Here is a 144,179-nt window from a genome sequence, read left to right as displayed (position 1 = left end):
TTGTTAGTAATAAATTCAGTTAACATCCCCAATTCAAGTCTGTTTTGCCTGTGATGGTATTGGGTGAGTGATCTCCTGATCTCTCCCTGTCCTTATGAGCCTTCTGTTATATTTTCTCTCCCCTGTCCAGTTGCAGAGGGGAGTGATAGAGCAGATGTGGTGGATGTCTGGCACCGAGCCAGGGTCAACCCATTACAAAAATATTATGTTGGGGCCTTTTTTCATTCTGGGGAAAAAGGAAAAGGATAATCCCCCATGAAATGAGAGGTTACTAAAGCATCTGAAAGCACTAGATATTTGAATTGCATATACAGACATATGTCTATAAACAGGCTCTGAAAACTGTTGAGAACAAAATGTCCTGCTGTGCTTCTGTGCGTGGTGCCTACAGAAAGAGTTCAATAGAAATGGTCTGGGTTAATCTTCTGTGCTTGGAATCTGAACTCTGATGTTTGGCTCCTCAAAACATATGTGAAACAAGGCATATTAGTGATTCTACTGAGCAGACAAAAATCAAAGCCTGAACAACAGAGAAAAATGTTCTCACTTTTAAGCCACTTTTCAGCTTTTCTGGAGAACATCACTACAGGACTGGCCTAGAAAGAAAAAAGCAATTGAGGATTTCAGAGTGCTCAATGTCCTTGTGGTGTGCGTGAGCACTGCCCTTAAAGGCATGCTGAAAATAAACTCTTCTGAAAAAAACCATTGTTAGCAATCAACAAGAATCCATGAAGACAATATTTTATAGATCAGAAATTGAGATTAGGACAAGTAAATGTTATAGATCTCATATGATCATCAGGTCTGATAAAACTCAGTTTTCTTCCAGGTTGAGTAAATTTTTATTTTAGTGCTGTTTCATTTTAATAAAGATTAAGAGACATTTTCAGCTAGTCTGAAGAAAAAGTATGTTCTAATTTATGCTTCAGAATAATTTCTAAGAAATTGATTCAAACATAGAAGAACTGATTCTCACTCCATTTATGAGATAAAGAATGCACGGGTGGGTATTATAAGATGTCAAACTTAAATGTACAGTTGAAAAATAGGAGACATTGAATGCAATGCATTTCCCCATGTGCCAGCATATTCTAATTGTTTTCCCTTTTATGTTTTTATCATTACATCTATAGCTGTTAATTTGTGAAGTATTTCCTGTGCAAATGTGAAGGGGAAAACACAAGAATGAGAACACCTCATTCAGTGCAGGATGATTTTTACTCTATTTCACATTATCTTATTGTTCATTAGTGATAAGAGTTGAACCCAGTCTCCAAATCTGATGTAAATTTGCATATTTAAGTTGGCCAGAAATTCTTTCAAGTGAGCCTTGAATTAAACAACTGATTCCAGTAGACTGATCTAACTTCACAGATATTACTATCTTTGGGCAGGAGTGTGTGTGTGACTCTTTACATAATTTTTGAATCTTTGGATCAGAAATGGCTTAGTGGTGCATGATAATAGTTCATGTTATATAATTCTAATACTGCAGCTGTTGTATGCAGTAATGCTTGGCCTCCATTGTATTGGGTAGATAAAAATGCAAATAAGCAAGCACCTTTGGATTCTTCAATTTCTCTTGAATGGAAGGGATTTCTTCCCCAGCTCTTTAGGTCCTTGTCAATTAAAAAGCCTTACGTGGTTCTAACTGAGACCTACAATGCTTTGGAAGAATCCCTCAATTTTAAATGAGAAGCCTTCCCCTTCCTTTTGATCTTTCAGTTTTAGAGTCTTTTCTGCTGAAGCTGATTCTAGACATCCTCTTTCACCTTTGCATATGGACTAAACAAAGCTTGTGTTCTCAGTGCTTCTGAGAAGGAAGACAGAGCTAGTGGTAAAAATTGAGTGCTGCGGCTTCTCACAGGTAAAAGAGAAGGGCTGTGTGTGGTTAGACAGAGTATGGAATCAGGACATGGGAGAGAGGAATTAAGCCCAAAAGGCCTTCAAAGGATATTTAAAAAGAAGAATCCTTGCTTCAATGAGTTTGCAGTGTGAATTAGTATGTGAAAAGTGAGCTGCCAGTGGTGGTAGAGGAATTCTAGTTGATCTTCATGTAGCAGAACAGAAAGGGGTAATAAAAAAACAACTTTAGGTGGTGGGACCAAAGAGGTGGAATATAAACATAATAAACGGTGCAGGTGAATGAACATATCCTGTTCATTTTGAGTTATTATTTTAGTTTTCTTGTCTTCCATGTGTGACTATTATTGTAAGTAGTGAAGAGAGAAAAGAGCAGATGAGACGGGTAGACAACAACAGTAGAAGGTATATTTGCCATGGGATTAGGAAGAACAAAATGGTGCTGTTTGGCATGGTGGAAAGGATTTAACATTCTGGGCATGAATATGGAGAACTATTAGGAAAAGTGACCCAGAGATTGTGGGTTCGTAGTGAATGACAAAGGTGAAAAAAATCCTGAAGCTACACAGAAGTGCATTAAATAGAAAGAAATTTCTATTGATACAGGCAGGTAAAGCAACCTAAAACAGGTTGAAATGATAAAGTTTCAACTACTTGTGGAATAGGACTGTGTTTTAGGAGGTGACAAAGGATGGTGAGCACAACTGGAGAGAGGAAAGCAGAGAACTTAATTCAACAGCACCAGTAAAAACTCAGTATATGGCAAAAGGAGCTGCTAGGAAACATAGTTATGTGGGAGATGTGAAATAACCGGTGGTTATCATCATCCCATGAGCCCCAATTCATTTTTTCTACCAAGCATGTAACATTATATCTTCTGATTTAAACCTATTTCAGTTTGTATATAGCTATGACTACATACTATCTTGGGGAAAGTGTAAAACTGGTATTTTTTAAGGTTAATGTTGTTAATCCTTTGGGGTCAATTCTTCTTTTCTATTGCTCATCAGATCACTAGTTGTACCAGCATCTGGTTTGCCTGTAGAGTATTGCTCTACTTTTTTGTATAAATATAAATTTATAAAATATCACAGTTTTACATCCTAAAAAAGGTCTGTGATGAGCTGGATAAATAACAGCTCAAACAACTTTTCTGACGGCAAATTTTGATTATATATGTCAACTATTTCCAGTGAGTGAGAGGGCCACTCAGATGAAACAAACAGCATTAGCTTACATGTTACAGCTTTCCATTAAGAATGCTTTCCTTGCTGGGCATACTTGGTGCATCATCTACCACTGATGTAATTAACAAAGTATCTTCACACATTAATGTCTTTCAAAGCTCATTTCATGGCACAACTAATTTGACAGCTGTTTAAATTACAAGACTGTGTGTTAATATTATATTTTCTTAATACTGGAATTAAGTTTGTCTTCCAGACCAAAATCACTGTCTCAATCTGTACTTCACAACACTAACTTTGACACTGATAGTCTGATAAATTGCTCAAAACAATTTGCAACCAGTCAGAACAGATATGATTTTCTTCACTTTGGATGAATATCAAAAGTGTTTAGATCCCCATCCAACTGCTTTATCTTGCCAGATATTACTTGATAACACAATGTCATTTTGTAGTGACAGACCATAATTTTGTTCATGTTCCAAACATTGCCCTTTGTAGGATATAGAAGCAGTACTTGAATGCTAAATATCGCTTCACAACTTACAATCTAAAATAGTATCACAAAATCACATCACACAGAATATCCCAATGAAGGGTTATTTAAGGAATAGTTTCAGAAAATATGGTGCAATCTCACACTTTTTACATCCAATTTGTAGCTTATATAAATTCTGATAAAAAAGTCAATCACAAACAGAAGTTGAAAAGCCACTGAAGCAATGGAACAAATTCACAAGGAAAAGATTTTCTATGAATATAGTTTTCTAGGACTCTGAAATGAATGAGCAGATCTAAAAGATCACTAAAACATAACTACAAAGGTCAGTTGTCAATAATATACTTGACAAACATGAAATCCCTGACATCCCATGAAATGCTTTTTAATGTCAGTCCTTTGTGTTAGCCAAAACTCTGTGATTTGTTTTTCTTTAGCAATCAAAGTAAAAATGGTCAAGAAACTCTAGCAAACTGTTGATATTAATAAATTATGTCATTTTGTACATAGTTGGAAAAATAATTTTTCGTTTTTTTCTTTTTTCTTCTTACTTCACCTTTTTTTTTTTTTCTTTTAGTTTTGACCAACATTGCAGAAACATCCAGAGCCATACTTGTTTGTGCTGATAACAAGAGAAAGTCTATACTGGCAATTTTCTGAGCACTCTAAATATAGATGATTGGATTTTAAACTACTTGACCATCTGACTTTTCAGAGATTTGAAAGGGGGGCCTTCGTGGGGGGGGGTGGAAGTTAAAGGCAGCTGAGTCATACATAAAATCATGCTGATATATTTTAAGAATCCATTTTTTCTTTATTTCCCTATTTTTACCTAAGACACTTTACCTCATTTATTTCATTTTCTATATAGAGAAGGCAGTGATAGGTCATTTTCTAGAACAATTTTGCTGCTCTGTTGTGTTGACTCTCAATATTTTGTAATAGTTACCATTCAGAATAACATTTTCTTAAATTTTGTTTTGGATCAAATAAAAAGAAAGCATTGGTTGACTATACTTTGGAACAGGACAAATACTACAGGCAAGAACTCCAGTTTAACCAGAGAGTAAATTTTTAGGCCTTGCTTTCTGTTCTTAGTGCATAGCAATTTTATAAAAAACACCATGTAATTGTGGTGCCTTCATACCATAATCATGATTCTAAGAGTCTTTCTCTGCAGTTGCTACATCTTGTACCTTAGCCACAAAGGTTCTTATTACAAGTAATTTACAGAATAACTTAATTAAATGGATGGTATTTGATAACACAAGTTGACTGTTAATCAAGGCTAATTCTGTGCTTAAATGAACTGGAATATTTTGCCAAGACCTATAGACCATGAACATACTCATATTACTTCAGGGCATCTTTTTTTATACACAATTTTGCCTTGCTTCTACTGGTGACTACATAGCTCTCCTGTAGATCCAAGAGTTTACTTTCAAAGAACAGGGTAATACCTGGAGGAAATAATATGTACAATTACTCCTATTACAGCAGCACAAATGATCAGCGTTCTTTTGCAATAGGTGCTTTATATACATGAGGTTGGAAAGTGTCTGTACCTCAAATGGCTTCCTAAATAAGCACAAGTGGGAAAATTTTACTGTTATTGTCCTCACTGGCAAGAATTGAATAAAAGAGTAATTTGCTGACTAGCCTCAGGTCATGCAAGAAGCTGATGGCAGTCCTGCTGATTGAATGTTAGCATCCTCAGTTTCATTGCAGTGCTTCATCCAAAAATAAATCCTTATTTGTTAGACATTTGAGTAGGAACATCCTGAAATATATCCTGACATTCCTTTCTCTAGAAAACATTCTTGTAGTGCTAGGCTTAATTTTAACTTTTTTTTTTTATTTTTAAGACCTATAAATCTTTAAACTTCTATTAAATTATTGGAAGAAAGACTGAGAAGTGGTTAAAGGTGGTATACACAATAACTAAAATACTTTTGGGATTCAGTTCAGTTTTATTGCATTTAGTCTGCTCAGCCAAGTAATATATATCTAGTTCCAGGTATTTGCTTCTTGTCTCAGTTTGTATGTATGATGTTGGTAGGAAATTGGCACCATAGATATTCTTTATAAGAAGGAATGATGTACGTCCCTGTATAAAACAATTTTGTACAGCTCACAGTAGCTGAAAAATGCTGGTTAATTTTCCCTTTGATTTTCTGCAATGTTGAAGAGGTTCCCATGACATCTGTTGGCTGACCTTGCAACCTGGAATACCATGGTCTGATATTACGTCTTGCAGACCAGTTGACAACCTCAGTTTAGATGTGTTATAAATATGTGAACACCATTGGTATGTCTATGTTAGTGCAACTCTCACCTTCTCTTTCTAGTATAAAGCCTTAATTCCTTTGATTATTTCTGCTGTGGTTTGCTGAGGGCTTGATAACTAAAGGATGATGTTGAAGAGAAGGGAACAACTTTGTCTTGTCCCTATTTCAGTCTGCAGAGACCTGTCAACACACATTTCAGAAGATGGTTTGCTGTGAGGAAGAGATGCAGGGAAGAGAAGCTGCACTTTGATTCAGTGTATCACCTAACTTGCACATCTTTTGCTTGCGAAATAGAATATCCCATTCAACCTAATAACACTTTTACAACATTCAAAGAGGAAGATGTAGTTTTCTGCCACCAGACTTGATACAGCAGATAAAACAACTTTCATCAGGTTGTCATGGGGAATTTCACAGCCAAAGCACCTCAGCATGGAGCATTACCCACTGCTGTTAGCCAGGAGCTGCTACAGAGCACAGCTATCACAGTCATATAACATTTTTTCCCATTATGCAAATATCTGGAAGAACTAAATTGAAAATTTAACATATTTTTTTTGCCACCTCTCTGGTACAGGGTATTGCAAGGGAAATTTATTGGTGGACTTTGTAATCTTGGATCAACTCGATTGTCTCTCTTTTTTCAACAGCAGAAGCAGTTGTTCCCGCAGTCCCCTGTTTGACCTCAGCACCGGGCAGGTAAAGAACAAGTTGAGTTATTGCAGTCTTCTGCCTGGTTTTATCTGGGTTCTTCTAATCAGCTTATCATTGTGTTATCTCATCACTTAATAATTTGACAGAATTAGTAGCAACTACCATATGGGTGTTAGCTGAAGGGCCGTGATTCAGCCTTATGAATAAAACAAGAAGTACTGCAGGTCAGTTTCAGTTATTGGATCATAGTGATTTGTAGGTTCTCTTGGATATATGTGAAAATAAGATTGCCCTTAGGACAGCAAGAATATTTAAAAATATTGTCTAAATTGACTTACAGATACTGAATTCTAAGCTCTGATGCTTTATCTCTATATTTTCATATGATGAAAGCAAGCCGTCTCTACAATTTTGAGGAAATGTTATTATACCACTATATAAATCCACATTAGACTTGGATCTTGAATGCTTTAAACAGTTCTGGTTCCTCCATCTAAAATAAAATATAAAATAACTTAAAAAGTTAGAGAGATGAATAACAAAGATATTGAAAAATATCCATAATATGAAGTTAAGTATGCTAACATTGTTTAGTCTGGAGAAAAGTTGACTAAGGGACAACAACCTAGAAGTCTTTAAAGCCTGACATAAAGAAGGTGAGTAGAGTTCATTGTTGTTTCCAGTGTAAACCACAGAAGACTTCAAATGAAATTAGGTGTTAGTTTCACAGAAGAAGAAGCACTTCTGTATAATGTGTAATTCAGTCAAGAAAGTTATCAACACAAGATGCTGAAAAATGTTAAGATTTTATGGAGCAGTTGACAGATTAATGGAAGAAAATCCAAGCATGGCTGCTTAACAGAAAGTTCTTACCTCTACCTCAATAAACTGCAGAAAGCTGGAACAGTATTGTGGTTAAATGTTTATTTTCTTACACTCTGTTCTGGGCAGAGTGGTACTGGCCAGTGGCAGAGTTGTTGCTGTGGCAGAGATCCAGCACGATACAGCTGTTCTTTCCATTCTGGTGTCCTAGAATCAATATCACTGCTACAATTGATAAATGTACTCTGTTTCTGAAAAGCTCTATCTAGATAAAAAGCTTCATTTTCTAAAAAAAACCCCCCAAAAAACCCTTCATGAGGACTGATGCTTTTTTTGTAGCTAATTAGAAATATAGATAGCTGTTGAATGATTGTAGAAGAAATAACAGCAAAACTCTGAAAGGCTAACATTTTTTTCAAACATGCCCTTTCAAATATTTTGTTGTCATATACAAGTGAAACATCAGCATTCAGGGCTGCCTGTGTCCCAGACTGGATCTGCCAAGGTACCTAGATGAGTTAGGCATCCACTTCTTGCTGAGGTTCAGCAGAAGGTGGCATCTTCTTTGTCTGACCTTCTAGAAATCCTTGCCTGAATACCTGTGCATGGTGCTGTGTCTGCAAATTAGAATCGTATTATTTGGGTCACCTGTAAGAAAACCTGGCCAGGTATCTTAACAAGGCAGATTAACATTCATCTGACACACACATCCTGGAATAATGAGTGCCTCTTCCTCACAGAGATACAGATCTGAATAGCAAACACTTTCTCCTTTTGTTTAGTTTTGCTGTTCACCTCTGCTTTGATTTACGTTCTGTAAAGATATTTCAGAAACATTTTTCTCTCTAATGACTAGCTAAATATAAAAGAAAGACTAAATCTTAAGTCATTCCTCCAAAACCCAAGCTATATCTCTGAATATATTTCTGGATTAAATAGATTTTTTTTTTCCCCTTAGAATTCATTTTTATTTCTCAATCCTGCTAAATCTTTTGTAGTAATTCTAGAGGTAAAGAAGCATGATACACCTACCCATTACTAATTTTCTACATGGTCAAGAAATGCTGGGGATTAAGTGCAGGCAATATCTTTGGAGACCAATTCAGATATAAAATAAAAGAATCCTGGTTTACAACTGATTTTACCAAAGTAACTATTTCCTAAGCACCATTATTGTATACAGTAGGAAATAGATATAGCTGTTTCCTTAGAATAAAGCAATTTGTGAGGCCCATCATAAAAGGCTAAGAGAATACCTTCTTTGCTTCACATCCCTTTTAACTGCCTCTATAAAATTTAAGGAATTGCAATAAAACTTGGGAAAGTGCTTTGACTGGTGGGCACTATTTGACAGTACTTAGGAGAGTATTATGTGCTCAAGGCCACTTGGAATGTTTTCACACAAGAAATTATTTAAAATTGTATTTATTTTCTAAGCTTTCTTTTTTTTTAGCTTAAAAGATCTCTCTCAATCTGTCTTTTTTTTTTTTTTTTTTAAACAGAAAGATCTTTAAATAGTTCACTGCCTCCTTGGCATTTCTTCATTGCATTTTTCATTTCATGTGAAGTCTCCTGGGTTCTGACCAGTTCAAAATGCAGCTTTGTAGTTTTCTATGGTAAATGACTGACAGTACTGGAAATTATGCTCTTTGTCTGACAGACAGCTGCATTCACACTTCTAAGCATTCGGACTGAACTTTTAATTTAACCCTAGCAGCTTCTTTTTCTCTTTCAGCATTGTCTGTATCGTGATTCCTACTGTGGCAACGTAGCTTCCATTTCTGAAGTGGCTGCATTTTGTTTCTATAATTCTAAATGCAGCTTTAGTGCACAGCTTGGGATCTAATGAAGATGTGCCTTGTGGATTTGCTGTTGCATATAATAACCTGAGATGTTCATATCAAAGCCAGTTAAAAGGTGGTACATGTCAGTAGAAAAAGAACTTGTAATTTTTGATAGCTGGTAGGTGGCTGATATGGTGTCAGTCAATTTACTACTAAAAAAAAAAAAAAGTGCTAGTAAGATTGAGTTTTGTGAAAATTTTAAACAAAACAGCTAAAGGATGAATAAAGCTGGAGCTTGAATAATTCTCTTATGTTGGTTTCTCTATGCTAAAGTTTTGGAGTGTTGATGAGATGGTTTGGGAATGTTTTGATTCACTGTAAATATCTTTCTAGTATTTCACTCAGCAGAAAACTGTGAATAGGTCTCATTAGTTCACATGCTTAAAATTGCTCATGCATTTTGGTGCTGCCAGTCCAAAACCTGCAAGATTCTGCTGCTGGATTTATGGAGTAAATGGAGGCTGTGAGATGTTTCCACAAGGCTAGCTAAGCGTTCTTTGGAAGAGGTGTGCAGTAGCTTTTGGGGCAGTATGACTCTGCTAGTCAAACAGCTGTACCAGCCCAGGGCTAGAATTTATACTGCACCAACTACCTTCATAGGAAAAACAGGACAAAGTATGTGTGACCTTCATCTATACTCAGACTGACACTTGCTGCCAGGATGCACTCTAGAGACATCCCAGGTTGTGAAGAGGTTCTCCAACTTAGATGTAGCCCCAGTTACTGCCGTTTTTGGGCCACCCAACTCCACATAAGGAATGTTGATTCTTAAGAAAGCAAAGAGCACAGTCTTTGGTTCTGTGTAAAAAGTATTGGCAATGTATAACCTTTCATAAGTAATTGATTTACTTTAATAACTGGGAAATGTGAAAAGGTAGAAGCCTTTTAAATTAACAAAGTTATGAAATATTTGTGTATATAAAAAATAGAATGAATTTAGTATCTTGCACAGACAGCATGCAATGTTTTCATTCCAATGTAAGAACTTATGTCATTTGAAAGAAGTTGCTCTCTCTTACCCATATGTCTCTTTTCTAGAGCACTCAATTTTGAGATATGTATGTATTAGAATCTTTAAAAAGTATTTTATTTATATCAGTTTAATCTGTACATGTTGCAAGTGGGTGTATAAATGTCTCCTGAATGTTATTCGTTACAGGTCCTCTCTTGCTTTGAGATGAGAAGTACACTAATGCTGCATTAGAAGCTTCAAGTTCAAATACATAGTTCTCAGAATGGGATTCCAAGATGCCACAACATTAAAACCATTTAAATCCAACACCACTAAAAACCCAACTTTACTTTGCTTCTGTATCTGCTTGCCTAAATAGTGCAAACTACAGAGTACCTACACAGTGCCCTACAGGTTGTGTATCTCCTGTGTGTCAGAAGCTGGCATACTTTGTTTCCATCCATCCAGCAATGGACAGGAGACTTGACCATCCTCCATTATACTATTCTTTTGTAGTCAAAGGATGATGACATATTCCGCTACACTTCTCTGTACTTGCATGGTGTGCAGAATTATTCTGTAGTGCCCTATAATTACACGGAAAGCCCAGTTTAACTTGAGGTGCATTTTAGCTATAAATGGTAACTCCTCCCGACTGTAGAATCCTGTGATCTGCTTGAGATTCAAGGTTCTATGAGGAGTCCAAGGAGCAAGAGGCAAAAATTCGAGACTGTAGTTTAGAGCAGCCTCAGGAACCCCCTTCCAAGTAAACCTGAGCTGCTCAAAGGTCTGGAACTGTGTGATATTGCATTTATATGCATACTTGCAACATAACATGCAATTATAATGCAACTATATCAATAATATAATTTAATAATATAATTGCATTGACGATGTTTAGCATATATTAATAATCATATTAGCTATATTCTGCTGCGTTAGCATGATATAATTGTCTCTTTATACATAAGCCGGATAAGGACTTGCACAAACAGAACAGCATTTTGCCTATATACATAATTATAGTAAGATATTCAACTAAATAACCAATAAATGTGTTTATTAATCATACAGAGCAGGTATGTTCTTTTTTATTTGTAGCTGCTCTCATGGACACAGAACAAGAGTGAAGGTTGTTAAAGGGGTCACAGACTGTTTTTGTACACTGCCTATTGCAGAGCTCATATACAACAGAATGTGTTATTACTAAATTACTTATTGACTCTGAATAAGGCACATCAATGCATATGTGAGTCTGATTTTATTTATGGGGTGGTTCTGAAAGAGCAGCATGGTTTATGTATCTATGTATACAACTCAGTGGAGAAAATTTACAGTTCCCCATTCCTTTGTGTAATGCTTTTAATCTCACAAGTCACTGTTTCAAAAATTTTTTTTGCATTTCTGCATGTACTTTTTTTTAGCTTCAGCTGACAAAATATTAATGTGAAGAATGTCCCTATTTGCCCTATTTTTCTAATCTCCAAAGTACCATGATGTAGCTCATTTGTTTCCTAAGCAGCATAGTACGAAGACTGCAGTAACTACTGTAGATTTGAGAAGGTTCATGGGAGTGAATGATAACATTTTGTAGAGTGAGCCCATAGTTTATCAGATGGACAGAGCAGACACAAGAGGCAACCTGAATTGAAGAGGATGCTGGGAAATGCAGGGATTTTTAGGAGAGGGATATGCTCACCCACTTTCTGATTTCATGGCCAGCATTTTTTTCCATTATTTAAATGGTTCCCTGGTTCTGACTTCTCACTTGTCCTTTTTTCTCCAAGATGTACGTGTTTAATACCTTAGCTCAGGCTGGATTATGTGGACTTTAAAAGACTGAAGCATTTGTTAGGAAAATGAATGGCAAAGGACAATGACTGTAAGGAGAGAGCATTTCAAATAAGCAAAACAGTAGGGGACGTAGGGATGATGGAGATGATGGGTAAATTAAGAGACATTATACAGAACCTTTTCCCCTGCTGCCCATGTTCACACCTTTTCATTATGAAATCTTTCATCATGACTAACCTTTCCAGCTTAGTCTTCCTGAGGCGGAATCTACCTGTTCTGGTTGATAGTCAATCCTGTTCCTTCGGGCATCTTGGACAGTGTCATTGACATTCTCCCAATAGCAGAAAAAATGTCTCACTAGCCTTCAGTTCTCTCCACTCAGCTTTATATGGCTGTGAATCTGTAGTTTGTCTGACTGTTATGATAATTGTATAGAGTCTTTCTTTGCCTTTCCTAATAAACTGGTTTGTACAAACTCTCCGTTTTCCCCAAATCCCATAGCTGCCTGCAGTTACAAGGCATTGTTTTGGACGGCAGGTTGCAGCATCCCTTGCTGCACAGAATGCAGAGGATGAAGCTTTTGTGTGTCTTAAATGGTAAATACCTCCTTGATCAAATAGCATGATCATTTCTGTCACATTAAGCTAGCTCCTTGCTGTGTTTGTGGGAGAGTTTGTAAGTGGAAATAGAATCTAGAACCACATTTATTTCTCTCAGTTGACTTTGACAGTTATTAGTTGTGGATTTCTTATTTTTTTCTTGTAGATTAAAAAAGCTTTTGATTGAAATTATTACACTAGGAAGACTAGGACTGTGTTTACAGTGAATATGCAGAACTATAGACAAAATGTAGAGCATTTTGACTGTTTTTCATGATCTTTATACTCTTCCATCCTTGAAGAAAAAGTAAGTAAAAAACAACGAACTTCCTTTGGAAGTTGTAAGGTGCTCAAATTCTATAGTGTTAAGGATTTTTAAATATCCAGATAACATAAAAATATACAGCTATAAGCATGTCAAGAATGTATATTTCTAAAGTAATATTGATGACACTTTTGAAATATTAATGAACTGTTGAAGATAATTGTTTTGTCATATAAACTTATATATTGCTACCATTATCATGCTCTTAATTGAGTCCCTCGTAAGAATTATAAGTTGCTAATTCTGTATTCATAGGAAGTTAATTTCTTCATTAGAAGTTATTTTGTGGCTCGGCTCACTTTAACTGTGAAAGGACAGTTTCACTGCATTTTCTTTTCCTTCCTGTTTCTATCTTTTCAATATGACCAGTATGGAAATTCAGCATGTCAAACTTCTGGAGAGCTCTGAGTCTTGTCTCCCTCTTAGCCCTCAGTCTGTTAGCCAAGCAACTGTGATTCAGAGGTCATATTGTTAATCTGCTGTTGCAAAGCTAGGCTGCACGGTGCTGCTAAGCTACAGATGTCAAGCATGTAGGTCTGCAATGTACTGAAATGATGATGTTGTCAGAATTGTTATTAGCACTGATTTATGCATTTTCTGCAGGAGCAGTTAGTGACAGAAGGACCAACTGACAGCCAGCCCATGAAAACCTGTGTTGTCTGACACCAAACTGTCTCTTATGGTGGGATTTAGGTCCTTATCTCAATTAGACATGGAGATGCACAGCATCAGAAGCACCTAAAAGCGAGGACACCAAACTGCTCACTGTGCACAGGAGAGTGTCTGCTACTTCCCTCTGCTGTGGGTCGTTTTTCTGGTGGTGGTGGTGTTGGTAGAAGAACTGTCATTTTCTGCAGCTTATATAAACAAGTTTGTTTTAAGGGGATGATATTTGCTGGACATAACTAAGAGGGCAAGCATTTTCATCTTTTTTTTCAGCTTGGTAGGTGAAAGCATACTTTCCCTTGTTTGGTCTGAGTGGACTTGTTGCCCTTGCCATGTGTGCAGTACTAAACGGAAACAGTGTTCACTGAGCAATGATGATGCTCTATACTGGCAACATTTAACTCTTTTTAAATTTATTTTTTTTCTGCCTTAATCTGTCTTTTTCATCTAGCTTCCTGTAAAGAAAGGGCAAAAATCTGAAACGTTTAGCTGATTGTGATTTTTTAAATGCTATTTGGAAAACAGGTTCACTGACACATATATGCAATATATACCTCTAGTAAACAGAACTGGATTATTCACATTTCAGCTCACTTTTTTCCAGCAAGGAGATTTCTGGAGACTTAATGAGTTGAAAAGGGCAGAGCAGGCAAAGCAAGGTATTGTTTTATCCACTACTTCTACACTAAGCATGTGATGTTTTTCTGAGCAGTAAAAAAATTATTTTCAGAAGACAAGTTCATTGAGATTCATTGACTCCTGATAGCAATGTAAGCTTGAGACAGCACTGACAGGCTTTCTTCCAGGACACCAAGTATTGTAAAAAAAAAAGCTTCTTTCAACTGGAATCATGACTGAGTTATGGTACCACCATGAAAATTAACAGCAATTTAGATCACCCAAACAGTTAGTATGCAGGATTTCTGATCAGGCACACACGTCTCCTCTCAACTTTGCTGGTGATAATTTCTGTAGGCAGCATCTGTTGAGGCTATCCTGCAGCTGAGCACCCCTGGTTCCCTCTCCAACCTGTCCTTCCAGGAACTGCAGAGAGAGCAGAATGTTGCGGCAATACTCAGGCACAGATTATTTTTACCAGCAGGAGCTCATTTGGCCTTTGATTTTGAACTGACAGTTAATAGATAGGGCAGTTTTGGAATTGGGTTTGTTTTACAGCACTTGGCAAATGACTGCCTAAATCATGGGTACAGTTTGCATTTGCAGTGATATAAAACATCTCTCTGTTTACTCTCTTTATTGAAGATGTATTCATGAAGAAGATATATTTTTTCAATACAATTATTGGTATATTGGCATTGATAAAGTGAACTTTACAGAAAGTAATTGGATAAATGCTATTGTCATTGCATTACAGGCAGAAAACGAGTTTGCATTAGGCTGCACAAGACATACAGGGCGGGGCAGCCTGACGCAGCCCTGCACAGTCTGTAGTGGGTAGAGCCTACAATATGGACTGGGGCAGCTGCGGCTTGTAGGTGTCCATGGCTGTGTCTCTGCTGTAGAAGAGAGTAGGGCCAGGGAATGAAATCCTGGGTTTGCTAATACTTGTTTTGCAGTCTGGAACTGTTTTGTGTTGTCAGGACCAGTTTTGTTTTCCCCACTCTCAAATGATATCCAAAGATGCTTTGCACCTTCAAGACTTCTGTTACACTGCAGATCGTGCAACCTATAGTCTGCATTTTGTGCCGATAAAGTGTTGTTTTGATGAGCTGTGACACATCTGTAGCATTATTTGAAATGCTTTGAACTGAGAATAATATGCAATGAAATAGCATTTATGTATTCAGGCTCTGAGGCAACCATGGGAGACCAAAGGGAAACCCTTGGCCAAACATTATGTAGAATGATGAGGTAATACCATACAGCTTGAGATTTATGTAGCAGTATAGATAAAGTCTGAATCCTTAGCTTGGTATATCTGAGCTGAAGTGTGAGATCAGTGGTCATTTTCTAGCAGTCATCTCATGAACTGGTGTGGGAACAAGAGAAATTTAGGACCTCTAGACTTCCGATTCTTGTGTTCCTCCTCTCCAGAAAATGCTAATTGAAATACAAAAAAGGAGAAAAAAAATCCAAAAAAGGTAAAATTATGGTTCCTGATGATATACTGTTTCTGTCGTCTCATCCGTTTAATGGAGAATTGCAGTAGAGCAGGACTAGTTCTGCTCTCTGTAGCCCCTGGGAGCTCTGACTTTATTTGCAGTAGAAGTTGGACTGAATTCTGAAGTAATAAGAAATTTAAGTCAAAAGCATTACCAAAATTATGTGTTATGGATGCTTGAGGGATTAAAGAGTTTAAAAATAATGATTTACTCAAGTCAGCCTTGAGGATCAAAGCTTTGGCCTCAATGCTGTCTCAAGGTGGACTTTAGTACCTCATGGGATAGTTTCATGGCTCAGTGCAACACAGATAATTTGGCATTCAAAGCTGTCAACAGCATAGATTAATAAAGCATTTACAGTATCTTTAAGGTTATTTTTGCAAGCCAAGTCTCATACCATTTCTGAGTGCTGCTGTAACTGTTTGCTTCTGAAATGCACAATTTCTGGTTTTTTTTTTTTTTTTTTTTCTCTTTAGGGAAAATGTCCTTGAAATTGTAGGTAGGCAATTAAAACTAGTGGGAAATATATAAGAGAATTGTTGGTGGTCTAAGAAGGGATTTAGAAACTCCAGCAGGGAAGAAGTATTTTATAAATTTAATATGAGGGTAAATAGTATTATCTCTGTTTTGCAAATGCAAGAACATATTCAAGATCATTATTCGAGCTTTTGTGCTTCTTTTCTTAGCTAACTGCATCATGCCCCTGTCTCCAGCAGAAGGGCAGAAAGATGCGTATAAACTGAACTTCTTAGCTGGGATTATCTCATAAGGCAACCTTAAATTTTGGCAGCAAGTCAAAGGTTTACAGCACAGCAGCAAATGAAACATGAGGACAGTTCATGGTGCTGCTATCAACTCACTCTCTCTCAACTTCCAACAAGCAGAGGTCAGAGTAATTATCTCCTTACCACTTTTGGGGTCTTTGTAGTAAATGAGGTGATCAGACTGTGCTATGGAAGAGCATTATAATGCTTGGGCAGTTTTGGCACGATGGGGTTTCTTTGCAAGGCCCCATGACCCACTCACAGCAAGATACTGGCCTGCTCTCAGCTTACAAGGAAAGGATCTGATAGTCAGTGTGCCTGGCTCCTCTCACTGAGCATTTTCCAAAATGGGAAATATCTTATTTGCTTCCTTGCCACATGCTTGCTGGAGCAGAGTTCCAATCCTTTCAGACTGATACTCTGCATGTTGAACACCTGTACTTTGCCCAGGTTTAGTGCCTTAAGCAGAAGGTTCTATAGACAGACCAAAGGAGTATTTTAGAAGGGTCGTATGGATAAAATTAACTGCTAACTTCTAATGTAAATACGAACATTTAGACAAATTGAGAGAAAGGGCAGTGTGACTACCAAATTATTATGAAAAATGGTATTCATGTTTTGTACAATTATGACTATATTAAGCCTATCTCAAGCAACTAATGTGCAGATCTGATTCAGAAGAGATTAATTGGTGATATGAACACTTAAGCTATATAATTTACTCTGATTGAAGAGGCAGTACTAAAATGTGGCATTAGCAGATGCTGGATGAATTTTTGCTCTGAATCCATTCACTGAAGATGCTAGGTAAAGTTCCCCATATTCTAAACGATTAAATAGTCTAATCTCTGGATTTTACTTGAGTCTCTGTTTTGTTTCTTTGAATTATTCTTCAAGAGCTCTTACTGTAGCAATAGCCAGTTTTGTGATGAAATGAAGGACATTCCAGATTCAGCTGTTAAGGTCTATATGGGGGCCCTTTGGCAGGATCCAGCAGGGTGCTTATTAAAAAACACCTGACCCCTTCTGTTTAATATTCAACACCATATTTTTGTCCTCCACAAACTCACTGGTCATCACAGGGCAAGTCTCTGGGCATTCCACTAGTTGCTGTGAATTATTCACTGCCACTCTTCTCACCCCAGAACAGACAAAATGCGTTTTTTGTATCATGCTGGCACCAGCAATTCCCTAAACCCATATTTTCTGAAATGGAAGGGAACCTGCAAGTCACTTCCTTAATCCCATTGACAATGAAAAAGTTAAATACATTCATTCACTCAAGCTTGTAGATTCTGATCCAGAACCAGAATTTCATCTGCAGTGTGGATGCCCCTGAAAATTGAAATGTGAAGTAAGGGAAGAGATAGATGAATAACAAAACTGCAGTATCTCAAATACACATAATAAAACCTGATTATGATTAGAGTTCAGTTGGAGAATAGCTATATATAGTAGGGTATAGTTCTGTTTCATTTGCCATAAGTACAGATATTGCACCTGGATACCAGTATACGTGCTATGCAAATTTACCTTAATACTGTAAAGCCCTAAAGTATTAGCAGAGCAGGATCCTATAATAACTGTGTCCAAAATGCCTAACTATGTCCAGTTAACAGAGATAGTAAATGGAATGCTCCTCTTACTATTATAAATTACTGCTTTCCTGTTTTTGTCAGCAGAGTTATGGCATTCATCCCATTGCTAAGAATAAGAATAAGATGACCATCTGCATTTCTGCAGAGTGATGGTTACCCAGAGTGAGTTTAATAAAAGAAAATTATGGCTTTGTGCTTTGCTACAGCTGATAAATCAAGAGCAGGTCTTGCACTGAGGCAAAAAAATGAAAAATAACATTATATGGCAAGACTTTATAGGATACCAGTTGAGCAGCCACTTGAATTGTAATACCCCAAAATGAACGTGATAAGTAACGACCTGTTCATGAGGAACTGAGCACATTGGGCTGTTAGGGACACTGGTGGATACATGTCAGGGAAACATTAAAGGTATACTGGTGATCTTTGTGTGAAACACTGACAGCACGTGTATGCCAGCTATCAGGCTGTTTCCCATCTTCTTCATTCAGAACAAATCTCTTCAGCGCTAGTTCAGCACATCATTCCTCTCCCTTTTTGTGACCTGGGGCCTTCTGCAACAGCCTATTCCGTTAGCCTAAAAGACTATCTCCTGGAAATCAAAGCTCATTAAAACATGGCCTTAAGGGACCCCCTGGAGGTGGTATAGACCTTCTTTTTAGGGTGTGAATATGCCACTTTGGAGACTGGGGTTCTCTGACCAGATACATCACTGTAAAACCTCCAGTTGTCTTACTTCTCAAGTAATACAAGCCTTTCTCACTGGTGGGGACTCTAAAATTGATTGAAACCTAAGCAGGAATTTTTGGTCCCATGTATCAGTTCTTTCTAAACGTAATTGATTTTCTGGTTGTGTTTCCTCCTTCAGCCTACTTTGAAGTCAGTCACTAAAGATCTAATAGCTTCTCTCCACTTTAATTATCTTGGGTAGGGGGTGCATTACATGCATGGCTTTGCAAATGGACAGAAATATGTGCTAAATGAAGGCAGAGTAAGTGCTGTGGAAAGTGAGTTTTTAAGTAGAGTTTTGACTGTTATCTCATAAATATTCATTGATGTCTACAATATAATAAGGTATTTTCAATATAGTATTAAACTGAATTATCATTTAAAGGCTATTTGTAGCCATTTTCTTACATTAATAGGTAAATAACAAATTTTGATTTGAATGTAGTAGGAATAGCTTAGGGGGTCTCTGATCAAATCAGGTGTAATACAGATCCTACTGTGGCTTCATACATTCAGAACCGCACTCCTATCTATTTCTTTTTCAATTTTACAGTCTCTGCTTAAATACTGTGGTGATTGTCAGTCAAGAGAAGCCTCCAGGCGGATTTTCCCAAAGGACTCAGCATGATGTCAATGGGAACAACGCTTTAGAAAACCTCAGCTTGAACAAATATCAAAAGGCACAATAATCACTAAAATTCAGTTATCTGGAACACTATTACCTGTGCTGTGGGGGGAAACAAAGAAAAGGGAAAAAATACGTTTTTGAATCTGAGATTATTATTCTTTATTGCTAATTAATAAGCGTTTGGACTGTATTTATTCTCTAACGGACCACTAGATGTCAGCACATATCCAGGCTATCATAACTGGAGCAACAACCATCTGGTAGTAAAAAAACCCCCTCTATCGTGGATTTATATAGCACACAGTCTGAAAGTGTTTTGTTTGACTTCATAAAGATTTCACATACCCATACTGTAACAGTGACTGTTTCGGCCATCAAAAGAAGGTGACTTTTATGTATGTTGCTTCTTGTTCTTGTTTTGAAAACTACATTCACTACCATCTGGTATTCTGTCCATTGTCTTTCAGGAAGCACTTCTTATATGAAAGTCTACCAGGTGTGGCTTTATAGTGAGGATGGCTAAAGTTTTTTTTAATCTAAATATTTAATGGTCAAACTTATTTTAAACATGAACATGACCGTTAATTCTCTTTAAAGTGGGGAAAATAAAAAATCTGAATAAAACTTTAAACATATTATTTATAGCATAATGTGATTTGCAATGGTTCTACGACATCAGACAAAAAAACTCCATGTGTATTCTGAGTGTACTCAACTCACCTGTATTTCATGTAAGAAATAATGAAAACAAAAATCATGTTACTATGTATTCAGGCTATTTAACATGCATAGACACAGCTCACTGCTTGTATTTTTTTAAAGTTAGATAAAAAACTTTCTTGATCAATTTTGCCGCACAGTAGCAAGGATTAGTATTCAAGCATATACATGTTAATATGCTATGTATTCACTGCATAATATATATCTAGATCAGTGTCAAAACAAAGAGCAGTTTGGGTGGTTTTGACAGGTAATACGTTTTTCCTAACCATCCATAACATCAGGACAATTGTGTTTTGGAAAATTGGACATATAAACTGGAAACTGTTATTTAAACAGAGGAGTTTTTTCTAATACAATGGAAGACGTGGACCTTAGCTATTCTAGCAATTCGAACAGACTCTACTACAACTGTTGCTAGCTGGAGTTAGGGGACATCATGTCATTGCTGAATCAGGCTTTAGCAAGCTATAGTGCAACCCCTGCAGCCCTAGCTAGCTATCAAGAAAGAGGTCCATGTTCATTATTCACCCCATTTCATCAGAAACACTCAGTTGAAGCATGTGGGTTAGTGGCAGAACAACTTACTTTCAGAGACTATCTGAGCTGCTTGCAGACAGGCAGGTACAGAGGAAGCCTATATATTAGATGCTGAAATTAACTGTGGTCAATCTGGGCCCATAACATGCAGTTTCTGTGAAATAACCTGTCCCTTGGCCCTTGAGCCACTAGCACTAAAGCCCCAGTTCCTCTGCTTCTGCCATGTATCTGCAGTGGTAGTGGCACTGCACACATTCCTTGCACTGAGTTACAGATTCCTGCAGATGCTGTGGTCCCATTTGCCAGATACAGCGAGCAGGAGAAAAAGCAGATAGGCTTTGTGGTGGCTTTGGGTGTCTTTCTTCAGCCTGCCCTCAGATGTGACCTGGTGTGAGGGGGTTAATCTCAGGGCAGTTGCAGCCATTCTATTTGCACTTAGCGTATTTTACTAAGTCCCTGTCCCAGCATCTGCCAAGGATTTTAAACATGTTTTCAGCATGGCAGAAACAGAACATTCAGCAGGCTTCCAGGCTAAAGTGCATTGCAATAACCAGCCTCTCCCATGATGGCTTTGTTAGTCAGAGCATCAGTCTGTGTAGATGTGCTTCATCCTTGCAGTATTTTAAAGCTGATAAACAGCTGACCAAGTACAGAGGGGAAGAGATGCAGAGTAAGGGGTAACTTGGTGTCAAGAATCATATCAGGTCTGCCACCAAATTTTGCTCACAGAAAATACATCCTGCTGAACTAGAAACTTGACTGACCTTATTCACACTGTGCTTAAGGCAGGTTGCCTAGCAGCAGTGGTCCTAGCAGAATTTAGCCACAAACAATGTCTTGCTGTCTCATCTGTGAGTAAAATTTAGGATGCATTGGAATTTCTGTGCCAAAGGTGGAAGAAAGCAAGGTACAGCCCATCTGGACCACATACAAGCAAAACAGTACAAACCTAGGTAGGCTGGCTTTATGGTTCCTGGAAAATTAGGATTATTTGGATTGCACATACCAACTCATCTTTTTCTAACATGAAATAAAGGAATTGATCCAGTTTTTAAAACAGATTGCTCTAAATTCCGAGTATTTGAGCAGGGTAAATAATGCTGAAAAGCGGGAAGGAGGTGAGGAGGAGTAATGCTTGGTTTAGAAGTAAATTTCGTTGTGACCACTTGCTGCCTTCCTATCATGTCAATACTTGACAAATCTGTGAGGAAACTGGGTGAATAAATGTGAGTGTTTGAGTCTGTTAAAAATACTTTGTCTGTTTGGGATAAAATCAATAACTTGTATAATTTTCCTGACTTGGCAACATGGCTCTTGTTCCTTAGCACAATCCTATACACCTCTGTCCCCTGGTCCAAAGCAGGGGGGAGGCTGATTGTCAGCAGTGCTAATGAAGAAATGACAGTATCCCTTTAGCTGGCCACTGAGTGAGAAGACATTCAACAAAGCGGAAGGGAAGCCTCCAGTTTTCCAATACATTCAGTATTCCCTGTCACCACGGCATCAGCCCAGGATGAACTGGCAAGTTTCTGTCTCACCATTGAGCATTCTCTTTCTCAGATTTGATCTTTCTCCATGCATGTCTTCTAAGAAGGGTTTTTTGCTTCTCGGATTTTAAATCTGGACAGACAAATAATGCTCAAGAATTTCAAGACTGGTAAAAGGTAGGATGATAATTTTCAGTGTTAATGTGGTACCTGGAAGCATTTTCATTTCTGTTTCGTTCTAGAAGATGGACTATGGTATCTGTTGGAGGAAGCTTGCCTATCTTTACTGCAGTCTATGATGGGAATTAAAACTGGTAGATGATTTGGCTGAATAGCTCTGCAAACTATTGCAATGTGATATAAAATATATATATGTACATTGTTTCTTCATGCTGTGTTTTGGCTTGTAAGACAATAAAATTCTCAAAATCATTCAAATCTGTCCCCATTGCTGAATCAGGCCTTCTCCTTGTGGAGGATCTGTAAATTTTCACTTTTTAGCACTTTCTTGGTATTCAAGTGCTATGTTCAGCTTTGTCCTATTTTAGTGAGTAATTTTTGGTTAAAAATATAAACAAACCTGAGTATTTTTCAGTAGCTAAGTTTTGCTGCTTAGGGCGGAAAAATATCCTCCTTCCTGAATGAAAAAGATTATAGCAACTCTTTTGACATTCACATCTCTAATAAGATGGAAACCTTCAATCTCCAGTTCAGACACTGGGTATAAATATAACATATAAGCTGTGTGGGGATTTGGTTTGTCTAGTTGCTTTTCCTGCTATAGCTCTGTTTTTGCACCAGGAAGGATTCAGAAAAAGGTAATTTTTTAGCACTTACAGTGGACACTGGGATTCAGAGAAATAAGATACACCTTTCTAACAAAGAAGATAATTAATCACTAGAAACCATTTATGTAGAATAATGGTGGGTTCTTGAAAACTGCTAATGTAAAAAATTAGAATTCAATATTTTCTTTTGAAAGATTTGTTCTATTACAATTGCACACAATCATTGAACTTGATGCAGTAATTAGTAAATGGAAATCTTATGGCTTTTAATATTTTGAAGTTCATTAACCATTAATCCAAAATAATCAGTTCATTGCTAAGAGGAAATAGTCTAATAACATGTCAGTGCACAGTCCTTGTCCCTCTATGCAAAAACCTTACTAAAAGGGAATGATAGGATCAGAGATGTACTGATACTCTTTTTTCAAATGAGGACATTTCTCTATGTAGATCATATTCTCTTTCTATTTATGGCATTTCATTGTTGTACACCTCTTGCAAAGAGGCTTATTTGCTCTTTTGGGACAGGACTATTTGGGAATGCAGTGTTCTGCCCTGTAACTATAAACCTTGAAAGTTGGTGTGTCATGACATTCATGTCCTAAACCAGCATAGGAACTCTGCAAGCTGAATGACTGCCCTAGTAAACCCCTAGTTATACATTCTGGAGTGGTACATCTAGCTTTAAATGACGAATCAGACAGAATGAAGCTGGCCATCAGAGTGCGCTTGATGCTAATAGAAGCCATGACTCACTCATTTGCATTTTTTCTTCCCACAAAGAATATTTAAGTAATACCCTTTGCTCCTTATAAGATCTTTAATTCTATGTCTAGCTTTATGTCAGAGAAGCTATTGATCTCAATGGTTGATCAGAAGATCTGGTACTGTGAGCAATGTGTCTTGAAAACTGACCAGAATTTTTGGGCAGCCTGCCTTTATGCAACACACTTAGGGGATACTGTGGCCACTGGTTACTCTGTGTGTTAACAGTGTCTCTTTGCCCAAGACCTACTTGTCAGTCATGAACCCACATTGCTGAAGTAAAAGGCAACCAAAATAATTTTTCATATTTATCTTTTTTTTTTTTCCTTGCTGAAGATTAACTAAAGATCAAGTCACAATGATCAATGACCATACCAGTAGCTTGGTTGCTGTAAATACATGCAGTAAGTGACAGCCTGGCTCAGGAAATTTTCTATTTAAATTGACCAGGTTTCTGAAGAATAGAAAGGAAAATATTGCAGAACAGTGACAAAATTACTTGAATGTTACCCAGCAGCCAAGGGCCAAATAGAGATCCTGTCTCCACCAGGCAGGAATGGATTGGCTAGAATTCCCTAAATATGAAAGCCTTGAAACAACAAAATGTCAGTATAAAATGTATCCTTTTTTTATAGCCCAGGGAAAAAAATAACCTGTAATATTGTGTAGTAAGGATATAATTTTCAACAAAGTTCTGCAGCTTGCTCAAAGGGTATTCACAAGCTTTTTTTCCTTCTTTTCTGTTAGATTCTAATGGACTATAAGAGCTAGGGATTAATTTGGCCAATTAAATATTAAACGATTAACACTTTTCTCATTTTTCTCACAATTTAGAAATGAATTATGTAGTTGCATTGCAATCATTCCACTTAATTTTACTTTTTGTGTCATTTTTCTCCCAGCATTAATTTTGCCCCTGTTGCAACATTCAGCTCAGGACATATCACTGCAGTTCATTATCTGACCAGTCGAGCTTGCAGAAACAGGGAATCTTAATTGGAAAAATGCACTGATGCAGAAAAGGTACATGTAACTTCTTGCATTAGCTATACCTTTTAAAAATGCATCATTACAAAGATGATAACCTGTCATCTAGTCTTTGATCTGAAAGATTTTCAGGAGCACTTGGAGTCCGAAAGTAGAAGGACTGAAGCCTAAAATTCCTTTCATGTCATATTATGAAGTAGATGTGTAAAGAATGACTGTAAGGGAAACATCAGGTGAAAACTTTTAGAAGTTTTTCAAAGCAATCAGTGAAATTTGATTAAGGAGTACCACTTCATTCTCTACTTTATAGTGGAGATAAACTGCATTCCAGTGTGCTTCACAGAGTTAAATAATACAGCTTTTGAGATAAATAACAGCAGAAAGAGTCAGTCATAGCAAGTTATAGACTTGGGGAACAGCTGTTTTCAGTTGAGATTTAAAATGAAATGGCAAAATTACAGTGCATTATTATATACCACGGTGGCCAGAGGATTTCAGCAAACTCCACCATACCTGAAAGCTATCGAATAATAAGCAAAATTAATCAGACAAGAAGAGTGCTTGGGAGAGTTCAATGACCTAAGCCCTACTGACACAACCTCATTTGAAACTGAACCTGGCTGACACCAGACTGTGCTTAGTAGAGAAGACCAAGTGTAATGTGACATTAATTTTCCTCTTTCTGACCTTGCTTGATTGAATGTGCTGAAGCATGTAATTCTTTATGCTCCCATCAGAAGGATCTAATGTGAAAGTCCAGTGGTAGCCAGGCCCTTCTGTAGCCTGTCCAGTAACATAGTGTGTGAGCTCAAGCAGTTCATTCTGCAGTAGGGTCCAAAGTTTGACTGTCCTTGGTGGCTGGCAATTGTGAACTCTGCCTAGTCTTATTTTCCTTGATCCTGGTACCAGAGCAGGTTTCCAAGTCACCAACTGCAAGAACAGCATTCTTCTGGAGGTAAAAAGCAAACCTCAGCCTAAAAAATACAATAAAATTACCTCAGTTTACACCTACTGAGAAGTGTGATAAAGCAGCTCTGGCTGATCAGCGCCTATATTCTTAGCTCAGATACAAATCATAATCAGAGACAGTTTTAACATTTTGAATAATATGGCAAGAAAAAGATGGAGATACACGCCATAATACATCATCTGAAAAGGTCTTGTAGGTATAGTTATCAATTGTTTAAAGATTTCACCATTTATATATCTTTTTTAACAGTTCTTTCAGAACCTATACACTTTAGATTTGACACACTTCAGGCAGAGAGGTGATATCACTACAACACTGTATCCCAAACCTGAAGAAACACAATGCTATAAAAGTTGCATACATTTTACCACTGTCTCAACTTTTTACTGCAGAAATGTTTAGATCTTTAACTATCTTTTCCCTGTAGTACTCTCAGCATACCAGTAACGAAAATCCACCTGCTTTTCCCAGCCTCCATTTAACACTTCAACAGGAGGAGTCATGCTGTGCCCAGCATTATTGGCGCTCATGAGAAAGAAATGGGAATATGTTCTGAGCACTTTTTAGGGTTTGCCTAACAACTTTGGAAATCAGTGGCAAGATTCACCCTGATGTTAGGAGCTTGTACATTGCTCACCTAAAAGACAACATTTAAGGTGTTCCCTGTAGCTTTCTTCTTCTACCACAGTAAAACCCACAAGATGCACTCTACAGAAATTTGTAGGGGTAAAAGTCTCACTCCAGGTACACTCTGTGCTTGTTTTAGAGCCTGATAAATGCTGAATAAGACATGCTAATCTTCAGTTATTTTGTGGGAATAGGTATTGTGTTAATATTAATGACTCTGATGGGTGAAGGATATAAATGTTACATTTGATGAGGATCTGACAAGAACACCGATCTTTGTTAAACTTAGTGAGTTGGTGTTGTTAATGGCATTCTGGGAATCAGAATTTGTGAAAAGAAAATGTTCCTCTGTATGTGTTGATCTCTTGTAAATATTCACTCCTAAGAAGCGCACTCAATATTTGAGATGCTCTGCTTTGTCATTCCAGCAATACAGTCATACTTACTTAGGCCTAATTAATTTTTGGTTTAAGCTTTCTGTGCTTGAAGATACATGGACTGAATTTAGCTCATCATCCTGCCCACTTATGCCACTTATGTCAGCATTGAATATGAAAAAGAAATCAGTGTTGTACAAAAGAAATACAGCATAATGACAAAAAATAGTGTGCAGCATTTTTTTAAATACTAGGGCTAAAAGGATGACTGTTTTCCAGAAATGTGTTTAAAATTATTACAAGATAAATGCTCTACTCAGAAAAATGATAGAATGCAATTGGAATCAAAAGGATCATTTCAAGAGGATAAAAATCACAGCAATGCTAAATAGAAATGCCTGATGAATTTACAAGTAAAGTTATTAGCTATATGCTGTCTGACATTGTTTCTCATTGCCCAGTATCTCAAAGTCTAGCATCAGAAAAGTATGAAGAAATGGAGATTTGTAAACCCTACCTTGTGAGGATCAAGTGGGTCTATCAGAGGAGAGATAAAAAACTGATATATTGTAAGTAAGTGTTCCACAGAACTGGTAGCTAAAAGCAAGTTTTTGATAGCCATCTGCCAGCAAGCACAATGTTGAATGTTACATGGTGGTAAACATTTTGGAATCCATGTCTTTCTGGTCTGCCTTCCTATAAGGTAATGAAAACCATTTTGATGTACATACAACCGGTGAACTTTGGTCATCCACAAAGTCATCTCCTTGGAAATGTTGTCTTTGGCATTGCTAAGTGCCTAAGAGAAGTGATTGCATCATGGAAGTATGTGGAGGAAGAGGGGTATAGATGTAGGGCAAAACTTAACATTTTTGTGTAAGACAAGTTCTATCTGACATTCCCCTGTACTTGCAAATTCTTGGAGGTGAGTAATGAAATGTAGGTGAGATTGGCTTTGTCAAACTGTGAAGCTTGCAGGAGAGTGACTGTGTGTAGAATAAGACCCCTTTTTTGTGTCTATGTTGGTGATAACAGTGGGAAGATACATCTTCAGAGGGCTGTGATGCTGTAGGTAATGGAGCTGAACCCCGTGCTCATTGAAGCTTATCCAAAAGCTCTGTTTGTCAAAGACAGCCTGTTTGCAAATATTAAATGGATATTGAAAGTATGATTGTGAACAATTTGTATTTTTAGCAACAGGAGAGCAAGAAAGAGAACTGCGTTGCCAAGATAGGATACACGTACCATGCACTTCTTCTGGAATGGATTATTTTCTGAAACTACTGCAGAATTGTATGTTACCATGACTGAAAAGAGAGTGCTTTGTATAATGGTAACATCAGGAGATACAAATTCTAGTCCCAGCTTTTGTATGAAATAAAAATAATCTTAATTCCAGTAGTACTTAGCCTCCCCATCAACACTGCATTGGTTTTTAGACTTCTTTGCCCTCTTTAAAATTGCTAGCCTAAAAAGATCAAAGTGCTTTGCAGGAATTCAGGAAATAGACACCTACATTTATTTCTACTACTGTGAAAACTGAGGCAGATGAGTATGATAGTCTGATTTTCTGAGGACTATGCTCACTCAAAATGGATGTCAGCATGTGAAGGAAACAAGAAGCAAAAGTCATCTGTGACACCAATAGGCTAAATTTCTGGATTTGCAGCAGAATATCAAAGTTGCTTTCACCTAGTTTTTTATTCTCCTCTGTATATTTTCCTCAGCAAGAAGATTGAATCCTGTGATACATATAGAAACAACTTAAGAAAAGATCTATTGTGAGTTGTTAAAAAGTGTCCAAATCTGATTTCACAGTTACCAGGTATGGATAACTTTATGGCCTTTTGAAGGTTGCTTATAGAATGTGCAATCTGGAAATATGGGTGCTGATGCAGCGCAGACATTAATCTGTGAATGTGCTGCCAACACAAGCTTGAGTTTTCATAATGGTGCTAAAATCCAGGCTCAGCAAGCAGGAACGCTCAAGAAAAACTGACAGTGTGTGAGATACCCTACATCATCAAGAAAAGCTGCTGTACCAAAGCAAGCAGGCCAACATGATTCCAGCTCCTGGTATTGTTCAGTGGTGTCCGCTGGAATGTGTCAGATGACTGAATATGAATAGGCTCCAGAGAGAGGGATGGCCTTTTCCTTGCAAATGTTTCTTCAGCTCTTATGTTGGCCCTTAGCAATAACGGTTGGCTTTTTATAGAACACTGTCTGATTCATCAGCAACCTTTAGCTATTTTATTGATTTAGCATTTCTTCAGAGATGCAGCGAAATATATGACCCATGGACAATGTGATTTTCTGAAAGCCAGTGCTGATGTCGGGGGTATGTTGTCTGGTTCAAGCTCCACTGCCTCTGGAGTTCATTAGAAGTTGTTTTAAATATGCTCTGTTTATGAACTACATTTCTTTTTTTCCACACTTGGTGAGGATGCTGTTTTACACTGTCTTTGGTGTGTATTTCAAACCCTCTTGCTGAATTGAGTCATTTCACAGTGAAGTAAACAGAATGTAAAGGAAATATGCCCTGTTTGGGACACTGTGGCAATAAAGAATGAGGAACAGGTTAGGAGAACTTTCAGAATCCATTTTGTTTATTACTTAAATGTAATGAAGCAAAATGTCGGTTTTTTTCACCCTCTGAATGTTAATCTACCCAGCAGCTGGAATCAAAGTGAAAGGTGATAGCAGGCTCTGCTGGAATTGTGTGCAGCTCATCTGAACATTAGGCTAGTTGGCAGGATACTGAATCAGAAGCTAATGAGCAGGCAGGGCTGGGATTTGGGGTGTGGCGAAAGTGGGTTCACCACACAAGGGTTTTAGAAATAGAAGCACGGACCCGAGTAGCCAAGTTTGTGTTGAGACATGGGTGGGTTAACTGTGAAATCTTCTGAGCCTGCAGCAGCCACCACTCACCATTTGATGCCAGTGTCTAAATGTAGCTCTAACTTGAGGTTTTTACTTCTGAAAACTCTGGCCTAAGTCTTAGGGATATTTTAAATTGTGCTGCTAAGGACAAAACATGTAGCAGAACAGAGCTAATGGTAATTACTGTCCTTTGGCAGATTCTTTGTAATAGTGACATGTTAGGCTGAGCATCCTTCAGCTCCTGTTCCTGTATATCTGTATGTATCAAAAGAAGATTTGACTAAAGTAGGTCCTCCTTTTTCACCCTCCTTCCTCACACTTGCTTTATCTCCAGGAATCCCCACAGGTATTATAATTGCAGCTGCTGCTCTTTAGCCACTATTGCTGCACAGTCCCCATTCTTCTTTTCCACTGTAGATGGAGGAAGAAGACACTTGATAAGCTTAAAGTTGCTTCTACTCCACTGAAAGCTTGAGCCAAGAAGCTCAGAGACCATGTAGTAGGACAGCACCCCTCCACACCATAGCTCAGTGACAGTGCTGAATAGGCAGGCCAGAAGACTAGACTTGATGCATCTGGATTTAGTAGCTGTTGTTGCTACACCTAATTAGCAAGAGGTGGAAATAGCCCCATGTAGAAACACAGGGATTTCCAAAACTGATGGGTCAACTTCATGCTAGAGCCAGTGATCATGTAACACAGAGTGAAAGCAGCTGGCCTTTCACATTTCTGTCACGAGCTGTAAATCACAAGGTCCCTCTCTCATATAAGCAGATCTACTGTAACACACACAGCTCATGTCTGCGGAGCTTCAGATAGCTAGGGCTGAAATAACTCCTCTGTCACTCCAGGTTTCTGCTGATGCATGATAAAGTTACACTGGAATGGAAATGCCATGGTGAATTAGATTGGAGCTCAAATGGTAATGACTATTTTGTGTTTGCTTAAAGCCAGGTGATAGCTGGTTCTAGAGAAAAACAGTGTAAGCGAAATCTTCTTCATCCTCGTACCTGTAGTGGCCAACTTTTGTGGCCAATCAGGACTGCATGCATTGAATAGCTGGTGTTGGTGGGTGGACTAGATTTCCCAAAAAAACGTCTGATGAAACCAAAACTGTGGTCTCTACCCGTCCCTCCCAGCAGCACAGTCAGCAAAACTATGGCTTTAGTGATTGTGATTGGTAGTGGGTATTACAGACCCTCTAGAGTGGCCCAGAATCTGTCTGATGACCTCTGCTGATACAGGCATCCTCTTTCCCTTCCTAAAAAAACCCAGTGTCATAGAATTGATTCTGATGTTTTAATCTTTAAAGCAAGAAGCAGTGAGAGCAATAAAATTTAATCAACAGAGTACTTGTTTTATCAAGTAAATGGATAACTGTGACATTTGACATTCTTATGAAACTCTATCTCTTGAACATTTGCCTAATTATCTCCCCCCTTTAAAGATTCTGTTCAGATTCCAGTTTAGCAGTTCATCGTGTAATCAGATTCAGCTTTTCTGAAATGTTTTATTATTGTTGTTATTGTTAGATAGTGCATTCTCTTGGAAATGTCAAGTGTGTTGTCAAATATTGTACTAATTTCAGTTTCCTTTGTCAGAGCTCTGGACTTTATTAAGAAAATGTGTACTGTGAGTAGGTAATTCCAGTAACCAGCTCCATCCTAAGGAGCAATGGGATCACTCAGTTCAGAGGCCAGAGAATCTCTATGTAGTTAAAGGGACACTTTTAAAGTCCTTTTTAACTCTATTTTCTGGGTTTCTTGGATCACCCATTTACAGCAAAGGTGTCTTTGCATTTCAGAGGCATGTATTTGGCAAGGCGTCTGTGTCACTTACCTATAGTTGTCAGAAGCTAAGTTTTTATTAGACTCCCTCAGAATGGAGTCTAATGGAGGAAGAAACAGCATCTCCATGAGGTAACTTATCCCCAACGTCTTCAACATCTAGTCTTAGGATGAGTGGAATTTCCCTCTGAAAAACCTGTTTCTCCCAGCTGATAATGTAGAAGACTGCGTAGACTAGACATTTAAGATCTACACAGCAAAAATTAGGTAAAATTAGGCCTGCCCGAACAAGATGTCATTCTGTACCTGACAAGTTTGTGCAGGTTCCAGAAGTGATAGGACAAATGCATGGACTAGGAAATAAAAATACATCATCAGTGGTTCAGGAAGCTGTAAATTGCTAATGGATTGTACGGTCCTTTGGGATAGTTTCTCTATGTGTTAACTTTTTTCTTGTTCTCTTCCCTAAGTATCCAGTTCTAGCCCCTGTCAGAGACAGGATTCTGGCAGGAAAGGCTTCTGGACACACCTGCCATGAGTGCTACTACATTTTTGAGTTCCACCTACATAGAACATTTCTTAGGATTCCCTTAGGTGTAGTCACAAGGGATAGATGTGGAGAAATAGTACAGGGACTCCGTATGATCTGAGCTTCCTTTCTGCCTCAAATAGTCCACAGACCATGTGCCAGACCTCAGCGTGACGTTGGCATTGGGTCCACAAAGTGAGCTCGTTTCATGAATGGATGAGAAGGCAGGTGGTAAACCAAAAAAAGCTAGTTTAAAACTCTGTGAATGGAGAATGAAAGACACAGATGTGTAAAGAAATACCCGTATTATAGATCTAGGCAGACATTAATGAGTGTGTGTCCTAACTATCATACCAAGGTTATAAGCCCTTGTTTACATGCAAGACAGATGTAGTTTGTCTGGCTCAAACGCTGGCAGTTCAAACTCCCCCTTAATTACAAGATTTATGCCTTTGCCTTTATCTGAAGAGCTGATCTAAAAGAATGAAAGAGTAGTTCGGTCTCTCAAGTCCCTTTGTTTCTTGTTCTTATTATCATAAAGGTAAAGGTGCCAGTTAGATTTGGTCAGACATTTTTATAATTAAAGCTTTAAAACTTAATAGTGAAGTGAATGTCTTACACTTTGGCATTTTTGATTGCTCCATCAAATATCGTGTGTGATCTTCATAAAGGAATGAATGCAGTGGGGTGCTGAAATACTTCAAATAATTTGTCCTTGTGGTTCCCTCCCCTTGATCTCTGCTTTTGTTTTACAAAATTACTGTCCTGTGGTGCAATGGTTTATGAAGTTCCACCAGCATCACCCAGTAGTTCAGAGATTAGTCCCAAGTCCTCCACAGAATAAAGGAGTCATGTGTGTATGTTACATGTGACTAGCACTCTGAATCTGCCAGCATCTCTGCCACTTGTCCTAGGCCCAGAGGAGAGTAATTTAGTATATCAATGGCAGGGTACCTGGAGCTTTTCATTTATTCAGAACCTGATTTTCCTCCTTTTACAGTTCACTAAACTATCAGAGTGATTTCATGTTGAGGCTTCTCTCATAGCTTCCAATTTATTAAAATTTATCAAAATTTATCTTTAAAAAGACCAGGAAACATTTTGGTCCCACTGAATTTGCTGGGAAGGACTCCAAATGTACTCCAAGTGGAGCTACAAACGTCTCCTGTCTTGCATCTCTGACCTCATAGATGATCTTATCCTTTCTCCTCTTCCTCCTCTTGCCTCCTTTTCAAATACATTCATGTTTTCTTGCAGGCATTTAATGTCCTCCAGCAGTTCCACAAATGCCTTACATGCTCTGCCTCTGCCAGTAAGCGACCACTTGGTGGTAGTTTGTGCTAGAGTAGTTTGATCACTACCTGGTGTGTCCTGGCAGGTGGAGTTCCTTCTTCAAAGAGAGGTGAAGAAGGACTGCTGTCCTTGCACACAGAGATCAGTAATTTCCTTAGCAGTGGAGCAGTGGCTTTAGTGATCCTTCATTGCCTGCCTGCTGAGACTGACAGTTCAGATTATTGTGTTCTCTCAGAGAGATGTAGGAAGAACATAACAAGTTCCCTGTGCTTTGGAAGTTACTCCTTTTACAACTCAGATTCTGCTAGATAGGCATGTACTGTTTATATGAAGAAAATAAATCTGTATGTGTTTGTTCTGAGAAATGTGTTTGTGTTGAGAATACAAATTCATAGAATAGATTTAATTTCACTGCAACATTATCAACATTGATAGCAAATATCTTTAAGGCAAAACAGAAGGGTAATGTATTTCTTCTTTTCCTCTTACAATCTTTGTATTGTTTTTCCTTCTATTTGATCCTGCTGCTAAAGACTGAGAACCTTTATGCAAAGCACAGAGACAACTTTAGCTCTCATCAGATTTCTCATTGCCTTGCAAAATTGGATTTTAACAGGTACTTTGTGTCATATTGGAAAAATATTATTCTGTGCTGTTCAATGGCAACATTATTTTTATATCCTAATTCTTGAAAAAAGTGTGCTTGCATGCTGATTGGATCAAAAAAGGGATCTCCATTTTAGAAGATCTATGAATCTTCTGATTCATGATTCTTCTGAATAATGCCCCACTAAAAGCATTGATTATGGTTATATGTTCAGCAAAGTTAGCATAACTTTTTGAATTAAATCAAATTAGGAATATCTCTTTAACCACACTATTTTTGAAACACCACAGATAACACAAGATAATTTTTGGATAATATGTTTCTGCTCTAAGACCTAAGCAATCAAATGGAATAGAAAGGAAAATCATCAGGAGTAAATAAAAAAATCACAGGCTTTTACAGCTATGCCTACCAAGCATTTAAGAGGCACAGCATGAATACACTTACCGGGAAGTATCATGTACACTAAGGGTACTTCTGCAAGTGGGCAGGAATTCACAACACCCCTCTGTTTCATTTAAAGCCTTCATTAAACCAAACATTTTTCTGCTTACCTGTGGCATTTTTGCATTTTTTCAGAAGAGTATTCCTATTTATCCTAACCTCTTGGGAGGAAATTCAGGTCCATTCATGAGCCAGGAAAAGGTATAGACAACCATTATCTCTCACTTATAGTCTTGTTTTGAAAGTTTAGGTGCAATTTTCTACACAGAGATGAATTTCATTCTCCAGTAGTTCTAACTATGCTGTTAAAATTTGCTATATGTCACACTAAAAGGACAGCTCATCTCATCATCCCTGTGATGTTTCTTAACCTTTTTTACACATAAAGTACCTATAAAATACCTTTACCCAGAGCAGAATTGCATCTTCCTTGCTTCCTACCTTACTTTAATAATAAATAGGCCAAATTTTGTTGGTCAGAACAATTTTTGAATTTGAGATTAATTCAGCAAATTCTGCTGGCTGAAACAAAACCCAAAAAGCCTAAAAAGAAGAGATGGAAATGTTGACAAGAACAGTTCTAATATTTTTCAAACATGAGTATTTCAGCATTAGAGTCGTAGACTCATAGAATCATTAAGGCTGGAAAAAAACTCCATAATACAGTGGTTCTTGCTTGGTCTTTAGATGAGGAAGTTTTAAATCCAAGCTGAATCCAAATCACAGCAGTGGTTCTCACATCTTGGAACAGCACTTGTTGCCCATCTCTAGGAGGTTGTGTGTTGACTCCTCCTGACATAATATTTTTACTGCACAGTAATACAGAAGCATTTATTGCAGCAGATAAGAATCCAGATAGCTTCCTTTAAAAAAAGCCCTGAAAACATCCACAGTGATTTTCATTGTTCTTCTCTTGTCAAACAAATACTTTAATATGCTCTATATTAAAGATAATTGTCAAATTGAAAACAAATAGGTTAATGCTGAGTCAAAATATTTTTCCATCTCTTGGTTTGGTGTCTGAATCAGAAAAATTGGATTTTTATTGTGTTTTATTCATAACTGGGAAAAGCTTCAAAAGAATATGCTTTTAGTAATGTACATATTAATTATAATTTGCACTATTAAGTGTTAGAGCAAGAAGCTTTAAGCAGATTAAAGAGTATAGAGTATACTATGCAAACATAACTATTTCAGTTGCAAACTCCCCACCAAAGGTAAAACTGATGGAAAATCTTATAGACTTTTTATTAACAAGATATAGCTGAATCACCTTAATGGGTTGCAGGGTAGCAAACCTGACCTGTAAAAGTTTTCTGTGGATTGTTTTCTCGTTTTCCAGGAACCTGAACACAGTAAACAAACCAAATAGTAGACCTGTTAAAATGATTAAAATAAACCAAGTATGAATAGTGCTCAGCTCCAGAGTCAGTGAATATTTTGTCACTAAAACAGCAGGCTGGAGGGATGACCATTAATATGTAAATGGCTGGTCATCCTCTGCTGTAGCCTGTTTTTTGGTTAAGTCAGGAATAAAAAATAGATCTGGTGATGGTAATTACTGAAAACCAGCTGCACTATTTCCTTAGTTACAATCCAGCTACATGGTAACTTTTTTCAGGTTCCCAAGAAGTATTCCTTTTCATACAGAACTTTATCTTTGGTGCAGAAGCAGTATTTTTTGTCTTGTGGCTATGGAAGTTTGCTGAAGTAGGACGAGTTACATGGCTTCTGCACTTTTTCTGTTTTTAGAGGAATATATCCTGGAAGATCCTTGAAAGTGTGTTCCTTAATATAGGCGAGGTAGGCTAAATTTCCCTCTACCTTCAGCATTTACAACTCCATGTACAGCCAATCTATTATGTTTAAAATTAAAGTTCTGCTAGCATTTTGGGTAGCATATAAGACTTCCCCACACACAAAGCATCCTCTTATCAACCATCTCAAATGAAATTTACCAGCTTCTGCTTCCCTGCCTGTCACCCTCAGGAAACAACATTTAGGGCTTCTGCTTGAATTGTTACCATTTCCACTGGGTTGCTAAGAGCATTTTAAATGTAGGCTGTCATTTCTTTCTTTGCTTGCTTTCTCCCTCCCCTCTTTTCCTTCCTTTGTCTCCAAGTCCATTTGTGATATGTTTGTGGAGTTGTCCTTCAGCTTCATTAGAGCATTGATTTTTTTTGGTTAATTTATCTAATTCTCAGTCAAATGAGGACATGGTACTTGTAAATCATTTAGTTCCTCATTAATCTCTTCCAGTGCTGGTTCCATTTTTCAGCTGTCTTCCAATTTACTATCTCTAGTGAAAAATATCCACTGTTCCCATCACTTGTCACAAGTAATGTCACGGTTGCTGTGGATCCATTGGCCTGAATAATCAACATGATTTTTTTCTATTAGGAATCAAAATATTTGCTGCTGCTGTAGAAAGCCGCATCTTAAATTCCATCCAAGGAAGTTCACTAAATGAAATGCAATAAACAGAAGACCTAAAACCTGCCCTGTTGCTTTGTGCCAAATCTTATTCATTAGCTTTTCTTTAACAATAGCTGTAGAATTTTAAGATGAAGTTTAGAAGAGCAGAAACACTCAGAACTGCATCTTTATGCCTTAGAATCATAGAATCAGCCAGGTTGGAAAGGACCTCTGAGGTCATCAAGTCCAACCTTTGATCCACTACCGCCATGGTTACTAGACCATGGCACTAAGTGCCACATCCAGTCTCATCTTAAAAACCTCTAGGGATGGAGAATCCACCACTTCCCTGGGCAGCCCATTCCAATGCCTGATTACTCTCTCTGTAAAGAATTTCTTCCTAATTTCTAACCTAAACCTCCTCTGCCAGAGCTTAAGACCATGCCCTCTTGTCTTACTGATAGCTGCCTGGGAGAAGGGACCAACTCCCCCTGGCTACAACCTCCTTTCAGGTAGTTGTAGAGAATGATGAGGTCTCCCCTGAGCTTCCTCTTCTCCAGGCTAAACAACCCCAGCTCCCTCAGCCTCTCCTCATAGGACTTGTGCTCGATACCTCACTGGCAGAGATCCCATTGAGACAGAGGAATAAGGACTTCAGTATTCACTTGAGAGTTGCTAGTATCAGCCTAGTCAAACCCACAGATAAAGAAATCTCTGCTGCTATCCTTGACTATAAAACACTGGTATCACATCAGACTTACAGGCTGCTTATAGGTAGTTTGGTGAGACAGGCAGGGTGCCTGTTCATACAGCAAACTAGCAAGAAAATAATTTTCCTCTGAAATGAAGCAGTGTTTTTCAGGGCAATAGGTGGTACTCCCCCTCCCCAGTCAGCACCAAACTCTGCTCTAGCAGAGTAAGAAAGAGAATTAGACTAAATTCCCTACTGAACAGAAGGGTTTTCATTGCCCACAGCTGTTACATTAGTTTTATTGCTGAGGTAGAGTAGGCCTTGCCTTTAATGTTCCCTGGCCAAATCTATCCTTCAGCTGTATAAGACTCTGTACTATATGACAGCTTTACAAAGTGGCTTTCCGTGCATTTCAGATATATTTGCAGCGTATTTCTGTGTAAGCATATATACACTTTGTGATCTCTAGGTCATTAATCTCAGCCACTCTTACTATCTTATTTTGAAAAGAGACAGATTTTGCCAACAGAGTCCTGGTGTTACTCATCCTGACTTTTTCCACAGGCTTTGAAAACAATTCCATGGTTATTTTAGTTGCCATTCAGTGACTCATCTTCCTCTGGCTGTAATGGGATTTAATGTTCTCTGCCATCTATGGGGCAGTTGCTTAGACAATAGAATAATAAGCATCTTAAACTTACTATAGATAGAAATATTAGACTGATGGGAAGACTTAAAACACATACACGTTTTGTATTTGAGACAGCAAATAACAAACACCATCTTTTCAAGAACAGAAGTCCTACATAGGGAAAATTAGGCCACAGTGTTTCTTCATGTGGTAAAAATATCAGAGGAGATGGAAGAAATTGGTGAAGCTTTGTTTGTAAAGTATGTACTGGTTAAATTGCTGCCCCTTGCTGATCAGTCTAATCTTTTTAATGAGGCTAGGTAAGCAAAAAGGAGGCAGTAATGATGCTGATGACTCAGAGATTTCTCTGTGTGGAAAAAAACAAGCAGAAGATGATTGTCTAAACAGAACAGTATAGCGACTCTCCAAGTGTCCTTTGCACCTGTAAAATGGTTGCTGGATAGCAAGCTAACCAAACTCAGAGGCTCCCAGTGTCCCTGGGTACAAGCACTAAAATACAAATCAGTATATTGTAAAAGTGTGGTTAGCAGTATGCATTTTTCTTAAACCTATATTTGTGCTGGTCCTCTTTGTTTGAAGAATGATGCAGCAGCACAACAGCTCAGAGGCAATAACCAGCAAACAGAGACACTGGGGCACTTTGTTCTGCTTTGACAGATAGAATTTGACCCAGCTTTCTCACTGAAACTGCCCTGATCTGAGGATAAGGAATGGTACTTCTTTTACACTCTCATTCCTTTTTTTTTTTTTTTTTTTTTTTGTGTATGTAAAATAATAAACAATTTAAGGAGTATACTTTTTAACTTTTTATTCAACAATTCCCCCTTGAAAAGTCCTGGAACATCATCCCTTCACCAATGATGACTTCACCGTTTATCATAATTTTCATTGCAATTTGTAATCACTTCTATGGATCTGGGATTGCAAACTCCCTGGAGAGAATCCTGACCACTAGGTGACAGAGTTTTGCTTTCCTTCATCCAACAAGCTTTTGATTTTTCATGCAAAGTGAAACAGGCTCAGCCAGAGAGATGGTAAGGACTCCTGCCCAACAAAATAGGCAAACACTTGTGGTAAAAGAAGCTTTTTGGAGAGGCCAGTTGAATTCCATCAGGCACACGATGTCTGTAAATATGTGGTTTTGCTGAATTTACCACTAGATTGTGGTACAAAAGAGGGAAGAGTAGTTAATTGTTAGCTGTGCTTCCAGAGGCAGGAATAACACTTCTCCTTTAGACGTGCTGATATACCACCACCTGGATCACCCCTCAACTGGAACACTGACTGGTGGAACCCAGCAGGGCTTAGCACTCAATTGCCAAATGATGTTTAGTATCTGTGTGCACAGCAGAAGTACTCTAGAGACTCAGGGAACACTCACATTTACACTTGAGTCTCTAGTACTTGAGGATTTACACGCCAAGTGGAGAAAGAGACAGCCAGTAGTTTTATGTATCTTAGCTTCAGTGTTGGGTGGTAAATACAGAGAGAAGCAAAATGTATATGCCCTAGCTTTTCTGTGCATCTGGTACTTAGTATCTATTTCACTTCAACAACATGGCCTTCTGCCATTGCAACCTCATGCCAAGAAAACCACAGTAATATATGTTTGGTGCCAGCTGTACAAGTTACACAATGAAAACTAGTTACAAGAAAGTTTAGAAAGTTTAGAAAATCAGAATGATTTCTGCAGGGGATTATTTTTTTTTACCTGCAAGGCTTAATTAGTAGGATTCCAGATTGTAATAGTGCTGTGCTTGAAAACATGTTGGATTGCATTGAGACAGGTGTTTTTTTATGGGATGTTTTCATATGCAAGTTTTGGTGATATAGTGAAGTTGTTGAAAAATCCTGCAGCACTTCCTCAGAGAGTTCCAGCTCATGCACAGTGCTTTGGATAGTGGAACCCATTTCTTTGTGGGCCAGAAATTTTACATTTGACTTCTTTTTCTTTATACAGTTCTTACAACAGTCTTATTTTTTTATTTGTCACTACAGAAATCTACATGACTTTTACTATAATCTTGAATAGTTGTAGCAGGCCCAGTACAATGCATGTTCAAACGTACAAGGTAGGTGAGAATGCCACACACAGTACTGAACATTCCCTTGCTTCACCTGGGGAGCTCTTAGCCTGCTGTACGCAAGAAAGCAGAACAGACCGCAGTGCTTTTCACGGTGCGTAAGGCTAACTGAGTACTAGGTGATATTTTTTAGTTTCTATTCATAAACTATAAAGCAAAAATGTTAATATACAAATGTCTAGCAACTGTGAGTTTTTGCAGATTGGTAAATACCATAATTCTCTCAAGTTGTGCTACTTACAAGTGTGGGACTTCAAAGGAGGCCATTTGAAAAACATAGTTCTCCTATCTGGATTGGCGCTTATGTGCCCCCTCTAAAAGAGAGTCACTGAGACTGTGATTTTGAAATCCTGCTAGAAAGAGGCAGTATCTCTCTCTTGACAAGTCTGTGCACTTACTGCTGGAAAACAGTTAAACCAAGGGAATATTTATAGCACCAGTGAGAGAATAAAGTTGGTCCCTTAACTGTGACAGAGCCCATTTCAGTTCTGTCACCTGTCTCCTTTCTCAGCTGAACATCAGAAAGCAAGTTCCATTCAACGGTGGCTTCATGCCGCTCTCTGCTGCCAGCTGAAGCTTCAGTCTATGTCAGTGTGAGTTGGCTATTAGACCCTTCTGTCTGTACTGGCTTCAGCTCTTTCTTTTGATCCCTGGTCTCTTGCGTCTAACATCCACTTGTCCTCTTGATTGTGTAATGCTTAGTGGAAGTTTTCTAGTCCATCTGTGAGTAGATTTTAAGTATATGCTAATTTTATTGTAAATTATTGACAAGAGGAATACGGAAAGATCTGTTGGTATAGTGCTTTTGATCCTGAAGAAATCTGATCAGATGTTTTCCACCAAGGAAGCCTCTTGTCTTGTTTTCCCCTCTTTGTATGCGTCATTCAGAGTGTCTCCTGCTTTGCAAGTGGTCTGAGAAACTGAGAACTAGCCCCCACAGTATCCATAGCTGCAAATACATGAAGGGTACAATCACGTTTAGACAGCTCAGGCTGACTCATTATTTTGGAGTTTGCACTTTTCTCTCTTCGGTGACTATCATCAATTCCTTCCCTGCAGTTTAGGATAGGGAGGCTCCGTGAATGTATTCTGAGACATGCTCAAGAGAGCCCAAAGTACAGTTTTTAAGGCAGTTGGATATCATAAATTAAAACCATAAGTGAATTTCCTTAGCTAAACCTAGCAGCAATCCTTCTTTAACCTTTCAGTTATTGTGGGTTGTTATTAGGATTATTTTTAGGATGTTATTAGGATGATTGTTATTAGGATTAAGGGTCCCAAGCTTTTTTCCTCCTGAAAGGATAACATGTACTTTTTATTTTACATTAAGGAAATCACAGACCTGTCAAATCTCACAATTGCTCAAAGGTTCCTGCCATGGCATCACATCCCATTTTCTTCATGTGACTGTCCTTTGCCTTAACCATCCACTATATAACATCCTGCGCTTTCTCCTGCTTTGTGGAGCCTGATGATGGAGGATGTCCATGACCAATGTGACCTGTAATCTGCCTGTAGTGGCAGTGGGTTGGTAGAGGGGCAAGGCCACAGTAGTACCACGAAGCACAGATATGCCCTGTGATAATAGTCAGTATTCAAAACAGACCTTCAGAACTTCTTTTGTAGGAGCCTTTTTCCAGGATCCCAGGATCCAGCTTATCAGATCCACTCCTCTATCACAAAATGAAGGTTCTGGGACTTCAATATCAGGCAAGAAGCAGCTTTCAAGGCCTGCAGAACAGCTAAACCAAAACAAACCAATGTCCTTCAGTGTAGGCTATGTGAATACCTTCCTTAATAACTAGAAGTGACTCTAATACAAAATGTTTGCTATTCTAGGAGTCTGAGGACATGACGTACAGAAAACAGGGACTGTATTTCTGGGACTTGGAATTTGCTCTTTTGTATTCTTGGCAGAGAGTCCTGAACTTGGCCCTTTGCTTGCTTATTTTGGCCTTTAGCCTTTGCAGGGGTATTCTCTTCTTTCCTGAGACCTGTCTTCATTTCAGCTGTCTGTGAAAACTCTGTGAGTTTTCCATCCTTTGTCCTCTGGTTTTGCAGGGACTCTGACCCAGCTGTGATCTGCACAGTCCACCGACATTGCAGGGAATGGGATCTTGGTCTTGATGTTCATTTTTTTCCATTTCCTTTCCCAAGTACCCATCTTAACACCTTCATTTTTCACTTGGCCTCTATTTAATATCTCATGCAACTTCACACTTTGCCCACTTTACAGCATGTCATCTACTTGATGATGTTGAACCAATTCAAAATGTCTTGCAGGTCTTTGATTCAGTTGTAATATTGCAAAAACAACCACATGGAGAACAGTTTCTGAAGAGGAATCAAAACAAAAGAGTTAGATACTGTCTCATTATTGTTTCAAAAACCACTATATATTCACATCCATTGCACTTTGGTATAGACTGCTAGAGCTGAAATTTTCCTTGTTAGATTAAACAGTGTGGAAAAAGATCACGTGAGATCATTAATGACTCCAAAATACAACAGTGAGTTTTGTTTCTCTTCCTCCTAGGGAAACAAAAAGTGTTTTGGTGATCTAAACTGTGATGATCTGAACTTTTGCAGTGAAAGTTTTACAGATTTTCTGAGCAGTGTCAAATGACTTCCATTTTTGGAAAAATGTTCTAGTTTTATCACACCTAAATATATACCTATTCTATTTCAGAGAACTTTTTGAAAAAATAACCCCTCTTGACCACATGTCAATTATTAAAATGCTTCAGTCTTTCCAGATGCATCAATTTGGACTTCATTCTGCTGCACAGTACTGTGAATATTGTGTAGGGGAAGTGTCTTTAAAGCTAGATAAAAACGGTTCAGGAGGCATTCCCTGCCCTTAGGCCTAGCTCATATTCACATAGCTAAATTTTCTTTCCCTCTTCAAACATAATGATTGAGCCCAAGTGGCTTAAACGTGCCAGTACTGTTCCATCCCAAAAATGAGCCCAGGTAGGATGTGGGAAAATGAGAGTTGGGATGGGTGAGAACCAGGCTGGGAGCATGCTAACACCTAAATGGCATTGATGGTCATGGTCCAGAACTCAGGGCAGTACGCAGCCCTGCTTATTTCATAGCGTCATAGAATCATAGAATGGCATGGGTTGGAAGGGACCTTAAAGATCACTCAGTTCCAAATCTCCTGCCAAGGGCACTTCTCTCTAGACCAGGTTGTTGAGTCCCATTCAATCCAGCCTTGAACACTGCCAGGGATGGGGCATCCACAACTTCTTTGAGCAACCTGTTCCAGAGCCTCACCACCATCACAGTAAAGAATTTCTTCTGTATATATTCTGCAGTATGTAGTTATTAAGATTAAACTTCTTTAGTGTTTTATGTTTCGTTGTAAAACATCATAATGATGATCACTGTGCTGTAGGGTCATAATGATGACAATCAGCAACAAGGCTGACCAGCAAGGAAAAGAACTTTTGCTATTAATGGCTAAAATTTCCAAGTATAGCAAGGAAACTTTGTGTAAGTGTGAATACTTACTCCACTTACTCCATTGCCTTTGAAATGGTTTCATATTCTGTGACTATGAATGTTTAAGTGGGTTAAGATTGGACAAACCTTTTGTCTTTCAAGGGAGAAAAAGTTATGACCACATGGTGCTTTTACCTTGGAAGTGCTGCCCCTGTTTGAATTCCAGGTAGCTTCTTTTTTGATCAAAATAGTTTATTCCCATGGAAACTCTGCATTTGCACATTGCTGTTCTGAGCCAAGTCCTTTCAGGCTTTTGTCTTGAGGTACTCTGTCCTGTACAATTCTGATCATGTAGCCATAATCCTGTGCTTCCATACAAGCCTTCCTTTTCATCCCTAAAAATGCATGGTTTACATTTCAGTTATAAGATGACCTAACAAATATATCTCTGGTCACCTCATTTATTTGTTTAATGGTCAGTGCAGCTCAGCAACACTTCACTCTTTTACTTTCAGTTGCAGAGGGAAGAAGAGAAGTTCAACACGTGGCATGTCAGGGATGGACAGAGAAACACAGGCCTAATTAGCATTCTGTAGGTGATTTTCGTCCAGTTCATTTTTTTAAATCTTGACAGGACAGTACTGTTTTCAAAGGTCTCTGATCTGAAAGTCGTGTCAAAATGGATCAGTGTTCTCTTCCTCTGTGTTGTGACTCTTAATTTATTTTTCTGCTTTTAGAAGAATAAGGATCATCCACTCAACTTGGGTTAAGATAAAAAGGCATTTGGGCATTCTAGGTCATATTTTTTTTTGCTGGAAAATTCCAGTCAAAGTGTTTTCCAATACAGAACGAAGTTGATAATATCTTTGAAATATGGTTTTTTTTGTTTTTTTCCTTTGGGTTTTTAAAGTAATATTTGATCATTTGCAGGTAAGTTTTATTTAACCACGGAGAGGTATGAGGAAAGAGCTTATTGCACCACGCTGTGTGCAATTGTCATTGGCCCCAATCCTGCAACTTGATCTTTGCAGAGGAACTTATCTGAGTACTGTATAGAGGCACTTGAGGTCATGGAGGATGTTTCTGTATTAAGAAATGAAACTCAACACCTAGACCTCTGCACTCACATATGCAGACAGCGCAGAGATGCTCACCCAGCATTCTGCAGAGCCCTTCATCAAGCCATGCTACCAAAGTGCCACTGGCTGTGACCAGTGGCAAAAGGGTTCACTGAAGGGAGGCCTAGACTAAACAGGTTGTGAATCAGTGGTGTACAATATGCCATACTGAAGACTTTTGTAAAACTTTTGATTCCCAGCTGAGTTGTTCACGGGAATGGCCAAAGTGTTGTCAAATGCATGGGGATAGTCCTGCAAAGGGGTTTGGCAGGACTTATTAAGTAATAAGTAATAAGTAGCCAGTAATAAGTAATAATTCCTTCTGATAAGAGGGAGGCTCTTGACAGGCTTGTTCTGAGACCAACAAATTAGTCTATTCAACCTGTCCCTAAGAACAGAAGAGGACAGGAGGGTCCCCCACTGGGAAACTGCAGAGCACAGTCCTGCTGGTGAACCTGGAGCTGGATGCAGCAAGTGGAGTCGAGAAAGGCAACCTTGCCCACAATCCTTCACCATTGGAGCTAGACTGCTAATTTCCTTTCATCACAGATACCTCTACTCATGCAGTGGCTAAGCAAGGAAATGTGACAAGAGATAACAGCTTATCACCCATTTGGTGAAGGTGCTGGAACCGTATGTTTGCAGTTAAGGCTAAGCCTGTAGCTAAGAAAACAGCTGCATTGGTTTAAGCTTTTATAGTCTGCTTGCTGATGGCTACTCTGCCAGCAGTTACTACTGCAGTACAAAACCTGGCAGAAAGGAACATGTACCCATGCCTCTGCCATTCCCATTCACAGTTTGTCATCTTAGTGGAAATCCATGTTCTTTGGTATTGCCATCTATCAGGTGCATTGGGAGATGATGTGATTTTGTTTTAAACTTTGTGAGCAGGGTTTAAACTAACACACTTCATGCTTAAATTAACTTTAATTGAAAATCATGCTTTTGGTTAAACTAATGCTACCTCATTGTAAAGCTATATCTTCAGATTCATATCTAAATACTCAAAAATGTTAACAGTTGTCAAGATTTTTTTCTTTATTGTGGAATCATGAATTTGTTGCAGACAGAAGTAATAGCTTTTGGTATTGTGGCATCAAATGCATTCTACTTGAATCTTTATTGCACCAGATCAAATTCTTCACGCAAACAGCAAAAAAAAATCCAAGAAAATTGCCTTCATTAAGGTGTAAGTGAAACCATTTGCCGTACTTACAAAGACATTCCCAACCTGCTTTTGGCACAAAATGTGTGTTTTACAGCTTATCTTGGCACACACATCTTCTGCTCCCAATTATTAATGCCTTGGGGTGACCAAGTAAGCAATAATTCCAACTGCTCCTGACAAAAGAAGACACTGCTGCACTGCATTATTTCTCTGATGAATGTATCTTCCCAATAAACTAAAACTGGCTTTGCATCAGCAACATCTGCAACAGCAGGGAGTTAGAAAGTGGGTCAGGTATATTGATGGTTTGGGGAAGGAGAATGGATGAAGGAGGGTGTGTGTGAACATGTGTATGAATATGGATCTATTTTTGCCTTCATATTTTCCTACAAATACCTTACTAGTTGATTCAGATCCTCTGGTGGTAGCCATAGAGAGAGCTTCCAGTATAAAGTGCTTTACTTGGAGCTTCAAGGCTGCAAAATCTGACTCTGTTATAGTTAATAATAATCCATTTTCTTGAGTTGTATGGGAACAGCATTACTCCTTGTAATTCCTTAACAAGTTCAGGGCAGGATCTAGGTAACACATTGATTATGCTATTTTTCCTCAGCACTGCTCATTACTATTGGCTCTGGTTTTGTGTACGTGACAATGACAGCTTGAGGTGAAAGGATGTCTCAAATAAGATGGTAAATTTCAGGAGAGAAAGGATTAAAATCTGCAGACCAAGGATTACAATCACCTAGAGAAAGAGGTAAACAGAAAATCTCTGTTGTTTTGAGCCTGGTATTAATATATCAGGCAGCCAGGCAGGAGGACGTACTGTGGAAACAGCTGCAGTGAGAAGTTTGATTCCCTGGGGTGGGAAAGGAGATTGTGGAAGCAGTAGCAGCTGCAGTCAGACCGAGAAATATCTGCTTTTGCTGTGTATTTTAACAACAATATGGAGCTTATGTTGTGTTGATAGCTCTGGAGACTGTCTAGCTTTCTTTGTGCTGGTTGGACAGGGCAGATTTGGAGCATGCTCCCTGTGAGCTGCACGTTAAATCGGCTAATGCATAAATGGTAAGGAACACCTCGATGGAAGAGGAATCTTGAAAGAAGCACCTCAGCCATCAAATTTAGTCCTTTAGCAGATAGCCCTTTGCTAAATGTTTAGGACAGGCAAGCCAAGAGAAATGCTACTCTGTGTATATCCTAGGAGCCACAGAACACTTCCCCCAGACTTGTAAAAACATAAAAGGCCATAATACGAAAGGGAGAAACACAAAAGCACACCACACCTCAGGAAAAAAGGAGAAGATATTGGGGCATTACCAGTATCTTCAGACTCTATCAAGAGAATTTATCCCCTAAAGAAGTCTAGAAGTAAACAAAGTAAACAATCCTACAAAGTAAACATTTCATCATGCTATTGATACAGAACAAAACCTTCCAAGTCTTCGCTGCCAAACTGCTTTGAAAGGATTTTTTGGCTTCAAAGCTTGTGACCAGCTTAACCCTGGGTGCCTGAGCAAGATGCATCATGATTTGGACAGCTGTTTATCCTCCATGTCTATTCATATTTTTCACAGGCCTCTATCTTCTGAGACAGCTAATGAGATGCTGTGTTAGTATTGATTCTGGGTATAGGGATAGTGAGACACACTAGAAACTGGACATAGACTTTCAGATGCATCTTATGTTGATCATTAACCCACTGTTAGAGAGATTGTGTCAAATCTTTTAAAAAAGACCTCTGAAAATAAGCTAACTTTTTTGTTTTTAATGTCTCTTTGTTTTCCTGTTAGACCTTTCTGCAGGGTGAAGGAGAAGGAGCTCATTAATGACTAGCACAGCAGTCTTGTTGGCTTGTTTTCCTATGTTGCCATGTACGTCTATTTTAGTTTTTTCTGTTGTTGTCTACAGTAGCAAGGATCAGATAGAAAATCTGTTCTTTCCTACACATTTTTTATAAATTAAACCCCTTCAGGTGGGACTGCTGTCAAACAAGGTTAACTTTTAGAGCTTCTATCATACACAATGTTTGTTAAAATTACCCTATGATGTTTCAAAGCCACCAAGGGCCATATGCTTCTAGCCTTTAAAGAAAACCAAAGAAAGCACGGGTGTAGACAATGTAAAAGAGAAATCAAGTGAAAGCTTCAGCACATTCTTTACACCAGGAGGTTGTACTTAACATTCTGGAGCCAGACTCAGAAAAGAGGAGACTGTGAAAGAGGCATTAGTAGTTATGCTGTCTTTGGACAGAAAATAGCACTTCAGCACACTAATCACCAGGTAGTTCCCAAATAGACAAACTCAACTCTGAATTGCAAACCTTTGAAAGTCTCAGGCATAGTTCCCAAGAGGTGGGAAAGAATGGGTTTAAAATGCCTTAGTATACCAAAGGTTTCTTATTCCTTTTAGTGCTGGCTAGAATTTGGAAACATCCTGAACGCAGTCCTGTTATCTGCCATTTTGCTGTAACCTTTTCATTGAATAGAATTCTTTTTGAACTGGTAAGGGAGAAATACTAATTAGCTGTCTCTATTTTTGATAGCTTGCCTAATTATAAAACTAATTAGTGCCTGATTTTTATTGTTGTGAGAATTAGAATACTAAAAAAAGCCTTAGAGTAACAAAATTAAAAATATGAGATTTTTCTAATGATTCTAGATGGGGTCAGAGACTTACGTTTCTTCCAACAAGCTTACATAAGTTTTGGAAAGGAAAAGAGAGTGCTCTTTGGGATATTTCCCTTACTACATTAGTTCTTAAAACTAGCCTCTAAGAAAATGAGAGCAGTAAAGTGTAAAACGTACTCAGGGCTAGAATTGTCAAGCAAAAAGTCCCATATTCTATCAACAGAGGTGTTTCTTGAAAACTAATGGTACAATTACTACCTTCATTTTAGTACTAGGAATACTCAGGAATTTTTTTGGCATCTGTAAAGAAACCAAAGCACCCATAATGGAACAAAAGCCCCTGCTGCCACTCTGCCACTGTAAATGAACTGAGTTGCAAGGAACTAGGATTAAAGAATATATTCATGCATTTATAGAGAGGGGTCAAAAATAGTAGCAATGTTGTGTTTCAATGGTTAAACACTGTAATAAAAAGCAAATGGCCTTAAAGAGCCATGTTGAAAAACTAGAAGTAATCTGAGATACCTAATTTTGCTACAGTAAGTCAGTTTATATTAGGGGACTATACTATTTATTGAGAAGTTCTAAACTATAGAGATTGACCTTTGAACAGAAATCAAATAGCTACATGATTAAGAAGAATTATCTATGTCAATATAAGTCACTCTCTTAAAAGGCAGTATGCTAATTTGAGCTAATGATTTAGCATTTTCAAATATCAGTGGTAAGAGAACCTGTTTCAGAAGTTGTGTGTGTTTTTCTGTGTCTGAACTGCTACACTGACACTAGAACTGTATCTAGACAAACCTTTCAAAATGGTGTGCTTATGCGCAGGATGCAACACATATTTTGAATTTAGGTTGCTGTTGACATTAAATGTTTGAGGATGGTTATGATTCAGGAGGGAATGTAACTGGATTTAATGTACTACAGTTGGTTGTGAAGCACATAATTTAAAGGCATCTTTACCTCTTAATGTGTTATATACCACTCTATATTGCTTTATGTAAGTAGGTACTAAAATCTTACTGGCATCTTTTCTAAAACAAGGTGGAAGTTTGTTTTGTTTTCTTTCCATTGCACTGCTGACAGGTCTTGTATTTTGTGACTCATTTGGCTCCATTCTTTCTGATATGCTTGTAGAGTAAGTCTTCATATTCTTCCATGTTGTCAAATACAGAAAACTATGCAGTGTTGTCATCTCTACTGTTTTTAATACAACTGGTTGAGTGAGCAATCACAGTCTGCATTTCTTTACCTCTGAAATCCAGAGAGACCCCAGGAGAAAAGATACCTTGGCAAAGAATGCCATTAGTTTGAATGGAGGATGTCTCAGGAGAAGATCAGCTCTGACTGATTAAATAAAAAAAAAAAGAAAAAAAATTTAAAATAATGACTTCTCTTTCCTGCCTGAGCAGCCCAATACCAGTACATCTCATGAAAGAGACTACATAACTGAAAGATCCACGATTTCGAAGCACTTATCTCAAGTTACAACTGTTGGTTTGCAGCTAAGTTTTTCTCTAATTTTCTTCCTAAAATTTCTCGAAAATAGTGTAGGAATTGCTGTTTTCAAGAGACCAGTTCACACAACCCTAATATCTAATTCTGTTCTTAAAGCATTTGATGGTGAAAGAAATAGCAGTGTACAGGCTCCAGTTTAGCTCTTCAGCTGTGAATGTCTTTGCCAAAGTGAAAATGTAGTTGAAAACAGTCAAAACAATCTTTTATTCAAAGCTCTTCTATTCTCTCATATGTTTACACACTGACATTTCTGCACTAGAAACTTCAGTTTCTTTTTTTTATTTATATAATGATCATATTACAAAAGGTCTGTAGGTGTCCATGTCAAAAGACATTCCAGGTTGTGGTATACTCATTAAGTGCCACATCTTATACCAGTGCCTTCCTCAGGTTTGGAAACCTGTCCTAGGTTTGCCTCAGCTTTTTCAGCAGAAAAATTTGGCACTTTTCATGGTGTTTTGTTTGGAGAAAGTGATCTTCTGACTACTTAGGAAGGCAAAATAGGGGTTATAGTCTTTCAGCAACAAAAATAGCCTTTTCTTCTAGTAAGGGGCTGGGACTTAGACTTCTTCTTCTTTGCTCTGCCATAATTTAAAATCACTGGCTCATTCCCAAACTCAAAATGTAAAATGTACCCTATGTGCAGAGCACTATGCTGGATGCAGAAGATGGGAGTTCAGATCCTTGGTCTCTCAGGAGTATACTAGTTAACTTTCAGCAACACATTGGTGTTCCCTTGACCTTTCTGTACCCCATATTGGCTGCATGCAAGCTGTTTTCTTTAACAAAGGGGACTTTTAAAGTTATGTAAGAGCTGAGAACGCTAAGAGGAGTGAGCTGCTTAGCATAATTCTTGTCCTGAGAGGTGCTTTTATTTCTTGTTTATCTCGTTTGATCTCAGAAAAGATGCTTTGTCATAGCCTAACCTTTTTCTTTGCTAGAAAATAGTTGCTGGAGAAATAACTACCAAAAAAAAAATTTTGCAGACATTACTGATATGCACTGTACTGTGTCCAACTCCTAGCCTTAAGGTTGAATTTGTAAGGTCAGTTTGTCATATATGCTACCTATTTGTAGCCAGTGATATAATTCAGTGTTGTGAAAACTGTACGAAAACCAGATGTATTGGGACAGACTGGAATTTTAGTTGAACGTGTGTCCAGTAGAAATAACTGCTCACTTAACTTTCTGCAGGGGAACCTAGATATTAAAACCACTTCCAGGCAGCACATACTTTCTGCCTGTGCTAGCATAAGAGAGCTAAGCCAAATGACATAAGCCAAAAGTACCTTTTGGTTTCATATAGCTAATGCTATCTTGAAGAAATTAATCCTTCCCTATTGCTGCTCCCTTTCTTCTGGAAGACAGAGAAGTAATAAGCCACCTAACCAAAATGAGCTCTCTAATTTACATGCAGTATTTTCCTTACTCAAAATGTTACCATTAAAAAAATACTTTGTTCTGGTTGTGGTATGGTGACATCTGTTTGCTTCTTGCCTGTTCCTGGTCTCTGTATCCCAGCCATGACATCAACTCTTATAATCTCTGCATGCAGCAATTTCATTTTACTTCAGACTTCTTTGTCCATAATAGGTAGTGAAATTATCCAAAGTCACATCAGATATGAAGATAGCTCAAATAAGCTGTTTTTTCCCTTCAAATATGATTTCAGGCTGCTTGGTGTGCATTGTTTGTACACAGAATTCTACCTTTGCCATGGAAGAGAGCGTTGGAAGTAATTCCATTTGCAGAACCCACAGGCTAGTTTTTTGCTAAATAATGTTGCTCAGTGTGGTTCTGAAATCACCTGCTGCTTCGCATCCTTCTTAAATGTTATGTGGTCCGTGACTCTTTTTTTGCAATTGGAATGAATTCATATGAAATTTGTCTTGAATTGAAATAAATTTCATTCTTTCCTGAAGTTTAGAGCGATGGGAAGCTGAAGTATTAGCCCTCCTTACTTAACATGATTACATGTTCTGGAAGACAACATAGATGTGTCTCGCTTACACTTTCCGGTATCTGTATTTGCTTCCAAATGGTACCACACAATGAGCTGCATTGGATGGACCTGTTTGAGTTCATTTCTTGGACTCATGTTACCTTCTGGGGGCTGCATGTTACAAAGGACATAAATCCTGACTCTAGAAACAATATTCATGCCTTTCATTTTATGGCTTGCTAATAAGACAGTTACAGCTTTTGTCACAAAGGTATTTCAGGATGGCATACTTACCCTGCTCAAAATTTCCCAGTTTTTATTTTTTTTTGAAAACCACAAGGGATTATTTTTTTAGGTGGGGAACAAACATGCAAGCTACTTTATGTGGAAAACTAGTTATATGGGGTTTTCTTAAGATTCCTGACACCACAAAACGTCAGAGTGGAGTGTTTGCCCCTTCTCTGTTTGTCACCTCTAGTCTTATGCTCTTCAGAGTTCATTGTCTCAAGAATATCTAGTGAAGCCTGATTCAACAGTATCTGTAAAAAATTTTGTAAAAGAGGCAATGTGAGTGAGTCTAACTGATGAAGCTGACCAATGAGTGAAACCCTGTCTTTTTACTAATTGCATCTTTGACTTTTGTAATCTTCATATAACATCAAAGATAAATCAACGACTGACCTTTGATCTGTTCAGCCAGCACATATAATCATTTGTTATCTTCCTGTGCATGGCAGAAGTCTGGCTGCAGCAGCATGTCACTTCAAGTGGGCGACAGGCCAAATATCCAGCCTTGAGGAAGAGTCTCCAACTTGTCCTGAGCATTGTCTTACCTTTGCTACTCCTTTAGCAATATCTAAGCCTGCTAGTTTAAAGATAGCTCATGCATGCCTACACTAGCTGCACTGTTCACAGTAGTGTGGCATCTGCTGTTACTCAAATTTTTCTCTCTTCCTGATTTGTAATCCCCTTGGCTTAAAATAGGTTAAGATTCTTGTATTAAAAAAAAAGAAAGAAAAAGCTATGTGCACTTCTAGTATATTTTTGTTTATTAAAAAAATCAAATACAGACACATAATAAGGATGAAAACACCTTGTTTTTATTAGCCATTTCCCCCTAAGCTTCTCTATCTAGCACAAAATGAAATGGGCAAATGTGACTTATATATCTATCAAAAGATTTTGGTAATGTTGTAAACCACAGAAGCTTGTATAGTCTTCTTTTTTGTAATCAACGAGATCTTAAGATAAAATTATGAGCCTGAGATTTGAAATATCCTCATTTTTTTTACAATTCTTGAATATGATTTCCTTCTTGCGCCTGCTCCCTGTTTTGTGTGATTCAAATAGCAAACAGAAGCCCTTCTCTAATTGGTTGATCATCCTATTTTTAATTTGCAGGAGTGATTTAATCCCACTGAATTACAGAAGGGGCAAGCAACTTCATAAACCTGAGTAATGAGATTTCTTAAGCATTATTTTATCATGAGGATCTTTCCTAGAGCCCATATTTTTTCCCAGAAAAATATCTGATTAAAACATAATGGGTGAAACAGTATGCTGATCCCAAACCTTGAGACATTCCTCCTCTTGTGAAGTTCACCTCCCACCAAAATCAGCCTCAGAGAAGGGATATGACATGACCTGGTTTGCTAACATTGATTGAAGAAGAATGTGCAAGACACACAAGTTTCTCAAAAATAGTATTACAATTTTGAGATCAGGCACCTTAGGTAGTCTACTGTTTAATAATGTATGTTGCATGGCTTCTTTTATTAAACATGGGAATAATAACAGATTTGTAATTATCATTATTGACTCGAATGAACAACAGTCAGTCTTGAAAGTTTGCATACTCAAGGGTTATAAATAGCCCTATTTGGATTACCCTACTTTCCCCAAGAAAATACAGATGTGATTTAACATATTTAAATATACAACATGGATATCTAAGATAGGTCTATGAAACCAGAAAAGACTTGTCAGCAAGTTGACTAAATTTCTGCTGGCTTTGTTGTCTTTGCTGATGCCTGTAGGGTCCAAGCCTCACTAAATATGTTATGTTGTTTTGAGCCTTGATGTTCTGAACAATGTGTTTTGTCAGCCAGCCAATGCCATATTGTTCCTTTGAAGGCATCAGATGCTGCAACTTGAGAACCTAACTACTTCTTCACTTTAGCGTATAGAATGATCAGTCTTCACCTTTGGTTGGTCTCTAGTAGCACAGCAACATTATTCCTCTAGGCATCAAATAGGTAATGAATGTCCTTCAACCTCTTAATGCTTTTTCTTCCCTGCTTGGTTACCTACATCAGACTACTAATGTTTGAGTTCCACAGGTGATGTTGATACCAATGGAGGTAACCATGACACTTCCATGCAGCTTTCTTTCCCCATTCCACTTGGAGTTGTGAATTCTTTGTGATTCTAAAAATGGAGCCCATGGCTTCTCCAGGGAAAAATACAGAAAAAGACCTGAGACTCTATTTTATATATGTTCTAGGTTAGCTTTGTAAAGTATAAGGTAACTTTAAAAGCCTTCATCTTTAAGACCATCTAAAGGGTCTAGTACTTTTCTAAATAATTTCTAAAAGTCAGAACTAATCACAGGGTGTTAAGAGCTTGCACACCAATATTAGGTATGTCAAAATTTTTTAGCCTCTTAAATAAAATTGAGGGGTTTTTTTGAAAACACCCATGTTTGGAATTTTGGGGTAGTGGATTTGAAAAAAAATTTTACATGCTATCTCTAAAATGAACTTTTTTCAACATAATTCTTTCTCTCTTAAGTAAGGAATGTATTGTTATTCTACTGTTCTGTTTTAACTATTTGTTTACAGCCATTGGGGTCCTGCACAATTTAGAGAAGGTTCCTTACTTGTTCAAATGTTTTGTCTTCATAGAATAAACTTCAGGGAGGGGAAGGATGATGAAAATAGAAAGGCCACTGAGGTGAACATTGCCATGTCAACTTTGGAAGCAGAGGAGAGAAGATGCAAGTTCACATCCTGGCAAATACAACAATTTAAGAAGAATGTTAGTTCATCAATGTTTAAATGCAGTTCTCAATAGTTTATGTGCAACACAATTCAGTTGTGTGGTCCTGGCTGCCTTCAGAGAGGTAGGCATTACTTGTCGTGTCAAACCTTTTAGTCTTCATTGCATACCACAGCTCATTATGGGGGATCATAGCTTCAGGTGAGGTAACTTGATTCATTTACGCAGAAGCTGGGCAAGAAATCCATAAATATTTAAAACTGATGTATATTTACTAGTGTAATACTGCATATTGAATTAGTTGTCTGGTTTGCCTGCCAGCATTTCAAACCTTGGGTTTAATTATCATATTACCTAAGTTTGATGGCCAGTGTTTTTAACGGATTCATTCTTCTGCCCTTTTCTTCAGCTTCTCCTTAAGCTCTTCTGAGCTCCTTTGTGACCCAGAGGAATTGAAATTTTGTCAGCTTAGTGCACTGACAAATGAAAATAGGTGACTAATGTTGATTGTCTTTCATATTTCATACTCTGCTTGCCAAGAATGTCTCATGTACTGTGATCATTTAGAATCCTACACACTCAGGGTAGTCATGTTTGTCAGACTCATTGCAGTCAGTTGACAAAGAATATCATCTTGAGCACATGCTCATCAGTAGCCACCCCTTCTTATAATTACCTAGTGTAAGAAGAAAAAATTAAGACACAAAGGACCATTTAGTCATATGGTCTGATTTCCTCTGTATCCTGTGTCATTAAATTTCACACATGTAGAAGCAATATGAGGGCAGTAACCTGCATTTGGCTAAAACCTGTCTTCCAGAAAGACATCCTGTCCTGGCTGGCAGATGTGTAACCATTAAAAATTTCTTGGTGCCTTTGTTAGCTTGTTTCAGTGATGTATTGTCACCTTAAGAAGAAAAATTGTGTGCTTTATTTGAATTTGTCTCACTTCAGTTTCTACTACAGCTTCTTGTTATGCCATTCTCTGCTAGATTAAAGAGCTCTTCAGAATTCAGTAATTTTTTTCTCCATAGAGGTACTTTTCTGTAATCAAGTCAATCTTTTTAATACGATAAACAGACTGTGCTCTTTAAGTCTCACTTAGCAGAATTTTTCTTCAATTCTCAAGTCATATTTTCAGATATTAATCTGCCCCTCTACAATTTTTTGATGTTCTTTCTAAAACATGTCCAGGAACACAGTATACAAGATTGGTCTCATCAGTGATATATCCAGAGATAGAACTATCTCCCCTACTTCCTACTTCCCTGATGCAGGTTAATCCATCCTTTTACCAGTGTCAGAGCAAGTGTTTATGATGAGTTGGTGACTACAACCTCTAAATCTTTTCCAGCAAGTGCTATTTTCTTCTCAGTACACACCCACAATCCTTCAAGCTTGTTTACTGGGATTTAATTATAGTAATTATGCTTTAGTTATAGTAAATGCATTTTGTTTGACAAGGTCCAGTTTGCCACTCAATTCAGACTACTTCACATGGTTGACTGATACCTTTGCCATTTCTCTCCTTTTTGTGTCATTTTCAGATGTGATCCCCTTTTCACAGAAACATGCAATTCCTTTAGTGTCCACTACTTTTTGTCATCAGTCATCTGGCAAGGCTTAGCCAATTTAGCATCTGCTTTAATGATCTCATGGGATACTACATTTTCTTCCAGACTTTCTTAAAAGTCTAAATTATCAATATGCACACAGCCAAACGAGCAGTCTCATCAAAGAATGAATTTAGAGAAGTTTGATTAGACTTGGTCTTCCTAAAAAAGACTGGAATTATTTCTATTAATTTCTTTGAAATATTTTAAAATTAAATTTTACTCCTATTATTATTTAGGGTGCTTATGTTGGCCCATATTTTTCTCTCATTTCACTTGCCCCTTTTTGACTACTGGTGTAAGATTAGCACACCTTTGGAATTTCACAAGTATTCCAAAGTTTACTAAGACAGGTGAAAGAGCCCACATATCTATTCTGGGCCTGGGAGTAAAAGTTATCTAAGTTTTCCTATAGACGAGTGGTCATGATTCCTATCTTAATTACTAGCAGGCTGGAGCAGTTCTTCATAATCCCCTTGAGATCCATCAACTTGTTCCTTTTGTAGCACAAAAGTGCTTACTGAACATATTTACATTTTCCACACCAACAAAATACCACATTTAGTAATGGGCCAGTACCATCCTTGAGTTTCCTTTTATTCCTAACACACTTTTAATGTCCTATTTATCTTTGGCTCTTAAACTCTGGATTTCTTGCTTGCCTATTAACTTATCAATTTCTGTTATTGTAACTTGTAATTTATAGTAACTGTAATTTATATAATTTCTCTTTGTTTTCCATTTTCTTTCTAACAGCCACATTTGAGTTTTTATGGTAAAGTTACTGCCTTCTGTGATTGCAAAGTCACAGTTTTTTGGCCATTTAATAGAAGCTTTAAGAGAGCTCCTCTTTTGATGTTCACACTAAATATGTTTTGCCTTGTCGGTTCCCTTTACTGTTTTTCTCAGTTTGGGGAAATTAGCTCTCTTGAAGCAGCAGAAATGCATAGTTTTGACTGAGGCTGTCTTTCATTTCCCCATGATGAATACAATCAGCTTGTTCCCAGGCAACTACGAACTTTTTAATTTAGTGACATCCACCACTTTTATCTATCACAATGAGGCTCAAATACTTATCTCTTGCAGTGTAGGATATCTACTGGGCTACAAAATTACCTTCTCCAATCGCAGAAGTTTTTAATGACTAAGTAGAGTCTGTTGTTAAGTTAAAAAAGAGCTATGCTTGTTTCCCCACAAACAAGGAAAATTAGGATACTACATGTGAATAAATGTTTAATTCATGTGCAAATATTTAACTGACTTTTGAAAATCTTTGTCAAATTTCAATCAGGCCTGAATTTTAAGGGAAGATAAACTTTTGGGGGCATTGGTACTTAATTTTTGGACACTTTCAGACCTTTTTGTGAAAACAGACTAATGCCTTTTGTCCAAAAGAATGCTTGCTTACTTTTTTAAGAGGTAGTAATTAGGAGAAAATCAGAAGTAGTAATTAGAAGAAAAAAAAGGGATGAGAATTAAAAAGGCCTGTGTTCCATTGAATAGAACTGGTGTCCTGGAATGAACTGGAACAGGGATGTCAGCGACAACTCATCGAGAGCCCTATTCAACTTGGAGAAGAGTAGGCTGTGTGTGTGTGTGTGGGGGGTGCTAAATGCAGTCTACAACTTCCTTGTGAGGGGATGTGGAGAGGCAGAGACTGATCTCTTCTCTCTGGTGACCAGTGACAGGACCTGAAGTTGTGTCAGGGCAGGTTTAGGTTGGATATTAGAAAAAGGTTCTCCACCCCGAGGGTGTTTGGGCACTGGAACAGGCTCCCCAGGGAAGTGGTCACAGCACCAAACCTGTCAGAGTTCAAGAAGCATTAGGACTATACTCTCAGACACATGGTGTGACTTTCGGGGATGGTCCTGTGCAGAGCCAGGAGTTGGACTCGATGACCCTTGTCGGTCCCTTCCAACTCAGAACATTCTCTGATTCTGTGAAAACTGCCCTCGGCGGGCGGCCAGGCTGATGGCATCGGGCTGGGCTGCGCTGGACCAGCCCGGCTGCCGACAGCCTGCCGCCGGGAGCGCCACGCAGCCCCGGGGAGAGTTTTGAGGCACAGGGTCAGGTTTCAGAGGCACCAAAACAAACTGTCACAAGCAGCGACAGCCACGACCCCCCGAGTTCGGAAGAAAGGCCACCCCCGGGCATGAAACCATCCACCATCCCCGCCTTTAGCGCAGCCCTCCCTGACCCTCGGGGGCAGCCAGGCTCCCTGCGGGCGGCACCGCTCCGGCTGTGCCCCGTCGCCCGCCCCCGCCGGGGCAGGCGGATGGCGGCGGGCCAGCGGCCACGAGGGTATTAATAGGCGGCCCGGAGGAGCAGCGGGGCGGCTGCGGGAGTGCGGGGCGAAAGCTGCGGGATCGGTTTCTCTCGGCGCGGGAGCCACGCCGGGGAGGTGCCTCCCCTCCTTCTCCGGTCCCACCTCGACGGCGAGATGGAGGGTAAACGCCGGCGGGGCACAGCCGCCTTCTCGCTCTTCTCTCCCCGCTTCAGCCGCCTTCCGGGCCGGGCGGAGGGGCTGGAGCGGGCCGGGAGGAGGGGAGAACCGCGCTCTCAGCCCTGCTTGGGGCTTTGAACTCGTTCCCCGGCCCGCGGGGGCTCCAGCAGCCTCCCCACCACGGGTGTCGCCGGGCTTGGCGAGGAGAGGGACCTCTGGGCAGTGGAGGGAGGCAGGGTCGGCGCGCAGCTCAGATGCGGGAGGTCCAGCTGCCTGCTGGGTGTCGACCTGTAACCTGCGTCTGTTACAGCGCAGCAGCAGCGTAGCCAGAATGGTTTAATAAGGTACAGGGTTTGCAACAGTTATCATAAAATCATTGCAGAACAGTATTTTTTCTGAAATAAATGAAATAAATGATTTTTAAAGAGAGTTACCTTTTATTTTAACTCTTTTTTTTTTTTTTTCTTTCCGGCACCAGAATAAAATAGGCATGGTAATACAGTGATTTGCTTTGGAACAAAAGGTCTCAGAAAGGGAGAAGTTAATCCTGTTTTATAAATGTATTGTCAAGCTTTTTTACCTGCATTAAGAGGAAGGCTTTGCATCATTAAGTGATGAAAAGTAAAAGTTGGCCATATGTTTATGAAAGCTGAGAATGTGGATGACCTGTGGCTAATACAATAATGAGACTGCTGGAGGAGGTTAGCAAATGCAGAGATTAAATTGTGGTACACCTAGGATTCAAACGATTATTTGCAAGGTTAAGAGGCAAAGAATTCTTTGGTCTTGTGAGTGGAAGCTGGTTGCTAAGTCAGAAAATAGTAAAAGTGTTTGCAGATGGCTGCCTCCTCTCCTGCAAGATCAATATTCTTGATAAAAATTTCTCCACTTGTCTCAAATTGAGAATCTCTTATGAAAACAGTCAAAAAAGGCTTGAGATCTAGTATGTTTCTTTTTTTTTGTTTTATTTTGTTTTTTTGTTTTTACCCTAAACATGAGTGAAACAGCAAAAAAGTTTTTATCCTCAGATTGAGAAGCCTCCTAGCTTGTCTCCCTTGTCTCCCATAGGTTGAGTGTCTTGCACTCATAAGTGATTCAAGTTATTAGCACTATATTGGCAGACAAATCACCAAATAAACTAATATATTTGAAAGAAAACTTCAGGAACTTAATATTTTGAAAACAATTACTCCCTTTTGCTTTATTTGATATAAATTGAATGAGCATTGTAAAGTTACATGACAATTATAGTGTGATATGGTGATACATGTGATATAATATGATCTAGTCTGCACAGTAGTCCAAGGCTGTACTGTAACGACAGCTGTACTATGTGAGTAGCAGGAGTAGTGCTGTGACAGCAGCTCCAAAAGTGATTTGTTTCAGATGCAGCTTGTATTTATATCCTCTGCCAGGATAACACCAAAGATATGCTGCCAGTAGTCACTTGAGACTGAGATCCTGGTGGTTTAGCTGGGTAGTAGTATTCTTGTTCAAATATTGTCTAATGTATGCTACTCAAAGTCTAATTTTGTTCCAAAATCATTGGCTTGTGTTGGTAAGGCAGAATGTGTCTGGAGAGAATATGATATCCACCCTTGTTGCTGAAGGTTTTCCAGTCTCTCTTCCTTATTCATGAGTAGCATCTCTAATTTCTGTGTACTTTCTCTCTCATGAGGAATCCTTTACTCTCTCAATCTTCTCTTCCCTTTATTTTTGGTGATTTGCCGTGTTTACCATCAGGTTCCCCCTCCCCACCCCCCCAAGCAAATGTGAATCCATTGTTAAAACCAGACCTTCTGCGCTGATGTGTGAGGTTCTTTTTTCAATAGCAATTTTATGGACTCTTAGCTTTTAAGGTTATATTGGAAAACACCTAGGAGACAAAGTCTGAAGGCACCTGCCTGTTGCAGCACTAGCATTGTGTTGTTTGCTTTGCAGCGGAGCAGCTGGCAAAGTGGACACAGTTGGATTGGAGATGTGTATGTGCGTGGAGTTAACACTTACAGTGGCTGCTGTGGTGAGCACAGTGGCAGCAATCTTGTGGGGAGACACAATGGGTTGTTTTCCTTGTTTCTTTTTTTTTTCTTTTCTTTTTTTAACACTGTTACTGTATCTGAAAATGTGTGCTCGAGTTTGATCTTGCTGGTTGCTAATTGAGCCTAATTTCTTTCAGACATCACCACTGTCCACAAGGGAAGCCTTAATGACTATGCAGGAGTGAGTAAGAGGATTTTTTTTAGGCTATGATTCCACTAACACAAAAGACGGCAAAATCCCATTAATGAGAGGGAGCCAAATTGTAAATTCCTACTCCTAGCTGCAGAAAGGGATCTTGACTGCACATATCCTTCAGTAATTTGGCATCAGGGTAGTTTTCCAAGGTTGTTTTGGCATGGAGAAAGCCTGGCAAATTCTGTATTTGGAGAAAAAAAAATAGGTGAGCTGTTCCCTTGTGAGGAATAAGGGCTGAATGAATTAAGCAGATTCTCAGGCAAGTTGCTAGCTCATCAAGTACAACAAACAGAGTCAGAGCTGGAAACCACAGGGGAAAGGGAGCAGCCAGCATTTATGCAATATGCTGATTTTAACTTCTGAATTGCTGTCTGCTCAGAGTGTATATGGTGTGTTTAGGGTGTTATGTGGTTTATGTCACCAGCAGATTGGGGAGGTGAGTCAGCAAATATTTTGTGTAAGATGTTGCTATGTTGCCATCTCAAACCTCTGTAATGCGAAGCATGGTGAAACATACTGGAAGTTAGTGTGACTTTAAGGCTCTGGTAATGTGACACTCAGGTTAGTATTTTGGTCAGAGCAGAGGAATAGGATCTCTCCTGTGTCTTAAAATCTAATCTGATAAAAGAGGTCCTAGGATCTTTGCTAATATCACTTCATCAGAGGGAGGGAAACATAGGTTTGAAAGAAATGAAGCTTGCATCAATAAGGTCATTCCGTGAGAGTGCATTCATGGTGCTTTAAAATTAATAAGAATTTTCTTGGCAGTTAATGAACATTTAGTGAAGAAGCTTAATTTGACATTTGAAAAGTTCAATAAATAATTTTTCTTTCTTGATTAAGGCATCTTTTAAGCTGTCACTTATACAACAAGAGTTGTCACTTTTTAATGCAATAAGAGATCTTGTTGCATACTGATTCAGCTATTATTGCCTATTAAACAGTTTAGATTTCATGTGCCTTAATTTCCCAGCCCTTAACTATTTTAAGCTGGCTGCTTCTTTAAAGACCATCGATATTTGCATAAGCATTTATCACACATTCAAGACAGAAAAAATGGACACACTGAAGTACATGTGTATTGTATTTCTTTGTACATATCTTTGTATTTCTCTGACTTCCACCCAACCTGTGGAGAGACTTGGGATAGTTTTTTGTGTTCATCCCAGATGTTTATAGAAATTAACTCTTTAAGATTTGCAAAAATCAAAAGATAAATTTCTTATGGCCTCTTTTGCTTTGCCTCACGTCATAAATGGCAGAGGTTGTTGGAAGTAGTTGTTTGTAAAGCATTGATGAGTCAAGGATACTCAGCAGGACATGGCTAAATTGGGGCCATTTGACTCCTTTTTTATTCTCACATCGTGCACATAAGTTATTTTACCATTAATGAGGCTTATACATGTGCAATGAGGGAATAATTAATTGAAAAGGCAAATAGTTGTTGCTTTGTGGCATGTTAGAGGTCGTTTCTGTTCATTATTGTCAGGTCTAGTCTAAGGGTAATAAAAGATTTCTTTGACCTAATTCAAATGTTTGTATGTCATCCATCTCTATTACTGTTTCTTGAGTGCATGTGATCTATATTTTTTTCTTTAGTGAAAAACTTGTCAAATGTCAGTAAATAGAATTGTCTTTTAAAGTAAAAGTCACTGGACCAGAAGTTCTTCCATACCGTGAATATGATGAGGAAAGTGGGTCTTAGTCACCAAGGCATTTTGTCAGCAAAGTAGCAATAACTCTACAAAGTAGTTGGTCAAACCTAGATAATCTGGAAGAGTTTGTGGCTCTAAAGCTTGGATGTCTCTGCCCTTATGTAACTGAAAAGCCTCATAAATATGATCTTATGCATTGGCAAATGTCAGGGTTTCACCAAGAAAGGTTGCAGTGTCTCATTGAGCTGCTTAAGCTAATTTTTCTCAAGCAGACCTACTCTATTGTTAAGGGATTATTGAGTCCCCTTTTGGGCCAATATATCATGTTTAAAAGCTGTTGTACCAGCCTGAAGGGGAAAGAGAAAGCAACAATTGCTGTATGTGCCTGGTATTTGGTTGCAATGCTAATGTGAAATGACTGATTCATGTTTTGGCATGGTCAAACGTGGTCAAACAAAAACTCAAACAAAATAAGTTCTCCGTCTTCTGCCTTTGTTAGAGGAAAAATGGAAGACATGGTTGTAGTCAGACTACAGATGGTATGGTGGCTCTGTTTGGGCCTCTTTCAGTTGCCTTGCTGTGACAGGGATCATATGGTTTTGTTGGTGACTCTCAGCATGCATAGTATGGTCAGATCTGTGCTTCTTCCAGGTCTCATCCAGGCTGATGCTCTAGAAAAGGACTGTTAGTGTCTTCTGCTGGCACTTACCAGTGTCACCCAGCAACTTGGCCTCTTGCAGCTCAGGAGGGGATTCCCAAAATCACATAGTTAAACCTATGGCAGGGACAATCTGAAGTGGTGTGTCCAGAGCACTGCTTGGGTCTCTCATCTACATGACTGGTCTCTGCTGATCTGATCAGCAATGTTATAGTCCGTGCAAAGCAGCTTGCTCCATTTTGAAAGTGCATTGGGTTACTTTGAACTACTTTTACGTTGAATTAATATACTAATAAATTATGAATATCTGCATAGAAACTAGTTCAGAGGACCTAGTGGGCTGGAAAGTTACATCCTGATTTACTATGCACTAGCTTCCCTGTGTTAGTAAATAAGGGTGTATCTCAGAGATATGTTGCAGACATGAGTTAGTGAACAGCAACTGAAAATCCTTTGTAGGAAGCAGAAAATATGAAAGTGTTTATGATATTAAGAAAAAGCAAGGGGAAAGAGTTGTTTTGACTGTAAATTGAGTGTAGAGGTAAAACTTCCTAAAATGAAATTTGTACTTTTCGTCTATTTCTACATTTTAACTTTCATTGAATACCATAAAACTCAGCTTTAGTAAATTACAACTCTCTTAGTTGATTTTGAAAGACTGGAGCTAAAAATTTATTTTATATTATGACTAAAAGTAGAATTCTTGCATGAAATTACAGGCTGTCATGAAGTCTTTTAAATCAAGCTGCAGAACTTTAATTTGGAAAAAGAATCCTATTTGTCTCCATTTTTTTTTTTTCCAGCGGGAACCAGGAAAATCAGAGGGATTCCATATATTCTATGTGGGTCACACATATATTCATCACTTCTGTCTGAACTCAGTCTCCTGAAGTTAACTTTACTATCCCATGCACTGTACCTTTAGATATTGCGGATTCAGTCAATTTCCCACAGAAAAAAAGGAACATTCATTAAATGTTCATTATCCATGTGCAACTTCTAATTAAATTAAAACCAATTTTGTTTCTCGTATGCTTCCTACATGGTTAGCAGGTGTTGAAAATTGAAACATGTGAGCTGAGAGAATCTCTTTGGGTTCAGGGAGTTGAGATTTCCATTTCATAGATGGCATTTGCTGTTTCTCAGTTTTGCATCAAGGTGTATTCTGATTCTCCACAGCCTTTCTTTCTAATTGGAAATGTTACAGTATGAATCATTCCTGCAGTTGCTTGGTTAGGGCATTGTGAAGTTTTTATGAAATATTAACATCAATTCCTGAGGTTTGGCTGCATAAAAGTTTCTGATTCTTTTTTCTTAACTTTTGTCTGCTGTTTTTGGTTTTGTGGTTTGGTGTTTTTTTATTTTGTTTTCGGTTTGGTTTTTTTTTTAACAAATTCTGCCTAGGACTGTTGTGTATAGCAAGCGCTTGGCACACAGCAAATGGGCACAACAAAGTCATGAGCTTTCAACTAATAAGGGTGCTCCCTCAGAACTCTGGAAATACTTCTGAAAGCAGGACCTCTGTCCTAGCGTGGACATTGTGTTCCCTGCCAGATATTTGTTACTGGGTCTCCTCTCCAGATATCACTCTCCTCCCAACCTTTCCTTTCAGAATGGGAAATTCAGGTGTGGGATTGAGAACAGGACCCATTTGTTGTGCTGTTGCTGTTCAGTGTTAGCAGTGTTCTCAATGAGTCTATTCAGGGGCTTCTGAGCCCATACAGAAGCACTTCTGTTTTCCTTGGGTCCTGATCTATAAAGGTCACATCTGCCTTTTCGCAGTCATAGGATTCCTGTGGGAGGGGACTCTTGCAGCCCTTCTGAGGGGAAACACCCAACTTGTTCCCTGTCCACAGGCCTGGTCCATAAACCTGCAAAACAGGAATATATAATTCAGGGGGAATTGCAAGAGCCCTACCATACCTATGCCTACTTCTTTTTGTTTGTTTTTCTTTTCTTTTTTTTTTTTTTTGTATGGATAGCTTTGCCAAGACACTAAGTGATTTAATATGTTGGATTATAAGAAACCTGCATCTCCTTTACTAAGAAGCAATGTATTTTTGTGTTAAGGCTGAAGTGGCTTTACTTCATTCATATGTACAGAAAGCAGTGATTAAAGAAACAGATATGTCTTTAAAGATTATAAATACCAAGGGACTGAAATTGCTACATAGTGTGGGACATAGGTGCATAGGTTTGTGTTTTAATGCTTTGATACATGATATGGTGCCACAGTAATTCATTAAACATGGTGGTGTGGAGCCTTGACACTGAATTTAATTCTTTTCTTTTGCTGGACACACTGAAGGAAAATACTGAAGTCTTCTGAAAGATTATCCATGACTAGATCATACAGAACGTGAAATTTAAAATTAGTTTCTGATTAATGCTTGCAATTATTACTGCATTTGTTACAAAACAGAAATAAGCCTTTGATCAAAGGCAGCTTTTTGCATTCCCTTGAATAGTCAGTGGTGCTAATACAGTGTAAACTGACAGGATTTGGCCCTGGCATCCAAGCATAAGCTGCTCTTTCACAACAACCCCCCTCTGTTTCCTCGTTTTCCTTGTGAGCAATAAATCTTTCTGGTCATCTCATGCTACTTTCCCAAATGTTATTACAATATGTTGTTAAAATGGGCCAAGTACAATGCTTCAGTTTCTTTTTGTAGTGCAAGGATTTAGCAGTCAAATATGGAAGCACAGATGCAGCTTTTAAAATACTTGGTAGTGCTTACATAAAGATACAGAAACATCTGAAAAAGTGTTTATTTTTTCTGTACATTATTCCAACTCCAATTAGTTTATGTTTTCTGCTGGGAAAATAGTATTGATTGTAAAAATGAAATGCTGGTTGGATATTCTTAGGCTTCTGTAATAGAATATTTCTTTCAGGATGAAATGTGGGAATTACGAGCTTGATTTTCCTGCTGCTGAAGCCAGTGGCTGAATGCCCAATTGCCTTCAATTGAAGCAGGATTGAGTCTTCTGTTTTGCAGAAGGATATCTTGAACAGACAATAATCTTTAATCTCTGGTTTAAAGCACTTCCATTTGGTAAAGTTTTAGTTCTGTTTCAAGCCTGGAGCCATTTGGCTGAAATTGTGTTTGATATATTTTCTGGAAGTCTGTTTTCTGAGTCTGCTTAGGAGTCTGTTTCTGTATTCTCAAGTAGAAAAGAACATATTTGTTGCAGCCCCATCTCTAGATTGTTTCCCTATCATGTCTGAAAACAAGAGAGGTATATGTAATGAGATGCTGTTTCTATGAAATGGGCTTCATGCAGAATGTGTTCCTTTAGTGCAATCAGGAGTGTTTGAGTCAGATATATAAAAGCCCTAAAATTCTTGGAAAATAATGTTTTGAGCATTTGATAATGATTTTTTAAAAGAGGCAACATGTATTATCACCTCATAAAAATAGTGTATGTTTCTTAGCTTGGATGCTGAGCTCTGAGCTGATGTTAAAAGCTTGCTATTTAACTTGGATACTGTGACATAAAAAGTGAACCTAGAACCTTTTTGGGGGTTCACCTATCTAAAACATAATAAATTGGTCATTGACTCTTTTAAAAAATGTGATAAAAAGAAAAAATGTTATGGAATTTCAGATATTCATCATCTACTTAGTTTTCTTCTTCAGGGTTTTACTGCAACCAAGAGGAAACAATAATTTGGAAATTTCGTAAGAACTCCAGACGTCAGACAGTTATAAGTAGAAGATTAAGTATCATGGCATTTGCAGAAAAATCATGATATGGGAATACTGTATACATCCAGGAGTGCTTTGCAAAACCTGAAGACCTGTACCTCAAAATATGCATGTGTTTGGGGGTTGATTTAAATGCTAATTGTGAAATAGTTTTCTGTTAATTTCAAGTAAAGGTCTTATAGTATGTTCCAGGGCAGAATTTAGCTCAGAAAGTTCAGATTGAAATAAGTGATAACCGAAAAATTATTGAGAAAGTGATAAATAATTACAAGGAGTATTATTCCAGGAAATAAAATATGGGCTAAGTCATGAACTCTTTGCTGCAGCTTTGCACAGGTAAAATTCTGTTGAAATGAAGGCTCTCTTTCATCCCTTCCTTCTAACCTCTCTGCTTTGCCTTTCTCTTCCATGGACTGTGCCTTAGTACCAACACAGATGTGGGGACTAGGATGATAGTCTACCTGAAAGTCTACCCATTTTTCAGAGCATATCTTCTTCCTCAGGATCCACAAAGTGTCCTAGGGAGACTGTAAAACTTTGTGTAGAGGTGAGCAGACTTGCTTCAAATAGGGAGATGTCAGACCTATCACCCAACCCCCTAGAGACACGGTACTAATGTAAAGTTCTGCTTTTGCTTTTCACAGAATTCCTGGAAAAAGATCACTGGCATGGAAGTACTTTTACGTCTGTGCGAAAATGACAGGAACAGGGATGATGGCATTACCAATATAAACCTTTTGCACTGCTCTGGTTCTACCAGAGACCTGAGAGGGGGAGCAGAAAAAAAAAAAGGAGTTAATGAGTTCTCTTGCTCCACTGTCTACTGTTCTTATAGCCAAAGGAAGTATCAACATCTGGGCGTTGTGATAGATATACGTCTCCTGTATATTTTTTTTTAGATCCTGTCTTATTTTTTTGTTGTTGTTTCATAGCAACAAAACACCTTTGGCATAAATAAAGATGATAGCATCTCCAGGTGATGTTAAGGCTGAAATTTTTTCTAGTGTTTATGTTAAACCTGGATAGCACTTAGGTAGCTATTTATGCATCAAATAACTAACTCTCAGTTCACAAATGGTCTCTGCTCTGTCTGCCCAAAGACCTCATGCCTTCAAATTCCTTGGTAATACTTGGTGTTTCAAGTCTTGCAAAGTTGACCTACTAGCTTGCGTTTTCAGAGAGAAACCTCTAAGACTTTTTCAAAGCTGCAGTTTCTTTACAGTGCCTCTGCTGTGGTGTTCTGGAAAGCATGATGAGAATTGACATTTTTGATGTCTGTGATTTTCCCTCTTTGCCTGTTAAAGATTTAATACTGTTTACCTACTTGTTCACTATCTGTCCCATAAGAACATTTATGTCTATCCTGTAACAATGTGCTGAAGGCTACTCTGTTCAGCAAAATTTAGTATATTGCCCATTTGGATTAAAAATAGAAGTAATTTCAGAAATGCATCTGCATGTGTCTCATTTTTGTTGGCAGCACTGTGGGAAGCCTGAGGTCCCATCTCATGTTAGAGTTTTGTCTTGTTTGTCATATCTCTCCTGATAAGTCAAAGTGAACTGAACAGCTTTTCTGAGTTCTCAGAAAGCAAAAAGTCATGGGATTGACAGAGTTTCTTTTAATCAATGGACCTTGAAATGATGAACTTTTCTAAGTAGCGCTGTTGTTCTTCTATATCCTCCTGTGCATGAGGAGCTGTAATTGTGATAAAAATGATGAATGTGTCAGACTGCAGTATCTAGCAGTCTTCTGGAAAAGTGTTGTTTATTTAGACCTGTGAAAAAGGCATCTGTCTTCTGTACTTTCTAACTGGAGCAAAAAGTAAAGCAGAAGATAAAGTTGTTTTGGGCACGGAGCTTTCTCTGTACATCACAGCCTTCCACCATCCTCACTGTAGATGAAGACAACTTTTCATGGTAGTGCTGCCTGGCTTTATAGACCTTAGCTATTCTAAGGCAACAGATACTAGCTATTCTAAGTGAACAGATACTGTCTGTAACCCAGATAATTTGGCTGTGGTAGTTACCGCTTCTCCTTTCAGCGCTATACTGTTTCAAATGTCTGTTCCCTTGATATCTCTAAATGTCTCACTTTCATCTTCATCCTCATGTTGATGAAAACTGGAGTCCTGATCTTGCCATATGAAATCAATACATGAAATAGATACGTAGTTGTCACTATTGGCCAGTGTCTTATAAGTATCTTGGATGTGCTTTCAGAAGTAATGTAAAGGAGGAAGTAGCAATGTGCATATGAAACACATCTAGAGAGTACGTGGGTAAAGGGGAGGGGAGGGAAAGGAAAGAGATCATCATTGGAGAAGCGAATGAACAAGATAATCTGCCTAGTAGATTACTGTAATTAGTGACTGAGGGCTCTTAATAGGATAAGGGCAGAAAGGAGTACAGGTATGTGATATTGACAGCAATCTCAAAAGCTTTTTTTTTCATAGAGTATGGGTCAGTGAAGCACTTTGCAAAGAATGCAGAAGACTCAGAGCAAGAGAACTGGCTGGTGAGAAGGAGTAGCACAAAGATACAGGAAATGAAGCTGGAAATTATTTCATGAAAAAAGGGGAGCAGAAGGGATGGCATGTGGAGGGAAACATTTTCAGCTAAGAAAAATGCCCATTACCTTTCACTGTATTTCTGTTTATCCAGCTGTAACATATTCTAAGCCAGAACTGTATTTTCCTCTGTGTTTGGAAGGTTTCTTGCATGCCACAGGAGGCAGTAGATACAATACACTAGGTTATTATTACCTACAGAATAATGGTCTAGTTTTGAAATAACACATAATTTTTTTCTTTTATCTGCAAAGATTCTTCCACTAAAATATAGGATTTTGTAAAAGTCCCATGTGAGTTTTTATTTAAGTTTACTAAATCTTCAGCAATGAAAGAATTTTTTTTGTTGTTTATTATTTAGTTATCCAGGCCTTGCTCTAATGATGAGTTTTTCACCTTACAGTTGGTGTTTGCAAACAGGAGATGCTCCAGAAGAAGAATGCTGTTTTGGTGGATGGGGTCATCCTAAATGGTCCAATAATGGACTCAAAAGCAGGAGAGAAGTTTGTGGAAGAGGCGTGTAAGATTATAATGGAAGAAGTTATCCAGAAAGCTGATGATGTAACAGAAAAGGTAAAGCAATAAAGTCTTGTTGGGAATTTGTAATGGCGATAATGAACAATAAATCAATTTTTTTTATAAGCTGTATTTTATTGCACTTTCAGTAGCCTCTTTGCCTGTAGTCTATACCTGGCTCTGAAATAAAAAGACAGCCTTAGAAATGAAAAAAGAATATATTATAAAAGCTTTCAATAATATAGTTACCATAAATATCTGCCAGAAAGTAATGAGGGTGGGTTTTTTTTTTTATCTGAGAGTACAGTGGTCATCTTCTATGTGATCACAAATGGCTGTAGTGTTTTTCTTGTTTGAGGTGGAGGTGAGTTATTTGTTTGCTCCTCAGGGGCAATGGTGTTGGAGAAGGAGGAACAGTGGATTTGGTATCGCTGTGAAAGGGCAACATTATGAGATTGTTCTGGGTTTTGTAGAACCCGTGCTTAAGGGGCTGTATGGGAAGAGGACCTGCAAATAAACTGTGCTTGCCTTTGGACATGTACTGGTTGCTCCCACCCTTTGGCAGAACAGCATCTGAAAATGCTGTGATTACAAATCCTTAGCTAAAGGATAGAACTTGAGCTGCAGGCCTCTTTCTGTTCTGCCTTCTAGCATTCTCCACTCTCATTTTTATGGTTGAGCAATGCCTGAGACGCAATAAAACCAACATCCCATGAGACCAGTTTACGATATATAATATATATTACCCTGCAAAGGGAAGTTTTGTGAAAGCAGTTCTGAATGTGGTTCTTACCTTGTACCTTTATAACCTCTTCCTCCTGACAAACCTGTTCACTGATGGTGTCTGCCCCCTCCCCATCACTAGGTCTGTGAATGGCAAGCCCCTGAAACTCTTAAACAGATTCTTGACCTGGAAATGAGAGACACTGGAGAATGTCACCAGAAACTCCTGCAACTCTGCCGGGATGTTATACGATACAGCGTCAAAACCAGTAGGAATGTGATTTCTAATGGAGTTATTTTGTATGCTAACTTAGGAAGACAGGATAATGTTTACAAACCTCTGTTCACCTTTCAGGGAACCGAGGGTGTGAATGTTTGCTTTCTGCTTGCCTATACAAGTATGCAAACACTTGGTCTTGTTTGTGTTGTTTGACTGAATGCTGGTCACCACAGGTTTGACTAAAATGTGTAATAATGGCAAGCTAATAAAAAACTAATTAATGTAATGTCATTGGCATTAATGGTAGATTCTGTCATTTTAAAGTCTTATGAAAGTCACCAAGACAAGTATCATATAACAGTCTAGCAAAACAGGCAGGAGAAGGGCCTTTGTATGTCATTTCCTGCTGTCTGAGTGATGAGATTTGGAGTCACCATCACTGCCCTCGTGATTACCCCCCATTTATTATTGTTCTTTTTGAGCAATAGTCTTGTAGGGTGTTAATTTGCTGATAGGCAGTAATTCCTGATCCAGACCCTGTGAGAAGAGAGACTGCAGTGTTTCAGAGACAGTATGCCACATCTCTGCAGGATTAGTTCTCTACAGAACCTCTAGTTCTCTCTCAGTTCTCTAACCTTTCTGCAGCATGTGTAGGATAATTCAATCCTAGCAAAAAGAATGAACAACATACGTTTAGGAAATACTGCTGTGAATCAGTAGCTCAGGATTTAATGTGTGGTATGGCTTAAGCTGTGTTTTGGAAAGTGAGAAGGACGTTTGATACAGTTAGTTGTGCATTTTGAGGTCACAGTCCCTGCTGCAGTCACTGTTGCTACAAAGTAAAATGGTAAAATAATTTTGAGAATGAACTCTTGCCTTTGAAAACCGTAGAAGAGTAGCACTACTGATCTGCAGGAGGAATGCATTAATAATATGCAGATATAATTAGTGAGATACTGGAAAATGTTCTGTTTATCTCACTTCTGTAAATTGCCTTTGGATTATAATTTGTCTCACTGTGTTACCTTAGAAAGGATGTTGTATATAAAAGTACGTTGTGCAAATCGTCTTTAATATAAGTAGAGACATTTATTGAGGCTCCAGATATAATATAAATGGAGCCATACAGTTTACCCAGTTTTGCATGTAAAAATAGTGTGCTGTGGATTAAAATTTAGGTGGTGATCCCACTGTTGAACTGACTTGTTTCTATAGTCAGTAATAGTATAAAATTTTGTCATAATTAGTTATATCTCAGCATTTCAAGGGAGGTAAACAAATTCTCTTAACTTTTCATTTTAAGTGTGCAGCAAGTTTTTCCAAGCTGTTATTTTCCTTCTCTCTCCCTGTATAAAGACTTTGGTGGGAGCACAGGCATAGCTGTCTGGAATCAGCAAGTTCCTATATTGTACTGCTTAGCAAAATTTGGCTGAACATCCATTGTGGCCTCTCAAAACCACTGTTTAAAGCTGCTGAGTTGTCAATCCCTTTTCTTTTTTTTTTTTATTTTTAAAACTAGTGAACAACTTGCATTCATTCTGGGCACCACTTGCACCTCTCAAGACTTCTGAGGTTTGAAAGTGCTTATTAAGTTTACTTTCAAAGGATTGTCTAACCTAAGAAAAGGACAGTGAATCCAGAGAATACTGAGAGAATGGGGTGAATTGTGGTTTGCAGTGATTGTCATTCAGCTCAGAGGGACTGTGATGTATTCTTTTTTCTTGTGTATCCTGTCACTTGCTTTTGATCTGTATTTTCAGGTCATCCAAGATTTTTTAATCAGCTCTACGCTGGAATAGATTATTACTCGTTAGTGGCTCGTTTTATTACAGAAGCACTGAACCCAAGTGTGTAAGTGTGGTTCTTTGTCCTCTTGATGATGAATTAGTGTAATTTTTGGAACAACAGCTGTTTTTGCATCCTTGCTTCTGATTTCTGTTTTCAGTATTACAGGAGAGGTAGGAATTGTGCAAGAATTTGGGAGAGAAAAGGGTCTGATTCAGATTGGATGAATAGCTCACCAGAAGGTTGACAAATCTGATGAGGCCTTTTTTCATTGTTTGTGAGGTGGGGTTTCATAGGAGAGAATTTTTTTTTTTAATGCTTTTAAATGTAGATTTTTATCTTAGTACATAAAAATGAATTAATCGGACTTAATTGATCATACCCTTTGAGGCATTCTGCACAGAGTTGAGTGCAAATGGTTATCTGTCTACTGTTTACTTGCAAATGTAAAGCTGAAATTTAAGCATGTGACCTACATTAAAAGCAATCTCTGATGTATTACTTTGAGAGTGGAAGTGTCAATGTGATGCTGTCAGGAACTAAGCAATTGCTCTACTGGGTCAGATGCATAATGTTTATACTTTAGAGTTCTACTGCTGATGGTGGTCAGCTACTGATAGATTAAAAAGAGGTGCAAGAAGTTTTAGCAAGACTCTTTGGCTTGAGTTCTGTGTTTTTAATACCAATTCTGTGGTTTTAATACCAATTTTGATGCTTTTCTTTTTGTTCAGATATACATATGAAGTATCCCCTGTGTTTCTTTTGGTGGAAGAAGCAGTCATCAAGAAAATGATTGAGTTCATAGGCTGGGAAGAGGGTGATGGCATATTTAATCCAGGTAAGAACAGTTCAGACCTCAAACTGAGTTGCTGTAAATCACCCAATACCATTAATTCTATGAACATTGGAGTAATGTAAAATATTTGAAAATGCATGCACAAGTCTAGTGATACACACACAGAGCTATTTAATGTAGGCTTATCTTATGTGTTTCTAGTAATAATTTGGTTATTCTGATCAGTAAATGTATGAAACCAGTTCTACATTAAATATAATTATATGGAAATTAGTTGTTCATAACTGATGTCCTTCTTGACCTTATTAACAACAACACCAAAAGCTTTGTTGGAATGAGTTAACTTAGTTGATGGACAGGGAGCTGATTTACATGCTAGACCAACTGATGGTGCCTGAGAGCGTAGAAGTGTGTATCCTGCCTATGAATTGTGGGAGCAAGAGTTTACATGAGCTTAAGTCTTTTGAGTTTTTGAAATTTTATTAAATGTAATGGGAAAGCTAAACAGATATTTCTTAAGTTACTTGATAATCCATGGTTTTCAAATGTCCTATAAGGCAGTGTTCCAGCCCACTGTATTGAATCAATAAAGCATAATGGTGATATTTCACAGATTATTCAGATAACAAATTGTTAGGCTATATATGAAGCTTTTATATCTATTTTGGGGGGGAGGAGAGGAATAAAATGAGTAAATGAATTTAAACTCCCCCTCCAAAACCAAACCAAAGTTAGTAATTCCAACCTACACATGAGTAGTAGAAAAATAAATAAACTAAAATCCCCTAGATTTTTTTAATACATTAGTGCTATGGATTTTTTTTCACATCAAATTTGGTGTATATTTTTAGTAGAAGCCTTGCTTTTACAGCAGAATTTCTTACTTAAAACAGTGGAATCCTGTCAAAAGATAAATTAACTGTACTTTTTGTGCTAATAATGTAAGGGTTTTTATTATTATTTTTTTATTCTAACTGAATATCAAAACCCATCCAGATCTTACCTTGCAGATCTTCCCGTTCCCACTCACCCTGTTTGTAGTTTTTTCTAATGAGTTTTTTCTCCCCATAGTACTCTGAGGCCTGGTTGCCCAAGAGATCTCTGGGCTCTGTATAGTACAGCCACAGGTGAGCTCTGTGCAGACACCTAAACTCACATTGCTTCAGTATAGATGGGAAGGAACTGTGGCAGGGTGTTCTGTGTTGGGAAGGACTGCTTGAACAGAGCTCTTACTTCTCGGGAAATATCCCCAAAAATCATTCAAATATGCTTTGTTTCCATGTCTGCTGCAGAGCCCAGAGTTCATTTTATGTCTGTAGCCCAGGGGAGGAGGAAATAAATTGTGATGGATGCATAACTAGGTTAACTGTATGGTTTATTTTTTCCCTAATAGGTCAAGTACTTAGGCTTAGGACAGGTGCTAGTACTGTGACTAACGTGATATTTGTATTTCTCTTTCTGCAGGTGGCTCTGTTTCTAATATGTATGCTATGAACTTAGCAAGATACAAGTTTTGTCCTGAGATAAAGGAGAAAGGGCTTTCAGGTCTGCCAAGACTAGTCATGTTCACTTCAGAAGAGGTAAAAAACAAAACTGAAAAAAGTTTTTTGAACTTTATTTTTCCACATCTGCAAAATTATATCATTTGCGTATCTAATGGAGCACTGGTACAACAATTTTTCCATCAGTGTATGATGAGAAATATTGGAACTAGGTGGAGAAGTCTCATACTAAATTTCCCTGCCAAAGCTTCCTTGCTTTCAGAAAACAAACACAGATGTTCCTGCTTTGAAAATTGCTGATATAAGAATAGGTTGTACATGGGGCAAACCTGAAGCAGAATGCTTGTGGTGTGTTGTGGAGGTCTGCACATTTGATTTCCCACAACATAAAGTCTAGCAGGAACCGTAGGTAAGTTTTGGATGTCAAAGGTTTTTTTCTGCATGTTTAATTTGTACTAAACTGAGCACTTGTGGACCTGTGAGGTGGCTCTCTGCAGCTCCCACTCTGCCTTGTGTCTGAATATAGATGATTGTGGTACAGAACCAAACCTACCATATGCCTCTTAAAAAAAAAAGCTGAACCTTTAGACAGTTCTTTAAATAATTGAAAATATGTGGCTAGTTTTAAGGTTTTTGAATAATATCTGTCCAAAATGCCTGTGGGAAATTGAGTTACATTCATACATTTATTCTAAAGGTAATTTTTGTGGCTTTTTTCTCTTCCCTGTCCCATCAGTTTTAAGAGTTTATCATTGATTAGCACAGAGTTGTTATTAATTCTAACTCCACTATATAAAGGCTCCAGTGGAAGTGAGAACCTTGTTGTATTAGAAAACATCTACTTAGAGGAATAATTTTAGCTCAGAAGTTTATGCTGCAAACAGTTTGCAGTGTAAATAGACAACAGGTTTATTTTGGAGAAGCCTGAGGGATGAAGGCATTGTGTGCTTGTCCAAGACAGCACATATATTTTGGAACTGAGTCCTAATGTCCTAAATACAGGTGGTTTGTTTGGGCTTTTTCCCCAAGCAAAATATATTTAGGTTTGTTTTGTTTTGTTTTTTTCAGAAAAGTGTGTATATGAAATGACTTGCCAGTTCATACTTAATCTGCAATGTCACATCTTCAAAATAATTAAGGAGGTAAAAATGAGGTTGAAGCAAATTCCATTACTGCTTTTGAAGTGAAGCACATAAATTTTTTATTATGAAGTAGCATTTTATTTCATTGCAAGGTTTAAATAAAATGTATATTCTTGTACTCTAAAATAAGCAAACATTTAATTTCATGGCAAATTTTAATTGGCCCCTGGAGTAAATTTATTTTGATGCCTGCGCTTCCGCAGAAAGACCAATAGCATAAAACTTAGAGCTGATGAGCCAAAGTAAATTGGTAAATTATTTGTAAGGCCATGATTTTGGTCTCTAATACTTTGCTTGATTCACAAAACCATGTTGTCTTCAGTGCTCAGTAATCACTTGCTGTAAAACTGATGCTTTCAGTAGTTAGATAGTATGACTATTTTCTAAGATCTCTAGTGTTTACTCATGGTTATGAGGGAAGAGGTGGGCATATTCATATATACTTATTTTGGATCCACCTGTACTGAGTTCAAGTTCCTTTTGGGAACTTTTCAAATATGTCATATTGAGAATATATGTAATGAATGGTCCACACTGTAGATAAATAAATAACTGTTTGTGTCTTACAGTATTATTGTTTTTATTTTTAGTTTTTTGTTATTTAGCACTTTGTGCCTTTGAATCACGGAATCATTTCAGTTGGAAAAGACCTCTAAGATCATCAAGTCCAACCTTTGACCGATTACTCCCATGTCTACTAGACCATGGCACTAAATGCCACATCTAGTTGTTTTTTGAACACCTCCACGTGACTCTACCACCTCCCTGGGCAGACTGTTCCAATGCTTAACAACCCTTTCATTGAAGAAATTCTCCCTGATGTCCAACTTGAACCTCTCCTGGCACAGCTTGGGGCTATGTCCTCTTGTCCTGTCACTGGCTGCCTGGGAGAAGAGGCAAATTCCCACCTCACTACAACCTCTTTTCAAGTAGTTGCAGAGGGCAATATGGTCTCCTCTGGGCCTCCTTTTTTCCAGGCTAAATAGTGCCAGCTCCGTCAGCCATTCCTCATTAGACTTATTCTCGAGACCCTTCACCAGTTTCTCTGTTCTTCCCTGGACATGGTCCAGCACCTCATTGACTTTCTTGTAGTGAGGGGACCGGGACACAGGATTCAAGGTGTGGCCTCACCAGTGTCGAGTACAGGGGGACAGTCACTGCCCTCTTCCTGCTGGCCACACTATTTCTGATACAAGCCAAGATACTACTGGCCTTCTTGCCATCTGGGCACACTGCTGGCTCGTGTTCATCTGGCTGTCGACCAGTATCCCCAGGTCTTTTTCCACTGGGCAGCTTTCCAGTCATTCGTCCCCAAGCCTGTAGCACTGCATACTGTTGTTGTGACCCAAGTGCAGGACTTGGCACTTGGACTTGTTGAACCTTATACCCTTGGCCTTGGCCCATTAATCCAGCCTGTCCAGATACCTCTGCAGAGCTTTCCTATCCTCCAGTAGATCAACCTCCCAGCTAACTTAATGCCATCTGTGAACTTACGGAGGGTACACTCAATTCCCTCATCCAAATGTCATTCGTTTTTGTTGTGTTGTGTGTGTGTGGGTTTTTTTTTATTGTTTGTTTTGTTTTTCTTTGTTTGTGGTTTTGGTTTTGGTTTTTTTTTTGTTTGTTTGTTTTTTTTGTTTGTTTTTAACTCAAGAGGTACTTGGAGAAGCAAATTGTTTAAAAAACAAATCCTGGAGAAGTTAACAACCTGTGTTCATCATAGTCATGAATCAGGCAACAGCACTAGCATGAAGAAGCCGTGAGGCTATAATGAACTGAGTATTGATAAGGAATCAAAACACATAGCTGCTTAAGGCCCTCTTGTCATTTTAGGGCTTGGCTGCAATGCTGTGTTCAAATGAAATGATTTTTGCCTGGAGTTGCCAAGTCTCAAAGTTTCAGTTTGGCACTGGGTGGATTGAAAGAGTTGCCCTGCTGCAGAACAGAGGAAGGCACAGATTTGTCAATGGCTCAGTTTTATGTGATCTGGGGCTATAAATTTTTTGTATGTTCTTGGATAACCTGAAGATGTATGTTTAATGCATGGCCCACCCAAGGTCCTCATATGCTCTGTTTGGCCTTCAAGAATAAAAAGGCTCCTTGTTCCTGCAAGTAAAATGGTGGTGATACGCAGTGAATGCTGCCTGTGCTGCTACTCTGTAGTTCTTTTGCTGGACCATTACAGTGTGATTCCTCTTGAGACAGTAGCCATAGAAGAGTAATTGTTATATCCCACTTTCTTGTGGCATGATTTGTGGCTCTGCAGGAGCTGAATACAGTTGTAGTTATAGATATCAGTCCACCTTTTTCTCACTTTTTGCTATTTGAGTCCCATCTGAGCTTTATTCTGACACAAATATGTATTGCATTGATCTGAAAGGTAGAAATCTGCTAAATTTTAGGTAACTGAGGGTAGAAGAGGATGTGTAAACAACTGAAATTTGCATGCTGATATGAGCAGTTTTTTAAATGCAATGAAACGTAATTCCTCCCCAGTGCAACTTGATCATGAAAGTAATAAAGTGAGAGAACACAACATTAACTCATCATGTTGTCCCCTGTTGAAATTAAAACAGACAAAAATGAGTAATAAAACAATCTCATAATAATGTAATTGCTTTATGCAATCACGTTTCTAGGAAACTTTTCAAAATCAAGAAAAGACAAATTTATCTTTTGTTTTAATGAGCGCAGGATGGAAAGTACCTTGTCTTTGTAAACATTATTAGGAAACAAAAACTACATCTAGGTATAGGTAAATAGTACAGCAGCACATCTTAAATCCACTCTTCCAATTTGATTTTGTGATCAAAGGTGTTAATTTCTTACTGCAAATGGCTATAGACTTAATAATTTTTCCAAACAAACAAAACTACGATAGACATGGGAAGAGTTACCTGAATTCACCTTTTATCTGGATATTTCTTTCTCCTTTTTTTTTTATTTATTAATTTTTTTTTTAAGGGAACTATGAACAAGTGAATTAGTTGACATTGTTGTGACTGTTGTTGTCTGGTATATTTTTTCTTAAAGTGGTGCACTGCAATTTAGCCTAATGGCTTCTAGTGATAGTGGGGATGGCAGGGGGGAGAAATTCTTATATTTTCAATCAGTATAACTGAAAGACTACTTTTTACACCAAAGAAAGCATATTCCAAGTCTGTGTGGTAGTATGAGTCTTGTTCCTTTTCTGTCCTACTGAAGGACAAAATTTTCCAAGAGGTGCAGAAATACTTTTGGAGAAAAAAAAATAATGTATCTTACAGCCTTTTATTTTGGTATTCACTTTGTACTTCTCTTTTCCTCTGCTTTTTAGTATAATCTCTCAGGTGCTCAAGTCTTTTATCTTTCTCCCAGTCTCCCACACCATATTTTATAATAAAATACATGATTTAGTGATTGTCTGCTTACTAGTATACTGAATTTGCAGGTCTACTGCTTTCTTAATCTGGAGGAATCTGATTATTCTTGGTGATTCATACCTTTCATTTGAATGTAATGGATAGAAATCAGTGATGGAGATAACTTGTATTTTAAGTGATTCACAGATCAGTCAAAAACATCTCCAAACTTCTACTAATCAACACACAACCACTTACAATCATTATTACCATTACTGATGTAATTTGATGTAATGTAAGACTAATTATCCACCTATGTATGTTATTATTCTTGTAACAGTCTAAATGAATGAGTCTTAAAAGCTTTGTGGATGTGTCATGTTACAAAATTAAGCTTTCTTAAAACTACTTTCTAGTATCAGGTAGTGTCTTTGTATGCTTTTATTTAAAAAGTGGGTGATAGTGGGGGAAACGTTTTTGTCAAAAAAAAAAAAAGAGAGCCCTTTGAGATCATCCATCTCATCAAAATAAGCATGACAGGCTTTATTATTCTTAATGTATTCATGCCCACACATTAAAATGTTGTACATTTTTCATAATTATGTTCTGCAGTAACTGCATTTGTGTGAACTCTCTGGAAGAAAATGGAATTAATTAACCACCTGGCTTCACCTCCTGTATGAGAAGTAACAATTCTAGACATCTTCATGGTTGCTGGAGCACACATTATTTTAACTCTTCAGTAATAACATGTAAAAGAACCAACTTTATTTTTTTCTGAGAAGGGCAGTGATAATCTGAGCGTTGAATGATCTTTGTTCTGAGAAGAACTGTCTAGTGCTATGGGAGGTTGTGCACTCTCAAAGCTGACCCCACTGCTATGAGTGGGTAGGCATTTGGCATGCTGCAGGTTCCTCAGGGTGGTTTCGACATCTAAATATCTTCAGGTTAAGAAGGTTACTGTATCTTAAATTCCCAGGCTAATTATGAAGATGAATTAAGGAGAGATCAGTGTACTCTTATTCTGGCATAAGTCAAAATGTTCTTGTGCTGGAATAACAGTACTCACGGTAGAGCAGGTCCTTATAGAGGTGGATGTTGGAAGTATGGTAAGATAGTCCATGAATGTTTGCTCAACAGAAAAAAAAGTTGTATGGAGTGGTCTGTAGGCTTGAGTATCCTTCTCACCAAAGACATTTTACCACATTCTGATTAAATAAATAGTCATTTTGGACATCCTCTCTTACACTCACTGCACAGGCTTTGTAGACTGATGCCCATTATTCAACACTAGGTGAGAAGTGGACTGCATGTGTCTGTACTCATTCAAAAATATCTCTGTGATGAGACCTAGCTAAAAGTCTTTGCTGAAATAGTAACTTCATTTTCTGAAAAATGCAGACTAGTCCAGACTGGAACCTTTTGCAAAATCCACATTAATTTTTGAAGATGTGCTGAGTCTTGTCTGAAGTCTGCTTGTTTTCATAACGGCTTCACAACACCATGATTTTCAGATCCCTTTGCAGAGAGAGGACTTTAAAAGCCTTGTAAGTCGCAATTGTACCACATCTGAAGGCTTTGGTAGGTCTTGGGAAGGCTTTTGGTAGCTGATGGTGTGAACGAGATTTGCTGAATTAGGCCAAGGGTCAGTTTAGCATGGTATCCTGTCTCTGGCAGTGGCCAACAACTGAGGATTAGAGAAAGCATGCAGAAAAGTTACAAGAATAAAGTGATAGAGGCTTTAGATGTATCATTTAAACACACATCTTAATTAAGGGTCCAGATTCCAAGGAATGGTGCTTTTTGACTTTCAGACCTATTCATTGCTTCTAGTTTTTTGAGTTCAATAGCCTTCTGAACTTTCTTCTCATGCCTTTCCTAACTCTTACAGTCATTGATACTTTTGACTCAGTTCTAGCAAAACCTTTTGAAACAATTAATAGTTCTTCCCTGATGACACTTCAAAATTTCTGCTTTTCATTCTAATGCAGAACCAGCTTTAAAAGATTTTGTATGTAATAGAGTTTCTTAGTTTTTTTAAGCCCACGTTTTAAACATGGTACACATATTTTTTTGCATTATTTTCCCTATTTTTCAGTGTATGTTATTGTTAAATACAAGATGGACTTGTGATATGTAGCTCATCAGTTTGATTTTTGTGTTAGAATATGCTGTTTTCATGGCTGTTATGTGTAGTTGAATTTATTTTAGTGTCACTGTTCCCTATGTGGGAATTCCCTATGAGGAATTTATTTCTTTTGTTTTAATTGCATGTTGTTTATTTTTTTTTTCCCTGTGCTTCTCACTTACAGTGTCATTACTCCATGAAGAAGGCAGCCTCCTTCCTGGGTATTGGTACAGAGAATGTTTACTTCATCAGAACAGATGAAAGGTAAGAAAGCAAGAGCCATGAATGTGATCTCTGAGCCTTTTTAAAATGCATTAGTGCTATACATAACAACTTATTTGAATATAACTGAAAAAGTTTTAAATCTGTGTCCCTTAGAGGTAAGATGATACCTGAGGAACTGGAGAAACAAGTCCAGCGGGCCAGGAAAGAGGTGAGAGGGGGAGAGAGAGCATGAAGGAGAGAGGAGTGTATGCAGACTGTGTGCTTCTGTCTGAGTGAAAGGAAGGAAACTAAGAGCGAGCAAAATCTTAAAAATAGGGCAATTAATGTAACAATGGCTTTCTTACAGGAGAAATCTCTTTTCCACAAACTTGTATAACAAGTCAAGGCTTATAGGTTCTACACTCTTAGAAGGGAGGAAAATTCCACAGGGTGTTTGCTGCTAATGAAAGTCCTGAGTACAATGCTGCTCTTAATATTTAGCACATTTCTTACAGGATTTCTTTTGCCCTTGATCCTTTTTTTTTTTTTTAAATGGGTGTGGTATTTGTTTTCCTAAAAAGGTTTTTCAGGTAATTACAGCAGCTGTTCCTCTATCCTCTGCAGTAAGCAGGAACTGTAAGGTGTCTTAGTCTCTGAAACCATCATACAAGCTACAAATGCTAAATTCAGTCCTTTCTATTACTGTAGGAAGAGTGCAGAGGTGTGCCTTTTTTTCCCTAGGGACTTTGCCAAGTAGAAGGTCAAAGGCCAACATTTAGAAAGGTACTGATGTGTATATTTGGACAACATTAGCATACATTCCTATAATCTGTAAGACAGTGTTTAACTATAGTCAACATAATTTATTTTAGAGAGCCTGGAGGACTGAATGTGAATTCCAGGAGCGTCTTCTTTTGGCTTGGTTAGCTCACCTTAATTTTCACTTCTAGTTTGTGTATCAGAACAGTAGGATTCAGAGTTCAGTCATGATCTGTGAATACAAAGTAATTAGTGCAACGTGGATGGCATAGATAATACCTTCTATTGAATCCTATCTTGGGAAACCTGCTTTTGTGGCTGGTAGAAAAGCCAAGGTAGTGCTGTCCTGTCATGCACTGGCATGGCCACAACAGTTTTCAGTGAGATCTGATTTAGATACATCTTCTGCCTGACAATCATCTCTGAGTTCCATGCTAGATAGTAGCATTGATACATGATAACCCTAATGACCTAGGAAACTCTCTTGCTTGCCTCTTTCTTTACTTTGCATTATTTGAGCAAGACAACCTATACTTTATTCATTTGAGCAAGATGGGGGAAAAAATGGCTGAAATAAAATGGAACAAGAGGAAGCAGGCTCACAGGAGAATGAACTCTTTGTTCTTGCAAAAACAGAATTTGTGTTTGTTCATGTAATACTAAATGTAGTGGTTATTTGAAAGAAATCATCTGGCATTTATGATTTTTTAAAAAAGGTCAATCCCAGTATGGTGCTCTGCAATTTAAAAACAAATGTTCTATATCGAAATGCTCTGCTTACAGGAAAACACAATTTCACTTGCATTTTAATGGAAGTTACAGGTATATTGGAAGGTTTTCATTTCATCAGAGCTTCTGTAAGTGCGTCTGTCCTCGACAAAGTGCTACTTTACAACTTTTACAGAAGGGCACTTCAGTGAATTGCAGTAAATATTCTAATGCCTCTAGACAAGAGAAGATGTATTTGCTAGTGACAAAACCACAAAATGATCACTGAATATGAATAGCAAGAGTCTTGGACTCTTTTTAGAGAGTTTAGTCAGGAAGATTTGTTTAACTCTATTGTCAAGAATAACAAAAATTGAATTCTCTTCTTCAAGGAAAATGTGTAATGGTGACAATTACTGGAATTTGAAGAGTTCTTAGACTTGTCCCTGTATTCACTCATTGCTATCAACTTGCTGTTTGAGGACCTTTGACTTTGATGTAGCTCTGGGAGAAAATTGGTGGGAGCACTGACAGAAACTAGATGCATCAAATACATCTTTGCCTCACTTGCAAGTGTTTTGTACTTGAGCTTCAGGCTGGCTTGTAAGTTTGACTATTGTGGTACCTTGTACTAAGAATAAATGACCAAGAAGTGAATTATAGGCTGGTAATTCTTTGTGATTGTATGGGATTAATTTAAATTCTTTCCAATATTACTTTTCACTGCTTTAGCAATTTGTAAAGAAATTTTAAAATACAAATAAATCATAATTATGTACCAGTCTAATAGTCTTCTACGCTGTAAAGAAGTATAAAACTGTTAGAGTGCAAATGTGAATTAAGCCTGTAGATGTTTAAAAGTGGCAACAGTTTTTCTCTTTTTTTATGAGAGATCAGATTTCAGTTGAGTGAAGATACATGAAAGACTTGTGTAGAGTTTGATTTTTTCAGCTGATGTCTGTTTTCACCAAGCTACATTGAGTTACGTTAGCAGACACTTACATCATCTGAAAGATTTAATTCCCTGCAAATGAACTTCAGTGATTCCAGACTGTACAATGTAAGAGCAGCTTTAGTGCCTCTTCAGTAACTGCATTGTCATGCTGTAGGCCAGATGCTAAAACGTGCAGACCAGTTCCTTCAGCATGGATTTATGATGGATTAGTTGGAGGGGGAACCTTCAGGCTCTGGGTGCCAGCCCATTACCTGGAAGGTGAATGCTCTTCCCCCCTGCCCCCACCACGTGGCCCAGCGACCCCGCAAGGAGCTCACACAAACCACCAGGGAGGGATGGATGAAAGAGGAAGTTTATTGTGGGGTAGGGGTTTATAAGGCTTTTAGGAGAGTCAAAAGGGGGCCAATTACAAGTTCAGGGGTACACAGAAAAAAACAATCAGGTAAAGAGTCAACAACCAATAGGAAGGGGTTAACAAGGACCAATGAGAAACACCTCAGGACATCTTCCCAGGACACTCCTGTATGGGAGACAATAGTCCTTCACAGGGGGTGTCGGGAAGAAGGAGCAGTGATTTTACAAAAAAGCAAAAGCCATTTTAAAACCTGTTAAACCACCTTAAAACCTTTTGTTTCTATAACATTTTAGCTGTTTTCTTTTTCTTCACTAGTCCATCTCTGACAGGACTTCTTCCATCCTACATATGGCAAAGCCATTGCCACATGGATTTACCGGGGAGGCCACGCAGTCATTGCTAGGGCTGACACCCTCAATTTCACAGAGCTGTTACAGAATCCACCAGTTCTTTTAATTGTTTCAGTTTCTGCTCCTAAGTAGACACAGCCACACAGATCTGCAAGGGTACGTGACCTAGCCTGCTATTGTAAATGCACCCCTGCTATTAGTTGAATGGAAAACAATGCACAAAACCACAGAAACAAAGATGGATGGCTTACAGTGGTTGCCTGAGACCGCAACCTGACAAAAGTTTTCCTTATCCCAGCTGCCTGACCTTAAAACTATTTGAGATTTCCAGTGATCTCTCTCCTAACATTCAGTTACCATCTTACAACCCTTCCTGTTTTCTAGACAGGCGTAGGAACAAGGGAATAGCACTGTGCTGTAGGTCAGGCATGGGATCAGGCAGCGGTGACCGTCCCTGTCATGGGATGTGCCAATGCTGCTGAAGGCAAATCGTGTTGTCTAACTGAAGTTTCCTCTTCACCAGGCAGAGAACAGCGGTATTGTAGAGACAGTGCAGGTGGAAACCCTAGAGGGATGAGCCCTTTCCTCGCATGGATAGTCTGCTGTCTGAGCTAGTAGCTTTATTTTATCCATCAGAATGACAGCAAATATGGTAGTGAAATGTGAAGACTGAGAAATGAAAATCAGTGTATAAAGAGAGATGTCAAATATCTGGTGTGTTTTGATTTTGGCAAAACTGGCATCTGTCAAAGCAATCTGAAACTGGTGAAGTCTGCCCTGGGGTGGTGTTAACTAGAAATGGAAAATGAACTTTCTTTTTTTTTAATGGGAAAAAAAGGAGTCAGCACTTTTAAATGCAGTACCTTCTGTTGGGAAACTAAATGTAGACTGTCACATCTTTGTCCTACATTCCTAGACCTTTTTATACTTTATTCTCTGCAAGTATACTGGAGCAAATGAGCAGTGCAAATTATAATTTTTTTGTTTTGAATTCTGTTGCAGGGGTCAGCACCATTTCTTGTCTGTGCTACAGCAGGCACAACAGTGCTGGGAGCATTTGATCCTCTGGATAAAATTGCTGATATCTGTGAAAAGCATGGCCTCTGGCTTCATGTTGATGTGAGTTTGTATACTGCATGGTTTTGTTTAGCACTGCTTTTTATAATTGCTATTTTGCTTTGACTGTTGATATTTCTTTTTAAAAATAAGTTGGGCTCTAATAACTTTTCTTTTTAATAGGGACCAGAAGTACATTCTGACTTGTCTCTGTTATATGTGCTGCAAAATAGACAAACAGTCAAAGCTATATTTTTACTGTCAGGTTATATTTCAAAATTATTTTATAATCAATTTCTTCTTGATACCTCCTAAAAATGCTTCAAGGGTGATTATATACAAGTATAAATTTGAATTATTTCCATGTTCGGTTGGAGAATAGACACATTAGAATTGTAGTGTGCAGTTCATACAGATTAAAATAAAGATATGTTTCTGGCTCAACCAGTCGTAAATTATTCTGTTTCATATTTAAGATTTGAGTTTCCTTACATTTTTCTTTTTTTAAATTTCTTTGTAATTTTAGGTTTGGATATTAAAATCCATTAAAATCTATGAATCATTTTGGAATAATCCTTGAACCTTTTTATTACCTGCAAGAGTAAATAAAGATAGGTCTTCATCTTTTCTAAAGTTATATTCTCTTTAGAATTCCAATACCACGAATCCAGAATAGCTACATTAGAAGTTGCGGAGCAACAAGAAAATCTAGAGCAATGTTAATGGAGATTTTTAGACCTGCTTTAAATTTTTTAAGTGTTTGTTTAAAGTTGAGTATCTAGAGAAAAACCACGTAGGCAGTGATGTGTGTTTCAAATAAATGTCTCACAGACATTGATAAATAAGGTCACTGTATGAGTGAGTCAAAAGAGTTTTCTTATTGACTTGGAGGTAAAGATGCAGAATCTAGGCCTTGTATTTAAAATATCTGCAAAGCCCCCTCATGGCTCTGTGCTGCTGAGAACAACCAGTCAGATTTTCATCAGAAGCACAGCACTCAAGCTGCATGCCAGTCTCTTGTGTGTCTATGTACAGCTGATGGAAAGAAGGATGTATTTGGAATCTGTGTTGAACCTCAGCTGACTTGAATAGACGTGGCTGGACCCATCTCCAGTGGCTGTAGGAGTACAATGAGTAGTCTCCCTGTAGCTGAACGAAAATTAGGTGAGATAAGCCTGGGCCATATTCTGAACCATGGACAGCTGATAGTGTTTGAAAAGAATTAACCTTCTTCTTCCAATTTTGCCTCATATTAAACTAAGGTAAAAATGTCTGTGAATATCTTTAAGTCAATTTGCTGTTTGAAAAATGGCTGTAGGTGTCAGATGTTAATAGATTCCCAGTAGAAGGACAAATGTCCAGTAATAAATTGGGTTTATGGTCTGGAAGACCAATCATTCTGTTAAGATGTGATTCATATTATGAACCTCTCAGTGGTTCTCAGAAGTTCTATCAGTATTTTTTCTATTTTTCACATTCTATGGAGAGTTGAATGGATGGCTGTTTCTTTATTTTTTGTTAAAAGTTTCTAGCTGTATTAATAAGAGAACAGGATATAGGGAAAGACTGAAAGCTTTCCACGTAAGTGATGTCAGTCATACATGTATGTACAAGTGTACTGTGGTAAAATGAGCAGACTGTAGTTCATAATGTGATATTTTTTCACTCAGTACCACTAGAAATAGATGTAATAAAATAATATGCGAACAGATACAGTGAAACTAAGTCTTTGCCATTCAGAAAGACTGTACAAGAGACACAGGGAAGAACTGGATTTTTATCTTTGATTTTAAGCAGGCTTACCTCCTTCTAGCCTTATAGGCAAGAATATGATATTTTTGAAAGCTTTGAGAATCTGCAGTCCTCTGGCTTCTTGTTGAATGATTTACACATTATACAGTCTGAGTTATAAAAAGTGAGTGCTGCTGTTTGGGCCTGCTGTAACTGTGAAGGAAAAAAGGTACAGTACAGACAGAACCAAGTAAAATTCTGTCTAATTTAGGACTTTTCATGTATCATTAATGGGCATCAGGATTGTCTACTGTAAATGCTCTCATGAGCTATTACTAAGAATAACCTATATGAATGTCAGTGGTGTTATTTCCAGATTTACAATGATTTATCTCATTTCAGAATATTTTCTGATCCTAAAAATCTATGTGTTTGCCTTAGGGAAACTATTTTCATTAAATATGAAATGATAAAGCTGGTGATTCTTAGGAAGAGCAAAAGGGCAAAAGGGAGAACATCAACATAAAATTAGTGAGATTCAGGAAGATAAATTTCAGTAAAGTCCGAAATAGTAGATAAGATCTCACATGGAGATAAACCAGAAGAGGTAAAGGGAGTTACGGAAAATATTATTTTAAGAAGATAATACTAGTAAGTCCAAACTGTTCTAGCAGTCAAGCTGTTCAACAGCCTGAGTGCAGAGCTATAACAAGCTTATTTTGTTCACATTATGGTATTTATACAAGCATTCCAGTTGCTTATTTTATTCTAATCTACATCTATGATGCCTTTCTTAATAACTTGGTTTTATCATCAATATGCACTCAAGTTCCAGCACCTACATATGTCATGTATTGTCTTCACACAGCTTTAAGTACTATATATGAGTATTTCTTCCCTGATGGTCCTTACTTTGACTCTTCTTTTTTTTTTCCTATTAGAGGCCAGTACAGAAAATCAGGTTTGACTTATTAGCCTGTGCTTAGGTAATTTGTTTAATCACTGTGAACACTGTGATTTCCACCATTCAGCTGAAAGTGATTTGCTGCATATGAAACAGAGTAATTTTCTCATACCTTGTTATCAATTACATTACGTTGGACACAGGTGATAATATTAATGTTTAAACCTACCCTGCATTGATCTCAGCTGGATTTGTCATCAACAAAACGTACCAGTCTAGTTTGATCAGTCTGCCTTCCTTCTGTAGTCTCATGGATGGAGGAGAAGCAGTTAACTTTATTGTGTATTTGCAATATCTAATCAAAAAACCAGAGAAACATGCCAAGCTGCAGCTCTGGTAGTGAGTGAAAAGCTGGCTGGAAAATCATACCCAGAGAGCAATTATCAGTGGTTCACTGAAAGGGGAAAATTTTTTGAGCAGGATTCCACAAAGTTCTATCCTAGGTTAGAAGTTATCTGTTACTTTCATTAAATAACTTGGATGAAAAAGAATACACTGACAATTTGAAAATTATTTAAAACTGCTGCAAGAGGCAGTGGAAGGACAAGATTAGAAATCAAAGAGATTTTGATAATTTGGAGAAAAAAGTGGAAAAACTAGGTTACAGTTCAATAAAGATAGTATTCTAAGCTCTAATAATCAAGTGCACAAATACAGGCTGGGTATTGTTGGCTAGACAGCAGATCTTTAGAAAAAGATCTGGGCTTTGCAGTACTTCACAAATCAGTGATATTTTCAAATAAAGTTAAATGTATTTCAGAACTGAATAAAGAAGATACGTAAAATGATTCTTCCTGGTATGTACTCCATCTGCTTTATCTAGATTGTGTCCAAATAAAAAGATGCATTTCAAGAAGGTTAAGGACCTACAGGAGAAAGACTAGAAAATGAGAAAGTGATGCAGATAAACAGAACCGTATCTAGAAATCATGACCAATGTGGAAAGATGGAAAGCACTGATGTTATTTAAACTAAAAAGGACAAAGAGACAATACATAATAGTCTGTAGATGCTTTAAAAAAGAAAGGAATAATCTCTACCCCTGACCACTGGAGGTGTGACTAGAGGTGACACTGTTTAGGTCTGACACTTTAAATTGAAAACAGTTTGTTACCATTAAACACAAATTAAGTGGCTGAATTATACAGCCTCCATCATTAGGGGTCTTTAAAACCAAAGACAGTGATTCTCAGTTGTCTTAGGTATCTTCTCATTTGTGGTGGTTTTTTTTTTTTGGTGGTGGTGGGTTTTTTGTTTTCTTTTTGCCCGCCCTGGATCCCTAAGCACTTGATCTTTGAATTGGGTGAGAAACATGGATCACAAATTTATCTTGTACTCCTGTGGCTCAAGGAGAGATTGAAAGGTGATGAAGATGCCTGGACCTCCAGTACTATCATTCCTTTCTTCTAGATCTCCAGCAGTAGTTTTTAAAACAAAGGCAGAAAGTAGTGCCAGTAGTGCTGTAGAGGCAGAAATTGCTGGTGCCTCTCTGCGTCATATTTTTCATTTTCCTGCTAATTACAAGCTATATATTCATTGATTAGTAACTTCTAGAAAAGACAAGCATTTGACAGAAATGAGATGAATATGTTGATCCTGCCTTTGGGAGTGGCACACTGTTGAGATGACCTCTTGAGTGCCTTTCTAATCCTGTTTTTCAGAGACAGTGTGAAAATTTCAACTTTTTAAAACACAGACACTTTTAGATGCAGATTTCATGAAATTTATTATCTTTTAATGTGTTGTTTATAAATTATGAAAGTCAGGGAATAACTTAGTGATTGTTTTGACTTTATTGAATCATAGAATGAAAAAAGTAAAATTTTCTATGAATAGGAAGTTCAGATTGATTGTCTTCCCATAACATGGCAAATTTGGACCAGCTGGAGAAACATAGCTCGAAGTCGTGGTTCTGCAGGTAGAATCATTTCCTACCTTAGGTCCCAGCTGTAGATTGAGTGGCAGCAAGGATATTGTAAGCATGACAATGTAAAATATGATGTGGTGCATTAATGTACTGCATAAATGAGAATGATGTGTTAAGACAAGTTAATAACCTTTCATTTCCCCTGTGAGCCTCTACTGTTCTTGTCTCGCAGAGATAACAGACCTTATTCCTAATGTATGGCCTATGAAGCAAATACTGATGCTAAATTTGTATGTCATCTATCACATCTGTTTTTTTTCAAGGGAAAAAAAAAGGAAGAAAAGCTAAACAAGCATATATTCTCCATGCTTAGGTCAGGAATCTTTACATCAATGATTTTTTTTTTTCCCCTTCATTAGCACAAAATATATGAATTTTTTTTTTTAAATAAGCTGAGTCCAGATGTTTTGTGGACTGATGCCTTCTGTGCACCTCTGAAAAGCCTTGCTTAGTTCACAGATAGTTTGCTTAAGTGTATTCTGCCTGCATGAACACTGAAAATCCTCTTATTTATTTATTTATCAGTAATTTCTCAAATGCACTGTATGACATGTCTGCTGTTTGCATGATCTCTCCAACTTTCCCCTGTGGATAAATATTGTTGTCTGAGAACTGAAGATTCACAACACCTGATGGGTGAAATCTGATCCCTGCAGAATTCATGAATAAGGAACACATTTCCTGACTCTGATTGCCCAGAAATTAAACTTGTGTAATAAAAGCTTGTTGTCTGAGTTCCTTCTGTTGTCCATGGAGACGTATATCTGCAAAAGGTATCACCCAAAGATGGGTGTCTAGAGCAGATGACGCTCAATAAGGAGATTCGGTAGAGAGTTCTTCTCTACAGAGAAGGCCTAAATGATTCTCAGAGTACACTATTAGTTGGTAACTGACCTGAGGGAGATGTGATGAGTCTTAAACCATTTTAAGGTCAGTTGGGTTGCTGGTAACAGGAATGCTGCTGTTGCACACTCCCTGACTTTGCTTTTCATATGTGTGGAAAATCCAAGCCTGGACTTTGCAACTGGCAGAGCTTTTACATTGCCTGCTGTTTCCTTGTGAATTTCTCAGGAAGGAAATGGCTAGCAGGAAGAAAATGTGCAAAATGGGGCTTTCTGCTCTCACTGCTGAGGTTAAGGCTGGGGGAAAGGAAGCAACTCTGGTTATGCAAGGACACTTCAGTTCATTGCCTTGCTTACACAGAATGGCCAGTCTAGTTTGTGGCTTATGCAGTGGCACAAACCATCAACTCTTCTGTTTTAGGCACAGCCCCAGGCTGCCATCTTTATTTCAGTAGATGATACTAAAGGCAAAATTTAGCCCACTGACCATGTAGTAAACTAACTTTTAAATGAGCTAAGACATCTTTATAAATTATTAGTTGAAGTATTATGAAAAGAACTTTATACAAATAATATTTTCTTGGCTCTATAAACATTCTAACAGGCTTCTTGGGGTGGCTCGGCTTTGATATCAAGGAAGCACTGCAGACTTCTTCATGGCATCCACAGGTAAGTCAGTTTAGTTCATGGGCTCACTTACCAGGGATTGAGATGGAAGTTGTGTGGCCTGTTGGCTTCCATAAATAGAAATTACTTAGTTGGAGAGATTTCTGAACCTATGGTGGGAGTGGGGGGATGGTAAATCTGATTTGTCTGCTTGGATTGTTTGGCCATTTTTGATTCTTTAGTACCCATGATTATAGGTGCAATTTATAATTTTCGCAGGGCTGATTCTGTTGCCTGGAATCCCCATAAAATGTTGTTGGCAGGAATACAGTGCTGTGCTCTTCTGGTGAAAGACAACTCTGTAAGTCCTCCTGTCTTTATTTTTTTGTATTGCAGTAGGCTGTCACTGCTGTTATATGGAAGTAGAAATAATTAGAAAACAGCTGCAAGTCATTTTTACTATACGACAGTGCAAAGGCTGAATTATATCATTTTGAATTTCACCACTAAATTCATTTTAATAAAGGATGAATAAGAGAGCAGGATCCAAGTCACTGTACCCACAAGTGGTCAAATTTTGCAGCTGGTGCCTTAGCTAGTTAACTTCTGTACATGACTTACATTCAGAATTGAGTATTTTGTCACCTGGGCCTGCAACACTTAAACACAGAGCTTATCAAAGTCCTCAGAATAGCTGACATCCATCGGGACTGCAGCAGTACTGCGTCTCTGTTTAAAGTAGGCAAAGCTTGTCTTCCCATCGCCTTACATAAGTGCACCAAAGTGGGAGAGGGATAGGAGGCAGATCACATCCAGGAGAAGGTGCTGAGCCTTCTTTGCTCACTCTACCAGTTTTTCCTCATCACCAGGGTGATTTAGACTTTCCAAAAGCCATGACTAATTTAAAGGTCTATCAAGCAAACAACAGAGTTTTGATCTCAAGATGAGTCTGCAATATAGTAAAAATCCCTGCTTTTATCTTTGTGGAATTCTTTTATCTTAATAAAGAAACCAGTAAGAGGTCAATTATTTCAAGCTCCATTTCAAACTCAGAACTGCTAAAACTTAACCCATTTACCACCATCAGGGTTGAGTTTCACCTTATATAGGTTATAAATGACTGAACATCATGAAGATTTGGAGCCCTGGAGGTTTGCACCACTATTTTGTGGCCATGGTTCGTAAGTTACTCTGTCAAAACTACTGATATTTTCTCTTCAACTGCTAGGGTTAGCTATCCATGTAATTTGTTACTAACTTCTAGTGGTAAGAACTGATGAGGACCAAAGACCATAGCTGCTAATTGGCACTCTCTTGGAGCTGATTGCTCTAAGTCAGAGGTGAGACATGTCAGGACAGCAAGGAGAAGTGTACCTCCTCATCTCCGTAGGCTAGAGTCTGTAGGATTAGACCTCAAGATTACTGTCCATCACTTTATCTTTATTCCAGGATGAAAAACAAACAGAATGACGTTATTGACTAAGATTAATATGGTGTCTTAATTGCAGACTTGGGAAGATTTCATTTTTAACTAATTAGCCCTAGTACATAGATATAGCCCCAGGTAATGATTAGACTACTTGGACTGCATAATAGAAATTTCTCAGGAAGAAAGAGGAAAGAAATGAAGTTGGAAATGTTCTAGCTGCTCAAGCATTTAGAGTCACTTTACGAGCACTGTTCCAGCTTCAGGGGTCTAGCAGCTATGTTATATTCTCCTTCTGTGCAGTGTAATGTCTCTTGGAGCACTCCTGTTCCACTTTTAAAACACAGCTGGGCAGTGTTGTATTGGAAATATTTGTAAAGATGAATCCTAGGTCATTGAGGGGTGAAAACACAAGTATCACTGATCATAGATCCTGTTGTATAGCAAGAGACCTTTTGGAAAGTAGAAGATTTCTTTGCGTTGAGTAGAAAGGGCATTTTACTCTGTGTTTAATTCCTGGAAAATTGACACTTACTTATTTTGTGTATGTGCCAATGCAGTCTTTATATGCAAGGAGACACATACAAATTTGAGTACTTTCTTATTAACTAGCTGGAATATAAATCCATAAGAAAAAAAGATCAAATGCATATTTAAGACACTTTGACAGAAAAGCGTTGCTTCACTTTGATCCTCTCCATAACCAGAATAGGCAGCTGACTCCAGTTTTCCATTAAAAATGTTATTTTCACACCAGTAAGAGAAGGAAAGAGCACGTGTATCATTTTCTCACTTGAGAGCTTGTTCCACTTCTCCTAAAGTACATAAATACCTATGGCTGCAGATGAAGCACACATTTACATGTGAAAATTCCTTTGCATTGTGCTTAGGATGCCTCAGTGGGAGCTGGAAGAGTTTGGAACACATTGCTCTACCAGTGAATGTTCAAAGAACCTCAGGTGTTTCTGAAATGCTGAATTATGCAAGAAATCAAATCAGCAAAATGTTAATCATGAATGTTAAGTCCTATTTATGAATCACACCCTATCTCCCTTTGAAAGACTGATTAAGGAAGTTTTGTTACTCTGTCTTCTCATTTGCTTTGAGGTCCATTTGGAAACTGTGGAGTACCTCAGAAATAGGCTTAGTTGATTATAAGTAAACAAATTAATCCCCTTCAGTTTTTCTTTCTCTCTTTCATACTTTCTGTATGAAAAAACAACCTTTAGAAGGTGTCATCACATTTCAGTTGTGGTGGTAACACTGTAATTTCCCATTAGCAAAAGTAATAGTGACTAGTTTTGTTTGGTTTGGGTTTTTTTACCACTTAGCCCCAGTATGGTTTAGCATTATTAATAGGCTTAAGACACTGTAGCTAGCCTGTTAGAATAAAACATTGTATTTAAATATTTTCCCATACAGATTTAAAAAAAAAGAAAAAAAAGGATAAACGGCAGTGAAATGCTGATAAAAGAGTATCTTACAGCCTTAGTGAAACAAAACTGGAATATTTCCAAAGAAGGTAGAGATAGAAAACAGAAATACGTGTTTGACTTGATTAGATGGGAGAAGTATTTTCACCAAAGGGAAAGAGAGATTGGTTAATCCTCTATAAAAGCTCAGATCAATGACAGTAGTTCTTCAGTGCTTAAAGCACTCAAGAAGTGCACAGTTATTCCTTTTTCACTGCCATGCCCTGAGTAACTTTCATCACTTCTCTAATAAGATAGTCTTACTCAGAAAACACTTGTATTGCTGAGGCATGAATTGCAGTGACTGTTTAAACACAAAGCTAGATGGAGCAATAATCTCAAAACATTAGTGAAGTCAGTTTTGCTCTCCAATGTTCTTAAAGTGCTAGGAATCAGTCTTGGGTTGTAAATACTCCCTTAAAACCACAGAGCTACTACAGTTTGTCCTTGCTATAATCCATATCGGTGTAAATATTATCACCCTATAAATAGAGAACTACTGTTTACCGTCACTGCCAGTGACTCATTAGAGTGAAGCACTAGGCTAGGTAATTAAGAATCAATTCTAAGCAAAGAGCAGAATTTTCACTTATTTGTTAAGAATAAAGTCTCAGTGTAGCTAATTAAATCTCAGTTTAACAAGAATATAATTGATTAAGGTGATGGAAGCCATCTACAGTGTAATCTCTTCCTCGTCATTAGCAACATCATAGAGATATCTACCTCCCTGATTCCTTTCCAGGGCACCTGCAGGAAATACCCTATTCTCATTGGTTTTCACTTGGGGTTAGTGCAACTGAGACCTCTTCTCACCTCTTGAAGTGAATTCCTAGAATGGCCTTTCACACTGAACTGCTTTTGAGAATTTTCAAGTATGATGTTCATACTGCTTCAGATAAGGCAAATCAGGGAGATGTTTGTCTTGGGGAAAAAAGATATTTTGTTAATGAAATTGAAATTCACTTTTAACTAGCAAAGAAAATGGAAAGAGATCAGAAGACTTGCTGTAGGTAACTCTATTCAATGACAAAAATATGTTGAATTATGAAAATGGAGCTCTAGGTTTCGGTATCTATAATTATTCATTAATTTCCCATTAATTAGAACACACAGCAACTATCCGTAGACTTCATCAAAATCAAAAGCTCTTTGAGACTTCACAGTAGACTGGGGCCTCCATGAAAACAGTATTTCCATTATCTAAACTTTAGCGACCTGACTATAAGTCTCTGTAAAAACGGTAGAAAGATAAAAGGTGCTGAAGAAAGATAGTCAAAACTTGTCAAACGAGGCACTTGTAATGACATTTTTGCAATTCTTCTAAACAGATGGAGCAGCTCAGTTATTGTGTGGAAAACTCTTGGCATCTTCTTGGGACTGAGAGCATTGAGTTAGGAAACATATTTAAGCCATGTTTCTTGCCTTTTTTTTCTCTTCTGCTTTTCCATAATTTGACTAGGAAAATTGAGATGACTTTTTATGTCTTCAGCATGTAGCAAGTTTCAATCTCTTAATTTTGAGACAGCAGCAATCAAAGAGTAACTGCTTTCTTAAGCATAACATTTCTTTTGGATTTTTTTTCTTTTCTGCTGTCCTCCCTGGGCAAACTATGTTCTGCAGTGTTCCCTTTCTTTTCCCTTCTCTTTCTTCTCCACCTTTCTTCTGTAGTATTTCTTTCTTTCTCACGAAGAATGATTTTTGTTTCTTTTTCTGTCTGCTCCAGTAACATGCATGAGGATGTCACTGTGCTTGCCTCTGTAGATTGATAATAGGCAGTGTCTTCAGCAGGATTTCTTGAGCATGTTGCATTATCAAGCATGTTGATTATCAAGGATCATCAAGCCAGCATGTCTTGTCAGCTTCGAATGTACCAGGAGCGTAGGACAGTACCTGCCTTTTTTTTCGTTTGTTTTTTTTAGTGAAATATATATTGCTATGAACTGGAGTTCACTCAGGGCCATTGAACTATTTGTTCTTGTTGCGTTGTCACTCTATAGAGTTTAAACTATTAAACTCTGCAGCTGTACTGTGATCTTAAGTGAACTTCTCAGTCTTTCTATAATATTACCAATTGAATTTAGGTTTCTTGTGACAAACAACAGTTATTATTTTTCAGAGGACAGGCATGAGGGGAACTAATATTCTGTGATATCCTCTATTGTGCAGCTGCGTTGCATTCTGATAAGACAGAAGATAGTTGCACATTGATCAATACGTTCACGACAGAAACACTATGCAAATATTTAAGTCAGCAAGGGACAAAAAAATTAAATTTGTGGATAGACGGTGCTGCCTTTTTTTGCTTGTTTGTTTGCTTGGTGCTTGTTTATTTTTTAAGACCATGTCTAGTAAACTTGTTTATTCCCTAAAAATCAAGGTATGTAGATTTAAATGAATAGAGCACAATGGCTTCCCAGAATGACTCCTGTTCCTTGTTGGACAGCTGCTAGCCAGAGAACACAAAGCTGTAAAAAACCTGTAAAGTATGGATGCTTCAGTGCTTGACTGTCTGGTTTCTAATGTCCTTTTTCTGCCTTTCTTTTTCTGAGAAAGTTGGAAAGTAACTGTGAGAATCTTATACGTTACAAAACACTGCACCCAGCACTGGCTTTCCAGCTATAGCTACCCTGTGCTGCAGCTGCACATTATCACTGTTGCAAAGGGAGAGCGGATGCTGGCCCTTTTTTCCCCCCAAGCTGTCACATAAACTGTCTTTTCACAAGGCTGAATGTGCTGGACCTATGACTAAAGAGTTCAGACTGAATTTGCTGTACTTTTAGCAAATCAGCAATATTGCAGTGAGACTGTCAAACCCTTACAGAAGGTGTGGAGCAACCTTTGGTGGCGTTCTCCTTTTGTGCTCTTACAAATAGGTGCATAGGTGGGTTTTTTTGTTTGTGTTGCTTTTAGTATTGATGGAGGGAATTGAAAAGTCTAGGAGAGAGGCAGAGTTATTCTGTGTATGCCAGTGGGTTAATTATCTGTTGACGTTTTTTGGTCTTGACCTTTTTTCTCTATTTTATTGCCAGTCCTAAAGTTATCAGTAGTGTATTGTAATGTAGATCAAGAATGGTACCTCTGTTACAGGAATATGACACTTTGATTAAGAGTGATGTCAGACCTGTCTGCCATTTCAAAATCAGACTTGCAGCAGATGCAGAGAAAAGAATGAAATGTGAAATACTTTTTCTGTTGGTTCAAACTGAAGAGTGATGTTGAACTGGAAAATGAGTTGTGGTCTTCTGTTTAGCAACTTGTGTGTTGCTGTCCACTTCTGTTCCTTGTCTGTTCTGCACAGGTTCAGCTGTCACTTAAATAGGTGTTTCCAGATCTGAATCAGATGCAGTAGCCATGCTTTTAAACTCATCTAAATTTCTATTTGAGTATTTTAGGTTGTCTTTTATTTTTCTTACCCACTTCGCTGACAAATCTATAGCCTTTTCTTTCTTCTGGGTCCCTTGTAGGGTCACCCTCATCTTCGATTTTGTAACCTGTTTTCTGCCACCCCTTCTCTCTACCTCATAGTATTACAGAATATATTTTGATATTTCATTCTTCAGCCAATGGCCAGTCCTATACCACTTCTCTTCCTCTGTACCTTTAAACCTATAACAACCTCTGTGCTTTCTGTTTCACAGCCTTTTTCTCTGCTGGAACTTGCCACATTACTCGTTAATCTTTGTTTTCTGCTGCTCATCTCTGCTCAGGCAGCCTCTCAGAAACTGGAGGCTGGAGATCGCTGAATAAAAATAATTTTATTAACAAACCATGATTAGGGTATGTGAAAGTACTTTTCTCACGTTTATTTTCGAATGTTAAATTTGTCTGAACTGTAAAATGAGACAAAAATGGGTGTGGTACTAATCTCCTTGTAGTCTTTCTGCTCAAACAATCAGATAGCCTATGCTAAATCTACAGTGATTATTTGCTGGTAAGGGCTAAACATTTATTTTTGGGGGCTAAAATCTTCCTTACCTGCAACTAACCAAAGAAGGAATAGATTGAGCCATTTGTGAACATGTAGGAAGTTCTTCAGGGGCTGTCCTTCCGTCTAAAGACTGGAGCAGTGGACATAGGTGTCTACTTCTCCCTCTTTCCCATCCGTATATGTCTTTGGGCAACTCTTTCTGTGATACCCACTTCCATGATTTCTTGAGATTCTGACTCAAAATTTCTCTTCAACCTGCCACTCTTCAGTGACATTATGGAGAAAATAATAATAATGAAAAAGTTTGCTTGTTGTCAGTGCTGACTTCACTGGGTTTAAGTTCATCCAGGATTCTTAAACGACACTATATGCTTTGGAAAGTATTCTGCACATCCAAATCTGTTTTAATAAACCATTGGTACAGACAGGAGAAAACAGGCTTTGACTTGTGAAGTGGTTTGATCAGGAACCCAGGAATCTAAGTCTCTATTGTGTTTCTAATAGGGCCTTCTGAAGAAATGTTACTCTGCTGAGGCTGCATACCTGTTCCAGCAGGACAAGTTCTATGATGTCAGCTATGACACTGGTGACAAGTCCATTCAGTGCAGCAGACGTCCGGATGCATTCAAATTCTGGCTGATGTGGAAAGCATTGGGAACAACAGGCCTGGAGGAGAGAGTAAACAGGGCACTGGCTTTGGCAAGGTACCTCCTCAGAGTTTTGAATACATCTACTCTGTCTAATTTGCCAAAATACTGACACTGCTGATACTCCGTATCCCAGAACAGACCACCTTGTTACTTTTTTCCCCTCTCCTTTTGTTTGTGTATAATAGGAGGAACTAATAACAATAATAGTGTTATTACATTTGCTATAATATTTAGTAGTATTTATTGCTTTCAGCAATAAGCATAGGTGTTGGTAAACAGTATTGTCAAACATTTATATTATGTGAACCAGACACAGGATAGACTTACCAATACACCTTCTTCTAACTCAGCTGTGTGTTCTGGTGTCAATGTAAAAACAGCCTTGTGTGCCAGGATCTGAGCTGTATCTAGCAATAAGTGAATTAGCCACTCTCCTGTCACTTCATTCCTCATGACCAAGGAAATGCAGATGATGCAGGGAAATTCATATGAGAACACCGTTAATGTTAGGATGTAGTAGAGGTGTATGAAGGCATATTGTTCTGACATACTGCTCGTTTTTTCTCCACAAGTTTGTTGAAGTTCTTAATGCTTACAGTGTGTTCTGTTAGGGACAGAAACACCTTTTTTCTTGCGATCTTCCCCACACATGTCCTCTTCAATTTTACTTAGTTTTTGGTCTTGCAGAAGTGAGTTTTTCAACTGAATTCAGCAGAATGATTGCTAGAGGGTGGTTCTAAAGTGATGGTGATGTCTTGGTTTCTGGGAAGAAGCTTCCATATACAGATGGTTTTCTTTTCTCATAGAAGAAATGATTTTGAAATAGGATAGATAATGTCCCATTAGAAAGAATTAACTTTAAGTATCATGTTTGTTCAGAATTTATAAGAGATAAATCACAATGGAAATTTCACCAGACTAGCTACAAGCTTCCATAAGTTTCCATATTGATAAGTTTCCAATATCAAATCATTGATATTGACATTTTTTTATATGAACTAGCAAGACAAAAAGAATTGAATGTTTACTTCAATGAAAATTAAAGGAATAGCCTCACTGTAATGAAGTTACTTAAAACGTAAAAATACCCCTGACCTAGATCCAGAGTGAATTTAAAAGGAATTAAAAGAAAGAAGCAAACCCAGAAAAGCTCAAATGAACCGTGACCTTTTTCCTTATTTTATTTTTTTTAAAACCACTAATTTTTTGGCCGGCTATATGTTTTTGATATCTTCTGGTTAAGTTGCACCTTGTTTTTGTTCTGAAGCATTGTACTGTTCCTTGTCTGTACAGAGTAAGTAATTCATTCCATTATTAGTAGGGGAATTCAGCCTTATCGAGGTCATTGGCCAAGCTTGTTTGACTGACTGTGTAGTGACTAATGACCTTTATGGGATCGATATTTCTGTTTTAATTTTAAGATCCAGTTGGTAGCACTTCTAAGGAGCGACTGGCTTGTCTTTTCTGTTTCTTGATTGTTTTGGGGTTTTTCCATAAAGAAGAAATTTAATTTTTAAACTTCCTGGAACTAGTCTACTGACTATAGAATTTAAGGGCAATATTGCTTTTTTTTTTTTTTTCCCTAGTAGCCAAGCAGACCTGCAAAGGTTTTAGGGTAATTGCAAGCATGTATTTCTGGTACATCAAACTTTGTTTATTGGCTATTCCAGTAATATCTTTTTGTTCTGGAATTGTATCATGCTTTCAGGTTATTAAATATCTCAGGAATATCGTGATGCTACCTATTTGGAAAGGCTTACTTTTAAAATAGCTGGAGTAGAGCATCCAGCTGATTCCTTCAGATTTTTTTCACATTATTTTTTTCTGCCCAATTATTTTTAGTGCAGGGATGTTGCTTTATGAAGTACACTAAAAAAACCCAGAAGCAAACAGCTTTTCAAATACAACTACTGTAAGCACCTCTGCATTTTATGCTTCAGCTTCTTTGCAGCTTTTCTGTGTTTCCTCTTCTGACACCCACTCTTAGCAGACATATGTCTACTTTCACTGCAGATCTCTGCCCCTTATTTTCTGCAAGGCTTAATCATAGCAAATGCCACTTGTCTGTGTACTACAGTCCTCACTAAAACTCAAGCCCTTCTGACGTTCTACAACTGTGACATGATAATAAAACTTCACTGTCAACTGTGGAAAGATGCACGGAGTAAATTGCTCCACTGCCATCAAATGATCCTGGCAAGATAAATCATGGGCGATGGATTTTTCTAATGGCTGCCTTCTTAGGCTATTGGCAGTGTAGTTAAGAACATGATTAACAGTGTTGTGAACTTGACCGACATCAGATAGCCTATGTCAGATGGTGGTATAAAAAAAAAGGCACTTGTGGCAGGAGGGAAAGGTATCAAGCATTGTGAAATAGCTCTAACAATTCAAGACGTCAAAAAAAATAAAGTGATCATGCATAGATTTCCCTTTTGTGATTTATTAAAGAAAAAATAAATTATGAATAGCAAGCTGATGTTGCTGAATATTGGTTTTATGGCACAGACAAGTATCTTCTAATAAACAGGACAAAAGCACCAAACTTGTTTTACCTAAGACATTTACCCAACAGAAACAGGTGCCCCCCAACATGCTCACATGATGTCTACCCTTCTACTTGCCTTTCATCATGCTTCTCTTTCAACCTATGTGGTAGCCTGGGCGTTAACAGCTGGATAACAAACAGCTGCATACAGTGGGATCTAAATGGTCATGACAGAAACAACGCAGAAAGCTGATTTGTTACGGTGAGAGGGAACATCTCAACAGTGCACACCACAACTCCTAGGCCTGCGTGCTGTGGGAACTGGCACTCCACCACAGCGATTGCTTTGCTGGAGTGTGTGCTGAAGTAATGAGTCACAGGCACAGCACTTGTTAATGACAAACAGTGTGACAACTCCCTATGCACAGCTTTGAAAAACATGTGCCATCTAGGGTATTGTTTATTGCTTCCCTAGCCAACCTGTTCCTGCAGCACGTCTGCCAAATAGCAGGCATTGCAGATACAACTGGGCTAGAGGTGTCCCTGTGGGGGCAAGTTTCAGGCACGTGGATAGGACCACTGGGTTATTTTGGCAATATTTTTTTTCTTCAAGTAGTGGATAAAAGAATTACTAGTGATGACCAGTAATGTAGCTGCAGGCAGGAAAATGCCAAATAGTAAATACAAAGAACAGATTTGTGCAAAATCAGTAGTTAAACTGTGTCAGTTTCTTCCTGTTAGACAGCAAAATTTTCGTATAGAAGACTAAAATTCTGTTGACGTGGAAAAGCTGTGTGAATTTGAGGTGAATTCTTTGGAGTTTTTCTTTGGGAGGCTTTGAGGGGAGGAGAATAAAGAGAGAAGTCCCAGCTGTGTCCTCTTTGCTTCAGAATTCCTGTGTGATTGTGCCATGGCAAAGTTGAGGTCATGTTTTAAAAAAATTCTATAAACTGAAGCTGTGTCTGAAGTTTTGATTCAAACCCATCTTTCCATTGAAGACTTCTGGGTTTTTCATGCTTGTCAGGGGAGAGAGAAAAGAAATTCTCATCTCAGTATGTTAGCATAGGATGTCCAGGGATTATTGTGCATAAGCAGTGGCTCGCTGAATGGAAATGTACACTGTTGTGTACAGTGTGGAACAAGGGCAGTACTGGGAAAATTGTTGGGCTTCAAGTAAGCTCAAATTTTTAAATTCTGGGCTAAACTAAGAGGTTCTGGTGATAGTAGTAATGCAACAGGTGTCAGGGTGACTACGAAATAACGTTGCAACACAGCATCAACGCTTGAGAACAAGAGATGGAGGGATTAATTTGTAAAGAGCAACATCAATGGAAATTTGCATTGGGAAAGTTCACAACCTAATGCAAATAGGATCAATTTGTGCTGTGTGGCTTCATTGAAAATCTGTGCCTGAGGACAGATTTTGACTTCTTCTCAACTGCTCCTTGGCTGGCTGTAACCTTCATTTGTTTCCAGGAACTGATAGCTATTGCATTTTCACAGCAGGTGGAAATGAGGTTTAACTCTGTAGTTTCTTTAGTGTGAAAAAAAGAAAAAGGAAAAAAACCCACACGTTAAAGACCTTTTGTTATTGTTTTCTGTTTGTATTGTTTTGTTCTATGCTTCAAACCCCTGCATTTTTAATTACAGATATCTAGTGGAGGAAATTAAAAAAAGAGAGGGATTTCAGCTTCTTTTGGAGGTAAGTGAACAGGGAACTGAACTGCTGTTCTTATTGGTGGGGAGTGTCTATTGTTTGATTTTTGCTCTCTTTAGTCAAATACCAATATGTATTTGAAGTATATAATTTAATAAGTGTGTGTATCCACAGATATGACTGAGCACACATAACAAGCGTTATATTCCCTGTTAGGATAGATGAAATACAAAATATAAAAAATATTTTACCCTATTCATACAATGCAAATTTTCTCTTTAACTTTGAACACTGCTAATTGACTGAAGAATTTTAGGCCAGCAGCACATGATGAGGTCAGTAAAGTGGCAAGTCTGTAAAAAGCTGTGCATTTTTTGCTGTTGTAGAATACCCAGATGTGAAAGCTGTTGAGAAAAGAGGCTGCTGTTTAGTTCCTGCAGAAATGGGACATCTGGATTAAAAGTGAGATTGAAGGGAGTGCTGTAGGATGGACTATAGCACTTCCTGAGAAGGAAGTTGAGCAAGGATTAAGAAAAAGTTTTCAGGAGTGCAGAGGGACAAGTAATGAGAATTCAAAGAAAGACTGCTGTCAGGCAGCTAGGCCCAGTTATGTGAGCCCTTTTCCTGAAAGTAAGTTGGGCTTCAGACAAAAAGCTTAGAAAGATGATCCTCTATGGCCTGGAAATGCACTTGTGCTTGAGTCATCTTGAACTCTTTTGTGTGTAGGTGCTTACCTGCTTGGATAAGAGCTGTGACAACATAACTAGAAATAGAGTGTGAAGCATGGCTGGGGGTAGTTTTTTAGGATGAATGGTATTTTCAGAGGGGGGTGATATATTTGATGTGTGAAAGGAAACAGAGATAATCAAGAAAGCAACATAGGCGATGGCAATATGGTAATATATGCCATCTGTCTACTCCTGCCATCTGATTTTAAATAGTTTTAAAATAAACCGTGTAACAGCGAGCTAGTGCTTGTGCTTCTGAGGAAGGCACTGCCTTTTCAGTGTCTGTGTTTATGTGTGTAGTCAATGCATGCTCTTTGGGGAAAGAAAAGAGACTTTTCAGTGGCAACACACGGCAGGTTTGCAGCTCTGTTCCTGCTGACAATGATATTCTTCTTGATGATTAAATTGTATTTAATGCATTCTTTGAAGTGAAGCGGAAAATGATATGAGCAGCTCTCAGTGCCCTTTCATGAAAGAACATGTCTCAGCTGGTGGGCTCTCCTCGTTCAGGAGACTGCCTGGGATTATAATAGCAACCACATTCACAGTGGGCTAAAGAGATGGTGTGACTCAGCTACCAAGCCCTCTTTTAACTTTTTTTTTTTCTTTCAACTAGTACCAGTGAGAATGCATGTGGGAGAGGAGAGGGGTGTGTGAGATCATAATCCATATTATAATTTAGATGCCAGTTGAATGCTGTGTTGCAAATAGCGTAGGTCAAGATTGTTGTAGTGGTTTTATGAGTTGTGTTGAATGGGATTAGAAGGCATATCTGTTCCTCATGCTATTGCTCTCTGTACAAATAAAATAAAAATTGTTCCAAATTAGCAGGAAATGTATAGAGATCCCAGACTAGTCTGCTGGGAATGTGTTCTCTATCATATATGACACAGAAACCTCATAAGCAGAAAATGCCTTATTTTATAATGCGTGGTGAAGAGATGCTTTTGTTGTGAGCCTTGCAGATAACTCTGCTGAGTTTAAAGGCAAAACTTCTCTAGAGGGAAACTGAAATGTGGAATCTCGGCCTTTGTCAAAACACCTGCTTAGATATTGGACAAGATACATTCAGGATATGGCACATACCCTGCAAAGGATCCTGAGATTCTTATAAAATGTAGAAATAGAGAAAACCATTGTCTAGCACTGTATAGTGTGCTCTGTGATATAAAAGGAGATTGGCGTTGTTCAATAGAAAAATGACTAGATGTGCAAGCGTTAAATGGTGACAAAAATTAAGCTTGTGTGTTTTATGTAAAAGACATCATAGGAAATTTCCATCAAAAAAGCCCAAAACACTAAAAAGAAAATGTATTCTTAAAGGTTGCTTAAAATTTGAATTCTATAACTTACCCTTTTATGCCTCTGTTACACTTTTCCAAACCAAAATTTTTTTGTGAGCAAAACAGAGTTAAATATGGATGTAGGAAGATGAAATTAAAACCCCAACAGGTTTCCTTTTTCTGGCAGCAGGAACAGAAATGGATGGTATGAAAACTATTTCTAGTTTCAAAAAAGGGATACAAAAGGTGAGTCGTAGAAGGAAGTTTTAATAAAAAAAGGGTATAAACTCAAAGGCTTCCCTCCCCCTCACCCCCAAAAAATAAAGCATAACTCTTTGACAAGCTGTAATATGTATCCTTGTCCCATTTGTTACATCTTATAAGCAATCATTTGTTCTCTTGTTTAGCCGGAGTTTGCAAACGTCTGCTTTTGGTACATTCCACCAAGCTTAAGAGAAATGGAGGATGGACCTGAGTTTTGGCAAAAGCTGCACCAGGTGAGTGTCATGTGTTACCTGAGACTTACTAATTTATCTGTGTGCCAGATAAGTATGTGAAATAGCCTTTGGCTTTGCTCACTTTTATAACCTATCAGTAGAACAGGGATTTAATCCTTAAATAGATGTTGGTAGGATTGAAGTTTTTTCTCCACTTAGAAAAAGCTAATTATTTTTTTCTTAATGTAAGAGGTGTAGGCATTAACAAGTATTCAGCTCACTTCAAAGCTGTTAGCAGCTGGCAGAACTGAGAGAAGAGAAACAGCATTGTATCTGCATCTCTTGTCTAGACAGATTATTCATTACCTGTTTCATATACTTAGCGCTGTCCTTGGAACTTGGCTTGCATTATCCATGATAATCTATGATAATGCAAGCGAGGAAGTGCTTAAGAATATATTTCTGATGTTAAACATAAATGACAATAGGAATACAATGGGAAAATACAGTGGGAAAGACTTCACTAATGAGTGTTTTGGTAACTCTTTACCACCCTGATAGGAAATCATGAACATCTTGAAAAAACGCAGCAGTAAAATTGTGAAGTTACTACTGGGGAACTCGTTAGTTAAGACTTAATTAAGAAGCCACTAGACATTGTGGTATTATGTTTTACTGAATAAGCTATTCTGTGAGGAATTGCATTTAATTCATAGTTTGCTTATCTCTGGAAGAGCTTTGGTGTTCTGCATTTATTTTTTCCTAGAATTTGCTACTAGAAATTTATACTAGAACATAGATGTGTATACCATATGCATGCTTGCATATGGTGTGCCTACTATGCATACAAGCTATACATACTATATATACATGCATGCTTCCTATAACATCTGCTCTCAGCAGCTTCCACTGGAATTGCTTTCAATTTATGCTAGAGGCTGGTGTCTTTAAGGGAGAGGTCTTCCTTAACCCTGTCTGTATTGTTTTGGAGAGTATACTTTGGTAGTACAAAGCCGTGCACAGCTGTAGTGTGGATGCAAGGGCTTTGTATTTACCATGCTTTTGCAAAGCATGGACGGGTTACGATCCTTTCGTATGGGGCTTCCCTTCCTCATTTTAGAGTGGAAGGCCTGTGTATGAATGTATGTTTGTATGTATACACACACACACAGAGCTGTATAACAGCTCCTCCGCCCATGGAGGAGTGTGGATTTGGAAAGCAGCAATGGGAAAGCATAGAAGACATAGTGCTGCAACAGTCACTGTTTGATTTATGTATGCTACAGAGGGGACTGAAGAGGGAATGGATGAAGCATGACAAATGGCTTTGAGCATGTATATTTGAGTAGCTTATTAAGTGTAACTTACTGGTTCTTTGCTCTATTGCTCTATGGTTCTTCCAGTCAGGGTAGGCAATAGATGCCTGGCTTTATTTTATGTACTAATATAGGTAGACTGATGCTGGAAATGCAGATTTCCTAGCCAGGAGAACTTAGAGGGAAAGAAACTTGGGTGCAATGTCTCTGAAGGACTGAACACTGCTGCAGATCTCAACCACTCTTTTTGTGGGCAAGGTGACATTTTCTTGATTCTTTTATCTCCTTTGATGAAACACGGAGAAACCTCAAATCCTAAAATATAACTATTTCACTCTTCCTCACAAAAGCCTGGGAAAAAAAAAATCTGCCATGAAACAGACCAAAACTCCCTAGCAGAGCAAGGCACTGAATGGCACAAATTTCTCTCCCAGGGGAAACAACAAATGATGATTGTTAGTTGTGTTATTTTAGACACTGCTGGGAAGTAGTTTGACACTGCAGAAGTGAGCCTGTTTTGCAACTAAAACATGTTATTTCACCTTCCTGACTCTCTACAGGGATAGGTCTGGGCTTTACCTTGCTTTTTGGATGTTGAGGACCAATTTGGGGCAAAAGATATATCAATGAGCAGATGAGATGGCAGCACTGGGTCACAAAAAATAAGACTGACTTGACTTTTCCAGCTAACATCAATTTGTTATAACATTGCTGATGCAAAGAACGTAGGCTTTATATTACATTAATCAATACAGATAGATTACTGTACAAGAGGGAATGCATCCTCATCAGCAAGGTGTAAATGATACAAGGATTAAGGCTGGAGAGGTTGTTACATGATGCCATTGATGGACAGATGGGGGTGTGAGTTTCTTGATTGCAAGCATTTCCTGAATATTCCCTTCATTTCACTAAAATGAGCTATTCACAATTTGTCTTTTCACACCACATTTTAATGTCACAGTTATTCTGTTTATCCAGAAATCAATCTTCCTTTTTGTTGACCTGCATATTTGACAATACTTAGGGAAATACACGTCTTGAAAATCCCTACAGCAAGTAATTGATTTTACTCAACTACTCATTCAGCAATATTGTGCAGGATAACATGCTGTCTTCTAAGGTTGGTTATGAGTTTTAGTGCTGGTGAAAGTTGATAAGCAAATTGTTCTGATTTCAACTCCTCAGCTTCATGAAGAATTTGCATAGTCCTATGCAAAATAACCCTGAAGGTTTTCTGCTGTACTGGCTCTTCTCCAGTTTCCATGCCCACTTCATGTGCAAATGTGTCAGGACTGAGTGGGTCACGGCATGATACCTAATTCTGATGTCAGCTATCCTACATAAAAAGTGTCTTCCCCCCCACCTCCCGTGGGCTGTTTATGTTGAATTCTGTGGCCTGGCCTTGAACTTTAGGTGTACAATTTTCACTCTTCAGAGTCTCCTACATTCAAAACAGAAAGGTGGTAGGAAAGAGGGACCTGAAGGATTTGGAACAGCCACTAGCTGGTTATTTGACTTATCACCTGAACACTTTATGGAGAGCCAATTAACATGGGGGGGGGGGGGGGGAGTAAAGAACAACATAAATAGTATGTTGCTCTGTTACCCAGTAAACCTGGGAATTCTCTGCACATCCACACTATGGTACCACTTTGACCTTTTGAGATTACAGCAGGATGTGGCTGTTTAGTGAAACTAGTTCTATAAATAGTACAGCAAGGCTTTGGATGCAGTAACCCATAAATGATCTGACCATGTAAGGTGTTTTTCAGTGCCAGTCCTCACAAGCGAGGAGGGATTTCTTCTTGTAGAAACTGTACAAACGGGCTCTCTGAGGTAATTGAGGAGCTGCTGTTAGATCCAACTAGAAATATCTGTAAGTGGTGTTATTTTGTCATTGCGGTCTGGGGGCGGCTGTCTCATGACCTAGAACTGGCACAACTGACGGGATGAAGGAGCGATGGCTTTGCTAGTGCTGTATGCGCCCCCCAGTGGGAGTTTCGCTCCTCTTCCTCTGGTGACACTGTAGGATTTACTTTGTTTACTGCTGAGGATGGTCAGTGTGTCACAGGGTCACAGTGAGAAAAGTGGAACTGGAAATTACAAGCCAGAAATGGAAGTGAGGGAAGAAGTGAAAAAGTGCATTCTGATTTTCATATTTCTTCCATACCTGTAAGTATCCATGCGTGTTCTTTCTTGTAACAATCTTCTCTTTAAAAAAGTCAGCTTTCTCAGCTTATGCTGAAGTGTCTGCAGATGATGTAGAATTAGCTGATTGTTAGAAAAACTGTCTCTGGAAAGCCTCCTGGCAGCACAGAGGGTGCTAGGGCACAAGGAAGAATTTGGAGGTGTACATCTGGAACTGTCCTATTGCCATCCTGTTGCTAACCCAGGCAGCCAGCCGTGTCTTGTGTATTCTGGATCAGTTTGTAGGCTGCTCAAACTCAGTGGGTCTAGGAGACACAGAAGTAACCATCTTTAACAGATCCCTCCTCCTGCAGTAGCCTGGACCCCAGGGTACAATACCTCTACAATACCTATTGACCAAGGTTTGAATGGGAAGGAAAAACAAGACCTCCGATTGGTTATATCAGTAAAGTTTGCCCTCTATATTTTGGAAGAACAAGAGGAAAAACTATAAAGGATCCTGGAGCATAACCATAGGTAGAGTACTATGTATTGAATACTGCTCAGTAAAGAAGGCTAGTTGTATATTGCTAAGTACCTCAAGATCAGGGTTCAAAAGTGTCAGTAGGCTTCTAGTAAGTCTTTTGTGATTTACTAAACTTTGCCTTGTCTGTAGTTCTAAAAAACATATGCTGGAGTATCAGATTTCCAGTGGTTCAGTAAAGCTTTTATATACAGTCGTTAGTTTCAGTTACTTAAGATTCCAGCATCTCAGTCTTAGACTCTACTTGTGTGGTGTGGTTGATGTTTTTTGTTTTGTTTCCTTCCTGCCCTTTTGAGGATTTTTGCCCATGTATTACAAAATTTATTGGCTGTAATAGAAGGCTCAGGATACAATGTCATACTAAATCCTGTATAGCTTGGAATGCCATTTTTGCCCCTCCTCCCTCCCCCTTAGTAAAAGGTAACCTTATTCCTACCTTTCCCTCCTACTTAAAGAGAAGGCTACAGCTGTCTTGTTATGTGAAGGCATATTTGTAAACCAGCCTGTCATGCTGACTGGTGTTGTCATACATTTATATAATGAGAGGTTTCATATCAAAGCATAAATGTATGGAGGGTGAACAGGTGTTGCCTTGGCAACCTCTGAATCTTGTGGTCTTTGTGATATAAATAAAAAACTAATCAAGGACCTGATTCAGTGGTATTTAGGCATTCAGAATACCTATTGAACAGGGTACAAGATTTGAATGGGAAAGAAAAATAAGACCTCCAGTTGGTTATATTAGTAAAGTTTGCCCACTATATTTTGGAAGAACAAGTGGGAAAACTACACAGATTATAACCGTGATAATAAATGCAGTGAGCCCAGGTTTATGCATAAGGAAGGTCCCAAGTATATCACTTCAAGTGTATTTTCACTTGGGATTTGTGTGCAAAATGTTATTTGATTTGGTGGCATCCCTGTGTGCTACACTTTGAGTTTTTCTTACACTTGAACAAGAAAACAATTAAACAATATTTTTATGTGTGTATTGAAGAGTAATGAGAGAGGCATGTTTCTGTGAACTTCTCTTACGAGTGATTTTTATGGTACAGCAAGTAGCCTATTGCCTCTAGCATCTAACTGTCTGACATGAGTTTCACTGGAGGGCCACATCAAATGACAGGAAAATCAATGGTAAGATTTACACAGAACTATATGAGAGTTAGATTGGCTAAATCGTTTGGCTGGCTAAATCATTGGTTTCTATGACAGGGTGACTCACTTAGTGGATGAGGGAAAGGTTGTGAGTGTTGTCTGCTGTATTGGGTCTGGCTGAGTGGGAGTTCATTTCCCCACAGCAGCCCTCACAGTGCTGTGCTTTGCATTGGCAGCTGGAAGGGTGTTGATAACACACCTGTGTTTTGGCTACTGCTGAGCACAGCATCAGCACTGTGACTTTCCTTCCTCAGCTGAGGGCAAGATCCTGGGAGGGGACACAAGTAGGCCAGCTGACCCAAACTGACCAAAGGGATATTCCGTACCATGTGACATCAGCTCAGATATAAAAGCTGAGGCAAGGAGCAGGAAGGCAGGCATTGCTTGACTTCAATGGCTGCCTGCTGAGGAACTGTTACATGAGCTGAAGCCCTGCTTCTTGGGGGTGGCCAACCATGGTTGCTCATGGGAAGTGGAGAATAAACTGCGTTATCTTTCACTTTTGCCCGTGCAAGCTTTCGCCTGGCTTCTGCTTTAATAAACTGCCTTATCCCAGCCCACGAGTTGTTTTCCATCTTACTCTCTCCCCTGTCTGGCTGGGAATGGGAGTGATAGAGTGGCTGGGTGGGCACCTGGCATCCAGCCAAGGTCAACCCACTACATCTACCTAGACTTCGGTAGTGCCATCCCTTTATCTTTTTCTTTTCTTTTAAAGCACCTTATCAATCTGTTGTGGACTGCAAGAAACTAAAATCTACAAGGGGAAGAGATTGCTTTGGCAGGTCTAAAAGAAAGACCCTCTAGAGGGGTGATTGTCATTTCTGCATATCAGATGGGGACCTCCAAAGGGGTTGTTTGAAGAAATTTAGTTTGTCAGGGAAATCTTCAAGGTCAACAGAAGCTTCAGATTTGTCCTGTGTGACATGAGGCAGTTAACCAAGGAAGCTACTTGGGGAATTGGCACAGTTTTTCTCTGTCTTTAACATGGATAACAAGAAGGGGAGCTCCCAAATCATGACTTAGGCAACCTGAAGTCAGAAATACCCTTGGAAAAGACTTCATTATTCAGAAGGGGAACCTAAGGAATGCCAAGATCCTTGCTTGGGTGTGATTTATAAATACAAGTAAAAAGAACCTAACATTAAATCCTCAGCATGCTCTGTGCTGTTTTAGACCTCTGTTTCACAGGCTTCTGGAGAGAAGAGCTGCAAGATCTCCTGATTCAATGAACCTAGCTGAATTCTCTGTATTGTGCTCAAGAGGGGCAGAAGTGCAGCATTCTTGGAGAGGGGAGATGAGGAGGCCCAGTGGAGGCAGAGCTGCAGCCAAGGATGTTAGGGGAGAGAGGTACAACAAGCACTGAAGCCACAAAATGAGTAATACGATAATAATCAACACTTATGTTGCAGTGTGACCATTCCTCAGCAGAAGGTGATGCTCAGAGATTTAAAAATTAAAATAAGCATTAATTTGTTAAAGTAACAACATCTTTTATTTTGCAGCTAATACTACATAATATACAGCAGCAGATGAATAAAAATTTTGTAGTTTAGCTGCATATAAATGACTGTTATTGTTAAGAAGAGAAGTCTGAGCTTTGATAAATAAGAGGGAACAGTACAGTGTAATATAATAGCAGAGAGAAATTACAGTGGTGTTTCAGTACCTTGTTAATGAGGGATTCACACTTTCTCTTTTAGTATGTGGCTTATTCTGCAGTTTTATATAACTCATCAGTACAAAAGTGACTGTAGCTGTTAATTAAACAAGATATTTAACCTGACTTTGTTTTAAAGGTATCCTCCATAGAACTGAGTTATAAAAACAAAAAAATAACATGCCTTTTTTTTTTAAATTTAATTCGAAGTAGAATACTTTGGTTTCTGACTGCATATCTGCACATAACTGCAATTTATGTCTTCGTTCTCTGTTATATTTATTCTTGCATGAATGCTGAAGTAGTAGTGGTAGACTAAGGGGCCAGATTGACAAATCTTCAGAAGTAGGAATCAATGCATTTTACCTTGGCAGTGTCCATTTTACCTTAGCACTAGACCCAGGTGTTAGGAACACTTCAGTATATATTTTACATTGGTGAAGTTGTACATCTGCTTAACTTTCAGTCACATATAATGGTGTGTGAGTCTGACCTGATTTCACATTGCTCTTTCGTGGGATGACTGGCATATCAGATATATTTATGGGGCTAGAATGGAGCTATGTTTGTATAACTGTACTGTAACCTGCAGTAGATGGAATAAGATAAGGCAAAGGTGTGAACTGCTTCCAGCCCATGCTTTCTATAATAGTCTTGAGTGTTACTGTAGGAATTCATGATATGGCAGTTTTAGATACTCTGTTCTAGCTCTTTACTTTGTCCCTTATCCAGACTGACTTTTTAGGGGTGTGTAGTACCACTTGGATCCAGTTAAAAGCAGTCCTATTCATGTAGAAATGTTTGCATATTTTAGGTCAGTGGTACAGTTTCAACTGAGGCAAATAGACAACGATCAACATCACTAAATTACCTTCCACTTAATTTTAACCATCCTTTGATAGGTGGCTGTTTCTATTCTACCCCCTCAGTCCCTTCCCAGACTTGGTGATATCAGGTGATATCTTGAACTGATAACATTTACATCTCATCCAGCAGTAATAACACATCTGGCAGCAAAACATCTCTGTATTAAGAGCACTGTTGCACAGCTGCTAAAACTACACCTCAGTTCTTGGGAACAAACAGAAGAAGCCCCAGTGATTTTAACACTGTATGGTTTACTAGATGAGAATGCAGGGCAACTTTTGTCAGGGACTTAACATTGAGCTGTGCATGTTCAAGGCCCTCCGGGGACTGAGGTCTATTGATCCCTAGTGCTCAGCCTACGGAAATGATCAAAGCTGTAGAGAGGGAACCTGCTGCAGCTCCATATGTTGCATTCAAGCTGAACAAGGATTTCATCTTCCCCAAGCCACCTGCAGAGCAAAATTGCTCAGATCTCCAGAGATGAAGTAGGTTTCACACTAGTTGTTTCTTGCTTTAAATCCTTTTAAGGATAATGGAGGGTCCAATCTTTTCTCCGTGTGGTAATACACATAATGCCATGAAATGAAGCTGGGGGCAATAGAAAAAATGGAAAGCAGTATTGTTAGGAAATAAAATCACAAGAGATTCATAGATTCAAACTAAAGGATGGAACCTTCCAGGGACATGAATGCAAGATGTGTTTTCATCAGTGTGTAACGCTCTGTGAAGATACCTTATCTAGCTCAGAAACTAGTAACTGTATGGCCACAGGTTAAGTATTGTACTTGATTCAGGTTAAAAATGATCTCACAAGGACTAGTTAGTTAACATGACTGTTCTTTCAGGACTTAGGCAAATCACCTATAATAGTGGAGTACTTTTTCTGTAGATGTACTTCCTTCTTATGGAGGAAGCATGGGTTCCACTTGCCCAATAGTTTAAAATTTTTGCATGCTGCCTCACTACACCTGATGGGCATTCTAGCTTTCAGTTCAGATATAGAAAACAACCAACCTGATTTCAAACCTTTGCATTGTTAAAAGCTTCACACATAATAAGTCTTTCTATTTATTATTTATATAGAGGAAGCTTCTAAAAAGTCTTATTTTCTAACTGAAAGATCAACAGAGGCTGTGGGGATTCAGTGGGATTCCATTCTCTGCTTTATTGCCATGGATTCAATTGACTGAAGGGTGCTTAAGCGCTGCATAAATGCGTCTTGCTTGTCTGTGTGAACAAAGACAGTACTATTTAATTTGTATGGCTTTCAAACAGATACAGCCTGTTACCCAGAGCAGTGGAAACTTTGCATCCATTGTTAAGTGTCTCTCAGACTGTAGAAAGGCCAACAGAGTAAACCAACTCCATTTCTTTTCCAGAAAAGTGAATTTTTGGGAGGAATAAGTGAAAGTGGTGCAATTCATATAAATTAAGCAGGCAGTTGGTGACATACCTCAGAAAATTTTTCTCTGTGTTTGTGCAGAATTGAAAAATCTGATCTGAAAACTATGTCAAGTTTATGACGCTTTTAAAGAGTAAATATTAAGCTATTTGCTGATTATAGGAAGCTAAAGGGAATTTATAATGAATGTAAGAGTTTATCATCTCTCTTTTTTCTTTTTTCTTTAATCCATCAAGAGCACTTCAACACCATCCTTTCATCATTTCCAAATAGCGTAATAAAAATAAGCACTTTTTACTTGGAGTCATGTTGCCACACAGAACAGTATTGCATTTTTGTTCATTACTGCTGTAGAAAGGAAAAAATCCATATTTTGCAATGCAACCCTGTGAAACGTTTTAGAATTGTTCATATGTGGTATTTGAATATAAATGTGTGTGTGTGCCTATGCATACACATGTATATGAATATGTATTTACATATTGGGATCATATAAAAGACAATTAGTATTGAACAGGGAGAGGATAGCATAATGCATAGTATTACTGAAGTAACTACATTCTTAAAAAAAATTTGTAAACAGAATCAGAGAACACTTGAGTTTAGAAAGGACCTCTGGAGGTCATCTTGTCCAAGCTCCCTCTCGAACAGGGACACCTAGAGTTGTTTGTCCAGGACCATGTGGCTTTTGAATATCTCTGAGGATGGACATTCCATAACCTTCCAGGGCACCCTCTGCCAGTGTTTGATCACCCTCACAGTGAAAAAGTTTTTCCTGATGTTCAGAGGGAACTTCCAATATTTCAGGTTGTGCCCATTGCCTCTGGTCCTCTCACTGGGCACCACTGAAAAGAGTCTGGATCTGTCTTCTTTGCACCCTCTTCAGATGCTTACATACATTCATAAGATCCCCACAAGCCTCTTCTCTAGACTGAAGAGTCCCAGCTCTCAGCTCAGCCAAACCCACAGCCCTACAAAAGCAAACGACCTCATTCCTCGAAAACATATGCTTTCTAAGAAATGGTAACCTAAAAATATATGATTTATTCTTTGACAAAAATACAGTATGCATTCTTAGCACTATTTACAGGCAAATATTTTCATTCTGAGCTACAGCAAATTACTATACTCTTGATATATTTTGTTGGTTTCAGCTACTGCATCCAGATTCCTTGCTACATAGTACTTGTTTGCCCAAACAGCATGTATTTTCCTTTGCTTAAATAGGACTAATTACTCTTCCTTTGATTAAGTTTGGAGTTAGAACATATTGACTAATATTGCAAATGGCCTTTTGTGCCTGCCTGTGGAGAGGACTGCTTTTAATAAGAAAGCAGAATTTAAACGCACTCAACACATTTAATTTAGTTCTGTTTGACCCTATAGACTGTGTTCTTATAAAGCAGCATGGTGCTCCTGCATATCTGTGCACCCCTTCATTCTGCTCTCTCAGTGCTGTATGCACATTAATAATCAGTGATGGAAGAAAAAAAAGTTCAAGTTACAGGTTGAACTCCAAAAGAGAGCTTTTCTGGAAGTATCATAGATCATGTTTAATAGCCTGTGGATCAAAATGAAACGCAGTATGTATCACAGGGGAGCTCAATAATTGAAGCATTCTGGGAATGTGTAAGTACTGGAGTCCTGAGGTCACTAGAAGCTTCATTCTGTGCTCAGTTTTTACCTGAAAAAAACCCTGTCTCCTTCCTCTATCATCTTTTCTTCTTATAACAAATAGTAATCATATTTTAATGCACTGACTTAAATTATTTTATCTGATGTTCAGGGGAACAATAAACTTCTACCTCCTAATTTTCTGTAAATGAGGAAACCAGTCAGTGAGAGACATTAGCATTTCAGAGTATCTCCAGTACTCTTGACTCACAGCTATCTCCACTCTGTGCTGGGTGTCTGCAGAATGGTCCCACAGGAGCCCTGAACATGTTCTCTGGGTCTGTGAAGCAGATCTGCCTGCCGGCTCTGAATTTACTCCTTTCATATGAGAAGCCTCAGGGGCTCTCTGAAGGATCCTAACTGGTCTCCTGGTGAAAGGAAAGCAATACTTTGCAACCCTGGAGCTGCACAGGTGGTATTATGTGGGTAGGGGGAGACTGTATGGGTTTATCTCAGAAAAGCAGCAGTCACAGAAGAGCTTTGTGGACTTGCTGCTCTGTGGTTTGCACAGGGGATAAATTTTTTTCCTATGTGAAGGTGGTGGAAGGAAGGTTGACTTTTGCAGCATCCTGACAGAGAAAAAGACTTGTAATGAAACTGTAGGAAGCCTGGCCAAGTTGAGACCCTTGGACCTTTGAGTGACTGTCATGGGGCTCCTGTGCCAGGGCTGCATTGTGTGACTGTGGCAGAACTGGACTGGTGGGGGGCATGCTGTTTGATTTGGAGCCCTCAGGGTTGAAGTAGCAAGGCAACCCTGCAGCCCAGATCAGTCCCATCTTACAGTGGTCAGTGGTGCTCCTGGAGGACCATTGTGGTTTCATCTCATTGTTTCACCTTGCGCTTGTAAGCTGCTCCTAGAGCTACCTCCCTGCAGCTGCCCAAACTGTGGCTCCTTGTCCATGTGAAGATTTTGGTATGCAGTTCAGAGAATCTGTTTTACAATGGGAGATTGAACTGAATGGGGTTGATGACTGAGGAATACAAATGAGGGAATAACAGTTGATTTTTAGGTGAGCATTTGCAGTGAATGTTTTAGGGTGCACTACGGATCGATGAGGGGACTGCTCAGCAGAGCCACTGGCTACATGATGGTTATATATATTCCTTAACCTTGCTAATAATTGGTATTTTAATGCTGAAGGGCACATGTAGGATAACAGTAATGCCTGCCCCTCCCACTGGTCCTTTGATTAGGATGAATCTCATTGAGAATGAAAGCAAAGAGCATGTGTGAACAAAAATTATTCTTAGCAATTGTTAGTACATGATTTTTCTTGCTTTTACACATAGCTGAACTGCAATGTGTAACAGAAGTCACCACCCTCTTGGCACCTTTTAAAGTGCTGCCTCTCCCTCTGCAAGGGTGTGGTAACAGGACCTTCCTGAATGCTTTAGATATCTTATAAAGGTACTTGAACATGAAAAATTGCAGGTGAACAAAATGACAATCTCATGAACGAATGATGAGTGGTAGTGTGGTGTGTTGGTAATGGCTTTTTAAATGAACCATTTCTACGCTACATAGTAAAGTTTCCTTCAGTTACAAATCTTTCTGGTGGCATCATGACTGTTCTGCCCTGCCAGCTGGTACCTGCTGTGGCTTCTGAATGAATCAAGTGTCTTCTACCATTCTGTTGGGTTTGGCATGTTTAATAAATAACAGCGATGAATTGACTGTAGTACACTAATAGTTATTACAAGTGAAATAGCCCAGTGATTTTTTTTTTTTTTTGGTAATTTTATAGGGAGTTGGACAGCAGAAAAATAAAATCTTTGAGTTTCACTCTTAATTAATGGACTGCTACAGCAAGAGTTACTATGTATTTGATGGAAAATAAGATATTTTTTCTGTCTTATCAGCCAGAAAACAGCAGCTGCTGAAAGTATAAGCCTTTATTTTACCTCATAGGAAAGGTAAACTTCCACTGTAGTCTGTTTGAAACATGAGTGACAATTTCAAAGTGGAGTTAGAGCCTGTCTGTGGAAATATTTCATTGTATTTGTCATATTAGGCAAAGTGGGGAACTCCCATGTTGGGTGGAGTTGCAAAGGATGTGGGTAATTTGGCAAATGGAGCTTTTCTAGAAAATAATTACAAACATACCTGAGTTACAAATATTTGATCAAAGAATTTTTTGTTTAGGGTACAAATGAAACATTTATGGCTTTACACTTCTGCTTATGTTGGGCAGCTTACGCAGAATTTGTAAAAGAGCAGTAGTTTATGGAAGCATCCTTTGTTTGCACCTGGTAGTCCAGTCCTTTGTGAGTCTGCACTTGCAAATGGTGTCAGCTGTCATTTACTGACTTTCAGAAAACCAACAGTGAGGATCAGCATCAAGGTTAATCCCGGTCTCTGTGGAGCCTCACTAGCAGCAATGTTTGATTGACACCCTATTTTCCCTACATGTGGATATATGCTTGTTATTCAAATCTTGCTTAGTTCTACTGTATTGTTATTGTATGGTCCTAATTTTTTGTGCCATTCCTGTGTGAATTGTTCCTGCTATTTTTCATCTAAATGGCTTGTGTAAGGCTTTCTTATTAATGCTCTAAGTGCAAGTAAATCATTGAGAAAACTTGTAGTATCAGCAAAATAATGATGGCAGGCTGACCCAAAAAAATGGTGTTTGGCAAAGATATGAATGTAACTGAACACAAAAGACTACATTCTGAATCTGTTTCTATCAATTTTAGAATTTCTACGTATTCTTATCCTTTAACTCATTATGAATTTTATCCAGTTTGAGTGTTTCTTTTTTTAACTTTATCTTCATGCTGACTTAAGCATCCTTATTTCACAAGGTGTATTTCCTTACCACTTCTAATAGTAGTGCTTGTTTTCTGAAATTTCCATAGTATCCTAAAAAATTATCCACAGATTCAGTGAATCATTTTTGATCTTAGGTCTACAGGCTTGGATGGATTGTACCTTAAAGTTTGCCCTCAGTAGATCTTTAACATTTCAATAGCTGCTGATGGCTTGGAAAGTTCATCAGATTTGTGGTAGGAATCCCTCCCAGCAGAAATTGAAAGCTTATTGAGCACTTCTGCCTTGCCTGCATTTTTAATGATTTGACCATGAGTAAGGTTTCAGTCATCCCTAATGTACATACTAAACTGTTTCTTCTTTTCCTAGTCCTGTCAGTCAAGGTTTTCTTTTCCTTCTGATAAATTTTCTTCATGTCATGTTTGTATTGATTGCTATTTGATCTGCTTCCCTCTTTCAACTTGTTACATACTGCTTTGCTATCTTCCCTTTGCCAATAAACCGGGATGGGGTTTTAGATAAAGCTGTCTTCTTTCTTGATTGAAAGATTGCAGCTTTTGGCTATCTAAGCTCTTCTTAAAGAGTTTTAAGCTTTCATCTATCTTTACCACGTGAAGTTTTTCTGGAAAATAAGTCTTTTGAAACACTCTTTGCGATCATGACTGTCCTTTTCCTTAGGCTTAAGTGAGTATAGTCAGGTTGTGATCAGTACTCAGGAGGAAGTGCTGATTTATAGACCAACGAGTAATTTCTCTCTGTCACGGTATGGTTGGAAATGAAGATGTATCATCGTACTGGTACAGCACCACAACTGCTGGTGAGTTGGGACAGGATGTGCAAAACTGTAGTATGAGTTGGAGACTGTAGATATACTAGGTCAGTGTTTGTGTAACAGGATGTGGTGACTGGGGAAGGGAGGGAAAACACAGCCAGTGCTGGGTACCAATGCATCTTAGCTGCTTGAATGATGTCTCGGTTTGATTAATAGAATGTAGAAATCTACAGATGTCCCATCCCTGGGAACATTTAAGATCAGGTTAGACGGGCTCTGAGAAACCTCACATAGTTGAAGATGTCCCTGCTCATTGCAGGGGCGTTGGACAAGATGACCTTGAAAGATCAATCCAAACAATTCTATGATTCTATGTAGCATCTGTGCTTATGAATCAAGTCAATTTTTGCAATCAGCAGTGGCTATGATGCAGTTTTGTTGACCTGGAGGGCTCAGTGCTGAAGCTGTGAAAGTGTTCTTTGAAAATGGTTAGGGATGGTGATTAGCACCTGGCTGGAGGACCTGCCCTGGATACTCAGCTCTGGATACCATGAATGGGAGCTCTGCGGTGTTGGTAGCTGTGTCAGGGCTCGGGCCCAGCTGGCTGAAGAATTACACCTGCGCTTAGGCGTCACGTCTGGAGCACAGCTTTTCCAAGTGGTTTTTAAGCCGCAGCTGGTAGTAAAGCCCGGTGACCATTGGGGGGCACCAGAACAACAGTAATGTGTTGGAACTGCTAATTAGTGTTCTGGCTGTTAATAGCTATTTGGCGCTCTCAGGGCAAAAAACCCCTGTGTTTGAGGAGGGAAGGTAATTTCTTTCAGTTCTTTAATCAACATAAGTTCCTCAGTAATACTGCCAGCTCTGTTTTGAAGGCACGAGCTGTTAAACTATAGCAAGCAAGAGCTATCTCCTACTTTCCAGGCAAGACTAGCTTTTTCTTTCTTTTATTTTCTCCCCCCCGCCCCCCCATCCTTTGTATAAAATTATGTACTTCTTTACAAGGTTTAAACTAAAAAGTTGTTTGGAATAAGATATATTGACTAATTATAATTGAGAGATCAGTGTCTAATAAAATATTAAACTTCTTGTAAAGATTTTACAGTTCTTCCTAGGCATTTGAGTGTCCTGTACAGGGTCTGAACCCAGTAATATTTGAGGAGTTAGTATGCAGTTTTAACAGTAGTTGAGCATCGTTGTTTGTTTGGTTTTTTTCCCCTGAGTGACAATTCAGCTGATGGTATGAATTTTTTAATGTAAAGGGATACCTAGATGCGTGGGTGGATATTGTATAAAAGGGTCTACAGTCTAGTGGTAATTCATGGTGTAAAAGTATCTTTGACTACTCCTTGACCTGGTCTCATAATAAAATGAGGAGAAAGTCATATTTTTCCCCTTAAAAAAGAAGACTGTTCTGCTGTCTACAGGCAAAGGCTTCTTCCAAGTGTCTCCTGAAACTCCTCCTGCTAATCTTTGTTGAAAATTCACAGTATTATTATTTAATATTGAAGGTATGAGCCTGTTTTAGTAAAGATGTGTTTTCTGTTTTGTTCTGGTCTTTTTAAGTAAGTTTGTCGATGTGAAGATATTGAGTTTCTGTGTGTCGAGTCACAGTGTGCTTTCTGAAAAGCAAGGATACTAGCCAAGAATTAGCATTACTTGGCCAGTCATGTTGGAAAGCATAGTCCAAGCTGTCCTGAGTCATCTGCAATGTTCAAAACTGAAAGGTGCCAGAGACTTTCACCTCCAGTGTTGCTGGTGCTCCTCCTCTGTCCAGCTGTCTTACTGATTTACCAGTCTTGAAGTCTCAATTGCATGGATAAATGTTGAATTACAATTAGAATGTGAGCTTTAGTTACAACAACACATACAATTAATTTTAGTGATTAGTTTTGCAAATATTATTTCTGACTATCTGGACAAAAAAAATCAGAAAACAGTGAAATGAATGTAGCGTTTGGACACCTGGAAAAGACACACAGACATAATGAAAGGATTCCTTGCCTGAAACCATGTTGCTCTTTCTCACTAAGTAACCTTGCCTGAAAAAGATACTACTTCACTATGCAGGTCTTGCTTTCTTTATATCCCTAGACCATCATAGTCGCAGACTACTAGACACAGTGTCATCATGAAACATCTGACTTTCATCAGGCAGCTGGAGGCATCTGGAAATTCCTGTTTTTTAAAGTTCACTAAGCCTATTTGAGGTCTTCTAGAAATGATGAAAGAAACCTGTTAATCCTACTGCTGCTTCACTTAAAATCAGTAACTCATCTCTTAAACCTCTGCAGTTCTTTAATTCACACACTAGATGGTGATGAAAAGCAGCCCAAGTTGTGTGTTCTGCTTCCCAAAGTCACAGCTGACAGTGGAAAATGAAAGCACAAGACTGACCATTTTTCCTGCCAAGCTTTTAAACTTTTTTAAGCTGTCCATGGATGATTAATCTACTTAGTAGAATCATCTTAAAGATTAAGGTAGAGATTCTGCTAAATTCATATATCATGTTGGAACTGTGATTTTTAAATCAGTTGTTTGATAAACACACAGGAAGTGTTTCTGTCTGTGCGATCATGAAATATTCATCAAATATCCTGTAACTTCAAGCTGGGGTTAGTGTTGTTTCCACAATACAGGAATTCAAATATATCAGTTCTTAAAATAGTTGCTAGGGACTGAAACTCAAGTCTCTGAATGTACAGATTGATTACCATCGGTTATTACAAGGTAGTAATGAAAAAGGGAGAGCACTACACTGAAAACATGATTACAGATTTTTGTAAGATTAAAAACAAACCAAGGAGAAACCATTTCTGTACTGCCCACCCTGAAATTATAAAGCTTGCTCTAATCCTGTAGCTTGAGAATACTACTGGCTTCAAAGGGAAAGATTGCAAGATGTACTGTGGTTTCTGTAACGGGAAAAATGCATTCCACTGAAGAGAATCAGTCAAAATATTCCTTTTAGTAAAAAACCGAAGTATAATATTTGAGAAGGGAGTCTGATAGATAGACAGATTAGGAACATGGGGAAATCTAGTACAGTACAGTGCAGAGTGTCTGTAGTGAGAAAATACCAATGGTGCAGTGTTTAGATAGTAGAAGGGGAATGTAGATCTCACAGGACTGTAAGATGTCACTGTACAATACACTGGCTTATACTGTAGCTATTATAGACCAACAGCATAGTTCAAATAAACACCTGAAAGAAGGAGAGTATCACATCAGCAGTAAATGTTAATTGTTGGGAACTTTTTTTTTGTCTTCTGTGCACATCTGTAGGTAAGTCATCAGAAGCCTGTCTTGTGACTAGTGCTCAGAGCCACTTGCATGCATACATCCTTCCTCTGGCAAGGTTAAAAGCTGGTGGAAACAACCCTCATGCTGCTCCAGTGTGGGAGTAGGTCCCCATGGGTGATGGTTATGGCAAAAATTACGGTGCTGTGGACCCACCCTTATGTATGGAAAGATGGGTGAGATCTGATGGTGCATGGAGCAATGGCATGGCTTAAATTAGGCTTAAACTGAGATTCTGGGTTGTTTTTCTTGTTTCTGAGCAGAACACAGGCACTCAATGCTGAGGCCTTATCCCAGGAGCTGGATAAAGAGATACCCCTTGGATTTAACCTCACTGTTAATATTAGTAACTCTGTGACTATTGTGAGGCACCGGTTATCAGTGGTTGGGAAGCTGGATAACAGTAAATAAGTGTCTGTTCACAGGCAATTTTAGGGTTAAAAGAGCAAAAGGAAATTCGATGCAGCTAACACATGTTTTACACTGGTGATCCATGTAGCAATGAGGAAATGCATGGAAAAGCAAGATTCCAGACAACTGAGTTGATTATATGATTCATACACTGACTTTTTAACTCAGCACTCATCCCAGTTATAATGAGAATCATCTGAGAGAAGTAAAATAACAACAGTTTGAAGCTTATAGGAGGGCAGTAGCTTATAGTCATGTTAGATGTGGAGAACCATTTGTTCTGTAGCATGTTGGAGAGCTGGAGATTGTGCCATGTAACAAGATGGAGGTTTTTCTTTGGGTTGTTTTTCATGTTTGTAATTTTTGGAGGTGTCCACTGTAACCATTGCCTTTTGTTCTAAATTGTTCCTATACAGCTGCATGTATACACTTGCATGGATGTAACATATGCATGCAAATAATGTGTGCTTGCATAAAAAATTGGTATTTGCATGTACACGTGGCCAGTCTGGCAGCAGTGCGTGAAAGGAATTAGCTAAATTTATAAAAACTGGCTCTGAATGTAGAAGGGAAATAGCGTCAAGAGAGCTGAGGCACACCCTCAGTATGGAGTTAGCACGTATTCTCACAACTGTTCTTGGTTAAAGATGGCTCTTCCTCAAACAGCATCAGAAATGCAAGCCTCAAATTGTCTCATTCTGTGTGATAGGATAATGAGGTAAAAACTTATGTGCATTTAATCTTAGTCTGAAGTTCCATTTCAAGTTCATGCCAGATGAACCTCCACCCCAAAGAGAGTTTTCTAATGATCAATATGGATTTGTTGGACCAACAGGATGCTCTTGGGTTCAAACGCAAATGATTTTTTACACACAGAAAATGATTCAAAGCACGTGTCCCTAGCATTTCAGTGAAAATCACAGAATTATAGAATGGTTTGGGTTGGATTACCAGTCACAGAAAAGACTTCAGAGCATTCAGTACAATGTCAGAAGGTGGCTGACCTTGGGACCCAGCCACTCTTCCCCCAGCCTGTAGTGCTGTGTGCAGTTTTCCCTATCTTGTTCCTCCCCCATCCTCCTCACTCCTCTCTGTCGGCACCTTTGGTCCTTCACCTAAACATCGTATAATATGTTTTCTACCGCCCCATAATTTTCTTCCATCTGCATCCCCTAGGAAGTGCTGTACCCCTCACCTAGCATCCCTGTGAGAGTTTTTAATTTATTTCTCTTCGTGTGTTTCATGCTAGGGGCAAATATCCTTTTCTGATAGTCAGAGGAGTAGTCAATGTAATGTTCTTCATTTTCACTGATCAGGTTATTAGGGTTCCTCTGTATGTTGCTGTTTCTTTGGTCTTGGATGAGTCTTTGTGTTTTCTGTGGTTAGTTTTTAATCACACCACCTAGTGCACATTCACCACGTTAGTCATGGAGAAACACTCGGTTCCCCTTGATTCTGCTTGTACTCTGCATATCCTCCTTCTGGACTGTGCCCAATGCAGCTTTTGGGTCTATCCAGCAGTTCCATAGCCTAGGAACACCAGAGGAACATGGATTTTAGGTACCTTTGATTCAAGATAAACTGTCTGCATGGACTTCATCTTACCTTGCTTTAGCCATCTAAAACTTAGGCAGAGGTCTTCCGCTGAAGACCATGGTGGAGGAGAGAAGCTTTCCCAAATTGAGTCCATCTATATCTCAGGGCCTATCTTACTCTAGGCTGAAATGAATCACTCTCTAGAGGTGCCTGTTTTTCTCTGTTAAGTAAGGGAGAGCCTAGATGACTAGCTTAGACTTTTAGACTAACTTTTAGACTGCCAAAATGATGGGAGTTGAATCCTACTTTCCACAATTTATCTTCAGTTCTGGAGGCTGTGTCTCTGGGAAACACATGTTGTACAGTTCAATGCACCTAACACTTCCTCTCAAGCTGTTACTCTCCTTATGTGTGAGACTCTTACAAAAATAAGCAACTACAGTCTGTAAACAGTGCAGGTCCTGAAGGAAAAATACTGTCAAGGATCAATATAAGTCAATATACAGAGCTGGAACTTGGGAAATTGTAGTCTGTGTTACTGATGTGTGTGGCATAAAGAAGATGGAGTGACCAGGATTTGATTTTCTGTGATCCCTCGTGTCCTCACTAAGGCTTCACCATCAGTGAAGTTCACACCAGTCAGCAGCCCTAGGTGTGCTCTGGAGTGTTGACCACTGGAGGAGTTGACACGTGCACTGCAAGTGGGGCACTCTGCATTGCATCCTGATGCTGCAGTTCAGCTGTGGTTCCTCTAGCAAGGAAACCTCTTTGATCCAAATGGGATGAGTCTGTGTGCATTTTACAAGAGTACTCACAAAGCAAATTTGCACTAAAAATATCCTGTCCTGCTAACTAATTCTCTAAAGTACCTGAATGGTGTCTAGCTTTGGCACAGAATTGTGATTAATATTTCAGTCATTATTTCCTTTCTGTGTGCCTCAGTTTCTTTCAGAGATTAAGGTGGAGATAATAGTAAATCCTCTTATCTATGAAGTACATTGAAATGTGAGGATGGACAACAGTGTAAACCACCAAATTAGAAGGAATTCTTCACTTATACTTAAGAGTATGACTTCTTCCTTTTCTCTTTTTCTTTTCCCTAACAGCAGCTACTTACTGCTTACACTACTCCTTACCTGCCTAGTGCATGAACAGTAGATGGATGTGGCTTTGAGAGCATCAGGATTTTAAGACAAATGAAAAAGTTTAAAAAAATGGTGAAGTTCACAGAGAACTTTTGATTCCGTAGCTATGCTGGTCCTGGCAGAAGAATGTAAGGAATGTCTACAGCACCATGAAGGAAGAGCTCAATGAAATGTACAATAATATAATCATGGTAGAGAAAAATAATTATTTCTATCCCCATATATTTAATTTTATTGGATATTATATGATTTAATTATCAAAGCACAGTAATTACGATCCATGCCAATACTAATGACTATTGGCAACAAAGCTCACGAGGACACACAATCTAATTAGCTTTAATGGGATGGATTTAATAATACATTGGATTAACATCTGTTAGAATGAAGTATCAAGATTTATTGTTCTCTGAATAAATATTGACCTCTTGCTCTCAGGTCAATAAATCTTAAGCTTGCCTCCACTTAAATGAGTATCCACTTATTACATTAACACTCTTCTGTTTCCTATCACCAACTTCAGTAGGAGGAGAGGGGAGCTGCACTTCCCTCCTGCTGCATCAAACACTTCTTTAAGAAACTGAGGGTAAACATTGAAAATACAGACAGTTGAAAAAAAGGGTGGGGCCCTAAATTACCCTTCCTTGCTGTTGCTTTATAAAAAATTTCAGAGAAAATCAATTACTAGTAATGCCACAGAAAAAGTGTATAGCTTGCATCATCTGCTCAATTAAGCAGTCTTTATATTTGTGTGATGTTGTGAGTGGTGTCAAAAATATCTGTGGGAGGAAATCCAGCTCCTTCATGTGTAGTGAGATACAAAGTACTTTCTAAGACTTCACTTTCATTTTGTGCTTCAGATATTTAGACACAGATTCCTTTCTCACTGTAGGCATTTCAAGAGAAATGAGATGGAATATGTTTCTTTTTCATGCCTACAAGGGAGAGATTTCTTGTTGCTCTCCAAAGGGGTCAGTGTCGCCAGAAATATTTACAAGTCTTACAGAATTTCTTATAGCAGAGAAGAACTCCTCTAAAAGCAGTAGAAAATCCTTGAGATTGATATCCATTCAGCAGGTATTTAGACCTTCCTTTCAAATTTAATAGAGTTATAAGAAAATATGGGTTAGTCTAACTCTACCACAGGTGAATTTAGTTATAAAACTCCCTGTACTTCAATGGCAGACTTCTGGATGTGCATGTTGATTAATGTAGAGAATTTTTTCCAGACAGAGTGTCCAATCAGAGAGTTTATGAATTTTTGTAGGAAGATTATTTGTATTTATTGAGTTCTGCAAAATTTTTTTTAATAAAGGAAGTGAAATCTAGAAGACTTTAATGGATGAGTTTTATATAGCAGATCATAATTGCTTTCGAGGATCTAAAAATTGTTCTTGTTCTTTCTCTTTCTTTCATAAGAGTATCTATGTTGATGCAGAAGCCTCACAAAAATGTGACAGTATTTCACCCTGCTTTTATTTTCTTTCTAATTGTGTGTTATTTATAGGTACATGTGGCACTAAGGGAAATTGTGGCATTTGCTGTGGTCCAGAGTGAATATCTGGTCAGACTGGTGAAAGAATAAGGTTCTCAAAGCAATTTGGTGCACAGGATTAGAGGATTTCATCTGTGCCTCTGAATATTGAGCTATGTCTATACAGGTGTAGGGTAGGCCTGAGGTTAGCAAATTTTTTATTCCATATATTCCTTTGAGGCTACAAAGTCTTGCAAAATGGATTCTAAATTTTGTGCCCAGTCTGTTGTTCCCCTTTCGACTGAACTTAAATTATCTAGGAATTGACTGCAGTCTAATTCTGTTTACCTAAGACTGTTATTAGTTATAATTACCTGTATTTTCTGTCTGTAGTTTGCAAATACTTGTAGGTGCAAATCATTATTTTCCTTTCATTTTTAACCCTTTCAGACTGCAATGAAATTTGCACATTTTGAAACCGTAGAGATCCTGCTTTGTTCTTTCAGTTTCCTGGTTGTCCATGCATTTACATATTTTGTTAATGGTTTGTAACATATTTTGGATTTAAGTTGGGGATAAAAAAAAAAGGAAAACTTGCTCACTGGGAATGAGGAGAGGAGCAAGGCTGAGCTGGAGTGAACATTGTCTTGGGGCAAGATGTACATGAGAAAAGTATTGTGTTTACTTTGGTAGGGCTCCATGTTGTAGGGTTTGTGGTCTTTATTTCATAGCCATATTGGGCATTACATAAATGAGTCTCAGGTAAGAAAACAATTTTAATAACTGGCAGTTACTGGTCTTGTATCTCACTGTATGGAGGGGCAAATGGGATAATTTTCTTTGTTAAATTGGGTGAACAGGTTAGACAACTGCCTTCCTTTTGTGTTAGCAGTCTTGGTCATGGTAGACACTATCCCTTCATACTCCCCAAGACATTGTAAGAAGCCTCTGAGAAAGTCAACAGGATGTTTTTAAGGAGAAAAAAAAACAAGACAAAGGTATCTAGTTTTGTTGAATTACTAATTTTTCTTTAGTTCTGGTTAAAGTATATAAAGAAATATGCATTACTGTTCTTTAATTCTTACTGTAATGCAAATACAGAAGGTGCTGCTACCTTATGCCAGAAGCTGACTTGTGCAAGTAGTAAATAAGATCTTAACAGCTGGGAATCATTCCCACTTTCTAAAGTGACATTCCTTTTTCTACACTAGAAGCATATTGAGTTTTTGAACTCGTGTCACCACATAATGCAGTCGTTTCCTATTGAAAAGTACTCCTCCCAGCCCCAGACATTCTCATTACACTGTGATTTCTTTTTGCCCTCAATGAAGTAGAACTGAAGCTCATTCCTGTGCATACTAACCAAAAAGGGTAAGGTTTTTTGTTGGTTACTCTGGCTTTCAAGGTGGCAAGCTACCCTTTCATCCTGGATGGAAAAGGGGAGCTTTGGCAGGGTTGAAAGACCAGAAAACCTAGTCACTAAAATGGGAACTTAAAAAAATGATGCACAGAAGAGCCTTGTGTATGTTATGAAAGCTTTTAAGGTAATTATTTTTATAAAACTAGTAGCACTCAACTGTCTTTTAAACACATCAGAACCCTGGATTCATATTGTGTGCTAGCCTCTGGTGTTTTCTTAATGCCTACACTTTCCACATGGCTTGTTAATAAGACCGTGGTAAAGCAACACAGAAATGACAGAAAAATAATAGGAATTCCATGTGAATTGTCTTGGAAAGCCACATGTGCTCAGACAGAAAAAGCCATGGGACTGTGCACTTGGAAAATTGTGTTCACCAATGTACTTTTTAACTGTAAATAAAAATACATGCAAACTTGTTAAAGTGCTGATTCTGTTCTGGGGGCTATTCTGTCCTGGCTCTTCCTTTTCAGAGACCAGTAACATTAGTGTAAAAGCCTTTGTCTGAAGGCTATTTTTTCTTGCATAAATGATCAACTAAAGAAGTCACTTAAGACAATCAAAATCCAAAGCCAACCCACCAGCTCCTATTATTCAGGTCATTTTCAGTGCTTTATGAGGTTCATTAACGTGTCTTCTGGCAAAAAGCAATGGATGGGAAGATGATTTGCAATATATTGCAGTGCAGACATACTGTACAGCCCTGAGTGTGAGTTGAAGGTGCACAGAGAATGTCAGTATTAGGACAAAAATACCAGAGCATCTGTTCTCCTTTGATATGTTAGTTACTCTGAAGAATGTGGAAGTGGTTACTGCTATTTTGACAAATGCACTTATTTCTGCATTTGTTGCCTGGTGTGGCACAAAGGGAACACTGGCGCAATAGTGCACGGCAATAATTTATTAGTGGTTTAGGGATGTGGGCCCAGAACAAATTCTAGACAAAAGAAAAACATGTTTGGGTTTTACCGACGGCCTTGGCTACAGCAATGAAGCTGTGATTGGATGTGCAAATATTTGGTATTTCGATTGTCCCAGTTGCTGTGACAGCTGACAAATGGTCTGAGTTTCTTTTTAATTATCACCAAAAGGGAAAAAGCCTGTTGTTTTAAAGCCAGCAACTGATGTTGCAGCAAAAAGCAAGAAAAGATATTTAACAGTGGGGAATATAATTTCTTGGTGTTGAAAGCACTATTACTTCCAAATATTTATAGTATTTAGCTAGTATTTGTAATTACAGCCAGACAAAAGTGTTTTGTTAATTAGTATTGCATCCAATGATCAATATTAAGATGCCAGCTACTGTTCTTACTTCATAATTACCAGAATCATTGATGTCAAACTTATCTTTTCTAACCATTCTGGGAAATGCAGCAGATGTTGTGACATATATTGTGATATGCCTGTGAGACCTTTTTGACACAGGAATTTTTTAATACATGTATCATACCTTGTGGATACTCTGTACCATTGTATCAGGGCCAATTACAGTAGATAGAATCATGGAATCATTTAGGTTGGAAAAGACTGCTTAAGTCATTGAGTCCAACCGTTAACCCAGTGCTGTCAAGTCCACCACTAAACCCTGTCCCTAAGTGCATAGTGATTCAACCACTTCCCTGGGTAGCCTCTTGCTATGCTTGACCACCCTTTCAGTAATGAAATTTTCCCTAATGTCCTGTCTAAGCCTCCTCTGGTGCAACTTGAGATCATTTCCTCTTGTCCTATTGCTTGTTACTCTGAAGAAGAGACCAACCCACACAAATATATGATGTAGGAACACATAACACTTCACTGCCCTGAAGGAAAAAAGGAAACATATTAACCAAAAAAGGTGTAGTTATTTGTCCAAACAGCCTCTGGGAGAGTTTGGGACCAGTCTTATTTGTCGAGTCTGTGTCCAGTACTTGAAACCATAATTCTATCATTTAAGCAAGATAAGAAACAGTACTGTGAAGACCCACTGTATTTAATAGCCCATATTAAATGGGGTAAAAGTTTAAAACTGTGTCTGAATACTTCATGAACTGGAGTTTTGTTTACTTTTTGTTTTGGTGGCAATTGTACAATAGTTGTTTTCTTAGGAATATGCATGGATCCCAACTGCTCATTTCTATCAGACTTTGAACAACCAGTAAGTTGCCTTTTAAGTAACAATCATGAACTTCCAAATGAAAGTGTTTGCCCCTTCTGGAGGAGCCAAAATAGATTTTTTTGGTCAGATGAGAGGGACTGTTCTGTATAAATTTGTCTTCCATTGCAAGGAATAATTGAGACAAGAACACAAAATGTGTTTTCCATATCTGTGAAATCGTGAGAATGTGATCTTTCCATTTTGTCAAAAGGGCAGATTTTTTGTCTTCTAGCTACAATTCTTCAGCCAGTTTCTAGTGCAGTATTCTGTAGCTTGGAAAATTTAATCAAGGCTGTATTTGAGGAAGAGAAATAGTTTGAGCTGGTAATATGCTCCTGTCTTTCCAACTCTGTCAGCCTGCTTTTATTGATCCCTAGAAAGGTTATTGATTTGCTGCAAGTGTGGCTTTCTGTAGTAAAAGCTGAAGGCTGTTTGCAAACTGCCACCTGAAGCAGACACATAAGAAGGAAATTTAGATAATTGCATTCTGCTTCCATTGAAGACCATGGCAATTTGGAAATTAATATCAGAAGCAGAATGGGGTCTGGTGACTGGGAGTTGCTGCTCCAGCAGCTGGAATAGCACTTTAGCTTTATGTTGCAGTGACCTGGGAATTGTTCAAAAGATTTGGAAAAATGTTTCTGAATAGCAGTTGCCAGTACTGACACTAGTTTTTGTAAGCATTCTGTCTTTGTAGTACTTGGTGGGCTAGCACATTTAGTCATCCACACTGCTCAAAGCTGTTCACATGGGATGTCCAGACAGGTTTTGCCAACAGAACAGACAGTCCTATGAGTTTTCTCACACTTTCTGTCTTTTCTGAGGTAAAAAATTCTACAGCTGTTTCAGTTAAGCAGTGTCAGCACTTTTGATCCCACATATTTATGGTTGTACAGAAAATAGATTTTTTGGTTTGGCCATTGAATTGAGAAACTGGAAGCACTTCTTGGTTTTAGTTGATCAGAAAGAATTTTTGTTTTCAGGCAAGATAAAATGAAGCAATTTACTTAGTTTCAATTTTCTCAGTTCTTTTCTACTGGCTGCAATAAAAATGGGTCAATTTCCCATTGAATTTGAGTTTTAATTGAAAACAGTGTTTTGAAACAAATACTCAAAATATTTTTGTTTTCAAAGTTTAGAAAAACTTTAGGCTTTTCTGGTTTCTTTATTATTTTTTTTTTCTAGCTAATACTGTCTTAGGATATTTGTCAAATTCATGACTTTTTTTTTCCCCCTGAAGGAACGTATTCTCAAATTTATTGCTTAGCAGAATATAGTTAGCCAGCATTTTTAGCAATTTTGCAACTCCTTTTGCCTTAGTGTTTTGCAACATTCCTTTTGCCTTAGTGTTTAAATAAAAAAATTATGGAATGTTGCTTTTAAAGCTTATAGCCTCTAGCCTACAGTTTGGAAAAACTGTTGTGATATGTAACATCAGGTATGACTAGACTATCCAACTGTGAGAATGATGGCAGTACAGGGACCACTCAGGTAGCAGAGATGCAGTGTCAGGGGCATAGAATATAATTTTTGATGATATTAGTTGGACTCAGTTTGAAAATACTGAATTAAGTCTAAAATGAGATCACTTATAGATTAAAGGAGGGCATCAAGAAAGAAATCTATAATCAAAGTTGACATGGTCTTCCATTATCAGCAAGCTATTTTGCAGTTATCCAGCCTGAGCTTTCTTGCATTTTCAGCATATCTGTTAATTGCGATTGTCAGAGACAACATTAGTGAAGAAAAGTAAGAGGCTAATTAGAACCAGTAGGTGCTGATTTCTTTATTTCAGCAAAATGAAAAAAGTAGCATATTTGTTGGGAAATTCTCCTTCTCTTTAGGACAACTTATTTGGCTATCCATACCCAGCAGCAGTAGTGCAGGTAGGATGTGTATTTTAGAAGTTAATGGGATTATGTGATTTGAAAAGTTAGGCACCTGATTACCTTATGATTTTTTTGGTTTGTTTTTGTTATTAGAATAAAATTTACAAACCAGTTCTTCTTACAAGTGTCCATAATGTTCAACAGGAGGCAGATAATAGTAAATGAATACCAAACCATAATACTGTGCAGTGACTAATGGAGTAAGAACACCACCTATTTAATGGAGCTGCTCTGTAGATTTCACTTTACGCAAGAAACCCATGTGCTAGGAGGTTGTTTTTAGTTTAAGAACCAGGCTTACAGAGTTTGACCACTTTGAGAATTGTTTTGGAGGTCTTGCTATCTGGAAGAAAAAGAAGAAATTATCTCAGATAGGTGTTTCATCAAGTCCTCTGAAAAGATTTTTATTGTGCAGACTTAGGAACTAGCTCTCCGAGACACTAAGTATGTGATTCCCCTGCTGAGAATGTGCTAAGCTCTTTTTTTGAGTCAGTTTTTAAGGGTGGTTGCCACCTGAACCTGATGGAAATTTTTAAAGTGTTGGAGAAACTTGGATTCAATGTCACTGATGAGCCAATCAGTGGGACCCAGTGGTTTTAAGATGTTGCCCTATGGTATGACTGCAGAATCAGTTTTCTCAAGGATACTTGAGATATGGAGAGGGAGATATGTTGCTCTCCTGATCCTCTGGTGTACTAGGATTTCAGCTGTAGTGTCCAAGCTGGTCCTGGCTACTTATTGCACTGCTCTGTGTGTGTATATGTGCTGGGAAGGAACATTGGCATCTTTGTTGTAAATACATAGGAGGATCAGCTGTAATATGGACTCGCGATAGAAACAGCTTAAACTTTAGGGCTTAAACTTTTTGTTGCTTGTAGTATAGCTAAGTGCTGGCTGAGAGTGAGAGAACAGATTATCCTGTCACTCTGGTAGGTAGAGAAGGAGCTAAACTACTCTGTAATTTTTGGTCTATTTAAAAAAACCCCTCTGCTATTATTAGTAAGGGAGGTAGAACTGTTACAGCCTCTATGTAGGTCTCCACAGGGAGAGTGTGGTGCACCCATCAGTCCTCAGGCTAAGCAGTTCCACGGGCCTTTGGCTGCACAGAGCAGTGTGAGCAGCCCTGCTGCAGGATGACCTCCCACACATGGCACCTTCTCCTCACCTTCCTAAGTGGAAGAAGGACCTGCCTGATAGGTGTTATGCTACTGTAGTGAGCATTTGAAATGATAATCTCCAGGATGGATTGGCAGGGAAGGCTAGCAGTGGGAAGGAAAAGGTGAAGGGAGCAAAGGAGAGAACTTTGGGTTTAGGATATATTACACTTAAAATTCTGAGACTGCTCCACTGACAGGCCACAAAAAGAATTAGATTAACAATTTGAAGTAAGTTCCGTAGTAAAATAATTGGACTGGTGAAGCAATCTCACTCTCACTAAATTGCTTTCCAAGAAGCCTATCCTGAATGGACCTGTGCAGCTCTTTCTGATATCTGAGCATCCTCAGGTCTCATTGACTTTGGTCGAAATTAAACTCACTGAACTCCTCACTAGGCAATTAGTTTCTTTTGGGTCTAATTTTTCTACTGCAAAGTGGTTGTTGCCTCTCCCTTCTGTTAGCAGTCATACCCTGTGCTCCTGCCTTAGCATGCATGTATCATTTAATCGTTCTTTTGTGAGACATGTACTTAAGCATTTGGACACAGATTCTGTTCCTTACTGCTTTCTGTGGGTAAGATCCCTGACAGTTTTGTTACACTGACTGCACAACTGTAGCAAATAGAACATGCAAAATACTTGATGGAAAATCTTTCCAAAAGTACTCCTGTCAAAAGCTTGTAAGATTTTGTTTTGGTTTGGTTTATTTCTTTATGTAGGAAGTGTTTGTTTTTGCTTCAAAAAGGGATGGACAAACTTAAAATTAAGAGGACAGCTTCATTAGCATGAAGGATGAATGAGATAATTGATGAGACCATGAAAGTGAGGTTTCTCTACCTTTCCTTTTCATGAGAGAAGACCTATTGAAATGCAGTATATTTACAGTCCTCAGATTACTGAAGCCATAAATGTTTTTGCTTTTATGGTCTCCATTTTTGCTACTGCACATTTTGGGATGATGGATTGTGGAGCGCCAGGTGTTGAGATGAAGAGAATCAATAGTGTGATACAAAAGATGAAATAACTCTGATGGAACATCAATAAAGGCTAAAAGTTGCCATAGGGATTTGAATCTTAAAGAAGAACCTGAGAAAGTGTATTAAGAAGAATTTACTTCTCCCCTTGCACTTGTAGTGTCTTTATTCCTTGAGCAGAAGTCACTTCGGGGTTCTTGTCAAGTACAGAGGTGGAGGAATTTTTTCTTTTCTGTACGTATATGGTGTTCAGCACAGTGCCTCCTGGGCACAATGTCACAGTGTCATAATTTCAGGCCACAGCTGCTGTGGGTTACCCCTTGTGGTACCAAGGACGTGACCTGCTCGTGGTGATTCTGAGGTAGAACAATTTATACTGATGTTTTGCACTGGACTTTAGTTAGAATTGTGACTCCATCACTCTCATAGTTTAAAAAACAAATGCTAGATAAACAACCTAGTTTTATCAGAAAGATAAAGCAAAATCAGAGAGACGAATCAAGTTGGACCCGTAAACATTTCTCCTCTGAATTTGATACACATTTTGAAACAACTGTAGTTTAGACATGTACCACTAAAGAAATATGGGAAAGCTAGGCTGTTAGTGTTGAAAGCCTCACCGGTTTCTGTCTAAGCAAATTGTACGGGACTTGCCTACTAATATATGCCATAAAAATAAATCTGTTAAGGTAAGGTTGGCATCATCATTTTCCTTTTGCAAATCAGGTGATAGTATCTGGCCCAAACTTTTAGGTCACATGCCTATTTTCTTGGTTCAAAGTCAAACCATCACAGAAAGAAAAAAAGGAATACACTGTTCTGAAATACCATGATGTTATTACTATTATATTAAATATACATAGAATATATTAAATATAGAATATATTAAATATTTTAATAATATATTAAAATGCCAGACCTTTTAAAAAGTACTACTTCTGTCAAATTACTTATTTGTTGAGTATGTTGAGTTATGTCTTCCAAGGAATAGAGTACTTAGTCCAGCAATTCATTTGAGCTTATGACCTATTTCAAGCATGACAACGCAGAACTACTCACACACCTAAAGTTAAGCACAAGATTAATTGGCCAAAGTTTACAGCCCTGCTGGGATAAGATCAAGTGCTCAGCTATAAGGACCTGATTCTGCCAATCTCACTCATGTTTTTATCTGCAGTAAGACACCTGTGAGATTTCATTCTGTGCAAGAGTGGTGTAGACAAATGCTACTTATGCCTAAATCTAAGAGATGAAATCTTAAGCTTCAGGATCAGGCCTTCTCCCTTAATAGACTTCTTTGACAGATTAAGTTTCACAAAGGTACAATTGAGAATGTCCTCTAGGGGCAGCTGCTTTGCAGATGTGGTGGGAGAAGGGCCATCAAGGGAGAGAAGTCATTCTTAGGCTAATTAGTACAAAGAGACAGACCCTGCCTTTAACTAGCTGTGACTGGGTTCAAACCTTTGATCTAAATCAGTAAGACTAGGGACCTTAACCCAATCTTTCCCATACCACAGATGAATGCCTCAAACAGCAGGCTTTTGAGGGGTTTGGATCTTGCTCTGATTCTTTCAGGAGTCCCAGAAGCTGAGGGTCTCAGTGCAGTCTGCCTCTAAATCTGCAGGCCTGAGCTTTGCTGTTACTTGGAGCAGGCAGTGGGAAGACAGGCAAGAGGTGCAAAACTCAGACACTTCAAAAAAACTTTTTAGGTCACAAAATACAGTTCTTGCCCAAAAATGCTATATTTCTGAGAGTGACATCAACCTTTTTTTGTGTCTACTTTCAGGTTGCTCCTATAATTAAAGAGAGGATGATGAAGAAGGGCAGCATGATGCTTGGGTACCAGCCTCACCGGGGCAAAGTCAACTTCTTCCGTCAGGTGGTGATCAGCCCACAAGTTAGCCGAGAGGACATGGACTTCTTGCTGGATGAAATTGAACTTCTTGCTAAGGACTTGTAGCTGTAGATCGACAGCATCAGGTGCTGCTCACGTGTGATATTTATGGAGAGAGAGTGGCAGCAGCATTCTGGTGTTATTCTGTGAAAGGTAGTAAAAAGCTTGACATATAGTTTGGAAACTGTCGTTGTATAGATTGAAGTTGAGAACTTTGCAGGTAGAACACCCCTTCACTGGAAAGTATTTGCTGATGGGGGCTGGGACAGGCTGGTTCTTGCAGCACCATTGCTGCCATTCTAAGAAGTGTTTCCTCGGGTGCACTTCTGCAAATGGTATCTATGTCCCAAGGAAGGCAGCTATTTTCTGGGTGCCTGTGCACAGTGTAGCTCAAACTGGTCACTTGCGTATGCAGGCAATATTCCTTTGAAGTTGCTGTGAGGAGTGGTTTAGCTCAGTGAGCCTTAAGATCCTAGTTAATTATCTACTCTGTCAATATTTTAGTTTGGTTGGTAATTGAACTGATAAGACTGGAAATTTTGAACTTATATGAAGAGTTCCTCAAGGGCCCTAGCTAAGTGGATTGCCCAGGTTTTTTGCTGTGAGCACAGGCAGACTGGAATGAGGCTCACTGCAGTCACCACACTGGGAGGTTTGCAGGAACCTCCTGCACAAAGTCCTGAGTAACCAATATTGACCCTGCTTTGAGCAGGTTGAACCAGGTGACCTATTAAGGTCCATTCCAACCTACAGGATTTTGTGATTCTAGGAAACACAGTCATTGGGTCCAGTCAGTGTTTGCCAGTGTTGTGCACCCAAAATATCACCACTGCTTTAGCACAGCTGAGAATATTGGAATAACACTTAGAATTTCTTAACTCTTTAACAAGAGTTACCTACCATTTCTGAACTACTGTTTACCTTCTTCTATTTTTAAAGTATAAAGATTTATTTAGAAGCTTTTAGATGCACTTTAAAATTATAACAGAGAAAAAATATATATTTACCCAAAAGATGCATATTTTTGTGCATAGTGACTATATATTAATAATATAGCAAAATTACTTATTTGTCATTATTTGTTTTGTATTTTGCTACAGATTTGAGATGACTTGATCTTATGTTATCAGTGTATAATTTGTAATTTGACTCTGAAATTACAGTAGTAGTGATCAGAGAAGATCTTCCTGTGATTTTAGAATATGAACAGCTTGAACATTTTTGGTCAATCTTAGGTTAGAAAACTAAGTTCTGCACTTTGTGTTTATGTTAAGAGTTAAAGTGTATCTTTCATCTGTTTTTATTCTATAAAAATGATCTGTTTTATAAAGATAGAAATTTATTTCTTGGGATGAAGTTCTTGCAGCAAACTAATGGAAATAGCCATGTCTTTCACCTTGTAACCAACATCTACTTAAGTCTAACGTTTTGATGTTTGTTCCTTATTCTGTATTTGAGGTAGCACTGACCAATATGAACCTTTCTGCTATAATGTTTTCTGTCCTGAAAGCTGTCTTTAAAAATAACACTTTCTCATTTTCATTTCCTACACTGTACTAGGATCCAACATTGCATGAAATTCCTACTTCCAATCTCCAAGAAGATGGTGTGAAAAGTTTAGCAAGGTCTTGATAACCAAGGAGGTCACCCTATCAGAGCAGTAGTTAGGAGCAAGAGTCATCCTGCAGCCCCTGACAGATGCCTTTAACAGTGTCCTGGAGGTGAATACACTTGTGCTATCATAGTGATCTAATGAACTTTAAAGCAAACCCATGTTGATAGTAATATAAAAACGAGTATCATAATGTGGGCCCTAGATTTTGCCTTTTAATACTCACAAATCACTCAATCATTAACTGACTTGTCTTCTGCCTGTACCAGCTACCAGGATCTTAGAAAGCCCATACCTAAATTCAGGGCCCGTGAGGCTTGTTTTGCCTCCCGGTCACTCTGGGTGGAGTGCAAAGTACACAAGGAGTGCTGGATGGATGGGATGACTTTGGTGTTGCTTCCTGAGTTAGACAAGATTGTTATCCCTTCTCCTTCTTTTTTTTTTTGACCTTGAAGGGAAAGACAATACAGTGTCAGGATGTTTTGTTTATGGTGAGTACTTGATTTTTGATTCATGAAGAAGTTATGACACCTTTCATCAGCACCACCACTATCAAAGAAGTGTTACTGTCTTGTTTCTCTTCATGTTTTTAGTGCATTTCTCTGTTTCCAGATACTGTAACACTTATGGCACATGTAAGACTGAAGTAACACAGTTTGTTTCTGTAACAGTAGTGGCTATAGTATTTTTAAATGAGAGCAAGCTGGAACTTCTTTTGTGTTTGCAAAAAATAGGTCTCTGATCAACATGTGCACTGATTTCTTCAAAGCTATAGGTTAACCTTCCAGTGTGATGTGAGTACCTTATCTAATCTCCATATAATTTGTATTATTTCTGACGCTTTATCATGTCCCAGGTGCACAATATTTCAGGACTAATGTAATTTTCTTATTGTTGCTTATTTAGAACTAGTATGTACAAAATATCTATTTTGTAGCTGGTGATTTTAATAAAAAGTGAAGTAAATGACAACCTTATAATTATAGTCTGTGTTTGTCATTTTTCAGTCTGGAACTGCAGAGGTATATATATAAAGAAGGTACCTATGAGCACTCCAGATAGATAGCACTTCAGCTTTAAAATGTGAAACCTGGTTTGACCCTGCTTCAGGATGTGGTTTATCTGTGTGCTGTGCCCATATCATCTTTAATAAACGCTGTGGATGAAAACATGTCACAATTTATCTAACTCTTGCTTTCAAATGCAGTAGATAAGTTGTCTGTGCAGAAATGCATTTAATTTTTTTTTGTCTGTTCTAGCTAGTTGAGATTGGCTCATGAACTCCTGCTCCTAATTAATGAGAAGCACCAAATTCTGGAAGTAGTGAGGTACATGCATAAATCAGTGTAGAGCCCGATCCATTGGTTGACAGCAATTTCTTGTCTACCCCTAATAATTTTTTCAATAGAAAAGGAAAGAAATATTTAGATAGAATGGATGCTGAGACAATTTTTGCTCTTGGTTGTGTGCTGTGTCTTGGGAGACCTTTGGGCATTTTGTGATGGGTCCATGTGCAAAAAATCACTCACATAAATCAGTATGCCTAGAGCCAGTAGACCCCATCTTAGGACTTCTGAGTTTCTGTGATTGATTAATACTAATCATTAGAGTGTGGTTATGTGTGATTTTAGTGCTTCTAATGCCCACTGGTGTAACTGGAAACCCTTCCTGGATTGGGCCCTGAGTTTTATGACTGGGATCTTCCAGTTTAATACCAGCAGTTTTGCACTCTGAACATCTCAGTTTATCTAGTTGAGGTTTGTGCCTACAGGTTTAGATACATCTTTATTTCTGTGAGACTGAATTGAAATGTATTTTCATTTGTATCCTTCAATGGTTCATTAAGGTGCTTTTCAAATAGCATTTGACCTTGTCCCTAAAGGACAAGAAATGTCCTTTGAGAAAGGCGTGGTAGAACTGGTAGAGTTGCATTTCCAGAATGGTAGGAGTATGTAAAAGCCTGTTATGTTGCCTGAGGCTTCCTCATGTACACAGATCACAGCATTATTCATGCTCAAGTAATTTTTACTTTTAAATCCTTGTACCTTTATAGGACTTACAAAACTGATATGAAATAGTGAAGGCAGAGGAGAATAATTCGGAAATACTAAATGTTAAGTTTGCTCTCTCTATTATGTCACATGTGAGCTCTGTGACAAGCCAAAAGTAAGCCGAAAGTGGCGTTTGGGTCCCACTCTTTTAACAGTGCCAAAACTGCCCAGCCTCTTTTCCCCATTGGCTGCTTCCATGGCCTTTCAGCAGGCGAATAAAGCTTGTTCATCCTGGAAATCAGTTGCTGTAGGTAGGGCCGACTCACACCTGTCCTCCTTTCTGTGGTGTAACTAGTAAATGCTGATAGTTATTTGAGCTTATAAGCACTGTGTCTAGTTCAGTAACTGCTAAATATTACTACTGTTACATCCTGAAATAATGCAATTGCGCACGTTAATTTTGTCTTAATTGCTCATGCTAATTGCAGTTAGATGCAATCAAAGCAGCACTGCCTGGCAAAAGCACTGTGAGCACAAGAAACCCTGGTGGAGGGGTGTTCTTTCTTTAAATTGAATCTAGTCTCCCACAATTATATGGTTTTGCTTCAGATGTACAATTAGATGTTATTACTCTAATTCTGTAACTACACAATAATCAGCCAAAAATTACTTTGAGAAACAAAACAAAATGAGGAAATTTGCACTGCAAGAGGTACAATAAGGGGAGTGTCAAAGGTTTCAAGGCAAACCCACAGAAGGAAACAATGGTCGTGTGAACGATTAACCTCAGCTAAATCTGTTGTACGTGGCTGTGCCTTGTGTCTATGCTGCAGGGGTGGAGTGGGGAAGCCACACCAAGCAAAGGACTTGCACATACCCTGGCGCTGCAGCAGTCTGCCCCAGCATGCCATGTCCACCCACTGTCCTAGAGAAGCCCTTTCCGAAGGGTGGATGCTTTGTGCATGCTTACACATTAGTGATTTTTGTATATATCAGGGTAAAGTTTGTTTTAAAGCAGTCTCAATAATAAAAGTGACACTGAAGGAGTAATCTTTAAAAGGTCCAACAAAGATGACCACTTTCAGCCTTGGTAGTTCATGTGCAACTAAAGAACAATTGATCACATTTTTAAAATCTTTTAAAGAAAACCAGTAAAATTTTTATTTTATCAAGGATGAAGGCAAATAATAGAAAGTGAAGGATGGAGACTCTTATTAATTCTATCAAACGCAGATGTTCTGTTTTGATGGAGTAGTTTCTTTCATGTAAGTAACTTGTACAAAACTATTTAAAAATAGAAAGTATGATGAAAGCACTTGCCATGAAATAGCATGGGCCCATGGAACATAACATCTGCCTTTGGGACTGTGTAGTCGATATTGTCCTCTGCCCAACTCTGTTCTTCCAAGAGACTTTTACCCAGCTTGTCATTCTGGGAAGTGACTCCTTAAATCTGGCATGCACTGACACTGGCAGCTTTATCCATACTCCTTTTTCATGCCAGGTGATACGGATTTTATTCTTCCTCTGTTTCTGTGCCCTCTCTCATGCCTGTACATTTTTTCATAGGGATATTTTCAGTATTTGGAGCTCCAGGGAAAGTGTAGCAAAAGGGGTAAGATTGAAAGCTGAAGCAAAAGCAGTGCCAGGTTGGTATACTGATGTGATGTTTTGTCCTCCTTTTCTCAGCAATGGATTTATCTAGATGCTCAGATGATGATCACTCACTTCTGTTGGAACTATGGTAACACCAAAATCGTGACTTCACGTGGGAGATCAGTTTAGCCTTGTGAAACTGAATAAGACAAAGAGTGGGAGAAGGAAATGTTAGTTGTTCTGTTTTACAGATGAATGATACACAAGGAACTTAAAACTTCTATTTTGTGAAAACTTGCACCATGGCTTTAGAAAAATTGTTGAAGGAGTCACTACCAGGAGACAGTAGTGAGTGAAAAATGGGACATACTGTGATACAGGCTTAGCAGAGGGACATGCTACTAGACTAGCCAGAGAGATTTCTGGGAATAGAAAAATTGGTTTTCTAGGCTGGACTCTTAAAGTATTTGCTGTTGTATCATTTGGGAAAACCTACATAAGATGGGAAGCAAGACTGAAAATGTAAGGTGGGTAGGATTATCTAGTGAAAGATGAAAACAAATAATGGAGAAAGTTATACCTTGGTATTGATCCTGAGCTAATCTAACTTCATACTTTCATTGCTAACCCTTCCAAAAAGATCAGACATACGTTCATGAAGTTTGCTGATGAAGCTATGCTGGAAATTTTAGAGTTTGACATGCATGAAGAACTAGGTGATTTTTAAGAACGTGTGGCAGGGGAGACTAAGTCAAACAAAGTGCAAAATCTTTGAGGACTTGCAAAAAGCTGCAAGAACTTCTTGGTCAGAGGTAGATCATGTTAAACACTTGCAAAACAGAAAATTGTGGAAATAAGTATAATGATAGCATAAATGGCAGTGTATGAGCTAAGCCTAAATGACATGTAAAGTCAACCATACAAGAAATTCAGTGGTAAACATCAAAGCAGATCTAACCTCTCATCTGGAGTATAGCAGGAAGGAAATGCTAT

At 38.4% G+C, this 144,179-nt stretch overlaps 1 protein-coding gene across 2 annotated transcripts; it reads left to right on the top strand.

The window, feature by feature from the left end:
• The first annotated feature begins 58,737 nt into the window (after positions 1 to 58,737).
• Positions 58,738 to 140,584, top strand: GADL1 (glutamate decarboxylase like 1). Of its 2 annotated transcripts, none has more exons than XM_027639308.1 (15): positions 58,738 to 58,864; positions 70,089 to 70,258; positions 71,067 to 71,193; positions 72,905 to 72,995; positions 73,661 to 73,767; positions 75,190 to 75,305; positions 82,023 to 82,102; positions 82,217 to 82,271; positions 86,172 to 86,288; positions 92,294 to 92,358; positions 92,575 to 92,656; positions 99,626 to 99,825; positions 103,910 to 103,961; positions 106,335 to 106,424; positions 137,880 to 140,584. In XM_027639308.1, exons 1-15 carry the CDS (start codon positions 58,858 to 58,860, stop codon positions 138,051 to 138,053), a joined length of 1,533 nt encoding a protein of 510 aa, XP_027495109.1. In that variant the 5' UTR covers positions 58,738 to 58,857; the 3' UTR covers positions 138,054 to 140,584. The 2 variants fall into 2 exon arrangements, with proteins under 2 accessions (XP_027495109.1, XP_027495110.1); XM_027639309.1 differs by lacking the exon at positions 137,880 to 140,584 and adding an exon at positions 117,356 to 117,517.
• Positions 140,585 to 144,179: the final 3,595 nt, after the last annotated feature.

The sequence above is a fragment of the Corapipo altera genome, unplaced genomic scaffold (assembly GCF_003945725.1).
Source record: "Corapipo altera isolate COAL_440 unplaced genomic scaffold, ASM394572v1 44, whole genome shotgun sequence".
Taxonomy (NCBI): Eukaryota; Metazoa; Chordata; class Aves; order Passeriformes; family Pipridae; genus Corapipo; species Corapipo altera.
The sequence above is the reverse complement of the archived record's forward strand: the minus strand, read 5'-3'. Positions and strand labels throughout refer to the sequence as shown.

What these genes read in the sequence shown, in the direction of transcription:
- GADL1 (XM_027639308.1), top strand. An exon ending in GAAGCACTGAACCCAAGTGT is followed by an intron (nt 72,996 to 73,660) that starts GTAAGTGTGGTT and finishes CTTTTTGTTCAG; the next exon opens with ATATACATATGAAGTATCCC. An exon ending in CTTCTTCATGGCATCCACAG is followed by an intron (nt 92,359 to 92,574) that starts GTAAGTCAGTTT and finishes TAATTTTCGCAG; the next exon opens with GGCTGATTCTGTTGCCTGGA.